This window comes from Pelodiscus sinensis, chromosome 1, assembly GCF_052426305.1.
Source record: "Pelodiscus sinensis isolate ZL-2025 chromosome 1, ASM5242630v1, whole genome shotgun sequence".
Lineage (NCBI taxonomy): Eukaryota > Metazoa > Chordata > Testudines > Trionychidae > Pelodiscus > Pelodiscus sinensis.
The window spans coordinates 178,384,637-178,493,298 of NC_143052.1; the positions used below are offsets into that span (position 1 = coordinate 178,384,637).

Here is a 108,662-nt window from a genome sequence, read left to right on the forward strand (position 1 = left end):
ACTCCCTTGGATTGTGGGGGATGGTTTGGGGGAGGTGCAGGGAACTAGCAGGGGTGGGCAGCTCAGCTGGGTTGCAGGGGATAGAGGTGCAAAGAAGCCTAGTGGGGACGGAGGACGGGGGAAACCAGGAGCCCTGAAATGACCTCCCCTGGTCCAAAAATTCCTCATCTGGGACCAGTCAGGGCCAGAGGGTGCCAGATCGCGGAGGTCCAACTCCTATCCAAGTCTGCTCCTTGCACTCTCCCTCGTAGCCAGACACCCTACCCCCAACCTGCTCCTGCTCTCTCCCCCTGGCCAGACACCCTACATCCAGCCTGCTTCTGCACTCTACCTACCACCCAGACCTTGCTCCCTTCCGCCCCCCCACCTCCTTCCCAGATCCTGCACCCCATCCCTATCCTGCTCCTTGGCAGCCCTGCCATCCACCCTAGCACCGCCCTGGCCCCAGCACCTTGCCTCATACCCCAAAACTCAGCAGCACCCTGATCCTTGTCCCAGCACTCTGCCAGTCACCCTAGTGCCCAGCAGGACCATGTCCCTGACCCCAGCACCTTGCCCCAGCACCCCACCACCTGAGCCAGCATCCTTCCACCCAGCAGCACCCTCTCCCCAGCCCCAGCACCCACTAGCACTCTGTCCCCTACCCCCACCAGCACATTTGGAACCACATTAGTGAGGCTTGGGGGTTTTTTGGAGGAGCTTTTTTTTTGTTTTTTGCATCTCACTTGTGTGGCCCCAACTGACTTTTCTGTGGGTCAGTGACCTTTGACTCAAAACAGGTTCCTCACCCCTCTCATATATAAAGACAATGCTAAAACCTTTTGAGTTTGACATAATATTTTATTTAAAAATGAAGCCTGGCCAACAAGCCCCCAATTGGGACCAAACCCCCATTTCACTGCAGCATCATAACACTCCTGCACCACCTGACCCTAAATCTGAGCCTATCATACACTGGAATCCCCTGTCCGGAGCCTCTTACATCCCCAAACTCCTGCATCCCCACATCCTCAGTCTTCTGCCACAACATTCCTCCACCATCCACACATCACAAATCTGTGTCCTGAGCCCATCATACTCACAACCTTCTTGCCCTGAGTCCCTCACATATCCAGCCCAAACTCCCAAACCCTCACATCCACAAGCCCTGGCTTGGTCAGCACCCCAACCTTCCGCCTGAGCCCAACACTCCCCAGCCTAGAGCCTCCTCCCCGAGCAAACAGCCCCTTCTCCTGCATCCAAATTCCCTCCCGGAGCTTGTACTTCTCACCCCATCCCACACCCAAATCCCTCATTCCCACCCCACACCTCACTCTCACTAGGTTGAGACAGGAATAAGGGCTGGGGATAGCAAGTGATGGAGAGGAGGGGAACAGAGCAGATGAGGCCTCACGGAAGGGAGGTGGGGGGAGGGGTGTCTCGGGGAAGGAATGTGATTTTCATGAATTGGTGGGTCCCTCTCTCCTCCTGCTCCCCTCCCTTTTTTTTTTCCTTGACAAACCTAGGGGTTCCTTGAAATTCTGAAAAGCTGAAAAGGGTTCCTCGGCCAAATAAAATTGGGAAACACTGTTCTAGAGTGCTGGGAAAGTTCTCTTTCCCAGTGCTCCTGCTGTGGCCACACTGCCACGTTAAAGTACTACTGGGACTGTGCTTCACGTTTTTAAGGGTAGACAAAGCCTACAGAAAATGAGTTACCTCCGCTTAAACCTTTATAACATTATCAAGAACACAGAGACTCACCCTTGGAAGATAAAAGCCACAGCTTTATTTACAGCAACCAACCATTTCAAAATATATCAGTGGACATTCATAAATCATTACCCCTGTAGAAATGGCAATTTCATGGATCATTCCAAAGGCAACCTCAATGCCATGATTTACATAGCAGGACCATGCTTCTTGGTTTATCTAAAGGGTCCATAGCCATTGAGCCTTACAGCTCTCATTGGCTTCTGTTTACCATTTCCAGCCAAGGGGAGAGATTCACACACAACAAATTGTATAATATGTTGGAAGTATTTTATGAAGGTGGGTGAATATATTTAGCTGAACTCCTGCCAGAATTCAAACCTATAGCTCCTGGATGTCTAAAGCCTGATCTACATATGAATTTTATGCTAGCATAACTATTTAATTCAGGGAACAGATTTTCGCATCCAGAAATAATTATACTGCTACAGCCGCTATTGTGAACACAGTTAAACTAGCACTGTATAAAGGTGTTTCTACTGATCTATCTGTTTCTTCTTCCTGTTGGCTGTATGCAAATAAACTAGTGCAGTAGGAGAACCTTTATACCAGAATATATGCATCCTTGACCTTTATGCTACTTTAGCTAAACGGATACAGTTAAATCAGAATTAAATATCAATGTACATTAAAGCAGTTTATATATATGTTTTAGAATGATGCTTAGACCACTGGAGTATGATTGAGTCAACACCACCCCACTCTATCTTGTAATTTATATAAAAGGTTCTCCATCTTTTTCTGAGACCCTCTCCCCCAACAAAACTCCACGGGTCATCTGTGTGGTAACTACTGTTTTTCTGCATATAAAAGTCAGGGTTAGCATTAGGGGGTATCAAGCAGGGTATCGTGAAGTCGTGAAGTCAACTCGTGAAGTCATTCTGCCGCTCTATTCTGCACTAGTTAGGCCTCAGCTGGAGTACTGTGTCCAGTTCTGGGCGCCACATTTCAAGAAAGATGTGGAGAAATTGGAAAGGGTACAGAGAAGAGCGACAAGAATGATTAAAGGTCTAGAGAACATGACCTATGAAGCCAGGCTTCATGAACTGGGCTTGTTTAGTTTGGAAAAAAGAAGATTAAGGGGGGACATGATAGCGGTTTTCAAATATCTAAAAGGGTGTCACAAGGAGGAAGGCGAAAATTTGTTCCTCTTGGTTTCTGAGGACAGGACAAGGAGTAATGGGCTTAAAGTGCAGCAGGGGAGGTTTAGATTGGACATTAGGAAAAAATTCCTAACTGTCAGGGTGGTCAAATATTGGAATAAATTGCCAAGGGGGATGGTGGAATCTCCCTCTCTGGAGATATTTAAGAACAGGTTAGATAGACATCTTTCAGGGATGGTGTAGACGGAGCTTGATCCTGCCTTGAGGGTGGGGGGCTGGACTCGATGACCTCTCGAGGTCCCTTCCAGTCCTATTATTCTATGATTCTATGATTCTATGAATTACCTAGGGACCTCATGCGCCACGGGGTCCCTGTTAAGCTAAGTTGCAAAGGCTTTGACTTCAACCCCAGCGTGTGGGGCTTTGGCTTTTTGCCTTGGGCCCCAGCAAGTCTGATGCCAGCCCTGCTCTTTGGATCCTCTGAAACCTGCTCTTATCCCGTCTCTCTCCAAGGGCCCGAGCCCCTGGTTGAAAACTACTACTATATATATGGTCTTCTTGTTGTCTACGGAAGGAGGGTCTGAATCAATACTTCCATTACAGCCAGATGGACTGGGAAAGAAATCCTGGCTGTGGTTATGTAAATACACTTCACTCAAGTTGCTTAGGCCTGCTAGATATTCAATTGTTAGAATGGTGTTTTGTCCATTGTAATCAATTCATCTGTTAAGAAATTGTGTTAACTGTGTTAACAGTACTGTAAATGCAGGAATTGTAAAATATGACCACCAGTGTTTGCAGTTATTGTGGGAATACACAATGTAGAAAAGTCAGACTGTTTTTAACTCAGTTTGAAGGAGACCCTGTCAGTGAAAATACATTTGGATGGACAAAGACTGCTCTTTCAGGGCCCTGTAGATTAAGCTGGGGAAGGAGTCAGTACGCTTCATGCCCTCCAGGCATGAGCTGCAAGACTGGTTTAACCTGATTCTTCCCATTATTCCAATTATAGAGTTAGAGAAAGTCTCCATAAAGAGTCTGTTTTGCATGTACATGTACTCCAGTGGAAGCTGGAGTCTCTTGTGGCTGGACTGTACGTTGAAATCACTAAGTTTGGCACACAGCCATATCCAGCACAAGCCAGCAGAAGATGCAATGAGCAGCTAGCAGGGCTAGCTAGCTGGAGAGGCATGAGGAGTGGCCAGCAGAGTGGCAGCATTGAGGGGTGACCAAGAGAGTGGCGGCAGTGAGGGCGATGAAAGGCCAGCAGAGCGGTGCCAGAGAGCAGTGAGTGGGTGGATGGCAAGTGATCAGTGGAGTGTATGAGATGTCTTCTACATCTCCCCACCCCACTCAGGTGGGGAGGTAACTGCAGAGGCATCTCTGAACTCTGGTCTGCCCTGACCAAGGGCAGTGACTGAGTGGGGTGCAGAAAAGGGTTTGGTAAATGAAGGGGACATCTACATTACTTGAGAGGCAGAGAGGAAAGGGACATTACCCAACTTGATGTTTACTCGAGGTTTTGGTTATGAACTCTGTTTGTGGTGTTTTCTATGGACTCTGTGGTGTTTTCCAAAATGAATAAAAATCCCTTAAAAAAAGGGAAAAGGGATCTTTCAGAAAAGGCTTTATTTTCTGAAAGATCTGCGTCTAGACTGGCGCTTTTTTCCGGCAAAGCTCCATGCCGAAAAAAAGTGGCAGCCATTTTTATGCTAATGAAGCAGGGGAGATTTAAATCCCCGCTTCATTAGCAATTGCGATACGTCTAATTTGCATCCCTTTTACAAAAAAGGGATGCAATCTAGGACGTAGCCCTAGATATTGAACCTGGTCCTGGCTGCTGCTGGTGCTGCCTGGCAGAAGGGTTACATCTATGTCATACAAAGCTTATTTTCCACTGGTTGCCTCTGCCATTTTGTGTTCAGCCCCGATGATGTATATTATAGAGGAAACACACACTGTACTCTTTCACAGAAACTTTACCTTTGTTTGTTCTGATTTTCAGATTTCCTATTAACTAACGTAAATAATTCAGAGAGAAAATATGAGGTTGTTCTATATATGGAAAATACATACCAACATATCTTTATGGGATTGGTGATGTCTGAAAGTTAGGAAATGCTGACTATAAAGGTATGTTTGTTGTTCAGTTTCTCTTCAAAGTACTGGGTAATAATTGTCATATAAGGCATTATCTAAACTGACAAAAACGGGACCCAGAATTCATCACCAGTGGTAAAAAGAGTTCTGTGACATGGATAAGTATACCTTTGACTGGCCTAGACTACAGCTTCTTCAGTTATTACCGGAGGTGTTTGTTATGACCTCCATTTTTACCCCTGTAGACAAAGAAGGCATTTTGGCAAAAATCCCCTACCAGTACTGTTCCACTAATGCCAATGATGACAATTTACTATGTATAGGGCTCAAACGATTCAACCACCCTATTGCCTAACCCTGTTCAAAGAATATGTTAGGTGCCACTGGGTAAGCACAGTAGTCCTTCCTCCACTAGTTCTCTCACCACTGCTAATTGTCCATGGACCTGAACTGATGCTGCAATGGTGCAAACCTTTTCGGGAAGGTGGGGAAGAAACACTGCTACTGACACCATCTGAGAGTAACTCCAGTGGGAGTCACCCAGGGCCAGAGGCGTGAGTGACCGGGAAGAGACGAGGGAAGGCGTTTAGTCTAGTGAAGAGGTAAAACTAGAGCAGTCGTTGGAGAATTAGCTGAAGGCGCTGGGATGCAGCTGCAGCTGCGCTGGGAGGCGGAGGGCGCCCCTGCCGGGCAGGAGAGGGTGTAGCTGTCCGGGCTGTAGCTAGGGGGTCTCTGGGCGCAGCTGGGTGACTGGCGCTCGTTGGCTGTAAGCGGAGGGGCCGGTAGCTGCGCGCAGGGGGAGGGACGGGAGCATCGGGGCAGCTCATCGGTGCCTCGGCGGCTCTTTGTGTCTCCGCTCGGGAGGCGGGGAGCGGCAGCTGCCTTTGCGCGGGGTGTGCGTGTGTCCCGCGCGGCGCGTGTGGGTGTCGGGGGGCGGCAAGGGGGCGGTGCGCGTGTCCCGGGCAGGGCGGGGGAGGTGTGCGGGTGTGTCCGTCTCTCTGCCTGTCGCGGGCGGGGGGCGGTGCCTGCGCGGTGTGTGCGCGGCGCCCGCGGGGCTGTGCCCGGCCGGAAGTGACGGGCCCGTTCACCTGCTGGGAGTGTCCGTTGGGAGCCGCCGTGTGAGGACGCTGAGGCGCTGCCCCGCGCCATGGAGCTGCCGCCGCTGGCCGCGCTGCTCGGGAGCCTCCTGCTCTGCTGCGCAGGTGAGAGCCCGGCCCGGCCATTGCTCGGGGGGGGGAGGCTTAGGGGCTGCTCCGGCGGGAGGGGGGGGGCTGTTGCTCCGGCGCCTCTCCGCTTGCAGGCTCCCCCCGGGGCGGTTTTTGTTCCGGCGTCCTCCCCCCACCTCCCTTGGCGGGCTCGCCGAGACCCGGCCGGTGCGGGGTTGGGTGCGAGATCCGAGCGCAGCCCGCACCCAGCCCGGCGCTTCTCCCGCCTGGTACAAAGGGCTCGCGTGGCGCGTGTGGGTCTTTGGACTTTCGGTGGGTCCGGCCACTAACGCGGCTCCGTCACCTGCGGTTTGTAGGAAACGGGGATTGAAAGGAGAAACTCGCAGCACCCCTGTGGAATAATTGCCTAGGGTGGGAAGTCAAAGCCAAGGGAGTACAATAGCGGGGAGTACTTTGGTCAGGGCGCAAAAGCAAGATTTTAATTAATCAAACGGAGCAGGCATTGTGCGAAGTGTTCATAAAACAGCCTTTTGTTTTGACACCCTTTTGGCTGACAAAAGATGGATCGGCATAGTTCAATACTTTTAATGTATTTGTAGTTATTTTACAAATGATAGCCATTACAGGTATCTGTAAACTGCAAAAAGCCTGGTTTGTTTTCCCAGAAAAAGTGTTCGGTGACGTTTGCCTAAAACACCGACTTATTTTCAGTCCTGTGATAAAAGTTTATCAAAGTGATGTGTTAATGCCACTTAATTTTAGGAAACTGCTAGAGTTATCTGTTGAAACGTTTCCTTTTTTCAAAGCTTTCAATATTTCTTACAATTTTGCATCAATTTCGATGTAACACAAGAGACTATAAAACATCTGGGGAGGTTAAAAGTTAGAAAAAATGCTTTTCAGCAGTGTTAAGATGACTCTGTTTCCTGTTGAAATGTTAATGCCATTGTTGATGCCCTAGCTGTGTTGGGAATTACTCATGGGATCAACATTTGTTTTAGGAGAATCTCCAAATTAATCTCTTGTGTGACAGTGCACAATTATTTGGAATCGTCCATTTAATTTTTTTTCATGTACTTATAATAAGTGCCTTTGGTAATTTAGATGTTCATTTATAGATTTAGAAACTTCTTTGTTTTCCCCCATTTTTTGGGTACAGTTCTACCCACTGTGAATTGTAATCACAAATTTTATATATAATATAAAACACTTGATTCAGGGAAAAATTCTGCATATAGAAAAATACAACATTATTTTCTCTGTGCAGATCATTAAGGCATATATCAACACTATCATTTTTGTGGTTAGCACATCATGTTGATATCTTATATGATGGAAATAACAATGTGTTAATCTTAATTTGAATTTTAGAAAATACAATTTATAGTTCAGGTCTGTATTGAAAGATATGAGGAGTATCATTAAAGCAACATCACTGTTGCTTTCAAATTGCTCGAATTTCGAATTCTGCAGTATTTGGTGTACTGTCCTTAATTTCATAAATAAGGTAATTTTTAGCCTTTTGTATTTGCCATCTTCCAATTAGTAATATTGTTTTATAAAAAATAATTTGTTGTTTTAAAGGAACAGTATTTAAAATGTTTATTTTCAGTGTTTTGACCCATAGGTTTTCTTAATCTTTTTCCAGTTATGGCACTGATTTAATTTTAAAGTATTCATGTATTAAGTTGAGGAGATGCATGGTTTTGGATCCAGTATTGAAAATTAGTTTTCAGATCACCTTTATATGTAACTTGCAGTAGTGTCTGTAACCTCTACGTTGAACTAAAATATAAATATTACATGAAAATATTAAAGAATATTAAGGTTGCAAAGTCATTCACTCAAAATTAGGAAATAACAATTAAATGCTGCACATTCATAATTCAGCCCTCAGCCCATTTCAAACCATTCAGGACATGTTAAGATAGCATGTAGTCATGTAATTAAAGGTCTCTTGCCACATCCTGTGCACATTATGAATTCTGTTAACTCCAGCTATTCAACATTTTGTTTTATCCTTGCTATTTGATTTGTCTCTCCATGTCTAACTTATTATACATCCTTTTTGCTCTGCTTTGAATTTCATTTTCTTCTGATTTCATTTTCTTCTGAGCTTTTCTTACAGCGCTCATCATTGTAATATCGGTCTGCTTCATATAGGATGCATTTATTTTCATAACACTTCGCTGAGGTATTCTATGGTAATTTTACAGATGAGGATCTGGTGCATAAAAAGATTAAGACATAGAAAACCTTATTTGGGTTCTCAATTTGAAGCTCCAGGGGACTGATTCCCCCCCTCCCCCCGAGTATTTAACATGTTATGTGTCCATAACAGAGCTGTATTGATTTCCATTATAACTGAATGGCCAGCTTTTCTGTCAGATTGGGCATTTGAAAAATTAAGCAATTAATGACTATCTGATTATAAACTGATTTAAGTTGGGGGAGTCAATTATTTTTTTGTCAAGGTCCAGACACCAGAGAAGCAATTTTCACACTGTAATGATGATGATAATTTCAGAAGTGTCTAGCACTGTGGATTTGTCCTGTGGTCTGCCTCTTAACTATTCCTGGTTTAAGTGGTTTGTCCAGGATCAGATAGAAACCCAGTGGGAAATGTGGGGATAGAAGTCAGTTCTCCAGGATGGCATTCAAATGCTTTTTCCAGGACACAGTTAGCTTTATTCACTCATTCCAACTTCTCTGGAACAAGTGATGCAGAAGTCTTACATTTTCTATGCAGTCCTGATTAATTTCTAGAACACTGCCTATCCTGAATACTGAATTAAACATGCATGGAGAAAAAAGTGTGACACCTAGGGATGTGAAGGACTATTTGATAAGCAAATACTTACTGGATAGTTGAAATGCTAGTTAACTACTCCCTTCCACCTTGCTGTCTTTATCAGAAAAAGGCAGCAAGGGAGGTAGGGGGTGCTTCAAAATGGCAGTGCCTCATATTGACTATTCGATTAACCAGTTAATCGAATTTTTACATCCCTAGTGTGACCATGGAATTAAAAAACTACTAGGGGGCTATCCAAAGCAGCAATGGGGGAGCAGGAGCTGGTGCTGGGGAGAGCCGGCATAAAAGCTGGTTCCCCCAAGCATTGGATCCATGGGGGTGGAGGAAGAGCAGGGGAGACAGATGCCGTGCTTCTGCTTTTTAAATGTAGTAAGAGCCAGGTGGTCGGGAGCTTAACTCTTGTTGCTGCTCTGCAGTTATCCCCTTATCGAGTAGAATCATAGAGCTGGAAAAGACCTCAGAAGGTCATTGAGTCCAGTCCCCTGCTCTAGGCAGGATCAATCCCAACTAAATCAACCCAGCAAGGGCTTTGTCAAGCTGAGACTTAAACACCGCTAGGGATGGAGACTCCACTACTTCCCTAGGTAACCCATTCCAGTGCTTCACCACTCTCCTAATGAAATAGTTTTCCTAATATCCATCCTGGACCTCTCCCACCGCAACTTGAGATCATTGCTCCTTGTTCTGCCATCTGTCACTACTGAGAACAGCCTTTCTCCATCCTCTTTGGAACCTCCCTTCAGGACGTTGAAAGCTGCTGTCAAATCCCCCCTCACTCTTCGCTTCTGCAGACTAAACAGACCCAACTCCCTCAGCCTCTCCTCATAGGTCATGTGCTGCAGCCCCCTAATCAATGCGTCCACATCCTTTTTATAGTGGGGGGAGCAGAACTGGACACAGTACTCCACATGTGGCCTCACCAGAGCCGAGTAAAGGGGAATAATGACATCTCTGGATCTGCTCCTTTTAATGAAACCTAATATGCCATTAGCCTTCTTGGCTACAAGGGCACACTGTTGACTCATATCCAGCTTCTCATCCACTGTAACCCCCAGGTCCTTTTCTGCAGAACTACTACTTAGCTAGTTGATCCCCAGCCTGTAACAATGCTTGGCACTTCCATCCCAAGTGCAGGACTCTGAAATTCCATCAACTACTCGATTAGCTGAATAAACGCAATTTAACATCCTTAGGAACCAAACAATAATGAGATGAAGTCTCCAAAGGAGGAGGCTAAAAGTGGCAATAAGCTACAGTGACTGTAAACATAGCTTTTAAACAGAAAACTCTTGCAGTCAGAGATTCTACTAGGCAGTATCAGTGTAAAAAGTGAAGGGGAGCCAAGTGCCTGCCTCTCTCAATTGCTGAAATAGAAATGGTGGGCTGGGGGAGGGTTAGGATTTTTGCTTTGCCTAGAACTTCCTCACAGAGCTTAATGTTTAAAATGGGATACTAGAAAGACTGGGTAAGTAACCCAATATCTTTTTTTTTTTTAATCAGCCTGACTTCTGTTGGTGAGAGAAATAAGATTGAGCTACACAGAGCTCTTTTTCAGGTCTCACGAGAAGTTGGTCTAAACATTTTTTTTTCCTCACCTGTCGTCTTTAAATTTCTGGGACTGATACAGAACAACACTGCAGATAAAAATGAGATTTTAATAGATCGGAATTTTGGAAATTAAAGTTTTTTTTAATCCCCTTTTGATTGTTAGACAGGTGAACATGTTTCCTTCAATGGGTTGGGGATGGAGAAGAAATTATTTTTGCCCCTGCAGCATACTCACCAATTAATCAACTGTAAGTGATTTCCACTGTTGCTTCATTTTCCCAAGAAAGTGCTAATTGGTTATCACTAGATTTGAGTTATCCTTACATTGTCGAAACTGACCAAGTGAGTACATTTCACTTGCTGATGCCATCAAACTGAGTCCAGTGTGCTGTACCTCCTGCCTCTGGGTGCTTAAAAACAAACTTTGGCCTTGTATATAAATCATGCCTATTGTGTTGGACAGACCTCTTTCTTGATAACAAATTAGTTTGTTTTCTACAATGTATCTCTTCTAAAGTCTGTCCTTGAAATTTTTCATTACAGTGGGTGCAAGAGTGAGCCTGTTGCCCACTAGGAATGTTAGCTATTGAACAATTGAATAGTCATGTAACCACACAAAATATTGCCAGTTACACGACTTCTGTATTTCCCAGGGGTGGGAGCGGCAGCCAGTGCAATTCGGCCCCACTCCCAAGGAGCCCTCTGCCACCCTGTGCTCTTGCCTCTGTATCAGAGGAGCAGCCCCCCAGGAGTTTGAGCCCCCCCCTGCTGCTTCTGTGTTAAGGATGTTAAATTGTGGTTAATTGAGTAGTCGATGGAATTTCCATCGACTACTCAACTAGTCAATAGGCACTTCCGCATTCCCCCTTTGAAATGTAGGAGTGCAGAGCTCTGCATACAGCCCAGAGCCATCAGGAAGTCCTGCTGACTCCTGGCTGTGCGCAGGTGCCTGCTTTAACATGTAGAAGAGTCCCCAGTTGACCCTGGGTGCCACTTGCGGCCACACAGCTAATTCTGTGATCAGCTCTGCAGCGTTGCCCCCTTTCAAATGCCAAGGTGGTGTTTTAAAGTGGCAGCGCCATGAAGCCCAGGGTCAACTGGGGACTCTGCAGCTGACCCCAGGTTCTGCATGGATTTCCCCAGAACCCGGGGTCACCGGGTTTCAATGGGGGCAACACCACATGTGCTGCGGCTGCCCCTTTGAAATGCTGCCTTGGGGTTTTAAACCAGCAGTGCTACACAGCTGATCCCTGGCTCAGTTGTGTGGGCACTGCTGCTTTGAAGTATCTCCTCCCCCTCCCTCCCTTTTGCTCCCTCTATCATAGAGGCAGCAAGCGGGGAAATGAACTAGTTGACAGACTATCCAATAAGCAAGTACTTATCACAGGAGTGGCCAACCCATTGCAGACAAAGAGCCACAATAGTAGTGGAGACAGCGTGAAGAGCTGGGGCAAAGTTGTTGAGCCCCCCCCCCCCCCAAAAAAAAGCTGTATTTTTTTTTATTAACTTTTCCCTGGTCTTCACAGCCCTGCCTTTTTGTTTTTGTTTTTTGGGTTTTTGTTGTTGTTGTTGTTGTTAGCTCAACAACTTTGCCCTGGCTCTTCACACTTTCTCCACTGCTATTGTGGCTCACAAAAAAAGCACTGGGAAGGGGTGAGGTGTGCAAGTTCTGGGAGGGAATTTGAGTGCAGGAGAAAGTAGAGAAGAGGATGTTGGCTCAGGGATGGGGCTCCAGGCTGGAGAGTGTTGGGGTCAGGTGGAGGGTTGAGGTGCTGAGCAAGCTGCAGGCTTGTGGCTGTGAGGGTACAGGAGTTTGGGCTGGGGTTCACGAGGGGCTCGGGGCAGGGAGGCTGGGAGTATGATGGGTTCAGGACACAGATTTGCAGTGTGTGGATGGTGCAGGAGTGTTGTGGCAGAAGACTGGGGATGTGGGGGTGCAGGAGTTTGGGGATGAGAGGCTCAGGACAAGGGGTTCCAGTGTGTGATAGACTCAGGTTTGTGGTCTGGGGAGTGCAGGAGTGTTATGATGCTGTGGTCAGATGAAGCCTTGCCCCAGCCAAGCCCCCATTTTTGAATAAAATATTATGTCAAACACAAAATGTTTCAGTGTTGTGTTTATTTATGAGAGGGGCAGGGAACCAGTTCTGAGTTAGGGGTCACTGACCCACAGAAAAGTCAGTTGGGGCCACAAGTGAGATGCAAAAAAACAACCCCTCCAACCCCCCCCCCCCAAACCTCCCTAATGTGGCCCCAACTTTGCTGGTGGGGGCAGTGGACAGGGTGCTTGTGGGGGGGGAGGAGTCTGGCCAGGGGGAGGGGTTATAGATAGCTGGGGCCAGTACCTGGGGATCCCAGGTTTCAGGAAACACCCGGGATGCTCTTCCCCTTCTCTAAACAGCTAGTGCACTTCCTGAAATGCCCGGGGTCTCACTCTGCCAGGGACTTCCTTCCCCCTTGCTGCCTGCCTGTGCAGGGTGTGTATGTGTGTAGGAGTCTCAGGACTGCAGGCCAGCTCCAACTTCTCAGGAAGCGTGCGCTCTTCCTCTGCTCTCCACGACAGCCGAGTGCTTCCTGAGAAGTTGGAGCTGGTATGCAGCCCCAGGATTCCTACTCCCTCCCCCCCCCCCCCCCCCGCACAGGCAGGCAGCAGGGGGAAAAGTCCTGGTGTTGTGACAGACCTGGCATTTCAGGAAGTGTGCCAGCTGTTTAGGGGAGGGGAAGAGAGGCCTGCTCTAACTCAGTCCCTCTCCCCTTCCCCAGAGCCAGGCATACACCCCCAACCTAGTCCCCCTTCCCTCGCTCTAACCTAATTCTCGAGTCCTAGAGCCACTGCTACAGCCGCACGTCTCCCTCCAGGCACTGGGACACGTGTGCTAAGTGGCTGGCTTTGAGCGTGAGCTGGCCGGGATGCCTTGCGCAACCCAATCCCCCTTCCCTTCCCCAGAGCCAGACCCCTCCCCTTCCTGCTATAACCTAATCTCCCCCCCTGCTCCCTCCAAACTTATGCTCAGGTCCTGGATCCTGCCTCTGCGCTGCATCTGGGATGCCATGCACCCCTCCCCCTCTCCCTCCAGCCAGGGCCAGGCATTTCTCCCTCTCAACTTTATGCCTTGGTCTTGGAGTTGCAGCAGAAGCCACTGCCTGTGCTCAGTGGCCAGCTGCTAGCATGTGCAGGCTGGGATGCTGTGTGCGACCTGTCCTGCACATGCAGGATATAATGCAATGCGTTGGGGGCCGTGAGCGGAATTGCGTGGGCTGTGAGCATGCATACAACTGACCTGAGCGGTTCCGGGTTCCATCCCGGTTCTGTCAGGAGCCGCAATTTTTTTCTTGCGACTTGTGAGCCTCGGGTTGGCCACCCCTGGCTTATCAGATGGGCAACTAGTCCTTAACATCCCTACTCTGTATCAGAGGCTGGAGTGTAGGGTAGCAGGGGAACTGGTCTGCGAGGGTATTTTCTAGTCTTTTCTGTATTGGGTGATTTTTTTTTTTTCTCAAACAAGTTTCATCTGGCATGCCTAGCTTGAGTAATTTAGCTTGTTGAATTCTTATTTTTGAGGGCGATCATGAACAAGTATATCTTTATTATAAGTAGCTATTTGGACTAAATCCATTAAATTAATTTATTTTGTGAAGGAAAAATATAACCTTCAGCAAAAATTTGGGTTTCTTTCTTCAAACTACTACACTGGTAGTAGTTAGGATATATACATTTATATATTGGCTTAGTATTTACAGATAAAATTTCACTCTACTTAAAATAAACAGTTTTAGCTTACTATTTTATGTGGTTTATACTGAGCTTTTCCTGATTACCTTTTTGCTTTTGTTTTTTCATCCCCTCCCCCATCTACCAGTAGTAAATGCCTCTATCCTTGGATTCACTTTATCTCTTAGCAGTTTTAGAATAACCAAACATCTTAACACTTCTATGCTGTCATTCTTTCTAGCCAGGTCTGCTTGAGGTCAGAATACCACATTTTTCACTGTCTCTACTTGTCTATTTTTGTGCACCAGTCCATTCCAAGGTTAAACCAAACAGAAGTAGATTTCTTAAAACGTTTCAATAGATTCACTTAAACTGATTTTATTTAGCAAAAGTAGAGAGAGTAGCAGCTTCTGGAATTGTGAATTTTGAAGGCAATTGAGTCTGATTTGCTCTGTTTTTTGTTTTGATAATTGCTTTTTCTTCTTTGCCCTAGAGAGCAGTAGACATATATGTACCATTGTTTAATTAACTCTGAGTCTTATCCATAGAGACTTTCGCTGGCATGGGTATGTCAGTCAGGAGTGTGAAATAGTATGATTTCTAATGGGCATAGCTGTGTGGAAGGTGATGTAGGCTGTCAGAGTTGACTGTCTTAGTACAGATTAATTATTGTGTTACCCGAGATTTTTTCTCTTGATTTATTCAGAGGGGATGGTGTAGGATAATCTATGACAAATGCAACATATTATGTCAGGTATAATAACATTTTGATATGTGTTTGTGACCTACAAATCAACACAGAAACATATGTTTCCAGTATCTCTTGACTATGCAATTGGAAGCTACACTGGTAAGGTAGGTGTGGTTACTTAAATGCCCTTTTTTACCATAGACAATATAACTCTTTGTAACTAAACTGATGGGACACCATCAATATGAATACTAACAGTACAATATCCACACTAGCTATGGTTTTTCAGGTACAAGTGAGCTGCAATTCTGTATATAGCGCCCCTCTTCACCTGAAGCAAAATGCAGGACAATGTAGCACTTTAAAGACTAACAAGATGGTTTATTAGGTGATGAGCTTTCGTGGGCCAGACCCACTTCCTCAGATCAAATAGTGGAAGAAAGTAGTCACAACCATATATACCAAAGGATACAATTTAAAAAAATGAACAAATATGAAAAGGACAAATCACATTGCAGAACAGGAGGGGGATGCGGGGGGGGGGGGGGGTGGAAGGAAGGTAAGTGTCTGTGAATTGATGATATTAGAGGTAGGGAGAGTGGGATGTTTGTGAGTTAATGGTATTAGAGGTGATAATTGGGGAAACTATCTTGGTAATGGGTGAGATAGTTCAAGTGTTTGTTGAGTCCTTTTTGGAAAGTGTCGAATTTTAACATGAATGACAGTTCAGAGGATTCCCTTTCAAGTGCAGATGTAAAAGGTCTTTGTAGCAGAATGCAGCTACCCCAGACTAACACGGCTACATTTCTATCACCTCTCCACCTGATTACCTCCTTTAATGCCAATCTGCCTACAGGTTTCGGTGGACAGGCCTGGGTTCTTCTGGATCCCGCCACCCACTCAGCAGAGTGTATCTTCTTTATTTTTTTTCTATGAATTTATTTGGTGGTGCCTCCACGCGCCCCCCTCCCCACCCCCTCCCTCCCCCACACACACACTCCTTCCTGGCAGGGTCACCAGAGCAGTTTGGCAGGAAAATTCTAACCACAGGGTAATCCCCACTTACTTGTCAGATAGTTGGAGACTTCAAAAAAAGCCCACACAAACACATACAATAGTTAACACAATAATTATGTTAAACAAGATACAATTATAACATAACGGGGTAAAACACTATTTTTAGGTTCACTGGTGCCCATGCTGCTAATACCTGTGATTTCTCCGTCATGTGACTTGATGTAGCAAATGTAAGATTAGTGTCCCGTTGATGCACGTACTTTGTTGGGGTCCTTGATGACCTATGCCCACAAAATTCTTCTCTGTAGTGGTTTAGCAGTGTGGCTGACTGGGTTCAGTACAGCCCAAAGGACTCTCAAGTGGGAGAAGGTGGTAAATCCCTCCACAGGTTTAATATGCAGCAAGTTATAAAATCCCCAAACCCTTACTCCCTGGCTTGAGGACACAGTTCAGGGAGTAAGGGGTCCCCAAAACAAATTCCCTGACTAACTAAAAGATAGTGCTCACTCAAACTCCATGAACGATCCTCTGGTTCAGAGATGACTCTGGACTCCTCAGTCACTGCAGAGGGGCTGATCTCTGCTAGCAGAGATCCTCTTCAGGCAGGAATCAGGCTGCTTTAGTCCCAGGATTTCCCCTCACCACAAAGGGGTGCAGGGCTCAAGGTGCAGTTTACACAACTGTACTAAAATCCAAACTGTAATCTCCTAGCCCAGCGCCCAGACACACACACAGCAGGCAGCAGCCCTGAACTAGCAGGCAGAGCAGAGGTGACCATGTGGTGACTGGTCTCACCTAGGGAGCTGGAGGGCTAACTCAGCCTGGCTGGGGAAGTTTCCCAGCAAACTCTACAAACTGGGAATCATCAGTGGGGAAAAAAAGAACTTTGCTGAGGGATCTTGCTCTCAGGTCCCTAGAGGCCAGTTCTCGGGGTGGGGGGGACCCTGCATGTAGGCCTGGGGCTTACCAGCTCCCCACACAGCCAGTCCTGCCCTTGCCCTGGCTGTCTCCAGCCTGACTCATAAAAAACAATGCTTTCTCCCCTTTCCTGAACTCCCTGGGAGAAGCATCTCACTCCCTATTTGTTGCCTGGCAGATTCTGAGTTTGCCTTGGCTCCCCCTCCCTACCAGGGACCGTGTGCCTGTCCGTGAGCTGCCAGAAGACAGAGCCTCAGGAATCTAGGTAATCTCCTTGGGGGTTACATGTATAAAACTGTCACCAGTGCTATACTATATGGTGGCAATTTGTCTGCCCTTGGAGTAGATCCTGGCACAGCTGTCTAAAGCTATGGGTTTTTGAGGCTTTCCAAAAGGTCATCTTGCAGTCAAGGGAAATGTTGAAATCTGACCTCTGTTATCTGACCATCTTGCAGTCAAGGGAAATGTTGAAATCTGACCTCTGTTATCTGACCCCTCGGTTATTTGGGGAAAATTCCATAGGTTTCCTGCTTATGGTACCATTTCCTAGCCCTTTCCATAAATGGAGCCAAAGATGTAGACTTGGTTCTCCTTGTTTAAAAAGAAGAGGTTTCTGCTGGAACTTCTGTGGAACTGTTGAGGCTTCTTTGAGGTGGTAGTGAAGAGGATATTTTAGCACTGTCCATAGGCAGTCTGAGAAGGAAAAATAGCTCTTGGAATTTGTAATATCCCAGCCATGCATGCATCATGTTTGAAGTGGTAACTTTGCACTGTACTTGCAGTTGATGGTGTCAGCAGGTAGAGCATTACTTTTGGTTTGGATCATAGCTACAGATGAGTTCTTGTAGCCTGTGATAAGCAACAGTGTCTGCATAACTTCAGAAGGAAATGGATTTGCAGTACAGTATATGTTTTATGAACTAGCTCTGGAATTCTGGACCTTATGGATAAGTGCTCCCCTGTGTATGAAAAAGAGACAGTTTCCCTATGGAAACTGACTACCTCAGACAGTTTCTGCTTCTGTGGTACCATTTTGATAGTGGGAAGTCTGTGATGATAAAAATTTGGTCATTTGCATGATATATAATGTGTTTGAAGAGGTGCATGGATAAGAATTTAAATAGTTGGAGCCAGGATTATCTCTAAGCTGCTTCCTAATAAGCCCTGCACAGGGGTTCAGGTCCTGAAAGGACCAGAGAGCTCGCCTCTTCTAAGGATGTAATAGTGTAGTTGATTATAATAGTGTAGTCGATAAGCAAAAGCATTTACATGCATGCATTTACTCCTCCCACCCTCAAACAGTAAATTTTTTAGCAGGCTGGCCAGCAGCCTGGCTCAGTTCTGGCTCACATAGGGTTGGGACCTACCCTTGCTGTGGCTTTGCATTTAAAGTGTAATAGGAGCCAGGTGAGCAGGCAGCCCGGCTCAGTTCTGGTTCACGCTGGGGACTTAGAGCCCCAGTGTGAACCCCTTCTGACGGGTTGCTACCACACTGCACTGCTGTCTCTTTATCAGTGGCAGCAGCACAGGGTGACAAGCAGCTGGTCTGCGAGAGGAGCTTGTTTTTAAACTGGCTCCCCTTATGGACTAGCTGTTGCCTGGCACCCTGTGCTGCTTCCAGCTCTGCCCCCAAGGACTATGGAATAGTCAACTAACTGGTAAGAATTCACGAGGTTACTCAACTATTCAGTTAACATCCCTAGCCTCTTCCCTGGCTGTGACAGCAGGTATCTGTTACAGTGGAGGGAGAGGTGTGCTTCTTTAGTTGCAGCAGCAGGGCCAGATTAAGAAAGGGGCTTCAGGGGCTGCAGCTCAGGGTCTTGGATTAAGGAGACTCCTTTAGTCCAGGGCCCTGGGCTGTGTTGCCATGAGTGCCAGGAAACTCTGACCCTGTGCTTTACTTGCCCAGTGGCACCTCCCCTACATCTCTCATTGGCTCAGAATCACAAATCATAATTCATATTTGTGACATCAGAACTATTTTTACTAGGTAAAATCCATTTTAATGGTTAACCAGTTAAATGTGTAGTTTAACTAGTTAACCAGTTTAGACTGCAGCCGGGCTGGAGAGGCTTACCAGCCCAGCTGGAACAGTCCCTGGATGTGGGCTTCTCTGGAAATCCGGAGCAGCCCCTGCCTGTGATGCATGTGGGCCACTGTGAACAGGAGCAGCACTGGATGCATGGAGCACCCTGCCTGCACCAGGTCTAGACTGCTGTGGGGCTGCTTCAGCCCATTTCCCATGGTGGATGAGGAGGAGCTGCCCCAAACCCTAATTTTCACACTCAAGTTCCAGTATTTATCCTACTACTAGCTATCATAGTGCAGCCTCATGGATAACTATAGAGAAGTACTAATGTGGATTTCCCTTTGCAGGTCACATCTAAAAATAGATCGTACTACTGAATAAGATTGCTTACAGCAGTGTTTCCCAAATAGTGCTCCATGGAACCCCGGGGTTCAGTGAAGTGAAAGTAAGGGTTCTACAAGAACCCGATCACTCCCCCCTCCCCTCCAGAACTGGTTTTAGGGGTGAGCAAGTGTCTTAGGGGTAGGTCAGTGTGTGGTTTTATTTTTGCTTGACAGTTTCCCCCCCCCCCACCGTTGGGGGGGGGGGGATCGACCAGTTTTCCCCAGTGTTTTTTTAAAGGGGTTCTGTGGCCAAATAAAATTGGGAAACACTGTCTTACAGTATTGACATGGAGCTCACTCCATGTTAAGAAAAATTCTATTGCACAGTAACTCTGGAGAGCCAAAAGCCTACAGTCCTCTGGGTAAGATGCTGCCTTGCACTGAAAACCCTAGGTGTTTTGATTGACAGAAATGTCTGAAATGCCCCAAATGCAGTGACTTGCTCATTTTCCTTGTAAATGTCATCAGTGACTTAAATATAGGATTTTGCAGTGTGCCTCAATCTTCTTAGTGTTACTAGAAATATGGACATGAGAGGAAAATCAGAATGCACCTGGTTGAATGAGAATAAAAAGGAAACCTAATATCAAGAGGTAGAGGCATCTGGGTATGATGGACATTATTTTGAGAACTCTACTCCTTGCCACTGTAGTATGCAAATTTTTTAATGGATTGCTATCAATAATCAAGTTGAGTGAAACTATTTCACCTATTACAAATAGTACCCAAGATAAAACATTAGGGAACATATATTTTTTTAACAGTTTCTTTACTTTGTGCATTAACACACTTTGCTGCTTTCATTGTGTCTCCTGTATGCGTCAATTTCTCCTGTTTATATGATCCTTTCACACAGCATCAAAAGAAAATATTTTTTGTAGGAAAACTGGGTGATATTCTTTTTGACATTGACATTGTCAGAAGGGAAGGTGTGGAACGGCCCTTCAGTTGCCCAGATCCTAGTTTTATCTGCTTCACACTGTCTACCTTAGTTAAATTTGTGTAGCTTTCTCTTCTGGAATTCCAGGCCACATTGGATCATTTTACAGTGTCCAAATCAAACCAAACTAAATTTATTAAACATGCATCTTGAGTAGTCCTCCAGAATCTGAAATCCTGGATATTGGACTACATCAAGCTCTGTGCTTAAATTTGTTTTATTGATAAAGCTAACTCTGAATAGTGATTGTACAAGAGGAATTGTAATCTTTGCATTCCTACAGTAATGAAAAGAATACAAGTGTTCTGTGCTTTTTGACTTGATAACTATGTCCCTGTGGAGCAAGGTCATTAATTACTGATGTTGCTAGGATACCAGTTCAGGAACAAGAGCTTCAAAACGTTCAGAACAGTTTGTGAATACAGGGATAGATACCAAAGGAATGGACCATTGGGTAAAGACTAAAATTACTTATTGTCCTTTCATTTGTACATGTATTTTAAAAATGGTCAAGCAAAGTAATTAGAAAAGACCCTTGTTCACTTTGGAGTTCCTAAAGCCAAGATTCTGCAAACATGCATGTTAACTTTACTCACCTGACCAGTGGAGACTACCAACGTGAATAAACCTAAGCCCAGGGTTATGAATTTGCAGGTCCTGAAGCTAAATTATCTATAGATTGGTTTGCAGATCTACAGTTATTAATCTTTGCTTTATTCTAAGAAGAAACGACTTTTCTGAATCAGTTTCTTTACTTTGTGCATAGACACATTTTGCCTCTCTTAGTATTTCCCCTGTATGCATCAATTTCGCCCGTTTGTGTGATACTTTAACACATCAACAAAAGAATATTCTTTTTAAAAAAAGGAAAATTTTATTATATACTTTGGATTGGTATCCAGATATAAAAAGGGACATCTATCCAGTGTCCTAGGTTCCCTTCTCGTAAATTACAAAATGAGAAATAAAAAATAAGAATCTGCAGAATTCTCATCCACATAGGTCAAACTTCATGCTCTGTGGCAATCCTTGCAAATAGATTTCTTCCAGTGTGTTCTCAAAGTCAGTGTCCCTGGGCAATTTTGGGCAGAGGGAAAGATTGGACCAGAAGAGAGCTAGTGTCAACTTTGATTGAGTTGTAGCTTCCTTTGTTAAATTCAGAGCTATCCAACTTTAGCATCTCCACTGGTGACAAATGTGATAGTACAGTACAAAGATGAAGTAGTCTTTAAGGGCTGGTCTACACTATGTCTATTAACTGAAGTAACTTAACTTAGGTCAACTAACGTAATTTAGGTCGACTAACTATGGTTTCCACACTCTGCTGTGTTGACAGGAGTGGGTCTTCCCAGACTTGCTGAACAGACACTACTGCATTGACTGCAGCAGTACTGATCTAATCGAAAGTATAGACATGGCTTAAGTAAGGCCACAAACTATGCGGAGTAGGGATCTCAAATTCTGGCCTGCAGGCCATTCTGGGCTGGAGCAATTGCACAATCTAGCCTGGGAGTCCTGATGGGCTGGGAGGAGTCTGTCTATTCCCCAAGCCCCATTCCTTCCCACTATATTCCCCAAGCCCCACCCCTTCCCATGGTCACCCTGCCCTCCTCCCCCATGTCATCTTGTCCCCCAAGGACATAGCTTTGGAAATTACTGGGGAAACCTAGCACAGCATGGACTTCAGTTCAGTCCAGAAAACCAATAAACAGTAAACCAATAGGTCACAGAAAATGTGTCCTGTGCAGTCATTGAAAATCACTATTTACTATAAATACGCCGTTCTTCATCATTTTGAAGTTCCAGGTTGAGGGTATCACAGTACAGGCAGTCCCCGGGTTATGTACAAGATAGGGACTGTAGGTTTGTTCTTAAGTTGAATTTGTATGTAAGTCGGAACTGGTACATATTGTAGGGGAAACTCTAGCCAAACATTTCTCCAGAGCTCAGTTTTATTCTCCCACACCTCACTTCCCTCAGTCCTTTATTCTCAAGCTGAGGGTGTCTGCTGAGAAAAGCCACTCCGCATCTCCCTGGTCTGCTGGGGGGGAGGGGGAGGGGCGCTAGCTTTGCGTCTCCCTGGTCTGCTGGGGGAAAGCAGCTAGTGCGGGGTTGCCTCACCCCATTTGTAAGTAGGGATCCGATATAAATCGGATCCATGTAACCTGGGGACTGCCTGTAATCCAATCTATAACAAAACTCACAAAAACTGGCAGAGGGACTTGATGCAAATCAAATAACATACTTTTTACCTCAACTTTTTACATAATAATGGGATTGCAAATTTGTCTCGTTTTGTGTGTACAGGCAGTCCCCGAGTTACGCGGATCCGACTTACATCGGATCCGCAGTTACGAACGGGGATTTTCTCGCCCCGGAGGACTGGAGCGGCGCGACGCCTGGTTCCGCCGCCCGCCTCCTCCGGGGCGAGAAAAGCTGCTCCCTGTCTCCCTGGTCTGCTGGGGGAGCCAGCAGACCAGGGAGACAGGGAGCAAAGCGGTGGAGGACCCGGGCTGGACCCGCGGTGCTGATCTGGAAGCAAACCAGGGAGCTGATCTGGAAGTGCCGCGGGTCCGGCCCCGGGTCCTCCGCCGCTTTACTCAGCGTCTCCCTGGTCTGCTGGGGGGGGACGCAGCTAGTGCCCCCCCCCCAGCAGACCAGGGAGATGTGGAGCAAAGCCCGGAGCCTGTGGTAGAGCAGGTGGGGCGCTGCCGGTTGGTTCCGCAGCACCACTCCTTGGCGCTACTGGACCAACCCGGCAGCACCCCAGCTGCTCTGCCCCAGGAGTCCTGATTCAGCTGCTGCTGATCAGTTTCAGCAGCGGCTGAATCAGAACGCCTGGGGCAGAGCAGCTGGGGTGCTGCTGGGTTGGTCCAGTAGCGCCGAGGAGTGGCAGCCCTACTGGACCAACCCAGCAGCACCCGAGCTGCTTTGCCCCAGGTGTCCCCAAGTCAGCCGCTGCTGAAACTGACCAGCGGCTGACTACAGGAAGCCCGAGGCAGAGTTGCTCTGCCCCGGGCTTCCTGGAATCAGCTGCTGATCAGTTTCAGCAGCGGCTGAATCTGGATGCCAGTTCCGACTTACATACAGATTCAACTTAAGAACAAACCTACAGTCCCTATCTTGTACGTAACCCGGGGACTGCCTGTATTGGAAAGCTGTGCTGAGTTTGTAACAGCACTAGGTGTATTTTAGAAATAAGTTATGCTAGTAATTGTATGATCTCTGCACAATAATACTTAGCAATTTAGAATTGCTACTTTCTTTAATTTGCATGTTATTGCAGCAATGTAGGATATTAGAGATACAGAGAAGATGGGTGGGGTAATATCTTTTATTGGACCAACTTCAGTTCATAAGAGACAAGCTTTTGAGTTTACATAGAGTGCTGTGTGTCTTGCCAATAGAAGCTGGTCCAATGACAAAAATTGCTTTACCCATGTTGTTTCTCTACTTTTCTTTGTATTCCTCTTGCAGTTTGTTTTTCCTGTTTAAATATTCTGGTAAGTGTAAAGACAGTCATTGGATTATTGTACAGTACTGACTCAAAATATTCTCACCAACGTCATACAGCTCCTGTGCAGGAGCTTACAAGTTGTGATAAGCCATAACTGATGTGTATTAGGCATGTGGTGGTTCTGTTTTATTTAATGCTGAGCAGCATTTAGGAGTGCCATTGACTGAGAGTTTTATAATGTGAAACTGACTTTTATAATAATCCCTCAGCAATCACTAAAAAGAGAGTTTGTGGCAGTCATTAAATCTGTAAAGCTCAGTTTTTAGCATTCGCATTGACCTTTAAGAATTTCAAAGAGATAATCTTTGATAGCATAATTCAGTAATACATGTATATGAAAACCCTTTTTGTATACTGAGATCTAAATTAAGGGATTGGTATTTACCCTGTACAGTTCTTAAAATACATATATATTTTCTACTATAGTGCTATTCCGTGTTTAAAAAATCTGCCTTATTAGCTGCAGTACCCGTTTACACTGAAGTAAGCAGCAATATTATCCCATCTCTTCCTTTCATGCCCAAACACTTCACACCTACCACAATAAAGAATACAGTAAACTTCCGATAATCTGGCACCTTTAGGACCCAGGGGGTTCCGGATTATCAGATATGCCAGACTATCAGAAGGGGGGGGGCTATGAGGGGTCTGGAGTGGGGTGGGAGGGGATGCCACCCCAGACCTCTCATAGCCCCCCCCCTTACGATAGTCCCGCTCTGCCCCAGGCGTCCCTGATTCAGCCGCTGCTGGTCAGTTTGAGCAGCAGCTGAATCAGGGATGCCTGCAATAGAACAGCTGGGGTGCTGCCAGGTTGGTCCCGCAGCGCCGAGGGGCGGTGCTATGGCACCAACCCAGCAGCACTCCAGCTGCTCTTGGGGACGCCTGGGGCAGAGCAGCTGGAGTGCTGCCGGGTTGGTCCCGCAGCACCAACCCGGCATGAGCCCAGCTACTCTGCCCCAGGGGTCCCCAAGTCAGCTCCTGCTGAAACAGATCAGCAGCTGACTCCAGGAAGCCCCGGGCAGAGCAGCTCTGCCCGGGGCTTCCTGGAATCAGCCGCTGATCTGTTTCAGCAGCGACTGAATCGGGGACCCCTGGGGCAGAGCAGCTGGGGTCCTGCTGGGTTGGTCTCGCAGCGCCATCCTTTGGCTCTGCGGGACCAACCCAGCAGCACCCCAGCTGCTCTTGGGGATGCCTGGGGCAGAGCAGCTGGAGTGCTGCTGAGTTGGTCCCGCAGAGCCAAAGGACGGTGCTGCGGGACCAACCCAGCAGCGCCCCAGTTGCTCTGCTCCTGGCTTCCCCGATTCAGCTGCTGGTCAGTTTCAGCAGCAGCTGAATGGGGGAAGCCTGTCCGGCTGCCCCAGCACTTCCGGGTTCCTGATGGTGCCGGATCATCAGGAGTCCCGGAGCATTGGATGCCGGACTAATGGAGTTTTACTGTACATGGACTTTTTTCAGGGAAATTAAATAAAATATAGCTATATAAATAAAGTGCTTAAATGCAGCCATAGCTGTATATATTTTTCCACTTAATTTTCACATTTTTCCCTCAGATTTTTTCTTCCTTTTCCTATTTATTTTTTATGGATTCCTCTCCTTGCCCTTTTGCATTCTCCCTAATATTAAGTTTGGGTTTCTTCAGTACTAGCCAAAGCAACTTTTATCAGTTTCTTTCTTCCTGCATCTTTGCCAATTATTTTTTACGAATTCCCTAGTTGCTGCTTGTTTGTTACTGCTTCTTTCTCCCTTGTGTATATTCTTTTTGCTTGTTCTGACCTTTCTAGAATAAATGAGGTTGTGTGGCTGGTATGGTAGTTTTCAATAATAAATGTCCTAAACCGTGCAAAACAAGAAGGAATCCAGAGGCACCTTAAAGAATAACAAATTTATGGCATAAGCTTTCATAAGTTGCAACTCATTTTATTGGAGGCATGAAGTGAAAGAAAAAGAAATAGATAGTAGGGATACAGAGATGGGAGGTATTGCTTGAGGATGGAAACTCTGAAGTCTGTATTTGTGTGTCCATAGAGGTTAAAATGTTCTACTACTAGTTTTTGTATGTTACCATTCTTGATGCCTGATTTGTCCCATTTATTTTGCATAGACAGTCTGGTTTGTCCAATGTACATGGCAGAGCGGTATTGCTGGCGCATGATGGCATATATCACATTAGCAAGGCTACCCAACTTTGGAAGCTCTGGGGGCCACAATGATACTCTCAGCACATGCGAGAGCCACAACTTAAATGTGATTGTATATACCGTATTTTCCAGCATATAAGGCGACTGGGCGTATAAGACGACCCCCTAATTTTCTAGTTAAAACATAGGTTTTCGCCTATACTCGCCGTATAAGACTACCCCCCCCCTTAAGAGGCCAACCGGCAGCGCCCCAGCTGCTCTGCCCAGGGTCAACAACAAAAGCCTGGTCTGCTGGGGGGGGGAGTGGCGCACTAGCTGCACCCCCCCCCCCCCCCAGAAGACCAGGGACACGGGGAGCAAAGCCGCAGCGGCAGCGGGGTGCCGCGCCTCTGAGGCTTTGCTCTGGCAAAGCCTCAGAGGCGCGGGACCCCTCCACCTCCCCGGTTTGGCTCCCGGTGTCCCTGGTCTGCTGGAGACGGTCCCCAGCAGACCAGGGGCACTTGGAGCAAAGCCGCAGCAGCGGCGGGGTGCTGCGCCTCTTGAGGCTTTGCCAGAGCAAAGCATCAGAAGCGCGGCACTCCGCCACCGCTTCGGCTTTGCTCCCGGTGCCCCTGGTCTGCTGGGGACCGTCTCCAGCAGACCAGGGACACCGGGAGCAAAGCCTCTGAGGACGCCGGCAGCGGGACAGCCACGGCGCGTCTGGGTTGTCCCGCTGCTGGCTTACCCCGAGGCTTTGCAAAGCCGCAGAGGGGCTCGGACAGCGGGGCAGCCCAGGCGCGCCTGGGCTGCCCCGCTGCCGGAGCCCCTCCGTGGCTTTGCTCCGCGGCTTCCTGGTTTGCAGACCAGGGAGACGCGGAGCAGCTTTTCTCACCCCGGAGTACACAGGCGGCGGGACCGCAAGGTCCCGCAGTCCGTGTCCTCCGGGGCGAGAAAAGCCCCGTTCGTACCTGCACTCCTGGCACCTGTTCCCTGGGAGCTAAAAATGCCAACATCCTGTATCAGTCTGTCCCAGCCAGCCTGTACACTTGCATCTTTCAGTGCTCACCCCACTTAGGAGACTCCACATTGTTGTGGACTATGTTTCCAGTGGAGGCCATGTTCAAAGAATCCCACCTGTGGGCCTCATGTTGAATCCTGCATAAATCCAAACCACACTGTGGACTGCAAACAAATGGTCTGTGGGCCTAATGTTGGGTAGCCCTGACATTAGTATCAGCCTTTTATGGTATGGCTTACGATAGTGTCTCTAGGGTGATCTTAACACTGCTCAACATGTACACATACACCAGTATCCGTGGGACCTGCTTTTCTATGGGGCTACGTCTAGACTACATCCCTTTTTCAGAAAAGGGATGTAAATTAGACGTATCGCAATTGCTAGTGAAGTGGGGATTTAAATCTCCCACGCTTCATTAGCATAAAAACAACTGCCGCTTTTTTTCAGCACGGAGATTTACTGGAGAAAAGCGCCAGTCCTGACGCTGATCTTTTGGAAAATAAAGCCTTTTCCGAAAGATCCCTTATTTCAAGAGGGATAAGGGATCTTTCGGAAAAGGCTTTATTTTCCGAAAGATCAGTGTCTAGACTGGTGCTTTTCTCCGGTAAAGCTCCGTGCCCAAAAAAAGCGTCAGCCATTTTTATACTAATGAAGTACGGGAGATTTAAATCCCCGCTTCATTAGCAATTGTGATATGTCTAATTTACATCCCTTTTCCGAAAAAGGGACGTAGTCTAGACGTAGCCTGGGGGTCTAATCTCCCTTCCTGCCCTTTTCATGTGAGTCAGGTTCTGGAGAGGACTTGCCTTTCTGTGCATGTCTGAGCTCCTCTCCCTCTACATAAACTGAGATGTAGGACCTGACAGTGACAAATGTGAATATGTAAAATCCAGATAAGACATAGTTAAGATACACCTATTCCTGGGGTGAGGGGCAGAGCTGGCTTGTATGTTTGGGGATGGGGCTTGGTCTGGTGGAGGGGGATAGGAACGATGGAGTGAGAGCCTGTCTCCGTGTACAGTACAACTATGTGTCCAAGGTAGTGTGTAGCTTTTCAAAAGCTGTTACCTGTGATAGATGTACTCCTCAGCATAGGGCAGGAGATAGCAAGGAGGAACTTCTTACATAATGGCTTCTGCAGTGCCAGCTAATGGCTTATTGGGATGGTAAAGAGAGAGCATGATGGAACAGAGAATGATGGGACAGGAGTGTGAAGCAGAGAGGGAGACACCAGTCTTCTCTTGTGCTCATTTCCTCTTAAAAACTATGTAATAAAATTGGGAAGGTATGGGGACAAAGGTATAGGGAGATTTCTCACATTGACCCTATTAGCAGCTTAATATTGCAAATGTTTCAAAACATAACCATTATCCCCATTCAATGTACCAAAATGCATAGGCGAGGGAAGGAACACTGTCCCCAGCAACCCAGTGGCATGGCATACTGGAAAGACCACTGGCCTAGAAACTGTTCCTAGATCTCACTGGCCTTGTTGGGTGACTTTGGGCAAGTCTCTTTGCCACTCTATGCCTCAGTTTTTCATCTGTAAAATGGGGCTAATGATGTATGGTTCTTTGATGGATCTACTGATGAAAAGTGTCTTACTGAAGCTAGATTTTTTTAATTAATATTTAGCCACAGTCGTGCATGAGCTGGAAACCGAAGTGAGACTTCTCCTGTATAAATGAATATTAACTCCTACCAACTAATATTTTTCTGGTTATCAAAAAAAAGGAAATGTAATGGCAAAAATGTTGATAGTTAAGATTACTTGGTGATAGCTTGTGCCCATCTTGAATATGGAGTTCTGTCTGTACATTTGTCATCTTGAAATGCAGAGCAATGTTCTCTTTCACTGCAGGTTACTGTATTAATTGCTTTAAACATATTTAATACATTGATGCATCTTTTTTCATGAGAATTTCTTCTGGAATGCAATCCAGTACACCAACTTTTTAAAAGCCTTCTAATTCTTTCCCTTCTAAGTGCACTTTAGCTAAATGCAGACCTTAATTTTAACCTTCCCAATGACAGGAGAGCTATACTTTTCCCATGAAGCATGTCAGTGTCTCTGAGGAGAGCAATATGGGTGCCAGTGTCATCCTATCCCTCTCATTCATTATCATTTACTCAGGTAGCTTTAATCAAATCACCAGAAGCCTCCAGTTGGTCAGTATTTACACTATTCATCCTGAACCTCTGAGGCACGTCTGTGTGTCCTTTGTTGGCAGTGGATATATCAACCTAGGCTGGATGGGGTGTAACCTTAGATTCCTTTTGTTTAGGGCATTTGCCCCTCAGGATCTCAGTAGAGTTATATATGGAACACCTTGTCAGAGCTTGTCTTTTGAAGGGAGTGTGCAAATGAGATTTCCCAGGTGGGAGTCTGTAAGGGGTTCATTCACAGTCCTTTGTGACTGCCACTTGATTGCTGAATTATATAATTGAGGCTACTTTCCTGCCCTCATGGGGGTTTCTCAACTTTGTCCTGCTAAGACAGGCCCTTTGACCTCCTTCAGCACTGACATAAGGTATATCTACACAGCACTGTTATTTCAGAATAACTGACATTATTCTGAAATAACAGTCCATGTCAACAGTACAAACAGTTATTTCAACATAATGTGAAAATAATGTTGAGATGGAGGACTTCTTATTCCGACTCCTGTAACCCTAATTTCACGAGAAGTAAGGGAAGTTGGAGGAAGAGTGCTTTTTCTTGGACTTCCTCACTTTGTGCATCTGACGAAGTGGGTCTTTGCCCACGAAAGCTTATGCTCCTACACTTCAGTTAGTCTATAAGGTGCCACAGGACTCTTCGTCGCTTTCTCTAAGGCTATGTCTAGACTGCAAGCCTCTTTCGAAAGAGGCTTTTTCGAAAGATACTTTCGAAAGAGCCTCTTTCGAAAGAGAGTGTCTAGACTGCACACGGAATTTCGAAAAAGCAAGCCGCTTTTTCGAAAGAAAGCACCCAGTGAGTCTGGATGCTCTCTTTCTAAAAAGCCTGTTTGCTTTCAAGAACGCCTTCTTTCGAAAGAGCACTTTCGAAAGAAGGCGTTCTTCCTCGTGGAATTAGGTTTACCACCGTCGAAAGAAAAGCCGCATTCTTTCGATTTAATTTCGAAAGAACGCGGCTGCAGTCTAGACGCAGGTGAAGTTTTTTCGAAAAAAGGCTACTTTTTTCGAAAAAAACCCCTGAGTCTGGACACAGCCTAAGACCCATATTAACACCTTTTTAAAGGTTTCTAAATCTCACCATGCACATTTCAGTGGTAATTAGAAACTATGCTAAGACTGTATTTTGAAATTAATTGTATTTCAAAGTGTGTTTAATTGATATTTCATTCAGTACATTTGATGCTTTACTTGAGAGCTTTGTAACCAGCTTTCTTGTCCTCTAGGATGTCATGTGACTCTTTAGTGTTTATAAAATAGTGTAGTGTTCCTTGTTGCAGTCTGTGTATGCAGGGTATAGGTTCTCCCATCTGGGTGCTCTTTGAAGAGGGGAGAGAATATTTGGGAGCTGTGGGGTCTGTTCCCCTCACTCTAGCTTATACTATGCAGCTGTTCATTCTCTTTCAGCTCCATGTGTTGGCGTGCTTCCTTTTTGCTGCTGCTTTTCTGCCTCCTTCTCATTGGCTCTTAGAGATCAGGTTGCCACTTCTGGTGCTCTTTCTTGTTTTGCAGCTACCCTTCTCTGATGCTCACATACTGCTTTATCCATCTCTCATTATATATTGCTTTGACCAGGCTTTAATCTGGTCAGTTCTAACTTTGGGTTTGCTTTGCTGATACTTATTTTATACTTTCTTCAGTTCTATTTCCTCACCCAGAATAAACTGAAGGTAACAAACTTTACTGTTTCCTGAATGCTTTATTTTTCACTCTGAATCACTTAAATCTAGGTTAAAAGTACTTTAAGCATGAACCTCAGTAAACTGGTAAGTTCTGTGTAAATCCTATATATTACTACAGGTTGGACTTCCCTGGTTCACCACCCTCTAGACCTGACTGGTCACGAATCAGGGAATTTGCCAGACCAGGGAAGGTTCCCTGCCACAGTCCCTCAGCACTGCCAGCTCCGGAGGCCCCCTCACTATTCCTAGCCCCAGCCAGCCCCGCTGTTGCTATCCTGGCTGGAAGCTTATCTGCAGGCTCCAGCAGCCCACACTCTTGTGGGCTGCCACAGGCTCCAACTGTGCTGCTGCAAGTTCAACCCCAGCCTCGCTGCTGCAGCTGCCCAGGGATACTGCCAGCTCCGGCCCTTGTTCTGCTGGTGGCGGCTGGATCCTGTGGGCTGCCCGAGGCTTTGGCCCCAGCCTCATGCTGCCACAGACTTCTCGGACTCCCACCAGCCCCAGCCCTGGTCCTGCTGCCATAGGCTGCTGAGAGCTTGAACTACTGCCCTGTGGCAGCCTGCAAGTTCTGGTCCCACTCCCGCTGGCCAGCCCTGCGCTACCATAGGCTGTTGACTGCCCGGTCCTTCACTGCAGGTGCTCTGCCGGACCCAATCCCAGTGCTGCAGTCTGCTGGCGGCTCCACCCCCAATGCTGCAGGCTGCTCAGGGCTGTCACCAGCCTCTACCCCTGCCCTGTCCTACTGCTTCAGCCCAGCCCTGAATTTGGATTGCCCTCCTGCCATTAGGCTACCAGGCTCTCTGATCCAGGAATATCTGTAATGCCAGGCCACAAATGTTGCTGGACCAGAGATTGCACCTCTTCAAATCTGATGGGCGGGGGGGGGGAGGGGCACTCCAAGATTTTGGAAAGTGGTCCATGGTATTAATGGAGGAGGTGTGGGGTCTGGAATGGTGGTTGGATACAGAAGGGAGCTTGGGGTGAGGAAGAATGGAGTCTGGGAGGGAGTTTGGGTGAAGGAGACAGTTGTAACCTAAGGCATGGAACTATAGTGCAGGGGTTTGGCATGTGACCTAGAGTGGGAGGGGATTGTGATCTCAGGCAGGATATTGGGGGTGCCAGATTAGGGAAGGGGGGGGGGACTGGGGTGCCAGAGGCAGGTTTTGGTCAGGAGACTTACCAGCCAACAGCCAAACCATCCTGTCTCCAGAGCTAAAGGCTTGCAGAGCTTAACGTTTCCGCCTGCTTGGCCATGTGCTTGAGTAACTGAGCAGGAGACTTGTGCTTTGTGGCTGCCTGTTACTGAAACAGGAAGCGCCCATTGGCCAGTTTCCAGAAACTGACTAATGGTATTATGATGGGGAGGAAAGAACAGCATCTGAATCTTCCCCTCTGGATTCAAAGAGAAAGTGCTCAGCAGCTGCTGTACTGAGAGGCCTGCGGGGCAAATGGAAGCCTGCCTGGGGTGCCCCACTGCCTCCGTGGGCCAGATCTGGTGACTTGGCAGGCTGGATCTGGCCCATGGGCTGTATTTTGCCCTGGCCTGGCTTAAGTAGTCTGCCGGTCCAAACCTAGCCTTTCAGGTAACAGTCAATGTACCCTGAATTGCCAGAGACAGCTTCATACATAGCATCCAGTCCCTCTCACTGGACACTCTCAGAAATTAAGTTCACTGCCTCCATAGAGGACATGTGTGAATTAGCTTGTTAGCGTAGCTGGGGATTCAACTTCGACTATGAATACACAGCACTCATACTGGTTTGTAATAAAACAAGAATAAGTTTAACAACAAAGAATGGAGATTTAAGTGATACTATATGAGAATAAACGAGACAATAAGGTTACAAATAAAACAAACCAAAACATGCCTCTTATTGACTAAACCTTAAGGCTAGCAAGCTACAGTCATTGCCTAAGCAGTTTTCCTGTTTGCATTAGGTTACCAGCATTTCTTGCTTTTCATGTTGAGACACTCAAAGGGTGCTGTATTCTTATGTCCCCTAAGTCGCTGGTCTCTAGGTTGTCTCTTTACCTCTCTAGGGTTGCCAGGTATCTGGTTTTGCACAGAATGACCAGTTGAAAAGGATTCCTGGTAGGGATGTGAGGGTTTAATCTGTGTGACTGCTCTGGTGGAGCTGGAGCAGTCCTTGCCTGCAGGGGACTGCACATTCCAGTCCAAGGATGGGCAAAACGGTTAACAAAACCAGTTAACCGAATGGGGTTTTACATCCCTAGTCCCTGGTGGCTCTGGTCAGCACTATCAACTGGGTCATTAAAAGTCAGGTCTGCGGTGCTGCGTGGCTAAGACAAGCCAGTCCCTATCTGTCCTGGCTCTGCCCTGTGCCCCAAAAGTGGCCAGCACATCTGGCTTCTAGGCAAGGTGGCCAGAGGACTCCACATACTGTCCCTTGCTTCATGCTCCACATTCAGCTTCTGCTTAGACACTTGAACAGTTTCTGGTTGCTTGTCACATCAGGTGACCCCACAGGGAGCCCTTCATCCTCATCCATCTTTATATCTTCATCCAGGGCTTTTTCCTCCAGGTTAAGTCCTATTTCTGCTGAGACTGTGCCTTGGGAAATATTCACAGGTTTTCTTGGTTGTGGGTGTGGGGTTCTCACCCAGGATTGTGTCTAGTTCCTTATAAAAACAACATGTCTTGGGAGCAGCACCAGACCAGCAATTTGCCTCCTTGACCTTATAGTAACTTTATTTTGGCTCTGCATTGTAGAGCATCTCATTCTTCCCCCTTGTCACACAGGGATTGAGAAATGTGACCATACATGTCCCACTTCCTATAGGTCATTTGCAGTTGTGATTGCACCAATTCTTCACCCCACACACTAATAAGATCAAAAAAGTTCTGTGGTGCTCCAAGCAGGAGAGCATTTGGAGTGATAAGCATCCCTGATCCTCATTGTGTCTTCTCAAGCTAATTACTACACAATGAGCCAGTCAGCAGGAAATGAATTTTTAAGTTCCTGGGGCTTGCAGGGGCAAGGTGCATTTCTGTTCACCTAGCTATAGAGCAGCAGAATTCAAAGCGTGGAGCAGAGTGGCTAAATTAATTGAACTTTAAAAAAAAAAAAGCCTCCTGTAGTACACGCTGGATGATTGTCCCTCCTCTTCCCTTTACTGTTGACAAAAGTCACTTATGGAGGTGGAAGTTTTTTGTGACCAAAACTGGGCATTTTTTTGTAACTTTTGTCATGTTACAATGTAAATGCTTTTCAGGTTTTGTCACCAAAAAGGGGTTTTTGGCAACAAAACTTGCCTGTGTAGACATGCCTTAATGTCACAGCCTTGTCACTAAAAGCTATGTAGAGTGGACATACTTTGTCAGGAATGAAAAGTTCTTGTTGTATTTGTCCTACAAAGGATGCATTCTTTAGCAACCTAGGTACAATCAGACAAGGAAAAAGCTTCAGTGATCTGACTGTGCTTCCACCATTTCTCTGAGGGCCCAAAAAAGGGGCAAAATGAAAAAAAAAATCTTATCTGGATCTAAAATTCTATACTCATGATTATTGGATGTGCATTTTTATCCCTTAGCATGTTTGTGTTTCTTCTAGGAAGTGAACTCTAAACTACATGGATTTTAGAATACTTGATTTTTTGGGAATAGCTGCAATATTTGTGTCATGGATTTTATCTTCAGTTACTGATGTATAATCTCAATTTTTACTATATCTTTCAGTTTTAGGTTTAAAACTAATAAAAGAAAGTTCTTCACACAGCGCATAGTCAACCTGTGGAACTCCTTGCCAGAGGAGGCTGTGAAGGCTAGGACTATAACAGAGTTTAAAGAGAAGGTAGATAATTTCATGGAGGTTAGGTCCATAAAAGGCTATTACCCAGGGGATAGAAATGGTGTCTCTGGCCTCGGTTTGTCAGAGGCTGGAGAAGAATGGTAGGAGACAAATCGCTTGATCATTGTCTTTGGTCCACCCCCTCTGGGGCACCCGGTGCTGGCCTCTGTCAGTAGACAGGCTACTGGGCTAGATGGACCTTTGGACTGACCCAGTACGGCCATTCTTATGTTATTGTTGAAAGCAATCCAAATCCAAAGTTTGGACTGTAGCTAGAAGACAGACTTGAGGAATCTCATTACTCTCACTCAGGTATTGTCTCACTTATCTAGTAAAGACCTACAAAATTGAATGCTCTGAGCACCCCCATTGACCACAGTGCTTGTTGCTTTTATGAGGTGCAAGGGAAGTTGAAGGTAGTGTTTCTCTGTCGACTTCCTGCTGTGGGACTGCCCTAGAAAATTGATGTTATGTCCACTCCAGCTACACAGTTCTCATAACCGGAGTTGCATAACCGGAGTTGCATATCTTGCATTGATTTTCTCCACCAGAGTAGACCTTTTAGATGATGGTTCTAGAAAGGGGGAGGAATGAAGGGAGGATGGAGACAGCTTCGCTAGCCTGTTACTGAGTTAGAAGTCTGTTAATTTGCTTTTTGAGCGACTGAAGGTACTGTGAAGTCCTTAATATAGACTACTGTTGCTATGTAACTTCATGACAATTGGTGGCTCTTCTAAATTCATTTTTAAAGTCTGACTCTGCATAGGTTATTTTTTTCTTTTCTTTTTCTTTTAAAACAACCCTAAGGATTATTTAGTAGCAATAAACTTCCTCCAAAAGCCTCTTAATGCCAAATGTGCTTGCTACTGTTATTTCTGGGTCAGTATAGGAATCTTTTGTGATGGGCAATATTCCACTCTTGAATTTCAGTCCAGAGCTGAGATGAAGTTCCTTTGGCTGTCTTATTTCCTGCGTGTGTGGGTTTTGTTCGTTTGTTTTATTTTATTTTTGTCTGGCAGGAGAGGGGATTTTTTGTGTTTTGTGGGGTTTTTTGAGAAATCTTGGAAAGTAGATTTACTTCAGTTTTGGAAGCAAATTTTACCTAAGACAGAATGGAGAGATTCAGATGTTCCTGTTGAGATTTAACTTCAGAATTTTAGTTTTACCACTTCCAATAAATTATTTTAAACCATTTAACCTACTAATCTGTCATAAATATTGACTTTCAGCAAGATGTTCACATCCAACAATAGATTAAAAAATGTCAAATATCTTTCTAGTTCAACTTGTAGTTTATATAGAGAAATGTTCCTCTTTCAATATTTCCTGATTCTGAAACAGTGTGATGATTTTTTTTTCTGTAAAACATATGAACATGTATTGTGGATTTAAAATAGCTTCCAGACTCTTGCATAAATCCTTTTTGAAGTAAATCCTATTTGGTCATTGTATAGTTTATCTCTGAAGTATTGGATTGAACAGAATCTGTCGCTTAGAAACATATTGTTCTTTGAGCGTACCATGCAAATGAGGATTATGCTGATTTTTCCAGGAGAAAAGGCTGCCACAAAATTAAATCTAAAATCTCAGTAGGAATTTGAGAAAAGATTAACCCACCTATTCCTTTAAAGCAGAATGATCTGTATGCCTCAAGGACAAGTAATTTAACTGTTGACATGAACAAATCATTGTCAAAGTTTTAGTTATGGTATGTATGCTTCCTGTAGTGTAGGACTTCTGTTGCATCAAGCCAGGGTGTGTGTATGTTGGAGATGGAAAACGAGGAAGGGTGTAACTTTTCCTGATTCATGTGAATATTTATATAGGACTCCCAGGTTTACTGATTAACATTATATTCAGTTTGCTGCATTGTTCAGTAACATGGTATTGCACAGGAATTGATGATTTAAGTAGGATCTTCTAAAAATTTTGATGGTAGACAATTCCAGTTTTGTACACTTAACCATATATTATGGCTAAGATTTTCAAAAGTGAGTGCCTCCAGTTACGCATGTGTGTAGGCATGCTGACTTTCAAAGATTGCTGGGCTCCAAGAAATTCCCACTACAATAAAAGGGCGCTGTCAGATACTCAGCACTGGCCAACAAACTTTCAAAAATATTGGCCAAGGTCTAATCAAAAGTTTATCATAAAAGCCAAATATTTATCCATAGATCTGAGTTACTGTTTGCTGAGTTAGTAAGGTTTTAGCCCTTGTTTATACCACCACTTTTTTTCTAGGTTTAACAAAAGGCCTAGAAATAACTTCAGCTAACCAGCCTCCGATTGAAAAAGCTCAAGGAGAGAAAGTTACATTGCCCTGTACGTTCACACTTGCACCAGAAGATCAAGGCCCACTAGATATTGAATGGGTCTTAATACCAACAGATAATCAAAAGAAGGAACAAACAGTGAGTAGAGAACTTTTTTAATTCTAACTGCATGTTGAAGTTTTCTGCCTATGAGCACCTCTTGTTCTCTGAATTTTATCTCTTTTAGGTCAGGAAACTTGTAATCTTGTGTGTCTGTGAAGCACTATGCACAAGACTACAGGTAGAAACTCTCTGGTCCAGCAACATCCATGATCCAGCATAAGAATGATCATACTGGGTTAGAGCAAAGGTCCATGTTTTTAGTTAGCTGGATATCCACATATCATGGATGTGGCCAAGTTTCCTGTGGTCTCATAAAGTTTGTTTTACAGCCACCAGTCTTGGCTCAGTGCTCTGCGCTGTTGTTTAGCTCTTATTTACCCCTAAATATCTTGTAGGAGCCCAGTAAGCAGTGGAAGTGTTGGTAATTCTGCTAGACAATATTGACCTCCTGTGGTTGGGCAAATTCTCTGGTTTAGCACTGGTCAGGTCCTGAGAGGGCCAGACTGGAAAATCCAACCTGTAGTAAACAATAAATGCCAGAGATGATAAACATAATTAAGATGTGGAAGAACAAGTGATTGCTCACTGCTGAGTTAATAGGTTGTAAAGAGAAAATAACTTCAGGATAATTTTTTTTTCACTTTTTCAATTACTGTTGAAGACAATGTTGAGTTGAACTAAACAAGTCAACTTATTTTAAACAGCTATTAATAGAGTTTTCCTGGTTGGGATTATTTTTACACATGATCAAATGTCTTCCAAAGAAATAGAACTATGATTCATTTGAAATACAGGCAGTCCCCGAGTTACGTACAAGATAGGGACTGTAGGTTTGTTCTTAAATTGAATCTGTATGTAAGTCGGAACTGGCATCCAGATTCAGCCGCTGCTGAAACTGATCAGTTTCAACAGCGGCTGAATCTGGACACTGGTTCCGACTTACATACAGATTCAACTTAAGAACCCCAGGCGTCCCCAAGTCAGCTGCTGCTGAAACTGATCAGCAGCTGATTCCAGGAAGCCCGGGGCAGAGCAACTCTGCCTCGGGCTTCCTGTAGTCAGCCGCTGGTCAGTTTCAGCAGCGGCTGACTTGGGGACGCCTGGGGCAGAGCAGCTCGGGTGCTGCTGGGTTGGTCCAGTAGCGCGGCCGCTCCTCGGCGCTACTGGACCAACTCAGCAGCACCCCAGCTGCTCTGCCCCAGGTGTCCTGATTCAGCCGCTGCTGAAACTGATCAGCAGCGGCTGACTCAGGACTCCTGGGGCAGAGCAGCTGGGGTGCTGCCAGGTTGGTCCAGGAGTGCGAAGGAGCTGTGCTGCGGGACCAACCGGCAGCACCCCACCTGCTCTACCACAGGCCCCGGGCTTTGCTCCACGTCTCCCTGGTCTGCTGGGGGGGGGCACTAGCTGCATCCCCCCCCCCCCCCCAGCAGACCAGGGAGACGCTGAGCAAAGCGGCGGAGGCCCCGGGGCTGGACCCGCGGTGCTTCCAGATCAGCTGGAAGCGCCGTGGGTCCGGCCCGGATCCTCCGCTGCTTTGCTCCCCGTCTCCCTGGTCTGCTGGCTCCCCCAGCAGACCAGGGAGACAGGGAGCAGCTTTTCTCGCCCCGGAGGAGGCGGGCGGCGGGACCAGGTGTCCCGCCGCTCCAGTCCTCCGGGGCGAGAAAATCCCCGTTCGTAACTGCGGATCCGACGTAAATCGGATCCGCGTAACTCGGGGACTTCCTGTATTCAAGCTGCTATCCAGATTTGTTTGAAAAAATACCTGTTTTCCCCCTTTTCTTTAGATTGTTATGTACTCTGCAGACAGGATTTATAATCATTATTATGAAGCTATGAATGGACGGGTACAGTTCAGTGTTCCTGATCCCCAAACTGGTGATGGCGCTATAAATATCCTGAATCTAAAGTCAACAGACACTGGCACATACCAGTGCAGAGTAAAGAAAGCTCCTGGAGTACAAAGCCAAAAAATACAGTTGATTGTACTTGGTAAGATAATTTGCTTTTTTTTAAAGCCAAATTGTTATATGCCATATTATATCGACACTTAAAATGAGAGGTACTTGTGTAAGATGCAAGTCAGTATTAAATTATTAATTTAAGTGGACAAATTGATAAATAGTAGGGCTATCAATTTAAAAAGATTAATCACAAGATTAATAACATTTATCATGATGTTAAACAGTATTAGAATAGTATTTATTTATATTTTTGAGTTTTCTGTGTTTTCAAATATAAGGCCAGGGCTTGGGACTCTGGGTTTTAGTCCTGCTCTGGGCTCCAGCCCTTCATTGATGCCTTGTGCCCCACCCACAGATATGCAATAATGGTGTTTCATTTTTTTTAACACACAAAGTTTGCTTTCATTTAATTGCAGTCGTTAACTCTGATTGAGAGCCCTATTATTTAGTGCTAAAAAATGAGAGGATAGATCCTCTCTTCCCCCAGTGGAATGGGGAAGAGGAGTACAAAAATGAAGAAATAACATTTCTTGAAAGTGGTTTAAAATTGGCTTGTCCTTTGTATGAAACATAAGTTAGGAAACATAGTCTGATGCCAAGATATGTGCAGTAAAAAATTATTTACTTGCTAAGAATTAATGGATGCAATAATTGACTTTTAATTTAAATAATTCTTTATTTATTAGTAAAGCCAGCAAGGACTAAATGCTACATTGAAGGAGTACAGGAAACTGGAAGAGACCTTACCCTGAAATGTGTATCTCAAGAAGGCTCCCCACTCTTGTCCTACAGCTGGAGGAAATCAACTGGCACAAAGGAACTTCCGGCAACATCATTATTGAGTAATGTTTACCCTTTACCATTTTAATCAATTTAAGATAGATAATAGACTTCCATGTGTTTATTTCAATTCGAAATGCTAAGCTTTTCTTATGCCTAGTCTTATTGTTTTAAGAGCCAGTATGTTGCTGATTGCCTGTATTAAATGCATCCCTTGCACTCTTGGCAAGGAAATATTCTCAGCATATACAATAAACTTCCGATAATCCGGCACCTTTAGGACCCAGGGGGTACCAGATTATCAAATGTGCTGGACTATCAGAAGGGGGGGGGGTATAAAGTGGGTGGGGTGGGGGTGGGGGATTCCACCCCAGACCCTTTATAGCCTCCCCTTCCGATAGTCCGGCTCTGCCACAGGCGTCCCCAATTCAGCCGCTGCTGGTCAGTTTCAGCAGCAGCTGAATCGGGGACGCCTGCGGCAGAGCAGCTGGGGTGCTGCCGGTTTGGTCCTGCAGCCCCGAGGGGCATTACTACGGGACCAACCTGGCAGCACCCCAGCTGCTCTGCCTCCGGCTTCCCCGATTTAGTTGCTGGTCAGTTTCAGCAGCAGCTGAATCGGGGAAGCCAGGTGCAGAGCAGCTCCAATTGTCCGGCTGCCCCGAGCCCTTCCCGGTTCCCGATGGTGCCGGGCCATCAGGAGTGCCGGAGCATTGGAGTTTTACTGTGATTGGTATGGAGTACCAAGAGTTAATGCTGAAATTAAATGCTATGGAATACATTTCCATTTATTAAGAATAATAGTATTGTGTATGAGAGTTCTTTGCAGTTTGATGGGTGTCTCATTTTTTCAAACTAATGTCAAGACAGACATCAGTATTTAAATTTTTAAATAAAATGTGTTGTAATGGATTAACCATTTCTGGAAAATGTTAACCAAAGTTTCTTTAATATTAATAGATAAAGATACAGGTGAACTCTCTCTGAAAAATGCCTCTCAGGAATATTCTGGTACATATACTTGTGTGGCTACAAACAGAGTTGGCACTGATGAGTGTTTTGTTGTGCTAAATATCACTCCTCGTAAGTACTTGCTGTATAGTAATTGCCACAAAATCTTAGTGTTGGTGAATGAGTTAAATAAAATGTTTTAATCCACTTTTAATTTTGTTATATTTTTGAATATGGAGCATTCTTTCAGCTCCAACAAATGAGTCGGCCTTTTGATCAGCATGAATGATTTTTTTAAATTTAAACGTGTATAAGTACTCATGTATCAGTTCAGTAATATTTCTTAGTATAGGGAACATTGGTTTTTATTTTAAGGTGTGAAAGGAGAATTCTCTAGTTTATATAAATACAGGTTCCACCTCTAAAATCCAGGATTCTCTAGTCCTGCAATATCCGTGGTCTGGCAAGACCATGGATGTTCCAGAATCAGTGTGTCCAATTGGGCTGCAGGGGGAAGGGAGCCTGCGAGCTGGTGCACGTCTCTACTGGGCAGGGGAGGGGCTGGGAGCTTCTGCATGGCTCATCTGAGCTACGGGGGGAGCCAAGAAGCCTTCGGGTGTGGGGTACCAGGAGGGGGGCCGGCAGCATAGGGCCTGAAATGACCTCCTCTGGTCCAGAAAATTCCCTCATCTGGGGACCAGTCAAATCCCACGGGTGCCGGACCAGGAAGGTCTAATCTGTACTATAATACTAGCCTTTAACTGAAATCTCTGTTAATCTATTCTAGCTATGAATACAGCTGGCACAATTGCTGGGGCAGTTATTGGAACTCTTCTGGGTCTCTTTTTACTGGCTTTTCTCATCTTCTGTTGCTGTAAGAAACGTAGAGAGAAAAAATACGAAAAAGAAGTGCATCATGATATTAGGTAATGACCCATTGTCTTTATCCTTTGAGCAGTAATATCTGAAACTGGAAAATAACTTTTTAATTTTTTTCATAGGTAATATATGCATTCTGGCTGATTAGAATTCTGTTTTGATCTAAGCCAATATATTAAGTCAGTATGACAACTTACCCTATAATTTTCTAGTCTTAATGAATATCTATTAATATGCCTATTAATATGCCCATATATCCTATTTTCTGATACGTTTCAAAATGTGTTGTTCAGTTTAAAAATAGATTCTGAAATTGATAAATATTTTGAAACATACTTTTTTTTAAGAGTAATGAACAGTATCACTGTTTTTGCTACTTTTATTTTTGGAATAACCCCTCCTCCAGAAATTTTACAAATCCCTCAAGACACCAATAATTTCTTGGTATAAACAATTTTTATTTTTAACTGTTTTCAGAGAGGATGTTCCTCCTCCAAAGAGTCGAACTTCAACAGCCCGCAGCTACATAGGCAGCAATCATTCTTCTCTGGGTTCAATGTCTCCCTCCAATATGGAAGGATATACCAAGACTCCATATAATCAAGTACCAAGTGAAGACTTTGAACATCCTTCTGGTCAAAATCCAAACTTTCCACCATCAAAGGTAGCTGCGCCTAATCTAAGTAGAATGGGAGCGGTCCCTGTGATGATTCCAGCACAAAGCAAGGATGGGTCCATAGTATAGAACGGTGTTAATTTATATTTCTTTAAAATTCTTCACAAAGAATTGTGGGGGGGAGGGGACCTTTTTCCAACTTACATTTAAAAAGTGCACAAAATTGCCATTGAAGAAAATGAAAGAGTAAGTTTGAACAGCCATCACTTTTAATAATTAATTTTGAATTATTAGAGTATGTTAATTAAATGCTTCAGCAAATTCATTTACGTTCCTAATAAGACATGAAACAGTGGTGGTATTTGGATTTTAGATAGGTTGCTGAAGAAACTATATCAGCTAGATGTGGCATTCTGAATATAAAATAACACTATTTTTAGGCATGAAAAGACATTTTGGCTGTATTTCATGAAGTTAGAATTCCAGTGATTCCACCCTCCAAATTTGGAATGACTTAAATCTTTTGAGTCCTTTGGCCCATTCTGTGATAATGGCCAAGATGTCTGAAGTACTTGAATAATCTATATATTTTACTGAAAGTCTGTGGAAATCTTTAACTTTCGTAATGTGCTTTTGGAGCATCTTCTGAATTGCTGAGAACTCATTACATTGGCTACCAGTTTCAGTTAATGGAATCCAGTCACATTTAATCTGAAAATCAAGTTTATTAATTAACAAGCAGAAATGCTACAGGGGAACTTGCAAACTTTTTGATACTCCAACTGTAAGGGCTTGTCTAGACTGCATTCCTCTCTGGAAAAAGGAACGCAAATGAAGCAGATAGAAAATTAAAATAAAGCACAGGTTTACAAATCTCATGTTTCATTTGCATAATCATGTCTAAGCGCTTTTTTTAAAAAAAACAACAACTCCGCAGTCTAGATGGATTTCTTTCGAGAAAAAACCCTTTTTTGAAAAGAACCTGTACATCTCTTTCAGGAGTACGGGTCCTTTCCAAAAAAGGGGGTGTGGGTTTTTTTTCCTCCTCTTCTCCCCCCCCCCCCAAAAGAACCACGTCTAGACTGTGGGGTTTTGTGGTGGTGGGGGCAGGTGAAGGAGTGTTTCTGAAAAACTTTTTTTTAAAGCACTTGGATGTGATTATGCAAATGAAGTGCAAGATTTGTAAATCCATGCTTCATTTGAATTTTCTATCGAGAGAGGAATGCAGTCTAGACATAGTGTAAGAGAAGAGCATTTTATTATATTCATGCCAAGGAACCCCAAACTGTTTACTGGTATTAAAGAGGCATGATCAAGTTTAAACCAGCTTGTTTATAGAACCTAGTCTTCCGAAACCTCAGATGAACTGTTTTCATAGTTCTTTGTGAATGAACCTTTGTGTGATAGATATTGATCTGTCATGCTTTTAGATTTTCAGAACCTTGCTTTAGATTTCCAAATCCATAATTTGATTCCAAGGAGGTAAGCACCCAAAAGCTCTCCACCCAGATTTAATGGGAAATGTTGAGTGCTGACCCCTTGATAAAATCTGGCCGCTTACTTTGGAAACTTATTTTTGAAGATCTTGATCCAAGTGTATATTTACACAGTACAGCATTAGTCTGCTGTTCTAGAACATTGTGTGTAATATTTTTTGTATAAAAAATTTGCAGAAGGGATAAAAACTTAGTTCTTAATATCCCCTTGAAATGCAAACCAATCTTAAATAATTTCTCTTCATGTATTGTCATTATCCAGAAATGTAGATAGAACTAAAATTGATTTTGTTGAATTTTTTAAAAAAACAATCTTTCAAAATTTACAAACTTTAAAAAAAAATGCTTGAGTGGTTTCTGTACCAGTTTGACTTATTAAAAGTACTATTGATATCTTATAAGTATTGGATTGTTATGGATAGTGTTTTTGAGTTTTGCATCAGCTTGCGTCTTTGCGAAAGTGATTTTTTTCAGAACAAAGAATGTTGTAAATTTTAAATGTCAGTAGTAGTTATTAAACTGCCAAGTATTGTTTCAAACAGAAAAGGAAGTTAGAGTGCAACATTGATCATATTATAAGGTAAATGTCTGAACTGCCTGTGTGAAAGATACAATGTATATTTGTATGATGATGGTGCGAGACAAGTCTTTCTCAATAGGTTAGGGAAACTTTAAGCTATATTGTCTTCTCTATAGCTGACTAGGTTTGTGAGATTATTCAGCTTGCTCTTGGATGTTTGTCTTAGTTGTAGGTATGTACACAATTTTTTTATCTGAATTATTATGTAGAGTATAAACCCTTTTCAATCTGAATTTAGACAATGAAGTAGATATTAGATGTGTACACAATTTGCCACATTTGGGGACTTTTTTAGATTGTAATCTGATACTGTTAGAATTAAAGTACTTTTATCTTTCATCTGTGCCTTTCCAATGAACTTTTATGCCTGATTGTAACTTAAGTTTTTTAAAGATATTTCTGGTGCCTGAATTGCTTTTTTTCAAAAGGTGCTTCTTAAATATGAAGGTACAGACTTCAAAACACAGCACTGTGACATGATGTCTTCTTACATGCTTTTTTATATTTGTAATTCTTCCTGACAATATTTTGGATGTGGCTTAAGTAACTGCATAATGTTTTGTATTTCAAACTGCTTCAGGTTTTTTTTTTCAATGTCTCTTTTTACAAGTTGATAAATGTTATGTTCCTGAACTCTAGTATCAGATTGGATGATTTAGGTCTCTTTATATGTGGGGAAAAATGCATCTTTGTATTCATTTTCCAGATACATGAATAAAATAAATGCTTAATTTTAAAGAATTTTTGAAAGCGCAGAGAAGGAAGACAATCCCTTCCCATATCCAGTTATGAACATGGACTGTTTAAATTGAGGGAGACTGCCAGGGTTGAATGATATATTGATACACAAAATATTTTACCTATCCCTAAAATAAGGTGTTTATTTTTAAAACACTGTTACCTTGATCTTGAAAACTGATCTGCTGTGCAAAACAGGAGGTGAAGCACAAATATAAAAGCCAGAAGCAGGTCTGGGCAACTAGCTAGTAGTCTGAAGTGCTTGAAAAATCCATCTGTGGATGTGGATGTGAGATGGGTACTTACTGGATTGTCCAGTACTTCTGTCTGGACGATCCAAGAAAGATACCGAAGAACATAAATATATTAAACTAAAGTAGACATAGCTGGATTAATGCATATTTAATGTCCTGTAATCTCACAAGGAAGGAATAAGTGATAGAGAGCAAGAGACAGTATGATGTGCCCTGCCCTCAAATTTTAGTATTTAGGGCTTGCCATCTTGACAAAGTCTGTTTATGAAATTACACAGAAAATAAAATAACAGGAACTGACATACATCTCTGAAATACATAGAATTTACCAACTTGGGATAGACTTTGCCTCAACTACTTATCATCCACACCTATTGAATGGACAAAACATTATTATGAAGGCCACTTAATTTCTAATATAGATCTGATTAATAGCACAAAATAAATATTTTAGTAAATTATATTTCCTTTAAATTTGAGGCTAAAGTAGATATCCGATTAATAATGTATTGTCTATTTAAAAGAGGAATTGATGGGACTAAATATCTTGTCCCAGTACTCTCTTCTTGCCCCATTAGAGTGTTGTTACAGATAAGGCTTTTAAGGAAAAGTCTTGCAGGAAGTAAGGACAAGCTAGTTCATCAATTAAGACACCAGCCTCAATGCCTCATTCTCACAGTTGTATAGTGAAGGTAAATACTTCTGTAAATACTACATCTAAATAAACTGAAGAAGTAATAATTAGTTAATTCAATTACTAAAAAGTTACTTTTCCATTGTCAATGTGGTATACTCTGATTTTAGTTTGGGGTGAATAAAGTGATAGTTTTATGTAATTTTGAAAAAAAAAAAAACCACCACATTAGGTGAGATCACAAACTTCCTTTTAGTAACATTTCTGAAACAGATATTTAAAGGTGTTTAAATTCTTGTAAGTACATTTTTAAAGTGTGTAGTGTGTTAAAAATGCCTTGTTCCAGTTCAACAAAATAAATACCCATCATATTTTTGTGGATCCCATTGACTATGGTATTTTGCCTATTCAAAAATGTACAAAAGTACACGTTAAATTTTGTGTAGTGTATTGTTACATGTTAGATTAAATATCTGCATATCTCTTGTTTAGTAACAATACAGCTAAGTGTTAAAGGTGTATTTAAAATAGCTGTCTGAAAATCAGAACTTTCCTCCAATAACCATAGCCAACAATTTTTATAGCAGACTTTTGTTCTTTGTACTCTTCCCATGGAGGAGAAAAGTCCATACGAGACTCATTGTATCACTTAAACCCTACTTAAGCATTGCAGTGAGTGTTTATAGGACCTTTAGGCTTTTCAGTGTTGGGGTACATTTCAACTTAATTATACTAAAGCAATACTACCTACTGGAGTGTCTGCAACTGGAAAAAGGTATTCAGTACTTCACGTGCACAAACCGTAGTATTTGATATTCGTATCACTTTCAGCATAAGGTTTTATATTTTAACTATTTAAAATAGAAGCATTGAAATTTGTAGGAGTCAATTTGTTAAAAAAAAAAAAAGCTGTAGTTTCATGAGACTTGTGTCCTTTTGAAATAAATCTGTTGGAGAAAACAGTAGTCTGTCTTTATTCTAAAGCAGAGCTTTTTTGTGTCTTTAGTTTTCTCTTCCTCTTGTGTTGTTTTAAGGGTACTAATAAACATGGCTGTCCCTACCAGGCTTGTGCTTATCTTGTTCGTTCTTATTCCTTCTTTTGTTACCTCTTTCAAACTGAATGAAAAATATTTGTTAAAACTGATGGGATATTTTAAACTTTTCTGTGGATCCAGGCATGCACCTCTAAATTCTGTAACTTGATTACTCACTACCGTGTAGATCGGGGTCTCAAACACCACAACCCCCTTCTGATGACAAAAATTACAACATAACCCCAAAAGGCTCCTGAACCCACCTCTTGGTAGGAGAACAAAGCCTAAGGGCTTCAGCGTCAGGCAGGGGGGCCTGTAAGCTAGCTCTGCAGCTCAGGATTATAGCTCTTGGGGTTCAGCCCCGGGGGCTGGGTTGGGCTTTGGCTTTGGCAATTCTCAGCCAGCCGTGGTGACCCCATTAAATGGGGTCCTGACCCACAGTTTGAGAATCACTGATACAGATTATCAGGGCTTGACAAATGGCAGCGAAAACTGCTCGCCAGCCCCATATAGCACATGCGCAAGAGCCGCAATGTGCATGCACGCGCCGCGAATGAACAGGGCACGCAACGGAAATCTTCTCGCCACGAGTGAGTAGATTGTACTGTTTGTCGAGCCCTGCAGATTATAGCTTACATTGATTTTTCAAAGTAGATTATCTGTTTTTCCATTTCAGAAATAAAGTATTTGAATATACAGTTATTTCCTCAGGAACTTCATCATTATTGTTGTAGATGTTCAAGTGAGTGCTATGCTATTCTGTTATTTTTCCTTGGTTAGCTAGTCAAAACACGTTGGGTTTGTCTACACTGCAAGGTTTTTGTACAAGAAGCCTTTTGCGGAAGAGTTCTTGCACAAAAACTTCTTGCGCAAAAGCGCATCCAGACCTCAAAGCACATCACAAAAACTATGTGCTTTTGCATAAAAGAGCATCCACACTGCATGGACACTCTTGCGCAAGAAAGCTCTGATGGCCATTCACAGAATGGCCATCGGAGCTCCTGTGCTTTTTCCGATAGGGGTTTCTTGCTCAAAAACCCCTCTGGAGCGTCCATACCTGCCTTTTGCGCAAGAGTTATAGGAGTTATTCCTCATGGGAAGAGGAATAATTTTACTGGCAAAAGCCCTCTGTCGATTTATATGCACAAAAATGTGCTTGAGGTGTGGACACTCTGCCGGGTTTTGCGCAAAAACGTCCATTTTTACACACACACCTTGTAGTGTAGACATAGCCGTTCTGTACAACAAGATGTCCTTCAGGTTGTAAACACTTCCAAGTTACTTATTTTAAGTACTTTATTACATTCACAAGATAAATTTGGTCTGAAGCCTGTAAATGTGACACATGTGAACACTGGATAAATATTTATAAGCATGAATACCACTAAAGGCTTAAGGAAATAACATACATAACACAACAGATTTTTTACAATATAAAAACACTCAAAGATACATATTTGCATATGTTAATGCATATCTAATTAAATATGTACAGTGACAAGCACATTTTGAACTTGTTTCAATATGTATTATTAATAGTTCATCAATGGAGATTACAGGTTTTTTTATTAGTGTGTTCACATCTTAAAGAGAATAACTTTTTCCCCTATATAGCTGTTCTTTGCTATTCCTCTGTACTGAAAGAGTTTTGTTTTTGACATAGGCTGGGAATTAAAGTAAGCTGTAAATTTGAGGTAGAATGCAAGGAAACTAAGAAATCCAGCATTTTGAATCTTAAGTTTCAGTTAAAAAAAATGGATCTATTAAAATGTTCATAAACAGTTTAGACAGTATGTCCCTTACCAAATGTCATGAGCCATCTCCAAAATGACCCAGTTATGGGATGAGGTATATCTCTGGAAAAAGTAATGCCTGAAAGGAGGAGCCATCAGAAAAAATGTTCAGTTAAATTAACAATTCTAGAATACTTATCCTGTAATGTAAATTAAAGATTGCTGATACTTATTTAACAATTTGAATTAAAGGGTTTCCCCTCAATGGTTGAACCTAGTAGGAAGTGAGGTATTTTTTTCTGACCAGCTACATTTCCTTCACTCCGGATGGTGTTATCAACAATTAATCTTCTGCCTCAACTCCGGGACCCCTTGTAGCTCTTCATAAAGCAAGCAGCCATTCGGACAAGCAGAAGAGCACAGTTACGTCAATGCCCACATTTCTTCAGTGGCAATTGTAATATCTAGTTTTGCTTTTCCTTGAGACGTGGAAGACAGACTAAACTTGAGTCTGCTGTACTATCTCAGAATAGTCTTGAAATTTCTGAATATCCTTGTCTCTGAGATCCCTTGCTTCTGAGTTTTGGTGATTTAATACACCTTCCACCTGAGTCCTTAGAACAGGGTTTCTAAGAGTTAGGCCCTGTTAGGCTGTCGTTCCTATATAAATTTGCACCTCTGCAGGTACCAGCGATCGCAGCTCCCATTGGCCATGAATCGCGGACCTTGGCCAGTAAGAATGCCTAGAAGTGGTGCGAATCAGGACACAGCTTTCTACAGCTCAGATTGGATGCAAAATGCCATTCCTGGCCAATGGGAGATGGGATTGCCTGTGCTTGCAGCCATGCAGGTAAAATTTACAAATTTTGTTTAAAGTACATAACACTCTTGGTACCATCAATTAAATCAAAATTGTCATACGTAAGGATGTAATATTTTGTTTGATTGGCTAATTGAATAGTTGATGCAATTTGCATTGACTATTGGATTAATTGATAAGGATGCCTCCACCTTTGAAGATGAAAGTGCTGCGGGGAGCATGGGGTCATCGGAGGACTCAAGCAGTCTCCCTCTTCCCAGCCCCATGTACTCTTTGTGGCATTTCAAAGCGGTAAAGCTGCATGGAGCCCAGGGTCCGCAGGGAAGTCCCTAGCTGAGCTGGGGCTCCATGCGGTGCTGCTGCTTTGAAACACTGCATGCAGCCTAGGACCAGCTGGAGACTCGTAGCTGACCCCGGGCTGCATGCGGCATTTCAAAGCGGCAGCGCTGCATAGAGCCGGAGCATTGCCACTTTGAAGCTCCCCCCTCCCCACCTCTTGCTGCCTCTTTCTGATAGAGGTAGCGGGGATGGGGGGGGGGGGGGGGAGAAATGACTAGTCATTCACATCCCTAGTTACAAGCTCTACTAAAACAGATGGAAAATTCCCTAGAAAAAACACCAACAACATTCCCACAAACTAATTCTTTTTGCAAAAACCTGCCTAAATAGAGAAGATTTTTCTGGACACCTTCATTTAACTCCACCAACCTGAGCGTGAAATGCATTTTGTCACACAACTTCTGCTTCCAGCATTATATGGACAAATCTAGTGTGCCATCTCTAGTTACCAGTTACATTGGAGTGAAAAACTAAGGTGATCAGAGGGCCTAAACTGTATAATATTTTATGAATCTCTAACCAACAATGTTAAATATTCAATGTTCTTGAAATTCAGTGAAAGCAACCATTAGCTGAGCCTGAATATTCTACAGAACAGACTAAATCTCAAGCTTGGATGCATATAAACACAGTAATTATCTTCCTTGCAAATTGTTATTAAGAAATCCGTAGAACAGTTTCGGAACATTAGTGATTCTACTAAACTTGCATGAAGTCAAGGCCAATATGGGGACTTTTTTAATCTGCAAAGTGTATTAGTTGTATTTCTGTCAGCATGATAGCCGCTTTCCCAAATGACATTGCTTATGGCAACAGAAGCAGTTTTCTTTGAGCATAACTGTGTATACTGTGCTTTTTGCTGGAATAGGTTTGTCAGCCAGAAGTGTGTGCATGTCTTTTTTCACACCCAGGACCAACATAGCTATACTGACAATACACTAAAGAGTAGAACTGGCCTGATACTTATCCCTGATCTTCATTTCCACTATACAAATTGCTAGCACCTGAGAAAATGAAGTGGGCCACTGTCACTAATTTCACTAAAATATACGTTAGTCAAAACTGTTGAGTTAAATATCAGGACTCATTACAACGTGTTCACTCATCAAACTCTAATTTTATTTTTATCTCCTCTCCCATTACTATAGCTTCAGTTTAACATCAGTCTAGCTTAGGTGGGAATTGAGCAATTTAACACAAATTATACAAAATGAGGCTAGTAACTAAACTGAATTTTGAGTTAAACAAGATGACATCTGTGGGACACAGCTGATGGTTTATGGAATACTGTCGAAAGCTTATATTGTGGCTGCCAGTACTATATTTTATGAGTAAATATGATGGCCTGGCCCATCACTTGTAATCCCATGACTGATGAAAGCAAAAATATTTCTTACAAAGTGTAAAATAACCCAGTAATATGATGCAAAGGCTTTGTTTTAACATATATTAATATTTATGTTGTTTGTGCATTCACAGCAGTTTTCCTTCAAAAAAAAAAAAAGGCATCAGTCTCAGATGAACCACTTTGAATATAAAACAGCCATAGTGAAATCACCCATTTTAAATGTTAAAGCAAAAAGGGAGTTACTAGTGAACCACAGCCCCTCTTTAATTCTTTCCTTGACCTCATCATACTCCTCCACTGGTTATATGTTGTAAGCATGTAATTTAAATACACCAGAATATGGCCACTTTTGAACTGATGCCTCTGTTGGTCAAGTGACTATTGCAAAATGTTGCTTTATCCATCCTCAGATCAAGTTTGGGAAAATAGCAACAGTATCTATTGATACATCAGGCTGTCTCAACTAGGAAAAAAAAGAATTAATGTAATGTATGTTACTAACATACAAAGATAACCTGCAAAGAGGTGGAGTCAAGGAAATTGGACTTGTTTGAGAAGATGGGTATTGTAGAAGACTGTTGGGTGGTTGGGCAAAAGGAAAAAGATAAACAAAATACAGAACTACGTAGCACTTTAAAGACTAACAAGATGGTTTATTAGATGATGAGCTTTAGTTGGGCCAGACCCACTTCCTCAGATCAAATAATGGAAGAAAATTGTCACAACCATATATACCAAAGGATACAATTAAAAAAATGAACGCATATGAAAAGGACAAATCAAATTTCAGAACAGAAATGGGATTGGGGGAAGGGGTGGAAGGTAAATGTCTGTGAGCTAATGATATTAGAGGTGATAATTGGGGAAGCTATCTTTGTAATGGGTAAAATAACTAGATCCTTTGTTGAGACTCAGGTGTAAAGTGTCGAATTTTAGTATGAATAACAGTTCAGAGGATTAGTTTAAGTAAATTAGGATAAGTAACAGTTCATAATCCTCTGAACCTTTATTCATGCTAAAATTTGACACTTTACACCTGAGTCTCAACAAAGGATCTCGTTATCTTACCCATTACAAAGATAGCTTCCCCAATTATCACCTCTAATATCATTAACTCACAGACATTTACCTCTCCCCCCCCCCCCCCCCATCTCCCTTCTGTTCTGAAATTTGATTTGTCCTTTTCATATGCGTTCATTTTTTTAATTGTATCCTTTGGTGTGTATATATAGTTGTGACAATTTTCTTCCATTATTTGATCTGAGGAAGTGGGTCTGGCCCATGAAAGCTCATCATCTAATAAACCACCTTGTTAGTCTTTAAAGTGCTATGTAGTTCTGTATTTTGTTTCAGCTGCACCAGACTAACACGGCTACATTTCTATCATAAATTAAACAGACATCCTCTAGTGACAAATATATTCCAGCACCCCTGACTGATAAATCATGGTCCGTTATGAGTGGCAGCACACTATTTCCCTTCATACTCAGCCACAGGAAACTCTCATAAAGCAATCTTTTGCAAAACAATTCTGTATTTCCCACTATCCCCAGTGAAGGGATATTATTTCATTATGTGATTTGTGTGTGAGCTATTATTTACATAGTACTAGAGATATATATGGTGCTTTATAAACCATGTCAGGGTCCTGTCTTTAGTATGATCTCAAAATATTAACCGGTGATGTGACCTCTGTGCTTGCCAGGGTTAGTCATTTGTGTTCTAGAATAATTATAATAAAACTGAATTTTAAAAACCTGATTTGTGAAAATAATTTAATTTTATTTTTAATCTAGTTTACTTTTTCACATGCACTAAATACTACAATATCTGGTTCGAATTGTATTTGTGGGAAGTTTTAGACTGTATGACTTTAAGATAAATCAGTATATTAAATTGTGCACCTGTACCTTTATGTTTTTGTAATTGAGTGAATTTTATAAAATCAAAATCTAAATGTTTAGACAAATTGTACTTGATTGTTTTCTAGAGGGACGCTGTTTGTTTTTTAAATGAGGCTATAATGACTTTCTAGCAGAGAATGCATTAAATAAAGTAGTCTTTTCAGTTGTTTTAAAAGGTTGTTAAATTAGCAGAAGTGTTTAAAATGGCCATTCAGTTATTAGCATCCGATTGGGTTAGTAAGTTGCTTATGATAATAGCTTATAATCATTTACAACACTTTCTACTGATGTACATATAATCTGTAATATATACTGCTCATGTCTCTAAAAGCTTTATAACTTCTAATCATTTACAAACAGAACCTTAATATAAATTTGATCAATTTTTTTATAACGTGTACTGGGTTTGTTTTTACTTGTATTCATCTGATATTTTTAAAAGCTTTTCTCAGGAAGGAATTAATTAGTGTTGAACTACCTGTTGCTGGTTTCCTACATTTTATAGTCAGTCTTACTGATTTCTCTTTCTACTAAGGCACTAGTGTTTGCCCGCTTAGTTGACTGGATATACTGAGACACACATTTAGCAAATTGAACAATTTTTTTTCTTTCTATAAACTTATTTCAGCTAAGCCAGTCATGTTACCTAAACTATGGTATGTATGCAGTGTAGTTGTAGCTGTGTTGGTCTCTGGAGTGGCAATATATTTTTATTAGACCGCCTTTGCTTGATGAGAGAGACCTACTTTCCAGCCACACAGAGCTCTTCTTCATGTCTGGTGTAATGTAAGAGTTGCTAAAAATGGTGATCGTTTGCCATGAGGTCTCTGTATTACAGCCTGACTCTATAGAATGGGGAAGACAACTCTGCCCGGATCCGAAGGCGATCTGTATGATTCTAAAGTTTCTCTTTCTCACTGACAGAGGTTAGTCCAATAAAAGAAATTCCTTCACTCACTATGTTTCTGTGGCATGAATAGCATGCTGGAACTTTGCTGTGGTCCAGATTTTAGAGGTTGAACTTGTAGAATAAATAAGGCTAATTTATGATCTCCAAAATACTACTTGTATGTGCCTGTGACTGTATCTATAGATAACTTAGATGGAAGCAAAAAATGTTGCAACCTATTTACAAACTATTTAAAATGTTCTGCTACTACAAATATTCATTTCACGTGATATTTAATGACCAGTCTAATTTATATTATTAATACTTTGTTTAAAGGGACATGACTTGAAAATTATGGTTCTAGCTGAAAATGCCATTCATGCTATAGAAACATAGTGAATGAAGGAATTGATTTTATTTGACTAACGTCCTTCAGTGAGAAAGAGAAAGACCACAGATATTGCTGGACCAGAAAGCCCTGGCTGGCCAGATTTAGGGGCTGGGCTTGTGGTGGGGGGCGCAGCCCTGCCTGGGAGCACAGCCTTGGCCAGCGGGGACTGGCATAGCAGAGAGGCTCACTCCTTAATACCATAATAACTTCATAATTCTCAGTTTCCTGCAGATAGATCCCCCTCCCCCAAAATAAAACAAATAGTAGTCAAAACATGTAAAAAGACTAGAGACATTATGAAAATGCTACAATCCCAAATAATCCTTCTCTTCCTCCAATTGCCCCCCTTGCCCCCCAAAAAACCTAAACCAAACCAAAAAAACCCTCTTAAGATGTTAAAACATCACAGTGCTTGACATTGAAACATGCTGATGTGAAATATGGTTTGGTGAGGTGAGAGAATATTGGGTGCCCTCTTGTGGCCAGTGATTTTTGATTCTCTTAATCCTTTTCTAAACACTGTCTAATCCATGCCCAGTAACAGAAACATGTTCTACGCTATCTTATGACTTACTGGGATATTGTTAATTCATAGTAAATCATATTAAATGTTGTTCTATTCACTATAGTAAAACTAAAAGATCTTAGGTTATATAATTTGCAGGAATTTAGGCTATTACAAATTGCAACCCTGAGAAACAAAACAGAAAAAATAGAATAAAAATTCTTTTGCAATTCATATTAATTGGAACTGCAGCCATTTGAATTTCTGCACAAATTCTGGAGGGAAGGCTGTATTATATAAAGATAAATTAGAAGAAATGTAGAGTGCTATTTAAACTTCCTCTTTTGATCATGTTTAATTGTTATGAAAACTATTTAAAGTTATGCAGTCCTTGGGCAGGTATGCACAATCCTATTACATAAAATATTAGGGAGTATAAATTAAGACATTTCAGTTGAAAAATAATTCTGAAAAGCACATTGTAGCTGACTGTAGTGATGTAAATGTAGGTACGGCTCTTGTTGTTATTCATCTGAATTTAACTAAAACTTCATTAATTATAAAACCACATTTACAGTACAGCAGGGATTGATGTTCTGAGATCAGTACGCTAGCAGTCAAATTAGTAAGTCTAGTGGAGACCTGCCAGTTTGACCACAGATCTCTCTGCAATACTCTATCCCCAATTAGAAAGTAAGGTAAGTCAATGAGAGAGTTTCTCCCATCAGCCCCCCTGAAGTGTAGGCCCAGTTGGTAACTCGAGTTAAGGTACATCGTGTCCAAGTTTGTTATTCATGTCGCTGGACTTGCATAGCTTAGACCAGCTTTCTGCGGTAGTAAATGTGTATGCTAGGAGAGTTGCTTTACACATTTATATAGAAGAAATGTACTGCACTAAGACATTGAAATGTCAATCATCCTCAATGAGTCGAGCCATCTAAGGTCCATGGAAACAATGGTTCACTGCTCTTTCAGGAGAGAGAGAAATTCTGGAGACAGGCCTTAATTTATTGGATGAGATGGTTGTAATTAGGAAAATGAAAGTATATATATTTTTTATTGTGAGAGTAGAGTCTGATCATGCCAGATCTCTCATTCAGCTTGAGAGACATCAAGGCTGCACATTTTCAACAATTTTTTTTAGATGAAAGGATGAAGCTGTCTAGTTAGCTGAGAAACCGACAAAACAATAGATTCCACTTAGTTAATTAGTAAATTTTAAAGTTAGCTGTCAGAGTAAATTCATTTCCTTGTGTTTTTTATATGTGCAGGCCTTGTGTTGATCAGGACTGAATACCTATGTAATATCATATACATCAAAGGATTTTTAGCATGTTTAAACTTTTTAAATGAAATGTACACATCAGTAAAAGGCATGGAAATGCTCTTTCTAGCAGGTGTTCATCGTTAAGTCCACTAGAGTTTTTTGCTGCTAGAGTCAAGTGGAAAAATCATATGTCCTTTCAAAACTTAGTGGCTGGCTGAATTTCCATTATTCCCCTGTGTCTGGTTGGACTAGGGACTGTCAGCACGCTTGAACAGAGAGAAGGTGAAACTTACTGATGATGAAAGTATCCTATATCTTAGTCAAGCTATTTTAATAGCTACATTGCTTTTCAATCCTTCAATTTGTTGTACATATGGGAGATTGCTGCACTGCATGGAACCTCACTGAAGTCCATGGGGTTCTGCATAGGCACAGCACAGTGTCATATTCTGAAATTCCACCTCGTATGCAATATCTGATCAATAAAGAACTAGATTTTTATCAGCATTAATGCTGGTTTAGATTTGTAGAAATTAAGGAAAAAAGGGACTATCTAGTCTGACCTGTACATAACAGAGCATTACATTTTGTGCAGTTACCCTTGTTTTGAGCCCAATAATTTGTTTAACAAAAACATACATTTGTTTGGCTGAACATATCTGGCAGAAAAACATCCAGTCTTGATTCAAAGACATCAAGAAACAGAGACTCCAAAACCTCCCTTACTAATTTGTTCCAATGGCTCTCTGGGGTTTTTTAAGTGCCTATTTTCTAGTTTTGAATGTATCTGGCTTCAGTTTCCAACAACTGGTTCTCACTATGCTTTTCTAGATTAAAGAACCCTTTATTACTTGGTATTTTTTTCCCCATGAATGTACTTAGACACTGGAATCCAGTCACATCTTGGTACTCTTTTTGATAAACTAAAGAGATTGAGCTCCTTAAATCTCTCACTGTAAGGCATTTTCTCCAGGCCTCAAATGTTTCTCTTTTCTGTGCTCTCTCAATTTCTTCAGTAAAGTTCTGCACAGCTGAACTGGATGTGGTATTCCATTATCAATTCCCCCAGTGCAGCAAACAGAGGTACAATTACCTTCTTACTCTCCTCCTCATTACTCCCATGTTTATATCTCTCAGGATTTCCTTAGCCCTTTTTGCCATTGCATCTCAAAGGGAGTTCAAGTCCAGTAACTTATCTACTCCACACCCTAAATCCTTTTCAGAATCTCTGCTTTTCACAATACAGTTTACCTTTCTTGTAGAAGTGGCCTGCATTCCTTTTTCCTACATATTTTTGCATTTAGCTGTATTAAAGTGCATTCTGTTTGAATGGGCCCAGTTTATCAAGTGACCAGATTGCACTGTATGACTACCCCATGCTCATTATTTACCACTCTGCCTATCTTTGTCCCCCTTTCCCCCCCTTCCCCCTCCCCCAGTCTTATTAGCCATGATTTTTCTTCTATATTTCAGAATACTGGCAAATATGTTGACTAGTATCAGGCTCACTGCCAAGTCCTGGAGAATCCCATTAGAAACATCCCTACTTGATCATGATTTCCCATTGATTACTACATTTTGAGATCTGTTAGTTTTTAGTTCATTTTACATGTGCTTTGATGTTGTATAGTGCTAATTTTTAAATCAATGTCATACAATACTAAGTCAAAGTATTGTATCCTACACAGTTATCTTTGTCAGCCAAACTAGTAATCTCACTAAAGAATAAAATCAGGATTGTTTGACTGACTCTTTTCATAAAACCATGTCAGTCAGCGTTAATTATATTCCTATTCATTAGTTCTCTATCAGTTGAATCCTGTATCAGCATTTCCATTATTTTGCCCAGGATTGATGTCAGGCTATGTGGCCTATACATCAATACAATATTAGCACACTTCTGGTATTCCAATATTTAATAAAAATTAGCCTAGTAGACCAGAGATCTCCTCAGCCAACTCACTTAGGATTCTTTGTGCAAATTGTTCAGTTCTGCTGATTCAAAAAGTTTATCCCTACTTATGCATTGCATAGCATCATCCTTGGTTACTAATGGAAATGGAAAGTACTACTTCATCATGTGCAATACCAGTGCATCGTCCTTCTTTTCAAATATAAAACTGAAATATTAATTGAATACTTCTGCCTTTTTTCATCACTATTTAACAGTTTTACCATTCCATTTAGTAATGGGCCTATACATTGTTTTTATTTTTTATTCCTAATACAGTAAAACTCCAATGGTCCGGCATCTGATGGTCCGGCACTCCTGATGGTCCGGCACCATCAGGAACCCAGAAGTGCTCCGGGCAGCCGGACCATTGAAGCTGCTCTGCCCCCAACTTCCCGGATTTGGCCGCTGCTAAAACTGACCAGCAGCTGAATCCGGGAAGCCGGGGACAGAGCAGCTGGAGTGCTGCCGGGTAGGTCCCGTAGCACTCCCCCTCGGGGCTGCGGGACCAACCCGGCAGCACCCCGGCTGTCCCCGATTCAGCCGCTGCTGAAATTGACCAGCGGCTGACTCCAGGAAGCCCGGGCAGAGCAGCTCTGCCTCGGGCTTCCTGGAGTCAGCCGCTGATCAATATCAGCAGCGGCTGACTTGGGGACACCTGGGGCAGAGCAGCTGGAGTGCTGCCGGGTTGGTCCAGTAGCGCCTAGGAGCGGTGCTGCCGGACCAACTCGGCACCACCCCAGCTGCTCTGCCCCAGGCGTCCCCAAGAGCAGCTGGGGTGCTGCCGGGTTGGTCTCACCGCGCCAAGGGTCGGCACTACCAGATGAACCCGGCAGCACTCCAGCTGCTCTGCTGCAGGCGTCCCAGATTCAGCCGCTGCTGAAACTGACCAGCAGCGGCTGAATCAGCGACACCTGGGGCAGAGCCGGACTATCGGAAGGGGGGGCTATGAGAGGTCTGGGGCCAGACCCCTCATAGCCCCCCCTTCTGATAGTCCAGCATATCTGATAATCCGGCACCCCCTGGGTCCTAAAGGTGCCGGATTATCGGAAGTTTACTGTATACTGTATATATAACAAATGCTTTCTTTGAGTGCAGTTTTGTATGTGTGTTCCACTCATGAGACCAAGAGATTCTTGCTACCAGAGACCATTGATCCATATCTGCTCTCTTTTTTGTGCTGTGATCCAAAGATATAAGGGGTCTTGTGTACTAATCACCTCTCTGATTCCTTCTTACTGCCACGAGGTGAGGGATATATCCCTGCAATGTTCACAACTTATCCCTGATACTGATTTTGTAACTATTATATACCTTTCATATAAAATCTATAAATGTTGGAGAACAGTGTGCATAAGTTGATAAAGCTTACTTAGTAGGTTAATAGGCACACTACCACATCTGAAACAAAATACAGGACTATGTAGCACTTTAAAGACTAACAAGATGGTTTATTAGATGATGAGCTTTCATGGGCCAGACCCACTTCCTCAGATCAAATAGTGGAAGAAAATTGTCACAACCATATATACCAAAGGATACAATTAAAAACAATGAACACATATGAAAAGGACAAATCAAATTTCAGAACAGAAGGGGGATTTGATTTGTCCTTTTCATATGTGTTCATTTTTTTTTAATTGTATTCTTTGATATATATGGTTGTGACAATTTTCTTCCACTATTTGATCTGAGGAAGTGGGTCTGGCCCACGAAAGTTCATCGCCTAATAAACCATCTTGTTAGTCTTTAAGTGCTACATCGTCCTGTATTTTGTTTCAGCTATACCAGACTAACACTGCTACATTTCTATCACTATACCACATCTGCTCATTTCTCTCCTTTCCCAGTCAGCAATGGGCACCACAGGTGCCTGTACTGCCTCAAAGAAGCTCATCTCTCTGCTCATTGCATCATCAACCACTGCTTTCTGTCATAACCCTGTTAAGCTGCTGAGTTCAGGCTTAGGAAGCACTTCATGGAATAGGCTGAGTCCTTGGTCAGATCCAGTCCAGGCAGACTCTCTTGTATAATGGGATGGGAAGTAAAGAAGCACACTAGCCAGAACTGGTTTGTCATTCTGTTTCCCTAAGGAAATAAAGCCCACTATGAAGGATTTACCCTTTGAGGGAAACAACTTATTAGCCTTTTGACTGAAGAACGCCTTGCCCTCATTGAAGTATTAAAGGCCAAGCTGCCATTCCTTGGGGATACACAACATCGCTGCCAAGAGGTAGCACAAAAAGCAATAAACATAGAGCAACAACACAACCTTTTCCTTCACCAGAAAGCTTATGAACTGCTACAAAAGTGCCAGAGGATGCTATGAAATAAACATAATCTTCCATCTCTTCTTTCCAGCGGCAACAGCTGCCAAGGAGTTCTTTGGATGATACCAACTAATCTTCCAGGATTGCCAGGTCCTCCCTCCCTCCCTCCTCTGATTTGATGGCTGCCTAGCCCATTTTTCTCATAGTTTGTGGATAATAATGGTCAAGTACATTCCTGATATTATCCAGTTAGGTTGTACTATAGAATTCTCCTTTTCCCCTCCAAAATGCCATTTCTCATTCCTTTTCGAACTATCACGATACTTTTGCAGGAGACAGACTTCCTACTTCCATGGGGAACTCGTACCACTTTGGCATTTGGGAAAAGGGTTTATTCCAAATATTTTTTGATTCCCTAAGAAAAAGGATGGAGATACTTCAATTTATTTATACTAAAACTAAGATTCAGGATGGTTTCCATTCCTAAACAGAAACAAATGGTAAATGGATCTCAACCTGAAGGATGACTGCAGCTGTACTCTTTACAGATTTGGCTTTGATCAGTATATATGTCAGGCAGGCATGATATAGAAAAAATAGTTACATTCCCTCCTACTAACTAGCTTCAGGGGAAGGACAGGGAATGTGTGTGTAAGAGTCCCATTTGCTCCACCACCTTCTCAGAAGAAGGACATTCAGCTGGCCAAACACAGTGTAGGGAATATGGAGTCCTCAAGAGTCCAGGGTACAAGTGGATCTACTGGAACTCAGAGCAGTCCAAGAAGTCAGAAAAAAATTCTTGACTGGCAACTTATTCAGATGATGTCACACAATGTGAGAATTGTATTCTATATCAATAAGCATTTAGGAGCATGACTACCTTTTCAGTAGGTGGACTGACTCTATTCATCTGTTTTCTCTGTCATCACATTACCCTGTCAGCAATTCACCTGAGAATACAAAATCCTTTAGGGGAACACCTAGACCAGCGGTTCTCAAACTTTTTGGGCTCTGGAGCCCTTTACATGAGTATAAATGTATGCAAAGCTCCAGCAGTGTGTGTTAATTGCGTCAGTTTGAGGTGATTCTGTTATGCTTTTGAAGGCTTTCCAGTTTGGAGATCTCACGGAGCCCTGGGGCTCCACAGAGCACAGTTTGAGAAACGCCGACCTAGACTGTTTTGTGGAATACATGAAAGGCCAAGCAATATCTTCACAAAGGCTAGCAAACTATCTGTTATGTTACCAGTCACCATATGCTTCACCTTTTAGAGCACCAGAGCAAAGTTTCTTTCAGTAGCTTTGCTTTGGGAAGTGCAACTCCTTGAGATTATATATATAAATAAAAGCAGTCATATAAAGTTCTACTCATACATTTGCATAACACTGTGTTTAGTGAAATCTTCTCAGGTGATGCATCCTTTGGGTCAATGGTTCTACTGTCATCAATAACACAGATTTTCACACCTTCCTCTTCCTTAGTTGTGCTTGTCAGTCACCCACAGTGGAATACACTTAAAGCTAGCACTTGAAATTGACACTACCTATCTTCCATAACCAGAAATCTTTGCTATGTGCGCTGTCTGTACTTGACTGCGCTGTCTGTACTTGACTACACTCTCTTTCCTCTCTGCTTCACATCATCTCTGATTCATGGCAACAGAAGCAACTGGAGAAAAAATTGGTCTGAATCACCCCATGTTACTTGTGGAGCAGAGTACAGGGAGATAGGGAGCAAGCACAGGAGTGGACAAACAGATGCTACTAGCAACACACTTCCTGTTTCAGACATATGAAGAGTGCATGCATACCCACGGTAGAATACAGATAAGGACCTCACATCTCGAAAAACTTTTTAATGGATGGTAGGTAATCACTCTCTGTTATCCTTAGCCCCAAGAGCCATGGAATTTTCTCTGATGTCTTTAGCTTCCATTATCAGTTTTCTACACCTCATAACTTCTATCTAATTAATATCTATTTCTATTTCCCATTTTTCTTTCTAGATGCTGCTGTCTCTTCTGTCACTGAACCTAGATGGACTTTTAGCCAAAGTTGTTTTCATTATTGATTATGAAATAGTGGCCATCTAATAAACTATTCCTAAAGAATTGCCAATTTTCATTTACACATTTCATTTTTTCTCTCAGAACCAAATTCATGCATCATTTTTCTCAGCTTCAGGAAATTAGCCCCTTTGAAGTACCAAGTATATTTGTTACTAACTGGAACTGTCCTAAGTCCATATTGAGAGTAATCAGGTCATGATTGCTTGTCCCAAGCCAATTAGTATCTTAAAGGTCAATAATAATTCATCTTCATCTGTCATTCAGAGGTCCAAGGTAATGTTATGTCCTGTTGATTGCAATACTTTATTAGAAAATTATAATTTTTAGAAATTCTGATTTATTACTTTGTGAGGCCATCTGCATTTCCTGAATTAAAGTCTCATGTTAGTTATTGATTTGGTTGCCTTGGGAATAAGAAGATGTTTCTCTTATTAGCCTTTGTTCATTAAAAAGATTTACCTGTGGAGGAAGGATGAACAGAGGAAAATAAAACTTGAAGATTTAAGAATTGGTTCATATTAACTTATGAAGTTAATATGAACTGGAAAAACTGGAGTGTACACTATGTAAACCCAGATTTAAATAACAGATCAATAAATGTCTGAGAAGATGTGATTGTTTTGTTTCAGTTTTTGGTGTGCTTTGTTTTTTAAATGTAAGATGAATACATCGTCTGGTGAAAGCTGCCTTTTAGGCAGGTATCATCTACATAGGAAGCTAATCTTCCAAAATGATGGATGAGTATAAAGGGAAGAGACAAATTATCCTATTTATGCTTTATGGGGCCTTTAAATTTAATCTGTACTACATTGAAGTGGTAAATAAGGACAAAAATCTAGATGTTCAAGCATTAATATGAAAGCATTTATGAAGTACAGTGACAAATCAAGCTAGATCAATTTTTGCAACTAGATTTACAAATTTAGTAGGCAGAGGGTTATAAAGCAGAGGGTTATAAAGCATGGTTTGATTATAACACAGCACTTAATAGTGCCTTGCCAAAGCTAGCTTGAAAATGTAATTTAAAATTGTTCAATTATCACTTTCACATGGATTGAGTAGCTAGAGTATTTTACACAAAGTTTCCTGCTAACCAATAGTGTGTCAAGTTATGAGGAAGGGATTATGGGCAGTTAACAGTATTTAGTATTACAGAAGTTCCAGTCTGAGTCAACATCTTCATTAATTATCTGGAAATGGAACTAAAGTATGTTAATTATATTTGTAAATATGATAGAATCCAGGCATGTTATGTGTAGTAATGAAGAATGAGAGATAATACAAGGACATGTAAATTTGGAAATAAGGTTAGAAAATAACAAAATGTGATGCATGCTGGACAATTGCAAGTTTCCATGATATATCTTGGGGGATATTAATCAGGAAAAGAGATTTTCTTTAGATTACTGGAAATGAGTAAAGCTGAAAGAAAGCAAGGTGTGATAGCAGACAGCAGCACACAAGATGTACATGACCTTTCAACTGAGTATGACAGCCACCCAAAAAAGTAATTGTAGCTTTGATTTGTCCTTTGGGGTATTATATCACGAACATGGGAGGTCACAGAGATAACTGGAATATTCTATTCAGTTTGAGTATCAGAAAGAAGGGGGAGATAAAGGAACTAGAAGGACAAGAAACATTAAAATAACTATGCAAAGTAAGTAATGGCTAAATAGCCAGTTGTAATGAGGAGACAACTTGATAACTAAATATTTAAAGGTTAGCACCAAAAAGGAAAAATACTTGTAGGGTGAAACAATTGGTAACTAGGAGTGATGGAATGAAAGTAAGGAAAGGGCATATTAAGTTGAATTTCACAAAAAATCTCCATAGCAGTAATGGTGGGAAAGCTCTTGCTTGTGATTTTTAAACTGGACAAGATAAATACTAGAAAATATGCTGTAGATAACTGATGGATTAACTAAAAGGTCTAATTCTACAGGCATAAGGGGCAATGGCAAAACTCTGGATTCACTGCAAGCAGGTTCTAGATGATCAACAGTTCATTTCTATTCAATAGCAGGAATTATTCTTCACTATATTAAACTGATTTAATGTAGAAGTAACTCCACTGATTTCACTATACTAATCTACATGTTAGAATACTAAGGAAGAACCGACTGGTATTTATCTTAGAGATTTATTTAAATGATGATCACCTGTCCTAGCGCCTCACATAGATTAATGATATTCTTTTTTTATAGCATGACCTCGCATACAAGATTCATGATATAACAGTGGTATAAACATGAAGAAGCAAGCTGCACTTTTCCCTTGAATTTCAACTATGGAGAGACTGAAGTATATTATGAAATGAAGTAATATTTGTCTACCTGTTTTCACTTTAAAGTCAAGATTATAAACTAAACTCTATATTCAGTTTTAAAGTTAGCATTATTTTTAATCTCACCTGCCTGTCCATAATGCCAAGTTTACAATGTGACTGTTAAAGGATTTTTCTCCACTAGTTCTAGGGTTTAAAGAACACAATACAAAACAAAAACTTTGTATAATGTGAAGATAGTAACACTTCTGGGTAGATGGGAAAAAATCATGAAGTTAACTGAAATCAACTCAGGTGGCAAAAAATGTAGCTTGTGGTGCAATTTGGTGCTAGAATTATTTCAGTCCACTCACAAAGAAATTAACATGTGATTTAAGTTTCGATTTAGTCTGAATTTTGTTTACAATTAGTTGCCTTATTTCTTTGATAGAAAGTGTGCCTTGCATGGTGTTTGTTTAAATGCTGTGATGGAACTGTATTTTAATGTTGTTATAAAATGATTTTTGTAAACATTTCTTTAAAACCACTTTGCTACATTATATTCCAAGATTGTAAATTTTGTGACATATTTAATAAAACATTACATAATTTGTATAGTACAAGTACAGATATCAAAATCTGGTAGAATATATGTTGCAGTAAATTATGTCAATGTATTGTCCTATCTTTGCTTTTCATAATTTTATCAAAGAAAAAAGGGGGCAAAGAACATGTAACTAGTGACTGACTTGTTTGAACAAAGAAATGTACCTACATTAGCATAGATTTGCCCCTGTGTTAAGGTAGCTTTGTACAGATCTGATGGTCCATAGATCTGGTGCAGCTGGCTATGGCACAATTACCCCTTCATAGGCAGGGCTTCTTGTATAAGTATCCCATCTAATCCACCCACTGTGTGGCTGGTATCGAGACGGTGGCCTTGGAGAAAGAAGGCATGATGAGAAAAAGGTTCCAATTCCCCAGTAATCCTCAAACATTGTAATTGCTCTGACCATATACAGTAAGCATAAATTGAAGCAGCCTGAAGGACCAGACTGGCATGCAGTGGTCTACTGTTAAGAGAAGTCATTTTTGTATGCATACAGTGAGACTCTTGAGGTACATTGTTTGCTCGTCTGGCTGCTGATGATCTCATTTGATTGTTGGGTTAGTGAATCATTGTTTATATTTTGTAAGTCTTAATGCAGTGATTTCTACCCCTGATACTTGTGTTATGTGAAGGAGTAAATAAAACTTCCTTCTTTGCTTTCTCCACACAATTCATTATTTTATAGACCTCTATCATATTCCCACTTAGTCATCTCTTTTTCTAAGATGAACAGTCCCAGTGGTTTTAATTTTTCCTCATATGGAAGCTGTTCCATTCCCCTAATCATTTCTGCAGCCCTTCCCTATACTTTCTCCAATGCTAATATTTGTTTATTTACTTATTTATTATGGGATCACCATGCCATAGATGTATATAGTGACATATGTTTTCTATTTTATTATGTATCCCTTTCTTAATGATTTTAATGTTCTGTTAGCTTTTATTACTTCCACTGTAATTGAGCAGATGTTTTAAGAGAACTACCCACCATGATGTCCTGATCTCTTTCTAGAATGGTCTTGGATAACTTAGAATACATCATTTTATCTGTATTATTGGGATTGTTTTCCCATCTGCATTACTTTGCATTTATCAACACTGAATTCCATCTGCCATTTTGTTATCAAGTTACCCAGTTTTGTGACATCCCTTTGTAACTCTTCACAGTTAACTTTTAACATAACTATCTTGTCTAATTTTGTATCATCTGCAAACTTTACACCTCACTATTTCCCTTTTTTCCCAGATAATTTATTAATATGTTGAACAGCACTAAGTCCTAGTACAGATCCTTGGTCTCCCTACTGTTTGTCTCTCTCCACTATGAAAACTGTTTGTTCCTACTTTTTATTCCCTGACTTAACTAGTTACTGGTGCATGAGAGAACCTTCCCTCTAATCCCATGACAGCCTCCTGTGCTTAAGAGTCTTTGATTGGGACCTTGTCAACAGCTCTCTGAAAGTCCAATTGCACTATATTTACTCGATTACCTCTATCTGGATGTTTATTGACTTCCTCAAATAATTCTAATAGATGGGCGCAGAATGATTTCCCTTTACAAAAGCTGTGTTGACTCTTCCTCAAAATATTGTATTCATCTGTGGATCTGACAGTTCTGTTCTTTATCATAGTTTCAACCAGTCTGCCTGGTACTGAAGTTAGGTTTACTGTCCTATAATTGCTAGGATTGCCTCTGGAACCTTTTTAAAAAATCGGCTTTACGTTAGCTAACCTCCAGTCATCTGTTATGGAGGCTGATTTAAATGACGTGTTACATAGTATAATTAGTAGTTCTTCAGTTTCATATTTCAGTTCCTTTGGAACTGTTGTGTGAATACCTTCAGGTTCTGGTGACTTGTTACTGTTTAATTCAGCAATTTATTACAATACTTTCTCTGCTGATGATTTGTCACCAAAAAAAGAATGACTCAGGTTGGAGCATCTCCTTCACATCCCCTGTATTGAAGATTGATGCACAGAACTCATTTAGCTTCTTTGCAATGGCCTCATTTTCCTCAAGTCCAGTGGCCCCATTTATTCTTTGGCAGGCTTCCTGCTTCTCATCAGTTTTATGTTATCTAACTGCCAGTCATTTAGTAGAGACTGTGAAGAACTCTCTGTAGTTCAAAAGCTTATCTCTTTCAACAACAGCTGTTCCATTAAAAGATACTACCTCACCTATTTTATGTTTCAACCATGACATTCACTTTAGAAATCATACTGTAAGATCTAAGCAGAAGTCAGTTGTTCTTAAGAAAAAAACCTGTAGAAATTCTAGATTTCAAGGCTATTTTATCCCCAAATGTCAATATGCTTTGGCTCAGCTTGCATTACATCATTTAGTCTTGTATAGAGCAAAGAGTGGCTCACAGTGATACTTTGTTGCTTTAATTACTATGCAGCTTTGTTTCTCTGAAAGCCCAGTTAAGACACACATTCTGTGTTTTGCTAATGTGAAGAAATTGACCAGTCTAAGATTAACTGATTGTATTTCTTTCCTTGTCTACTCCACTCTCTCCTGCTGTTAAGTGTTTCTGTAATGTTGTTCTGGTCAGTCTAGTAATTCAGATAAGAGATTCCTTTGTAACACTAATTTTAACACTAGGTAAGTACAGGCAGTCCCCGGGTTACGTACAAGATAGGGACTATAGGTTTGTTCTTAAGTTGAATTTGTACGTAACTCGGAACTGGCTCCAGATTCAGCCACTGCTGCTGAAACTGACCAGGGACTGACTACAGGAAGCCCGAGGCAAAGTTGCTCTGCCCCCAGCTTCCTGGAATCAGCCACTGATCAGTTTCAACAGTGGCTGAATCTGGAGCCTGGGACAGAACAGCTGGGGTGCTGCCGGGTAGGTCCCCCCAGGACCAACCCGGCAGCACCCCAGCTGCTCTACCCCAGGCGTCCACAACAAAAGCCTGGTCTGCTGGGGGGGGGCGCACTAGCTGCGCCCCCCCTCCCCCAGCAGACCAGGAGACCCAGAGCAAAGCCGCGGAGGCGGCGGGGTCCCGCGCCTCCAAGGCTTTGCTCCGGGTGTCCCTGGTCTGCTGGGGACCCTCCAGCAGACCAGGGACACCCGGAGCAGCTTTTCTCGCCCCGGAGGACGCGGTGGCGGGACCACTGCACGTCTGGGTGGTCCTGCCACCCGTGAGTTCCGGGGTGAGAAAAGCCCCGTTTGTAAGTGCGGATCTGACATAAATCGGATCCGCGTAACTCGGGGACTGCCTGTACTCAGTTGGCACAGGTGATTGTTTTGGTGTTGGATGTTAAGGTACCTTATAATCTCCTCAGGGAAACTTGATCTGTGATGTTGATTTGTAAATCTCCATGTTGTTTTTCATAGTCTTAAAAGAGTAGCTCTACCCAACCCTGCATCTTTTATTAAGAATGGATGTAACTTAGGTATGTCTACACTGCATTCCTCTTTCGAGAGAGGAATGCAAATGCAGCCAAGCAATATTGCAAATGAAGCACGGATTTGAATTTCCCGTGCTTCATTTGCATAATCGCATCGGGCCGCTATTTTGAAATACCCTATTTCAAGATAAAAACACCGTGTAGACATGGTTATTTTGAAAGACACCCCTTCTTTCAAAATAACCATTAACCCTAATTTTTTAAGGAGTAAGGGTTATTTTGAAAGAAGAGGTTTCTTTCAAAATAACCATGTCTATTTGGCGTTTTTATCTCGAAATACGATATTTCAAAATAGTGGCTGGATGCAATTATGCAAATGAAGTATGGGAAATTCAAATCTGTGCTTCATTTGCAATTTCACTCAGCTGCATTTGTATTCCTCTCTCGAAAGAGGAATGTAGTGTAGACATACCCTTAGGGACCAGCAGCATTTTTTAGTATTATTGATTATTGTATTACCTTAGCATCTAGGAACCTTACTCGTGGACCAGGACCCCATTGTGCTAGACTCTGTATAAACACAAAAGAAAAGAAATAGATACAGACTACTCCTAGTTCTTGAGTTTAATTTCTTGTTCTAGCTTTATCATTGAGGCATTGTGCCATTTCATCTAAATAACCATATCATCATAATGGGGATAGGGTAGGAATAGCTAGAGCAGTGCTTCCTTTTCTTTCTCTGCTTGGGCAAGCTAGCAGAGGGCTGCCACTAACTGGTGGGAGGCAAGAGGCTTACCCCCTTAAAATGGCTTTAGTAAAGTGACACTTTGGGAAATCTGCCTATGGACAATTTATGAAATCTGTTTAAAATTATGAACTCTGGATATATCTTTAAGCTGCAAACTCCATTCTGAGTACTGCCTGGCTTGTGGTCTTTTTAGCTACACCTTGGCATGCAATTCCAAGGAGATGGTGGCATAGGACTAAAAATGGAGGTTTATCAAATCTTGATAACCTTCTATGCAAATGAATGTCACATTGGACAAAGACAATGGCCAGACTAAGAAAATGGTTCTGAAAGGTAGATTATTAACAAAGCAACAGAGCATCTGGTGTGGGGTTCTGATCACCTGATGAAGCCAGTCAGAGGATCACATGACGGGAGGCTTTCAACTTTATACAAGGAAGATTCCCTCACCAGACATTTTAGAGACAGAGAAGAGGCCAGCAGCAGAAAGCAATCCTATGCAAGAGCAGGATCCTCAGTGCCCTGAAGGACTCTGACCTATATCCAAAGCACACACCACTGATGCGAGGAAACTGAGGCACCAAAAGATGTTTTTGTTTTCTCTGGACCAGTATATTTCTGTCCTGTCTACTGTAAACAATAATTGATTTAGAACCTCCTTTGCAGCATCTCTGTTATGTGCTTCAATGACCACATGTCCCTGGAGAGGTAAACTGTAAAACAGAGTGCCCACAAGGGTTGAATCTCTGAGAGAGATTGTACGGTCAGCTGCCTTATAAGGTCCCATGTCTGTGACAAGGCACTAGAGAGAGAGTCTATGCCCATGTATTGTGCCAAAGAAAGAGATGGGTGAGTATTCAGTAGGGGGGATCTCAGCTTGGCTGTGACCAACAGTTAGTATCATTTCCCTACATCTGTGGTATCCAACACACTAGCCACATTTGGCTGGTTGGGTGTGGTTAGTTCACTACTATAGTGGCTACTGCTACCTCGGCCCTACATGCTGGGAAGCTCTGGAAGACTTCTTGTAATTTTGTCTCCTCACCTTCCAGCATACTGCAGCCAGGCATGCTCGGTCACTATTACAGGAATGTTTCCACTGTCTTGTCTTATCTCCTGGGGATCACTCCAGGAGGTTGCATTTTGTGTGTCATTTAATGAAATTCAGTCCACCTTCTATCTGGTTCTGGTTTCCATTCATTTCTACTGATCACCTGCCTGTCCTCTGCCCTGCCATGGTCTTTCTGTCCCTTGCATTGTAGAATAACTTCTGTTGGCTCTCTCTGGGCCTTCTGATATTATATTATCATGGTGTTGCACAGCTAGATTAGAGTTGCTTGTGCCAAAAAAAATTTCCATCTACCTACAAAGTCTCCAGTGTTGGCCATCACATGGGTCCCAAACATGCTTGCAGTGAGACACTTCTCCATAAAGTCAAGCCTGAGTGGAAGTGTTTGCCTGACCAGAGCCTGAGTTTCAGTGGGATTTTTGTGTGAAGAATCACTGTTGGATTGGGCACTTTGCTAAATTGCAGGAAAAGAAGTTTAGGGACTTAAGTGGAAAATCAGAAGAAAATAATTTGGTATCTTAAACAACCAAGCATGTCTTCAATATCAATATATAAAGGTAAAATCCTTTGAATTACACTGTGCTCTTAAGGGTCTTTATCAGAAGAAGATATTCAATGGTATAGTGTAGTGACCTTGTTAGCAAAAAGAGGCTTGTATGTTTGGTCAAAGAAGTTACATGAGTCCAGAATTCTCTTCCTCCAATAACACGGCAACTTTTGGCCCAGCCATTGTGTAATGGTAGAGTGGAGATGACTTTCAATAGAAGGAAAGTGGAAAACCAGTCCTGTTTAAAGTCTCCTGCCAAACTGCTTTCAGTCTAGACAGTGAGTCAGATCTTGCACACCCCCTAGTCACCATTGTGCATGCAGAGTATATCCTCAGGGTTTGAGTCTGGTGCCATGTTTAGCTACCAGGTGTACCCATTCAGGAGATTTAGTACTTATAGCTTTGGGAGATAAACTATTCCTAGGTTTATATGCCTGGGAACTGGAAGTAGGTTGTCTAGCAGAATGGTCCTTGTGGAACTTACTCCTCCCAGTTCTGATGGAGCCCAAGTTGGCTTAAACAAGGCCCATGTACTTGCTCATGCTTTTGATTAAGTAAAAAAAGATTGAGGATTTTATTGATTTTTTTTTAAATTGGACTTTGGCTTGTGCCTATGCAGCTTTGGGCACATCCAACTCCACATTCCTACCCAGGACTTGGGAACAACCAATGAACAGACTGAGTCTAGGAGTCCCTGCCCAGTTTTTATCCTCAGCTCAGTGCATGCTGGGAAAGGATTTTGTAAGATCACTGAATGTTGTTTGATCACTCACTCAGCTGTGACCAGTAAAGCTATCGAATATTAGTATTCTGATTCTAAAGAGCTCCTCTGTAACCTAGAACACTGTTCAAATTGTAACAGTTTACATGCTATTTTGTCATTTAATCAAGAGATTTAGCTTTATTCATGGACTCAGAAATATGACCAGGACAAATATAAATTTAAAGAACTAAATTAAATGCAGAATCAGATCAGTTATTTTATTTTTTAAACCCATATCAAATCCTCCAATCTTATGTCCATTTCCATCGGGCTGAGTCATTTTCTTGTACTTGCACATCAGTTGAACACATTTTTTTTAAACTTTTTAAAGATGAGGAAATTTTTATGATGTATATTTTGGGTGAAATCCCAACTCTGCTGAAATCAATAGGGTCAGAATTTCACCTGTTATTTTTAAAACATTCTGCTTCCTATTAAGGAAAGTGGTACACTGCACAAAATAACAGAAACAATGGAGTGCAGAAAAACATTTTACTAAAATCCATCCTCTTATATTCACAAATTTAAAAAACAGGAAAAAGGCAGGAAAAATAGAGAGAGGAAATGACTAGTGGGTCAACAATTATCAGGCTATAGCATCTTTGGAAGAGAGGGAGAGTATTTAGGCTTGGATCCTGCAAAGGGTTTATGCGGTTGTCTGATTCTGCTCTGAGAACGGTGTTATTGCTTACAAAGGGAAATGCCCCAATACATAAAGTTAAGCCTACATGTAATTCTTTATAGGTTTAATGCTTTGTGCCTGATCCCATTCCCATTAAAACTATAGGATATATCTCCAGTGACTTCAGTGGGATATGATTGGGATCTGTAGGTCCTGCTAATCCCTTCTGCATGGAGCATGATTGACTGGGATTCAGTGCAGAGGTAAAAACTGACTTGCTGTGTAAATGAAGTGCAGGGTTAGGGCAAGGTTATTGTGGAGCTTTCCTGTCATGGTGTCTGAAGACATGTCTACACTTCTGTCAGAAGTGTTATTGCTGCATACCCAAGCTAGCTTTGATCTGGCTAGCTCAAATAACCATTGCAGTGAAGCTGGCAGTACATACTCAGTGGCTAAGGGCATGTCTACACTACCAAGTTTTAAGAAAAACTGCTGTTGCGCCCCTTTCAAAGCTCTCAGAAGTATTTCACAGCTAAGTGAGCCAACCATTTGGGTAACAAAGGGCAAATCATTGCAATGCTCCTGTTCTACCCTACACAGTGGCAGGCAGACTGGTGCTGCTATGGTGCTTTGAAATTCCTCAGCCTGGAGAGCTCACAGAGCTCTCATGATGTTGCTACCAGCAGCTGAGGAGACTGGAGAACTTGACGAAGTCTACTCTTAAGAACAGCCCTACTGGGTCAGCTGAAAGGTCCATTTAGTCCAGTATCCTGTCTTCCTACAATGGCCAATACCAGGTGCAGAACAGGAAATCATCAAGTGATCCATCCTTTGTCACCCTTTCCCAGCTTCTGACAAACAGAGGTGAGGGACACCATTCCTACCCATCCTGGCTAATAGCCATTGATGGATCTGTCCTCCAGGAATTCATTTAGTTCTTTCTAGAACCCTGTTAAAGTCTGGCCTTTGCAATATCCTCTCCCTCCACTCGTTATTAATGTAATATATATATCATCATGACTAAACTATGTATGCTTTTGGGAAGAACTGCCCTCCCCACTGAAGAAAAGCTCTCCAGGGCTATTCTAAACTCTAGTAAATCAGAGGGATGCAGGGGCCATCTGCAATAGTTCTGGCCCCTCAGAATGCCTGGCTCCCTGGCAGCACATCTCCATCAGAGCTGTGCTGCTAGAGACATCCACCGATGGCAGCTGTCCTTCATTCTTCTATAGCAAGGCTTTGTGGAATAGATACATCTTGAGGCTCAGTTGTCTTCTCTGTGGCATCTCTGTGGGACTGGCAGGGGAGATTATGTGCAATCCCTGGTGGTTCTTTTAGCCTGGCTGGTCTCCACTAACTCCCACTTTGGGGACCCTAAACTGCAGAAATTGTGTAGCACTGGCAAATATGTGCAGAGCTCCCCATGTGTGCAGATCTGTGTATGGAGGGGAGGAAACACACTGGGTAGGTACATAGTGGTTTGAATGCCTTCTATAGCAAGTTTTAGTGTAAAAAAATGCCTTTTTGACTATGCTAACCAGACTCCTTGTCTGGCAGCTGGAGAAAGAGGTAAACTGAGAGTAGCTAATATCATGGGCATTCTTTTTGCTAACAGAAAAATTAAAACCAATATGCTACATTAGGAGATTTAATTGGAAAGTATACACTGTGAAGGGACTGATTTCCATTCATTGTTCACACAAGTAGTCTTATTTATTTCAAGACACTTATTGGGAAAGTAAAACAAGTACAATTTTACCCAAGATTATATTGACTATCCTTTGTAAAGTGTTTTGAAATCTATTAATTAAAAACTCTGTATACAGCTAAATACTTATCCTATCATGCTGTGATAAAATAACTGGATTAGACAGCCTTCTAGGGTGTTGTCAGATCTTTCCAGATTTCCACACCCCACAAATATACTAGGAAAGGTAGGTACAGTAATACAATATTTTGTTGCAGGATTGTGCAGATTGACAGTGGTTGCTCATTCTTCATGTGTTCCAAATGTATTTTTAGAATTGCTCTTTCATGTAGAAGAGAGTCATTTATGAATAAGGATTAGGCTTTTCCTGGGTGAGATGATTCATGTACAGAAAATGTGCATTTTCAGGAAGGTTTACTTTTCAAGAATAAATAACTGAAGAAAGGCCTGCATAAAAAATGCTGCAATGCACAGAAATCTGAAGCACCAAAGAAATATGAATAATGAAAGCCAATTATGATAGGGACCACTCATTGAATTGAATTCTGCAGCAGTAGTGATTGATCATCTGACCATTTGCATTGAAGTTACTCCTAATCTCCTTAGATTTAAAAAATAAAACTATTATAAAGGCATTATAAGACAGAGGAAGTATTAACATTCAAAAATACATTTTATATTTGATTTATATGTATATAATATTCAAATACCTACTCCCTGAAGCATTTTTATTGCATGATTTTGTTTTAGCAGTACAACGTAAAAGCCTGTAATGATTGTATATCAGTAGTGACAGATTGGAGAGTCATTAGTATAATACTTTCAAAACATTATTTCTTAAACTGGCAGTATCTAACAGGATGTCTAAGGCTTAACAAAATTAAAGTCTCTTCCCATTTTGATCATTTTAATATGTTTTCAAAGATGCTGATGTAACTTTATAATTGGTACAAATTCTGTTGAACAATGAGTACCACAAAAAATTCTTTTTGCGTTTGTGACTGTTGAATCTTATTTGGGTCCAGTGGAAATTTATAGTATGGAAAAAGATTTACATTTATGTGCATATGATTTATCTAATGCATCTATTTACTATGAAGGGAAGAGGGGAAATCATGATAAATATGGTTTAAAAAATTTCTCTTTTATGAATCAGAAGTAATATATTCCATATTTTAACAAACTCTTCTAGGGTCTGAAACACCCCAGTAGAGAACCCATCACAAATTATTTGGGACTAATCTGAAAGATTATTCTATTGGTTGAACATTACTAATTTTGCAAACAAGATGCCCTGTTTGTAAATAGTCAATGGAAATGTTCAGTGAAGTTAGCTACAACATATACGTTTAATTTTCTCCCAAAACTAATTATCAGTATAAATATATTCCTGAGGATCTGTATTCTATGGAAATAGTTATTCTGCTGGGATTTCAGCTTTCACCTGTGTTGTTGTCAAGCCACACATTTGCAAGGTTCTAGCATATGAGTCGCTAAAAAAATATACAAGAAACATCTGTGAACAAGCAAGAAATGAGAACAGCTCAGAGGTTTGGTAATTGATAACCTAAGCTAGTGAGTAGGCTGTATGAGTTGCCCTCCTTCATCTCTGTGGGCTGCAAGATTGTTGTAACCAAGACGGTTTCCTGGGAGAAAGTAGTTGTGCTAACGATGCTTGCGTACCTCAAATTTGCAGTGTGTGCCGATTGAATGGTAGCAGCACTGTGATTGGATGCAGAGGGAGTACATGGCTCTCACTGTCAATGTTGTGTGTAGTCACTGTACACTGAATTTCGTGTGAACCTTGCTTAAGTGCATGTCACTTTAGTAATACTGATAGGAAAAAACTATGTGGGCAGAAACCAGCAGAATCTGAAAATCCAGTAAACAAAATGATTCATGGACTACACATTGAGCTGCAGATTGCCCATCACTGCCATAGATTGTCAGTTTGGATTCAGCCCAGATTAATGACCATATGTTATTACTAACAGATGGCTGCTTTGGGGTTTATGTGAAACAAGTTGAGTGTTTTCATTTCATTTCCCAATAGCTAAGTAGTTTCCTCAGAAGCATACCACAGTCTCCTAGCAGAGCTGATCTTCCAATTTTGTCCTCACTTTGTAATTGTCTCATTGAACATCCTAAGCATGGGGAGTGCTGCAGAGTATGAGAAGCCATACAACTTTTGGTCACAAAACAAGAAGAATCAGGGAGAAGCACAGGAAAAGGCTTCTAGAACGGGCCATTTTATGTGCTGCATAGACTTATGTCAGGGGAGGGCAATAATTTTTAATGAGGGGGGCACTCCAAGTTTTTGTTAAGTGGTCAAGGGCTGCATGACTATAGAAGGGCATGTGGGGTCTCAGACAGAGATTGGGTACAGAAGGAAGCTTGGGGTAGGGGACTGGGGTGCTGGAGAGAATGTGGGTATGAGAGGGAGTTTGGGTGAAGGACAGAGTTGTGACCCAGGGCAAGGGATTGGGGTGCAGGGTCTCAGGAGGGGGTATGGGTGCAGGAGAGGATTTTGGACTAGGGAGAGGGATATAGGAATGGGTGCAAGGTCTGGGAGGGAATTGTGACCTGGATGAGGTGGGAAGAGGGAATATAGAGAGTTTGTGTGATGACCTGGAGCAGGAGGGGGTGGTGGTCTGGGACAAGTGGTTGGAGCGGGGCGGGGGGGCGGGGGAAGGGGATGAGGTGCCAGAGGCAGGGGGCGGAGCAAGAGGCAGGCTTTGGCTGGGAGGTACTTATGAAGGTGGCTCCTAGCCAGCAGCTCTGCAGAAACCTGAGGCAGACTGTCTGCTGCGGTCCCAGGCTAGTCGGATGGCTGCTCCATGTGGCTCTGCTCCGACATGGGGAGGAGAGAGGGAGGAGGCTTCACACACCCCTAGCAAAATTTCTCAGCTCCTATTGGCCAGAAACTGCATGAGTTGCTCTGTGCTTATGGGCCCCAGTGAGGTGGGCCGCATCTTGCCCACCCCGGCATATATACTTGCTTGGTTTTTCATTGGTCATTAAGTTGTGGAAATGTGGTAGTGGAACGCCTTGCGTTCTTGTGTAATGAACCTAGCCAAAACAAAAGCTGTGTAATTTCAGAAGCAAGGGTCAGATCCACTGATCTGTCAATGAGTTTTCTAGCTGAAGAGTACAACTGGAATGTAGTATGCAGTAAGCATGTGGCTAGGATACCTACTCGTCTCAAAAGCCTGAGACACCACCCAAGGAACATGGCTATGCTCTTGAATTGCTTCACTTTTGAAATGTGGTTTCTTTGAAATGAGGGTCATATGGCTGATGACTCAGGGCCTGTGAAGGGATATCTGATGATTGCCTGATTAGGAACACTTACTAACCAATTATATATGGGATACTACTACTACTAACAGCCAGAAACCAGTCAAAAAGGAGAATTGATTAATGCCAATTTATTTTCCTCAATTATATCCTTGATACCATAATAAACAGGGCTCGACAAGTGCAGCGCACGCATGGGCAGTGCGGGTCTTGCGCATGCGCAGTGTGGGGCTGGCGAGTAGGTTTCGCCGCTGTTTGTAAAGCCCTGATAATAAATATTGGAAACAGAAAACCTTCTTAAATTAGAACAAATACCTATTGCAATAGGAAATCTCAGTTAGAATCACAGTTAATTTGTTTTTAATGTCTGCACAGATACAGTTCTTAGGCACAAATAGATTCTGAATCAATGGGAAGAAAGACATGAAATGTGTCTTTGCTGCTGCTGCACTCAACAGAATATTAATTTTTGGGGGGAGCCTCATTTGATCAAGTGGAACTGAACAACAAAGCAATCCAAATCCAAAGGGTTCATTCACTCAGGCATCAGGATGTAGCTGGGAATGAAAACTGTTGCTCTATTATGAATGCTTTGAGTGATTAATGCTGGCTCCCTGTAGGGATCAATGTTTTTCTGATTCTGAAGCTGTCCTCAGGAGCACTATGAAAAACATCCACTTCTGCAGACTGAGAAATCCATCACACTCCATGAGGGTCTCTAAGAGACTGTTTATGCAAGTCAAGGATTTATAGATGGGGAAAGAAAATGTTAATGGACTTCTCTAAAATGTCTATTATTGTTATTTATTATGTTCTCATCTAGGCACCTTAGTCATAGATCATCTTCCCGCTGTGGAAAAGTGCTGTACACCCACCCATCCACTCACGAATAATTATTTATCCAGATTTAAAACTCCCTTTGGAACCTGAAAATATATCTCCCTTCACCAGTCTTGTCCTCAGTTTGTAATTGACTTGTATCCTTTCTTTCAATATAAGTGATATTATCTTGGTTCTTATGTAGCTTTATTTTATATGGAGCCAAATCATGTCATAAAGTTTTACTATTTAATTATTTTTCAATTTAAAAAGTGTCTTTTGATACAGAAGCTTTTACACAAGGGTGCCAGATCCCACAATTGTATCATGTGTCTTTCCATATTTGGTGTTGTGTATGCAAGAGAGGCAACTTTTTTTTACCACTCTTCCTCCCCCCAAAAAAGTGGTCAACTTTTACCCTTCTTAGGATAAGGCAAAAAAAAATTCAAAAAGTATTGTTTTTAAAGAAACCTCATGATTGTTAAGTCAATCTCATGATTTTGGGGGGGATTGACTCATGATTTTTTCCTATTTGAAGTTTGCAGCACTGTTTACATATATTAATTATGTGATGAAGTATTTTCTAGCCAGTACAGGAAAGTATAAGCCAGGAATGCTGAGTTCTGTTCCTAGATCACAGCCAGGCAAAAATGGCTCATGGGCTGGATCTAGCACACACTGGCACAGCAGGAGCCTCAGACAACCAAGGTTCCCTACCTGCTCCACTGTACGCCACTCAGAAAAGCTGTCTGGAGCCTGTTTGTCTGTTAACAGCTGCAAGCCTGGGAAGGGAGGGAGAGAGGCTTCACATGCTGCTCTTGCCCCCAGCACAATCTTGCATCTGGTTTCCAGTCAATGGGAATTGCCTGTTTGATGAAGAGGCAGTGCACAAAGTAACCCCTGCTCCCCTTGGGCTCACAGCTGTTCACAGACTCACATAGCCCCACATCCAGCTGCACTGAGCAACCTGCAGGGGCATGGAATGCAGGGAACCCGTTGGGCTGCTGGCTGGGTAAGCATCCTGGGTACGTTACCCAGGTAAGCATCTTCCAGCCAAAGCTTGGCTCTGGCATCCCATTCCCTCCCTCCCCTCAACCCCCTACTCTCCTCTCTGACCCAGCTCTCCTGTATCCGTACCCCCTCTGTGACGTAGTGGGGGTACCTGGCTGGTTTCTATGCTGCTGGCTCTGGGGTAACCCCCACTGGCTGCCGTGGGTACCACGACCCAGCAAAACAGGATGAGTCACTATGCAAACCAGTGGCCAGGCACCCCCCATGGAGAGGAACAAAGGAAGGGGGAATGCTGCCCTGGCTGGGGAGCAGGGCTGGAAGGGAGTTTAGTTGGTTGCTGTCTGTGAGCATGGAGGAGACAGCCTAGGGAGAGGAGCTGGAGTTTAGGGGCCCAATCTCCCCCCAACTCAAGGGGGCCTGAGGCATCCTAGCCCAGCTCTGTGACCAGACTACATCTGTGCTGTGCTGTATCCTGGAGAGGCAATAAACTTCCTCTATTCCACCGGCTGGTGCGGTCTGTTTGTGCCATTTCGGGGTGCAGGAGACGAGGGACCCCCAACGTGCCGTCACACCCTCCCACACCTTGCACTCCCAATTCCCTGCCCCATGTGTCAACCCACTCCTGCCCAAGGTCATAAAGCAAATCCCTGCATCCCCTCCTGTACCCCAGACCCTGCCGCAAGTCACAACTCCTTCCTTCACCCTCAAACTCCCTCCCAGATACCATAGCCCCTCCTGCAGCCCATTCCCTTATCTCAACTTCCCTTCTGCACCCAACCTCCATCCCAGACCCCACATTCCCTCCATTAATACAATGGAAGAGTGCGGCCCTTGATCACCTACCAAATTCTTGGAGTGCCTCCCCATCAAAAATTATAGCCCACCCCTGGGAAACTACTGCCTGTTTCACCTCATAATCTTGCTCTGATCACTGAGACTGGACTGAAGTCAGCTGTTGGTCAGAGTCTTAGCTGTACAAAGCAAACACAACTTCATGTTAAACTCCCATTATTTTAGGGCTTTCTCTGGGAAGATGAGGAAGAGACTCTTAAGGAGGGAGGAGGAGTTATTTCTGTCTCTTGTGGATGATGGGCATAGAATAAAAAGTTAGTGGAATAGAACCATATAATTTTCCTCTTTAAGGATCCAGCTCAGGTAATTACATAACCCCCGATTAATCTTAACATTTACTAATAACATTCTAATTACCGTTATTTAGTGTTATAGTGCTCTAAAGGCACTAGCTGAGATTGGGGTCCAGTTGTGCTACATTCTGTACATAGCGAGTAAGAAAAAGTCTCTGCTCTATAGAATTTATAGTCTAAATGCATAGGACAAATGGTGGGAGAAAGGGCACCTGTACGATTATCCCCATTTTACAGCTGGGGAACTAAGGTGTGGAAAAGCTGCAGTGAATTTCCCAAGACTGCAAAGCATAGACTGTGGCAGAGCCAGGATCCTGGACACAGCCGGCCCAAGTCTCAGTCTAGTCCATACAAGCGCTTATTTCCTTCCTGATGTGGTATGCTCTGTACATAGAAGAGGAAGAGAGATGCTAATAAATGAAGGCATCAGTTGCACCAATGGACTGAATTATATAATTGAGTGAAGAGAGGAAGGAAATTGATGTGTTGTGAAGCAGAGGGTAGGATTATGGAACTGTATTAACATTTTTAACCTCTGATTTTTTTTTTTCATACATTGGATGTGTGGCTGTCTGAACTCTGCCCTGCGAGGTGTTTATAATAGTCTTTGGTTTAATTCCATGAGGAGCCTCTATAAAAATGGTGTTAATCTCTCTTTGTGTGATTTACTGTGGATTGCTGGAAAAACAGTTGTGTCCATTAATTTCTGGAGATCAAAGTATATACAGTGGAAAATAATGTACTGTGCCACTTGTGAACAATTCAGAGCAGCAGATAGTTCCAGTGAATATCCGATGGTGAATTTGTTTGATCTGAAATTTGGATTAGAAGCAGATACTGTATATAATATAGCAAACAGCTCAAACTGAGGGTAATTTGCTACTTGAAATTTTTTATTTAGACTCTCTTGTGTTCCTTGAAAAATTGCTGCATAAGAGCTGACTTCACACTCTAATTGAGATTAATTTTGACAGTACCGTATTTTCCGGAGTATAAGACGACTTTTGATGCTAAAAAACATCCCCCAAAAATCGGGGGTCGTCTTATACGCCGGGTATATCGGGGGGTGCGCCAGGGCTGTCCCGCTTCCGGGGCGTCCTCAGAGGCTTTGCTCCCGGTGTCCCTGGTCTGCTGGGGGCCGTCTCCAGCAGACCAGGGACACCGGGAGCAAAGCCGGGGAGGCGGAGGGGCGCTGGGGTATAAGACAAAAACCTATCTTTTAACTAAAAAATTAGGGGGGTGTCTTATACGCCCAGTAGCCTTATATGCCGGAAAATACGGTATTTGTGACTGGATGACAATTTGTATGTTTTATAACTAAGCAACTGAAAATCAATAGCTAGCTTTTCAGAGGAGCTAGGATTTGAAGTGGGAAGTAGGTCAATTTGTGATTTAGATTGATGGTAGTTTTGTATGCTTTTAAACACTCCTGTAGTTTGGAAGTTATTGCATTCAATACCCATTGAAGTTTACATTGTCTTGTATCAGTTGGTATAAAGTGTGAATCAGAGTCAGTATTATGTCTCTAGCCAGTTTACAGTTACAATGGATCTCTTGCTGTGTTTTAGCTGTCTTGAAAACGTTTTAACAAAAAACAGGACTATGTAGCACTTTAAAGACTAACAAGATGGTTTATTAGGTGAAAAAGTTTTGTTACTGTAACACTGGCAGTACAGATTGCTCACTGAATCTGTTTCTATTTGTAAAGCATATGGTGCTGTTAGCGTGGTGGGAATTAGCAACACTATATATCCATATATGAATGGCATGTTAGTTTTACTGGTTTAAATATTATTTATATCATGCAAAGGACCCAATCATATTATATGAACCATTTTGATCAGTTCCACAATCAGAAGCATAGATGACTCGTGGTAGCACTGAAGGTGCACCGCTCCCCTGTGCCCCTGCTAAAATTTTAATTGCTAAATGGGGTGTGCCCCATTCCTCCTCCCTGCCCCTTTGAGTGGCCCTCCTTGAATCCCTCCCTTCTGCAGGCACCAGTCACCCCTGGCCAGAGGGTTTTAAAATTGATCACTTTCACATTTTCAGATGTTTATATCTGAAATTTCATAATGTTGTAATTATAGGGGTCCTGACCCAAAAGATATCTGGAGATGAGTGTCTCCCCTTCCCCCATTTTCTAACCACAGAAGCAATGCAGGAGAAATACAAGTCCTGCCCCTCCCCAACCCAGCCAAGACTTGCAGCAAGGACACCCTGGGAAGATGAGATTTCACAGGGAGGAGTTTATTTCATGGTCCAGGACATGTTTTTCATGGCTCTAACATTATTGGCGCCCTGATTGAGCCTATTGCCAAGGCACCATGGGACATTATGCTGCAAATAAAAACAGGAGTCCATTAGGGCTAGCCCTGTCTCATGTCTAGCCTGGTAGGCACTCTGAGTCTCTGAGCCATAATTCATCCCCTACTTCCTCCTTGTTCCCTGTGGGTAGTCATCTACCCCTAGCTTGTACCAGCATAAAATTACTCCTCCACTTCATGCTAGCTCAGGTACTCAGGCCAGTGAATAGTGGAGGTGAAGTCAGAACTTCACACATTCTCCACTTCTCTGGAGAGTGTGCAGATGGGTAGGTAAAGCCACTTAGTGCTAAGCACCCAGAGCTAAGGTCCAGATGGCTTGTGAAAGGAGGAATTAAAGACCCTATTTTCACACTCTGCTTTGAAGGTGTGACGATTTATGGTCAATCTTGGTATAGGAATCAATTAATGCTTTTGGTGTGAAAGGAAGACAGGCTCCAGAGGGAGTCTTAACTTTTGCAGCCAGTGGATTGGAAACTGAATTTGGGCAGGAATGATTAAACTTGGAGATGATAAAGAATCTCCAAGAACCAAACAGACTTAAATGTAGTGAGTCCAGATCTATATTCACTACTGGCCCCCTTTCCAGAACAGGACAACTCAAAATGTTGGATACAGACACCCTCACATTGTGGGCAAGCTTGACTCCAGATTAACAGACAAAAAACAACCCAAAAAACAAACCAAAATACAAACAAAAAAACCTTTGGACCCAGACCTGTTCCCTTTAAAATCAATGAGACTTGCCAATGTATGCAGCTGGAACAAGAGTAACTGCAGTTTAGTCCCAAGTTCAATTAAAATGCAGTTGATTGTAGATACAAATATTTATCCCCTAATTCAATCATACAAAAATTCTGTGTCTCATCCAAGTCTCTCTTTCTGATATCCTGAGCTAGGATTTATTATGTGGGCTCTACAGGAGACTAATATTATATAAGAGAAAGAAAAGTACATAGTCAAGTTTAAAGCTATTATTGAAATAGGCACAAAAAAAGTTTCTGCATGTATTCTGTCGTAGGTGAGAAACCCTTTTCAGCAATGAACAAAGGAATATGAAAAGTGACAAGGAGACTTAGACCTATAAATTGCTTAGATGGAATGAGGTCAAGTTTGGCAAAATGCATTAAAATCAGTTGGGAGAGGTCACTTAAAAATCAATTATAACATGCCACGTAGTGCATATTGCATCACAAATATCTATTTTCACTCTATACAATGTAACGACCATGTATGGTTGCTGTCTACCGATTTGCTTCTATGACAAGGGTATGGGGAATCAAAAATATTTTTGTCAGGAATGTAAAACAAAACTATAGTATGAACACCAGATTTGATCTGTTTTGGACACAGAAGAAATAGTGATACAGACATCAGCATATGTGTTGGCAGAGCCTGATAAGACTATGGGACCTCAAAGTGTTAGATACATAGGAAGCCCTAAAGTCACAGGACACTGCAACTTCATATTAAGGTGAATTCCAAAGCTAGAATAAAAAACTGAGTTATTCACATATTTGGTTTTCAAATGAGTCAGGCTCTCTGTGTGCATATGCCAAGAGGTCAGATGTACATAATCACACCTGAACTTTCATAAAACAAATTTTCTTTTCTTGAAATCCACTAGCACTTCATGGTTTGCTAAAGATATCCTAAAACTGGCATGTGCAAGTGTTTATATACCATCTGTAATACATAATATAATGAATAGCTTTCCTTCTAAAGTCTTTTGCTTCCAACTACTCCATTCCAAGGTGTTCAAGTCCAGGCTAAGACCCAGGAAAGCAACTAAGCACACATTTAGCTTATGCATATGAGCAGTCCCATTGAAATCCCATATTTAAAGTTAGATCAGGGCTTGGTGCACTATATAGAGAAGTAAATGTAAAATATTCATGCAGCAGTGTACAAATGGAATGATGAGAGAAACATTCTGTTTTCTGTGACAATCTGCTGGGGAGCTGATGAATACCTGACCTGGATTCAATGTGTACAGGATTTCAGCCTCTCTGAGTTTCTTTGGAATTAGGCATATCTTGACACACCAAAATGTACAACTGCACTCCCTTACATCATAGTACATTATGTCTAAAATAGAGGACGGCAAAGTGAAAACAAGCCATCAGAATGCCTAATAGAAAGATAGCTCCTTATAAGGGCCAGACATAACAATATTGACATTCCATGACTTGGGTTGTGGCTTAGGGAAAGGGGGCTGATTCACGAAGGGCTTAGGCTGAGTTTTACAGTGCCTGAAGTTTAGGTACCACAGCGCCTAGTGGAATTCACAACAATGGAGATAAGTGCCCAGACTTCCTATGTGGGAAAAGCTCAGTATGTAAGAAATGAATCCCAGAAGCCCACATGCTGAGGAGAGAAGTGTGGTGTAGGCCCTGCCCATCTCAGAGAAGTAGGTGCCTATCTCTGCTTAGGAGTTGCAGAACCCTTTCCTGGAGTTAGGTGTCTGAGCCAGGTCAGCCCTTTCTCATGGACAAAACAGGGGAAAAAGCGTGTGATGATAGCGTGCCCCCTCTCCAATCCTGAAAGGGTTAGATTTGTAATGTGGAAGACCACATTAAGATTAAAATTCCTACTCGGCCTGATTTGAAGCAGGGACTGGAACCTGGGTCTCCCAGACGAGTGTTGGGCTATTATCATTTTCTCTTTGGTTCAATTAGTATTTTATACAGTGGAAAATATTCCACAGGAGGGACCCACCCCAGAATACTCCATAGTGTAGGACACTCAACTGATAGATGGAAGCCCTTGGTTTAAATCCTTGTTCCTCTCAGGCATAATGGGGTTTAAACCAGGGTCTCCCCCACGCTAGTGAGTACTCTAATGCATTATTGGGAAAAAGGGCACTGCTACCTGCAAGCTAGGCTTGGGAACTCCTAGTTTGAAGCTCCCACTGAGGCTGAGGCATAAACGAGGTGCCAAGCTGCTCGGTGGCACCAGAAATTAGGTCTCTTTGCACATGCCCTGGCAGAACCTTAGTTGCTTATGAGGTTAGACAGCAGCCGAGTAGAAGCTTTGAGGTTCTAATTTTTGGATTGAAGTGCCTAAAGCAGCAGCTAGCCACCTACATCCCTTTGTGGATCTAGGCCAAAAGTGTTTTTGTAGCATCATACTCTTCAGATAGGTAAAACAGATGGTAAGAAAATATACATATGTTATACATGGAAGAAAGGGAAGATATATTTTCTTACGCATGATTATTAACTTACATGTTGTTACACACTACCAGGCTGAATTGCCATGGCTCAGTTGAAATCAATGGAATGATAACAATGTTCTCCAGCTGAAGATCAGCCTCCACCTATTTCCCTGTAATAGCTAGTTATGTGGCTATGACAGATGGATCAGAAAACCGGTTGGAAGGGCCTAATTTAGTAGCTGTTCCAAGCTCTATATTATGCGATGAAAATCCAAATATTCTTTCATTTTAAGCTCTTTTTTTCTCCAAATATCATCCTATAGAATATGGAAGAGAACGATACATCATTGTATTAAGTTACAGTGCATGTGGCATTACTGTGGGAATCCTATTTCTTTAAAGGTGTAAGTTTCTAAAAGCCATGCTCAAACATATCTTGGTACTTAATGTCTGCTCTGAACAAGTCAATAATGAAGATCTATAGTGACCTTTTATAAACATATTTCTGATTTGGTTACATCATGAATGTACAACTCTGTGCTGCTTAACTGCTTAAAAACGAAAATCTAGTCAAATACGATAAAACTGTAGTTACTGAAGGCTACCACCAGAGAGGGCTTTTGCTCTATTAAATATTAATGACTCAATGGTAAATATATCAAAGAGAAATGCACAAAGAGCACTGCTTACCTCCTTCTGCTCTTGTAAATGTCAAGTTGGCAGTTTGTGCAGTAGTTATAATTGGATTTGGTCTTTATTATATTTATTTTATTTGTGGGTATTGAATTGTCCTTCAGATATATAAAGGGGAAAATAATGCATTGAAGCATCAGCCATTCAAAACTGTAGACAAAAAATCAAGGTGTAATCAAATCTTTTTAATTGCACATAATGTGGCTTGAAAAATAATTGCCAAGGTAGTTTAGCAAATAGGCACAATTGAAATAAATTGGGGATAAACTCCTCTACTGCAGAAATGACAGGGAGCTAATAAGGGCCAGTGATACCTTTTCCACTGAATAACACCTGATTCCACTGAGGTCTCATTGGAATCAGTGGTAGTACCCATGGTGTAAGATGCTACTCAGCATTGGCAGGGTTGTCAGAATGTGCACTTCTCATTGATTATGAGGCTGTATGAAGATCAGGAGTTCTATGGGGATTACTAAGGCCAATTGATATTTTGTCTATTCACCAAATGGCACACGGCACACTAATAAAATATTGCTTAAAGGCACAGAAATAGCCAGCCACCTTTTTTAGATTTCAGATGCTCCATTTAACCACGCAGGTCTCTTAAGGGCTGTTTAAACAAGAAGAACTTGTGTCCATCCCTCAGGACTTCATTTTCAATTGACATAATCAGGCCTGCCGATGGGGGTAATAAAGGGGTAACATCTCTGGGACCCAGCAATTCAAAGGGGCCCAGGGCTCCGGACACTACCTTTAAATCATTGCCAGAGGACTGCATGCCATGCTCCAGAGCCCTAGGTGATACACTGCGGCCGGCATTCAGGGCTGGGAGGAGGGGTGGTCCAGGTGGCACTGAGGGCTGACTCCACTAGCCCTGCCCCTTCCACCTGAAGCCCCACTCCTTCTGGCAGCATGGAGCCACCTCTACCCCACCTTGCCCAGGGACATGGTGAGGCTGTCAGCTCCCCTGAACATAGTATTTATAAGCTTCAGAGGGTAGCCGAGTTAGTCTGTACAGGATAAACTTAAAAAACAACAAATGGTCTGGTAGCACTTTATAGACTAACAAAACATGTAGGTGGGGTTATGAGCTTTCGTGGGCACAGCCAGAGATGACCGGGCTTCAGAAGTGGGCTGTGCTCATGAAAGCTCATGATACCATGTACATGTTTTGTTAGTCTATAAAGTGCTACCAGACCATTTGTTGTTTTTTAAGTTTACATAATATTTATGTTTTCTGAATAGGGAAGTGCACAGATTTCTTATTTTGTTTTTTCTTTGCCTAAAAAGAACTTGGGAGAGAGTCTGATATTTTTCTGCAGGTTTCCATTAGAGAAGGAGACCTGGTGCAGTAAATGCACAGTAGTGTATCTGGAGTCAAACTATCTGCTAGATCTCTGCTAATAAAAATACAGGGATGAGAGATGAAGTGAGCCTGAGTGGTCATTCTTCCAACAGGGTGGTTATTATTTAAACCTATTTACTATGGAATAAATGTGTTGTGTAAACTGGAGGGGTTTCAGAGCCATTGGCCTCAGTCTGCATTCCTTGCAGAGTCAAAACTTCCATGACTTCAGCAGCATTTTGAATGCACAAGAAATATGGATTCAGATCCAGAGTGTAACCCTGCTTCAATTGTGGAGGTGCACTTGTTAAGCCCATGTCTACAATCTTCCCTAAATTATCTGTCCTCTCATCTAGATTTCCAGGTGTTTCCCATCCTGTTTCTTTCCCTTATGTAGTCCTCATGGCACTACTGTCTTTAATATTGTATACTGCACACTCCATAGCACATTTGGCACGGAACACTTCACCTGCATCTAGACTGCAGCTGCGTTCTTTCAAAATTAAATCGAAAGAACGTGGCTTTTCTTTCGACGGCGGTACTCCTCATTTCACGAGGAAGAACGCCTTTTTTTCGAAAGTGCTCTTTCGAAAAAAGGTGTTCTTGAATGCAAACTGCTTTTTCGAAAGAGAGCATCCAGACTGTCTGGGTGCTCTCTTTCGAAAAAGCGGCTTGCTTTTTCGAAAGTACTGCTTGCAGTCTAGATGCTCTTTTTTTGAAAGAGGCTTTTTCGAAAGTATCTTTCAAAAAAGCCTCTTTTGAAAGAGGCTTGCAGTCTAGACGTAGCCTTAGTGTTCCTGAAAATTAAGGCTTTGATCTTTCCTTGGGAATCACACATCTAGGACTTCATGCAGGTTTCTGCATGAATGCAGGTATATGTGCTAGGGGGTCCTGATCCAGGGTCTGTGTAGCCAAAATTGAATATTTTAGTATTGGTCATAAGAATAAGTATGATACATAATTTCATGTATAATGGCTTGCTTATAAGTTTTGTATGCTTCTATTTCACCCTGTCTCTCATGATTAAACAATGTTTACTGTAAAGTCTTGCTTCCTGTTAGCATTCCTGTTATAGTATATAAGACATTAATACAACGTGAGTTGGTAGATACTGATACAGATACACTCCCTCTCAAGTGTGTCCTCTTTTTTGAAAGTTCAAATATGGTAACCAAATTAAATTGCACCCTTTGTCTGCATCACAAACTAAGTCATGCAAGATTCCTTTCTTTTTGCTGTTCCTTTAGAAACTATTAATCTTGTCTGAATCTCTGCACAGTTGTTTGGTGTGAGTAGGGGATGGGGTGTGTAAATCTGAAAGCCCCCACAAATGCCCAGGTGATCAAGAAGAAATAGGAACTTTGAACTTAATCAGGAAACATCCATTGTGTCTTGAGGCTGAATTAAATTAGCAGCATTGACAACCCTGGACACAGTCAGAGACACCCAAGAAGGATTCTAGGGTCCTGTTAGTGACAGAAAATACAGAGTGACTTACTCACATTATTTGTGATTATTCAGCTATGTATTTGGTGCTGCTGAGCACCCACAACTTCCATTGACTTCACTGGAGGCTGTAGCATTTTGCATCTCTCAAGACTGTGCCACTAGAGAGGTCTCAGAAAAGAATCAAACTGCTGTGTGAACTAAAACTAGGCTAGACTCGCATTCATTTCACACAGTATCAAGTGCTTTATTCTTAAAGAACATTAAATAACGGCTTGTCCACACTGTCACTGTAACTTTCTAACTCAGAAGTGTGAACACCCCCCCACCTCCAACCAAAGTTGCAGCATTTTAATGGTATGTCTACAAAGCAGGGCTAAAGTCGACTTCAGCTACACAACTTCAGCTATGTCAATTGTGTAGCTGAAGTTGAAATAGCTTAACTCAGCTTTAAGCACTGTCTACACAGCAGGAAGTTGAAGGAAGAGCACTCTTCCTTTGACTTCCCTGACTCCTTGTGAAATGAGGGTTACCATGAGTTGGAGTAAGAAGTCCTCCAGCTCAACATTATTTCAAGATAAAGGCTTTATAGGGTAGACGTGCACTATGTTATTCCGGAATAATGTCATTTACGCCAAAATGACGCTGATGTATAGACTTACCCTAAAGCACCAGTGTAAACAGGCTCCCAGGACTATCAGCTATTGACCTCATGCATGTACTTCACCTCCAGCGCTGGGAGAGCTCTTGACCACAATGCTGTGTGAAAGTGCTGCTGTGATAGGGCTGCCATGGCTGTGCTGCAAATTTAGAGAAGTGTAGACAAAGCCAAAGTCTTGATCTGGCTGCAGGTTTGCTCACAATAGATATGCTTTCCTGAAGCCTCAATGAACATAGTAACATGTTTAAAAGGTTTGGAAGTTAAATTTTCCAACTGCTTTATAGTATGAACATCAGGAGTTTCTTCACTGCTATAAAACTTGGGTAAGTCAGAGGAGAATCAGGTCCTAAATGTATATGAATGCTCCACATTCAGGAATGTCTTTTCAATTATGCTTTCATTTCCTGATGCTTGAGATCTGTCTCTTTCAATTTCAACTCTCTCTCTGGCACAGCACACAGCCATTGTTTCACTATAATGTCAGCAAGGGCAGGGGAAGAAAATAATGCAACAGAGCTGTTATGCTGCCCTCCTCTGGCCCACCCCTATGACAGCTTTCAGAAATTAAATTGGAAATTGCAGGTATTCCGTAAGTGCCTTGAAAATGTTGGTTTTCTTTCTCTTTTGCTAATATTTAAGACAGGATTTCCCATTTTGGTATTACTAGTCCACAGTCTCTCATAGGAAGAGAAGAGTTTGGATTCAAAGAAGGCAACTCAGGATAGGAGTAGTGTCAACTTTGTTGTCTGCAAAATATTTTGCTGGAATCCAAATCTGGTGTAAAGGTGTGTGGCTGAGTTAAATCTTCATTGTGTCTGGAGCTGAAGAAAGAAGGGAAAGAGAATTCAAACCACAGATCAGCGGATGTGTGAGATGAGACTGTGTTATCTCCATTTTATAGATAGGGACCTGAGGCAGAGAGTTTCAAGTTGAAAATCTATCCACAAACTGGGTGTCCAGTTTGAGCTGTCCTAGCCCTGTTTTTTTCAGAGAACCTAGCATTATATACCACTTGAAATGGTCAAAGCACAGTTATTGATGCATAGGCCTTATCTACTGCATGATGGTAAAATCCTTCTCTGAAAACATAAATACTAATTTTCTCACAATATACCACTTGAAAAGTTTAGAGCACAGCTCCCACTGACTTCTAGTGCTGCTGTGTGTTCTCAGCACTCCTGCAGATTGGACCCTAGGTTTCAGAAACTGAGGAACCCAAAATTAGTCATCACCTGTGGAAAATCTGGTGTAAGTGGCTTGCCCAGCATCACACCGGAACTCCATGATAGAGGCAAGGATAGATTCCAGATCTCCAGCATAGCCTTCAACTGCCTTAACCAAGAGACTGTTCTTTCTCTTCCCTCAATTCCCTATCTCATTCACTACAGACCTTCTAGCTTCTTCAGCAAATGAGGCTGGCATCCTACAAACAACCATTTCTTTGACTATTCGACCCTGATTCATCTCCAGAATGGGACCATCCCGTGCTTTGAATAATGCAAGTGGGAGGGAAAAAACCTAAATATGATCATATCATTAAATATTGTATTGTGTATACACAGAGAGGTTGAATAAAGGTTGCACAGGCAATCTTCATTCTGACATTTCCTACATTTTTGAGTGCTTGATTATGTAATCTTAATACTATTTATTTGTGTGTGGATTAGAGATGTAAGGGGTAACCCATTAACCAGCAGCCCTGCTGAGCTGGAGCAGCCCCCCAACTGTGGTGCCATGTGGTGGGGCCAGCCCAGCCGGACAAGCTCTCCTCCAGAGCACAGTGTGGCAAGCCCAGCCTGAGCGGGCCTTGCCCATGGCACAGTGCTGAGGGCCTGGTGCAGGCCAAGCAACCCTCACCCATGGCATTGTGGGACTGGCCGGAGCAGTGCAAAGGGCCTTTGCCTGCAATGCAAAGGGTTTGGACCAGCCTGGCTGGAGCAGCCCATGGTGCAGGGCTGTGTGTGTGTTTAGAGTGTACTAAGTTTAAAACAAAACCTAGGAATTCCATTGTGTGTCATGATGCAATCCTATTTGCTATATTCATGACATGCATAAAAAGAAGTTAGATTTAAAACGTAAGTATTCTTGCTAGAAGGCTGCAGCATAACTCTGTGTCTTGGAATTCTGATCAATACCATCTTCCAAATCAGAAAGAAACAAAGCAGGCTGCTCCCCAGAACAGAAACACAATTCAGCCTACCTGATTGTTGATCCCAGATACTTTCCTGGAGAGCCACCTGCCTTATAAGCAGGACCAGGAACAACACTTGATTTCCCCCTCATACTCCCTAATCCTAACCCTCACCTTTCTGGGTAGGACCCAAATTCCAAGGGATGGTTCATAGCTGTGAATTCTGACTACAGGGAGGCAACTAATTTCTCTTGGGTTTCGGTCCTTTCCTTTCCTCTTCATTTCCTACTGGCTAATTGGCTCCCTGCTCTGCGTGCTGGCATCTCAGAATCCCATTCTAACTCACTCTAGCACAGGATTCCGTTAAGTGGCAATGTGCGTTAGTCCCCTTGTGGATCTAGCCTGGTGGTTTGGATATTCAGCTCTCTGGGGAATGTGGCTGTATGGCTCTGAGGAGCATGTCACGTGGGCAACAGCTGTGTGCAGATTGGGCCATGACTGAGAACTGCTGCTCTGGCCCCTTTGCCTCAATGTGATCCCCTGCAGAGCCAGCTCTTGTCTGATTTGAAAACAGAAGGGACAACTTTCTCCTCCACAGTATCTGGGCTCTGAAAGGGAGTTGTTAAGAGCACCGATGGGACAGGCTTTCTGCTTGCAGTTCCTGTAGCTGGCTTGCAGCAGCCCAGATCTGCAATTATAAAGTTTTGCTTAGCCCTGTGCTGGAACATTCTCAGTTCAGGCCCAATCTTCAGATAATTTAGCTGCCAAAACCATAGACATCTCTGCTGAGCATGCATGACGTAGGATTTTTCAGGCTTATAACTAGGCCAAAATTTGAATGGATTTTCACAGAAATGGCCAAAGGTACACGCCTGACACAAAGGTCACTCCCCTTCCAAGTTTCAAGTTCCTGCTCTAAAGGCCCGAGCCTCTGGAGTTTTTCAAAGAAAAGGTCACTTGAATTGTTTTTAATATGGGCAAAACAATGATTTTTTTCCCCTGGCCTTGTTCCTGGAAACAGCTGTTTTTGCTGATCTTTTTTCCAATAATAATAATTAGTGGCAGATCGTCAACATAGAAAAGATGGCAAAATGACAAGCAACAGAAAAAGGTATTATAATGGGAGGTGTGTAGCAACCTTAATGAAAGACGTTAATAACACTGCTTAGAGAACACATGTGAAATCTGGAGGATGTATGGACTGATATTGTGTTATTTTTATGAAGTTTATTTTAGTAATTTTTTTTAAATGGGAATTCCATCAAGTGTGTTGTTTTTCTTCATCCCTATAAACTCTTACCATTTGTTATGCTTTAACAAAAAAAGGGGCTATAGTCAATGTGTGGTTTGCAATCCCATATTCTTTTATTTGTCAGACCTTTAAGCATTGATTTAGCTGTGCTAGAACTGGGCACTACTCCAAATTTCTCCATTTAATCTCTTTTCTGTAAGGTTTATTGAGAAGCAACCCTATTAACAGGTTCATCCTATTTTTCTGGCTCTTCTTGATTCAGTCCAGAATGAGAGTAACTTATATCTCTTACAGGTACAGGTTGGACCTCTTTGGTCCAGCAATGTCAGGACCTGACCAATCCTGAATTTGCTAGACCAGGGGAGGTGTCCCCTGTCATTGGCCTGAACCACCCAGCCCTCTACCCATCCCCAACTGTGCTGTCCACCCTGCTGCTGCTGGTCTCCTGGCCCTGGGTTGCCAGGAGCATCTGGGGACTGCAGGAGCCCCTGGCCCTGCACTGCTATGTGTAAGGGGACTGTTACCCCTTACTAAAACTCTGTGGGAGTTTTTTGTTTTGCCAGCTCCCAGTTTCAGAAGGGGAAGGGTTCGTGAGACTGACAGACCCCAGAGACAACGGAAAGCAGCCAACACTCCAGCTCAGCCTGATTGACAGGTTGGACAGGCCAGTGAGGAAGGGGAGAGGCCAGGCCCCGTCCTCCCTGTGAGCTGGGATTGTTCTGGCTCTCTCTGAGCAAACAGAGAGCTGAGACACAGCCCAAGGAGTGCAAGCTGTGTGCTGAGGGGCAGTTTTTGCAGCAGCTGAGCCTGACACACACAGCTCAAGGAGCGCAGACCCTGTGTTGAGCAGCAGACTGGCAGTGCTCAGAGAGCCAAAAGGAACAGAGAAGCAACACAAGAAGCTAGAGACTGGCCAAGCAGCACCCTGCAGCTGGATGTGGTGAGCAGCTGGGAACTGCAAAGTGTGGGGAGAGGCTCTGGACTGGGAGAGGGGTCTGGCCACTTAGAGCTTGAGGCTGTGTGGTCACTGCCAGAGCAAGCGTGTCCAGCCTGCAGCCCCCGCCCCCCGCAGCACATCCAAGGCCTCTAAGGGGCCTCTAAGGAAGAGACTGTGGACTGTCCTTACACTCTGCAGACTGCTGTTTTGATGTCCCTGTGCTACAGAGCAGGGCTGTGTGTTCTCATTTAACCATTCTCATTTTTTTCTTATTCTATTCTCTTTAATCAGTTGATGTTTAATAAATTGTATTTGCTTTGAACCTTATGAAGTGATCACTGGGCCAAGAAGGCCTGCAGTGTAAAGAGAGCACCTTGGAGTGGGGACACCCTAACTCCTGCCCCTAGTGACTACAAGGTCGGGGATTAAGCCCCAGGAAACCTGGGCCCAGCCTTGTTGGGGTTTCAAGGGCTCTGCTACTCAGGAGAGTGGAGGGAGAGCCCTCAGGATCAGGGAGGCCATGGGATAAAGGAAGTGGGAGCGGGGACTCAGATCCTTTCGCTGGTTCATTTCACCGGGGTGGTATAGAAGCCAGGAAAGTTCCCCACAATAGCGGGACCATTCCCCCGCTTACATATGGTTCCCTGGCCCCGCACTGCCATGGGCTTCTGGAATTCTTCATCCCTGCATTGCTGCAGGAGGCCAGGCTTCTCCGGCCCCTGACCCCATGCTGCTGCGTGTCCAAGATTCTCTGACCCCACACTTTCGTGAGCTGCTGGGGATCTCTAGCTCCACCTCAGCACTTTTGTGGGTCTCCCACCCCACTGCATTTGGCCGGGCTGCTGGCCTTCCTACCATTAGATTCCCGGGCTTGCTGGTCCAAGAGCATTCATAGTCCTGTCGGATCATGGATGTTGCCAGACCAGGGACTACTGGTTTTCAGAGGTTCAACCTGTACAGTCCTCTCACAACCCTTCTCTGGGGGTGCCTCAGGGCAGGAGATGGGGGGGCTTTGTGTTACAACAGAACCTGTACGAAATGTGTGGGGTGGAATAAGGGGAGCTCAAGACAGGAGGTTGGGGAGTGTCAGAGTGTGGGGGCTCTCAGGACAAGGGGTGGGAGATATGGGCAGTGCAGGAGTCAGGGCAAAGACTTGGGGATGTGGGGGGCTCAGGCTAGGGGGCAGGAGTCAGGGTTGAAGTGAAGAGGGGCTCAGGGTAGGGAGTGGGCAGGAGGAGAGGTGCAGGAGTCAAGGCAGGGGGCTGGCAGTGTGGGAGGCTCAGGACGGGTTTGTGTGTAGGGTTGTGTGCGGGGAGGGCATGGGGACTGAAAATGCTTGCTATCCCTCTTCCTGTCTGTCAGGGAATGAGAGGAAAGTGCATAGATTGTCTCCCCCTCCCCTCCCTTCCCCAGCCAGAGGGAGAGAAATGCAGCAAACTGTGCACTTTCCTTTCATTCATTGACACTCAACAGAGGAATAACAAGCAATGTCCTGTATGAATCGATGTGTGTGTGTGTGGGGGGGGGGGAGGGGGAAGCTTCAATCCCCCTTCCCCCGCCCCCCAAACAGTGCCTGGGAGGTTGGATACTTGGACTGGGGCAGTTCTCGATGGGGAGGGGTGTGTGCCCCCAGCCCCCTTTCTGTAAAATTTCTGTATTAGACTATATAAGAATAAAGTAAACAAACAAACAAAAAAGGTTATAATATGATGTACCGGTATGTATGTATTGTTTATAGCAAGAAGCACAAATTGTAGCTAAAATTTTGAAACCTGAGTAACTTTATATATGTAATATACAAAGGGACAACAGATTTGAGAGAAGAGCCAGAAAAAGAACCCAAGATAGCTGGCTACTACTCTTAGGTGTGTCTACACTGCAGGATTTACCTTGAAATAAGCTACACAAATTGTGAAGCTTATTTAAAAATAGGGAGCATCTACATAGCACTTATTTCAAAATAGAACACTCTTCCTCCGACTTTCCTTATTCCTTTTACAATCAGGGCTACAGGAGTCAGAGTAAGAAATCCTCCAGCTTGACAGTATTTTGACACTATTTCGAAATAACTGCCTGCTTTGTAGACACGGACTAAGTGATTTCTGAATAGAGGCGGTTATTTCGAAATGGTGTTGCAGTATAGATGTACCCTTATGGTGCAACTGTTAAATGGCATACCATTACAGTACTGGTACTAATGATGGGATTTTCACAAGCATTGAAGTAACTACCATGCATTTGACTTGCAATGGGAGCTGTGCCTTAAATTAATTTGGCACGTTTGAAAATTCCACCCATTGTTCCACTCTAACATGGTTCCAGTTATCTACATGGATGCAGCTGGATGGCTTTGTATTCAACAGAAAAGTAGAAATTCTCCTTCAAGGGTCTTCCCTTGATGACAATTTACCCGTGATCTGAATTTGATATTCTATTCCTTTGGAATGAGTGCCTTTGCATAAATCAAAGTTAAAACCCAAAATCTTTTAAACTTTGATTTGTTCATTATTTTAACAAGCACAAAAATATATTCTTGGGTTTCATATAAAAGCCAAATTGCTTTGAGTATTTGTCATAATGAAGGCAAAAAGAGAATTGACCATGAACAACAGGGACAATAGTACAGATTCATGCAGATTTTCCATGGAGACTCTGAAGTGATTCAGCTGTTTCTTTTGAACTGCTCAATTGTTGCATTCTGAGAGTTACTGTGTGGCTCTCATTTCACAGCAAAACACATCCTTGCACATTGTTATCCGTGTCTCCAGCCTTCTCCATGAGTAAATCCTTCAAAACGCAGCTAATGTTATTAGCAACAACACTTGAGGTGATGAAATTTTCTATGTGCCTGGCTCTCAGCTGGAAGGAAATGTATTTTTTTTTTGTATTTTTTATTGTATCCTTTGGTATATATGGTTGTGACTATTTTCTTCCACTATTTGATCTGAGGAAGTGGGTCTGGCCCACAAAAGCTCATCATCTAATAAACCATCTTGTTAGTCTTTAAAGTGCTACATTGTCCTGCATTTTGCTTCAAGGAAATGTATGTCTTTGTGTTTAATGTGGAGACAATTGTTGCATGGGATTGAGCAAGTTCTCTTTCTGTGCGGAGTTATTTCAGCTTTAGGCTATGTCTTCACCGCATGACAAGGTGTGTTTTTACATTGATATAGCTATCTCCATTTAAAATCCTACTGCAGACAAGGGACAGCAATACTTTCCTCAATTTGTAGCTAGGAGAGATCAAACGTAATTCCCCCACCTTAGGTTGTGATGAGCTACATCAAGGTGAACCCTCTACAGTGCCTTGTCTCCATTAGGCGTTGACATCAAAATAGATACCTTGGAGTAAAAACACACTGTTTTTGCACTGAAGACAAAGCTTAATTGTTAAAAGCAGATAGAACTCTTTTTTTCCCCAGCTGTTACTAGGGCGTGTGGTCAGTCAGTGCAGAATTGTAGTTACTCTTTCCCTCTGGCTTTGGTTATGCAATGGGAATCAGGATTATGTTCTGGGAGGCAGGATTTCTCAAGCATGTACACACACACACACTCACTCACTCACTCACACACACTCTCTCTCTCTCTCGACCAGCTCCACTCTGACTCCCCAGTAACCCAGGCTCTACAGTAATACTCAGAGGCCCCCATACCACTCAAGCTGTGTGTGAACTGCTGGTTGATCTCATGTTGTTGTCATATGCTTAAGTGCAGCTTTGATTCTGTAGCATGCAGTATGGCTGCTAAGCTATTTTAAAGGCTGTGCTTTTCAAATGGCCATGGACACGTGAGCTGACACTGCCATCAGCCTAGAACAGTGGAAGGTGATGAGTTAGGAATATTCTTTGCTGTTGGGAATCAGGACAGAATCTGCTCCAGCAAGCCAAACAGTGGCCTATTTTGTTGATGACTGCAGCTATGACAGAGAAGGCTCAGCTACAGCTGTCTCTTGTTAGATCAAGTGGTTATCAAACAGATGAACTGTTCAGCCGTTGTTTATATTAGGGAATTTTCCAGATGCCATTGGGTGGGTTCTGATCTATAGATCAACAGCATTGTGGTAAGACTGTTGTTCTTTACCAAACTCCTCTAACCTTGTGGCTACAGGGATTTGATATTAGCCAAGGTTAAGTACTAAGTTAAACTATTACACTGCTTTTCCCCATTGAAAAAGACTTGGAAATTACTAGCATAATTCCTAAGGCCCCTCAATAAAGCACTTATCCCAGGGTGAGCAATCATTTTTGATGGAGGTCACTCCAAGAATTTGGTAAGTGGTCAAGAGATACACTCTTCTATGATATTAATGGAGGAGGTGTGGGGTCTGGGATGGATATTAGTACAGAAGGAAGCTTGGACATGGGCTACGTCTACACTGTAGCCTTCTTCTGCAAAAACGTATGCAAATGAAGCATGGAGTGGAATATTGACACGCTTCATTTGTGTAATTAATTAGCAGCCGCTTTTGCGCAAGAGGCATTTGCACAAAAAGGAGCTGAGGGCAGGGGCAGCATGTGAATCCTCTTCCCCCTCCTCTTGGGCTCACAGCATTCAGAGAGCTACTCTGGGCACTGAGAGGTGGCAGGGCAGGCAGAAAGCCTGGCTAGGGTTACCAGATACTTTTAAAAAAAAAATACCGAACATGGTGGGAAAAAAATTGGTTGAAGGAAAAAAAAAAAGACACAAAAGAAAGAGGCAATGCACCTTTAAATCCCCATGCTCACCACTCCTGCCGCCGGAGGCAGCAGAGAGGGAAAGTCCCAAGAGGCATTCCATCCAAGAAAAACAGAAAATACTGGACATTTTACCAGGAAAAAAAAAACAGTGGCTTTTCAGGTCGGATCCACCCTGCGAGCCATATTTTGCTCTAACTTAACCACATGCATAACTTTAAGCAATGGGACTACTAATCTGCTTAAAATTACACACAGGCTTGCCTGCTTTGGTAGATTGAAACCTAAGGAAAGATGTGTTCAGTATTAGTCTCTGACAACATCTTGGCAAGGAAGCTTTGTATTTTTTATTGCAGAGTCACAGCACAGCTATGAACACAGTAAATTGCACCCCATGCTATTTTCATTTCCAAGTGTGAGCAGTTTGGAATTTGAATTCTAATTAAAATAGCTACTGGAGTTCCATACACTGCTAGGAAAGAAATGCTAACACTGACTTTTAGTAAAAATTGGATGTTCTGTGTTAGTCCTTCTTCTTTTTAAGCTTGAGAAGATTAGTAAAAATAGCATAAAAGGTAGAAACATGACTCTATTTCCCCAATAATTTCTTCTTTCCTTAGGAGGAGGATTAGGAAATAGGCACAAGATGGTATTTGCATTTGCAGGTTTTGTACTGCATCAGAAAGCTGGAGAAACATTTTAAAGTGTAATCATTATAGGGGTACTATTCTATAACTAAGTAATAGTTACTAAAGGTAGAAGTTTGGCAAATAACATCAACTCCTGGTCTGTTGAAATTCTAGTTTAGCCATCTTGTCTGCATTTAGTATTTTGTAACATGAATTTGCTTTGACTATATATCCTTTTAGTTGTGCCCCTGGAAAGACAGCAATATGAAGAAAGCTCACCAGTCAGGAGTGAGAGGCATGCATAGAATACAAGTACTTTCCTCTCACTCCGATAGTCCAGGGAAAGGGATGAAAAGCAAGCTGCATTCCAGTGTACATGGTCATGCCCCCCCCCCACGCCCCCCGAAACTCCACCCTTGCCCATGGGATGATTAGGGGAAATGTGTAGAAGAGGCGTGATGCTTGCTAGCTGAGATGGAAGGCATCAGACAGGGAGCTCGGACTGAAGCCCCATGAAGAGTAGAATAGGTGACTTTTCCTGTTGTTCCGGGTAGTAAAGAGGTCTATCATCAAAATTCCCCCAGGTTGTGGAGATAGATAGGGCAGAGAATGCTTGTCTTTAGAGATCATTTATGACTCAGTGAAAGTTTTGCACTGAGGAGAGTATCGTTTCCTATAATCAACCACTGGCGTGGGGTTCAGAATCACACTGCCAACCATTTCAATAGGAATTTTTCACTATCTGATGGCCTCTTGGAAGAACATCCTGGAGTGCGGTCCCCATTGCTTGATGCTTTGCAGTGATATTGTCAGTAAATGTGTGAACAATTAAGCTCTAACATAGACCTACATGCATTGTAAATGACTTGAAGCACTAGCATGTTGATATGCAGAGAGGAGTCTTGCTCCAGCCACAGATATTGGACTCTCAGCAATCTCAGATATGCCCCCAACCCATCATTAAAGCATTACAGTGGCACAGCCACATCAGCACAGCATAAATGTGGCCAAAGAGAATGCAGACCAATGTGTTCTTATTCTCCTTCATTGCTGAAGAATTGCCACTCGCTTTTGATGACACCTGGCTTGAGGCATCAAGCTTGTCCTTTAATCTTTGAAAGATACATTGTACAGGTGGAACCAGGACACTGTGATCTGGCCACACCCATTGTCCAGCAAGACCACGGATATTGCTGGACCAGAGAGCTCTGGCTGACCAAGTTCAGGGGTTGGGCTAGTGGTGTAGAGTTCAGCCTTGCTCAGGCCGGAAGTAGTGGAGCCAGTGCCCAGGGAGAGCAGCCATATCTGGGCCAGTGTAGTGTGGAGCAGGGCCGACAGCTGCGAGGGGAGCCTTGACCTCCCCTGGTCCGGCACACTCCATGCTTTGGGACCACTCAGGTCATGAGGGTGCTGGACCAGGGAGGTCCCACCTCTAGTGATAAACTGTAATTCTGTTCATAAGTCTTACTATGTATATGACACAAGAATATTGATGATCAGTCTATTAGTTTTTAAAGGACACTTCACAAGGCATACTTTGCATAAACATTATTACAATGTGCTGTGTGCATTCAGTCATACAAATCTGATTGTATTTGATAATGGAGAAAATAGAATTACAAAATTTGAGTGACAGGTCAAACCTCAAAATAAGCATTCAAACTATACAGCTTATTAGGTAGGCTCATGGCTGCTTGTTGTTCCTGGCTGGTTTCAGTATTGTGTGGTGCTTTATGAGAAGATAAAAACAATGAAACTGTCATCTCCTTACTGTGTGGATAGCCCCTACCACAACACAATGGGATCCATGACTGATCTCTCTAGGTTGCTGCAAGTACAAAATAAAACAAAGCAGCATGTTAATTTTGCACTGCAGTGAGTTACATATACTTTGAAACCCTGGCCTCTTTTTGCCACACACTACTAGGACCTCTTGCAGCTTTCCTTTTGATTTTTAAATGCTAAAAATGTGTACACTTGAATAATGAAACATCTTACAAAGTCAACATTTAAAAAGCTGAGACTAAGAAATGTTTTCTTGGTGCAATAGGTGGTGAATAGAAGCATATTCTTACACATCCCACAAGCAATGAACACAAACTGGAATTTTTAAAAAAGTAATTACAGTAATTAAATACAAATTACTTCAAGTCTTTATGAAACTGATATGTTTGGTTCTTGCAGTGAGCTAAATTTCATGTCCTTCTGAAAAACTTTATAAGCACATTTTTGGTATGTTAAGACTTTCCTGTGTATGGGGAGAAAAATAGGGGCTCATCTCAATTTTATATTCTGGGAGTGTGATGTGGTGTCTGCTCTACACTGAGCTCTATAGGGTTAATAGAGACCTGGACATAGAAGTGCTGCAGGCAGAGACCCAAGCTGCTAAAGGCAGGTCCTGGTGGGCTGCAGGGATCTGCAGGCTGAGGTCCTGAGACAAGGATAAAGAGGGTAGTGGGGCCAATGGAAATCTACAGAGCAGTTGGAGGGAATGTTGCAAATGGCAGCCATCTACAGGTTCACTGGGCCACAAACCAGAGTTTTTATATACACATATACACACACACATGGCATGGAGGAAGTGGCTGGATTGAGATACTGTCCCTACAAAGGGGAACACAGGTTGTGGCATAGCTGGAAGGCTGTATCGTCAAGACGCTGCCTTGGATCAGAAATGATGATTGTGATACTAGAGATGTTAAAGGCTAGTCAACTATCCGATAAGTAAATGCTGTGGCGTTTCAAAGGGGCAGCGTCGCACGGAGCCCAGGATCAGCCAGGGACTTCCCAGCTGACCCTGGGCTCATGCAGTGCTGCTGCTTCGAAACGCTTCCAGTTCCAAGTGCAGAGCCTCAATGAATGAATGAGATGGTGTAGGAAGGAGGGGTTTAGATTTATTAGGAAGCTTTTAGGAAAGAATGCTTCTATGTAGGAAGGATGGGATCCACCTAAACCAAAATGGAAACAGATTGTTGGCACTTAAAATTTAAAAGATCATGGAGAAAGTTTTTAAATTAAAGGCTGAGGGAAAGCTGACAGTTGCAGAGCAGCAAATCAGATAGACATCTCTTATGGGAGGATCGACTAATGGGGATTCCCTATGTTCTAGTAAGGAGGAGAGGATGGAAGATGATAAAATATGTATAAGATCTGACAAGAAACAATTAAATGAAAAAAGTCCCATTCCGTCATACCTTGTAATGGCAGAGAGCTAAAAAATGTCAATTTTTAAAGTGATTATACATACACACTAGAGGTGCATCAAGACTACGTTCCTCTTTCGAAAGAGGAATGCAAATGAGGAAAATAAAAAATGCAAATGAAGCGCTGAATTACAAATCTTGCGCTTCATTTGCATAATCTCGTCCGCTCGCTTTTTTGGAAGAGATTAAAAAAAAAAAGCTGTCTAAACGGGGCTCTTTAAAAAAAAAAACAACCCCGTTTTTTACAAGAACCCCATCTAGACTGCATTTTTTTCAAAAAAATGTCTTCTGAAAAAGCAATCGGAAGAGATTATGTAAATGAAGTGCAAGATTTGTAAATCAGTGCTTCATTTACATTTTCAATTTCCCTCATTTGCATTCCTCTCTTGAAAGAGGAATGTAGTCTAGACGCATCCTAGAAGTCTATATACTAAGATGGGTGAACTAGGGTGCATCTACACTGCACTGTAACTCAAAATAATATACACAATTTGAGCTACACAAATTGTATATCTTATTTTGATGCTATAGCTTATTTCGTCATTTGGTGCTGTCTACACAGCACCAAATTTTGAAATAGAGCACTATGCTGAACTGTCTTTTATTCCTCATAGAATGAGGTTTACAGGGACGTTGGAATAGTGAGCCCAAAATAACAGGGTTGCTGTGAAGACACAGGATAGCTATTTTGGGATACTCTGGTATCCCGAAATAGCATTGCAGTGTAGACATACCCCTAGAACGACTCACATTGAATAAGGATTGGGGGGTGAACGTAAATTACATTTCTGATGGTGCTGTTGTATTGCCCCCCTCTCCCGGGGGGGGGGGGGGGAGGGCACTCAGGGCAACAGGTTTGGTGGGATGGGGTGCAATATGACAAACCTGTAAGAAATTTGAGAGTGGAGGAGAGTGCAGGAGGCTCAGAGCAGGGGGTTAGGGTGAATGTGGAGGGGGGGGGGTATGGGATGTTGGGATTGCAGGAGTCAGAGTTGGGGGATGTGTGGAGGAGCTCAGCAGAGGGGGCTGGGGCTAGTAGAGGCACCAAACGGAGTGGTGGTGAGGGGGGAGGGAATGAGGAAGGACTCAGGGTAGAGCGTTGGGATGTGGGTACAGGAATCAGATATCGGGTAATGGGGGGGGCGCTCAGGGCAGGGGCCTGGTGTGGACAGAGTGCAGGGGCCAAGGGCTCTCTGAAGCTCTCCCCCTCCCTCCCTCCCTCCCTGGTTTCCTGTTGAGGCTGCGTGTTCTTCGCCTTCTGTCACTGTCAGGGAGCGAGAGGGAAGCTCACAGCGTGGGTCACTCATTCATTCCTCTGGCCTGTCCCCACACCATGCAGGAGGAAGAGGAATCCTGCAGGCTCTGAGCTTTCCTCTCACTCCCTGGTAATGACGGAGAAGGAACAAGGACCGAGCAGTGTTGGCAGGAAGGAAGCGCAGCCCACCCTGCCCTCCATAGAGGGGGGCAGCTTGGGCTGGATGGACAGTGCCCCCCAGACGAGCCCTTTCCCTTATCTGAGCCACTCAGCTTGGCAGCCTGCAGGAGAGTCCCAGAAGCCTGACTGGGAGTGTGCCTCTCCGCCTCTTGCAGAGCAGCACACTTGTTTTACTGTCACATCTGATGAGGATAGTGATACAATAGGCATCACAGAAACCAGGTGGAATGGGGACAATCAATGGGACTCAGTAATACAAGGGTACAAAATATATTAGGAGGACAGAACAGGTTGTGCTGGTTGGGGAGTGGCACCATATGCGAAAAAGCATAGACTTGAAATGAAATTCTTAAATGAACTAAACCGTTCCATAGAATTTCTACGGATAGTAATTCCATGCTCCCGTAATAAGCACATAGCAGTAGGGTATATTACTGACCACCTGACCAGAATGGTTATCAGTGTGCCTGCTAAGATTTTCTATCCATGAGCAGAGTGAGTTTTGTCTTGTGCACCAACATTGAGATCATGTGCGTGTGTTCAGATGTGTTCCACTGTGGCACCCAAGTTATAAGCCTCTTCCTTTTCTCCTCTGCTGCCATGTCTTCCACCCTCCCCTCATCCCATCTGCTCCCCTGGTGCCTGCTATAGCCTCCTACCCCCACCTTCCTCTGCTGTCCTGACTCCTGCCCTTCTCACTCCCCTCAGCCCTACTGGGACTTACTCCCCTCCCTTACTCTCTGACTCCTGCACTTGCCCTTCCCCCCCATGCCCACCCCTCCTCTAGCCCCCCTCTCCCAGCACCTCCCTCTACCCACTTGCCCTGTGTCATGATCACGAGGGTTAGCCAGCATCCTGGGGACCATGCTGAGGGAAAAGATCAAGTTCTGGAGGGCGATGAGTTGTTGGCTGGTGAGGTTTGTAAAACCGAACCTGCACAAACTGAAGGTGATTTACTTGAGGGAGCTCAGTGTGAGCAACCTCTGTATGTGAAGCCTGGCAGTTTGGCTGCTGGGAGGGGCAGTATACCTGTGGGGGAAGGGTTTATTCCCGGTTCTTTGTCTGCAGGGAGAGCCTGTCAGCCTGGGATGGCTGAGGAGAGTGCTGTAGGTCCAGATTTAGTACTGGAGAGAACTGAAACCCAGGAAGGGGAGGACCGTAGGTTTGTGTCTGCTGGGGACAGTGGTGCTGTAACTGGAGTGGGCCCAGTCAGTATCATGTCAGGAACTCGGGGATGTTTCCAGTCTGATTCTGGTGTGGAAGCAGGGAAAGGAAAAAGGGGATTTGTGTGCAGCCATCTTAGGGTCGTTAGCAATAGCGTAAGAGACAGGCTAACCCTGAGGCCTAACAACGCGAGAGCAAGAATTGTAAGAGATGCTTTGCTCTAAAAGATTAGAATGCAATGCTGACTCTACCAGGAACCTTGAGATAAGATAGCATCTGAAGGGAATTGTGTGGGCAGAGAGATAACCGTTAGCTGTTGATGTATGTAACGGGAAGGTATATATACTTGTCTTCTACTGCTTGTACTTTGAAGATGTGCTTAGGAAGGGGGAACTTCCCTCCTTCCCCCCGCCCGTCCCAAGTCTTCCCTTGCAATTGCTCAAAATAAACTGCTTTTGACTTGTTGCTTACCAAACACAGAGTGAAGACTTGTTTTCCTCCACACTGGGAAGGGACCAAAAATCCATACGTCTATCAGACTAGTTCACCTAGGCTAGTGGTCTCCAACCTTTTTAAGCACAAGATCACTTTTTCAATTTAAGTGCAATGTAAGATCTACCTCAAACCCAAATATCCTTGCCCAGCTTCCTTCGTGCCCCTTCTCCAAGGTCCTGACCCTGCTCACTTGGTCCTCCCTTTCACATTCTCCCTCCCTTTCACCAGAAAGGGGCAGAAGGTTGAGGCTCTGGTCTTGAGCTAAGGGATTTGAGGTGTGAGGGGGAGCTCTGAGCTCAGCCAGGGGCAGGGAGTTGGGGTGCCCGAGAGAGGAAGTGTTCAGGGTACAGGCTCTGTAAAGGAGTTTGGGTCCAGGGGGCTCAGGGTTAGGGCAGGCGTTTGGGGTGCAGGAGGGGGTTCATGACTGGGGCATGGGTTTGGAGCAGGCTCCAGATAGACACTGCTTACCTCAGGTGGCTCCTGGGTGGTGGTGCAATGGGAATGAGGCAGGATCACCCCTGCCCTTGCACTGCTCTCAAAACTCCCCCCATTCCAAGCCCTGTTGTGTCCCCACCTTTTCTGTGGAGATAGAATATAGGGTGCAAGAGGGGGCATCCTGATATCTGTGCCCCCTCCTCTGCTTGCCCTGCCCTGCCTAGCTAGCAGGGGGCTCCCACAGGAATGGGGGGTGCTGTGCTGGAAGGCTGGGGCTTGCTGGAAGCTTGCACTCCACCTCTAGGCTGATGGATTCACAGAGCCTGGGAAATCTATTCCCTCCCTCAGAACTAGTTCTGGGCACAGAGCTGTAGCTCCCCAGCACAGGGTGCTGGAGATGGGGCTGAAAAACTGAGGCTGTTACCACTAAGCAGAGACCAAGAGAAGAGAAGGTAAGACCACAGGAAGGGATGAAGAGATGGGCAGGGGCTGAGAAAAGGGAATACGGGGAGGAGGGGGCCCCAATGCACATGGAGAGGTGGCTGCGGTGCACAGCGCAGGACTAGCCCTTGCACCTCCCAGGGAAGAAAGAAACCTGGTTCAGTGGCTAGATAAGGCCAAACCCAGGTACCACTGCCTCTTCCCTGGTTCCCAGAGGGCTGAAGCAACAGCAGCCCATCTATGCTCCTCAGGGCACCATGCCTCATGTGTCAGGACTCAAGCTGGGGCTATGGTGATATTTTTAGTACCATGGTCCTGGCCCCAGCAGCCACAGCCTGGAAGGTGGATGCCCCCAGTGTGCCACAGCTGGAGCTGGGGTTGCAGTGCTATTTTTAGTATCAGTCCAGTCCCCTCCCCCCATGACCCACCCCTGGGAGCAGCTGGGGCTGCGGCTGCATGGCTCTGCAGGACTGAAATTCTTGGTGCATGCCTGCACAGGCACACAACTTACAGAGAACCCTGATAGTGAATTGCTAAGGGAGATTACAGAAGCTAGTAAAATTTTGAAAGTATCAGTAAGAATGGGGGATTTCAACTATTCCTATATTGACTGGGTACACATCACCGGAGGACAAGATGCAGAGAAAGTTACTGGACACCTTAAAAAGGTTCCTTCTTGGAGAAGCTGGTCTTAGACCCCACAAGAGGCAAAGCAATTCTTGATTTAGTCTAAGTAGGGCAAAGGATCTAGTCCAAGAGGTGAATATAGCTGCACCACTTTGTAACAGAGACCATAATATAAGTTTTAACATCCTAGCTGTGAAGAAAATGATACAGAAGCTCAGCTCTCTAGCATTTCATTTCAGAAAGGGGAACTACACAAAAACGAGGTGAGTTAAATTAAAAGGCACTGTACCAAAAGTGAAATCCTGGCAAGTTATGTGGAACTTTTTCTAAGGACACTAATAGAGGCTCAACTTAAATGTATACCCCAAATTAAAATCTATCAAGATCCAAAAAAATGCCACCATGACTTAACCCAGTAAAAAGCAGTGAGCCAAAAAGGAATTGTTTAAAAAGTGGAAGTTACATCCTAGTGAGGAAAATAGAAAAGCATAAACTCTGGCAAATGAAGTGTGAAAATATAATTAGGCAGTATCTGGCCCCTGGACAATCAAGATGCTAAAGCAGCACTCAAGGACGATAAACTACATGAATTCTTTGCATCAGTCTTCCATGACTGAGTATGGGAGAAAGATTCCTAAACCTGAGCCATTCTTTTTATATGACAAATCTTAGGAACTGTCCCGGAGTGTGGTGGCACTAAAAGTAGTTTTGGAATAAACTTAATTTTAACAGTAATTAGTCACCAGGACCAGATGGCATTCGCCCAAGTTCTGAAGGAACTAAAATGTGAAACTGCAGAATTTACTGACTTAACTTGTAACTTTCTTAAATCAGCTTCTGTACAAATGACTAAAGGATAGCTAACACCACCAATTTTTAAAAAAGGCTCCAGAGATGATCCTTGCAATTATAGCCCAGTTAAGTGTATAATTTTACTACCAGGCAAATTGATTGAACTATAGTAAAGAATAGAATGGTCAGACACAATGAACAAAGATTAACAATTTGTTGTGGAAGGATCAACATGTTTTTCATGAAGGAAAGTCATGCACCAATCTACTAGAATTCTTTGGTGGGGGGTTCAAACAAGCATGTGGACAAGGAGGATCCAGTATAGCTAGCTTTCCAGAAAGCCTTTGAAAAAGGTCCATCAACAAAGGCTCTTAGACAAAAACTGTCATGGGATAAGACGGAACATCTTCTCAAGAACTGATAACTGATTAAAATATGGGAAATGAAGGGTAGGACTAAATGGTCAGTTTTCAGAATGCAGACAGGTAACTCGTGGGCCTCTGATAAATCAGTGAGGTGGCAAAGTTTGCAGATACAAAATTGCTCAAGATAGTTAAATCCAGAGCAGACTGCCAAAAGTTTCGAAAGGATCTCTCAAA

The 108,662-nt window shown here is 42.9% G+C and overlaps 1 protein-coding gene across 2 annotated transcripts; it reads left to right on the top strand.

The window, feature by feature from the left end:
* The first annotated feature begins 5,930 nt into the window (after positions 1-5,930).
* CXADR (CXADR cell adhesion molecule) lies at positions 5,931-64,864 on the top strand. 2 transcript variants are annotated; one of them, XM_075909991.2, is made up of 8 exons: positions 5,931-6,154; positions 36,725-36,894; positions 38,643-38,847; positions 39,506-39,661; positions 40,557-40,679; positions 41,335-41,473; positions 41,904-42,090; positions 64,471-64,864. In XM_075909991.2, the coding sequence occupies exons 1-8, from the start codon at positions 6,100-6,102 to the stop codon at positions 64,510-64,512; spliced, it is 1,077 nt and encodes a 358-aa protein (XP_075766106.2). In that variant the 5' UTR covers positions 5,931-6,099; the 3' UTR covers positions 64,513-64,864. The 2 variants fall into 2 exon arrangements, with proteins under 2 accessions (XP_075766106.2, XP_075766099.2); XM_075909984.2 differs by lacking the exon at positions 64,471-64,864 and having other exon boundaries at positions 5,932-6,154; positions 41,904-46,704.
* Positions 64,865-108,662: the final 43,798 nt, after the last annotated feature.

Bases quoted from the DNA above. Each gene is read 5' to 3' on its own strand.
- CXADR (XM_075909984.2), top strand. From the start codon at position 6,100: ATGGAGCTGCCGCCGCTGGCCGCGCTGCTCGGGAGCCTCCTGCTCTGC. The intron at 40,680-41,334 runs GTAAGTACTTGC...AATCTATTCTAG, and splicing joins TGTGCTAAATATCACTCCTC to CTATGAATACAGCTGGCACA. The intron at 41,474-41,903 runs GTAATGACCCAT...AACTGTTTTCAG, and splicing joins GAAGTGCATCATGATATTAG to AGAGGATGTTCCTCCTCCAA.